Below are 144,179 nucleotides of genomic sequence, written 5' to 3'. Positions count from 1 at the left end.
TGGTTCCTCACAAAGGCCTAGGTAGGGGACACTTTGTGAGGAGGATGAGGAGGAGTCAATGGATGAGGAAGACATCTGTCCAGAGGAGGGAGGTACACAATGCTCTAGTAGTCAGTATCTAGAGCGAGGGTGGGGTGATGCAGAGCAGGCAGAGATCACGCCTCAAGCAGGGGACAGCGTTTCTTGGACAGTTGGCAGTCTGCAGCACATGGTTGATTTCATGCTGCAGTGCCTGAGAAACGACCGCCGCATCGCCCACATTCTCAACACGGCTGATTATTGGGTGTCCACCCTCCTAGATCCTCGCTACCGGGACAACTTACAAAGCCTCATAACACCGTTGAACCGGGAGCGTAAAATGCGGGAGTACCAAGACGCACTGGTGCATTCCATCATGTTCTCCATTCCAACCGAGAGCAGTGCTGCTAGTGCTTTACAAAGCAGCTCAGTGCGTCGAGGCAGTGGAGGAAGCTCTGCACAAAGAGGGAGCAGAAGCAGCGCCTCAGCACAAGGCAAGACCAGTATGGCCGAAATGTGGCAAAGTTTTGTGGCGCTCGGAAGTGCCGTCTGCACAGTCAACACTTGCTGCCGTGTCATTGGGGTTCAGTAACGTCAGCTGTTCCCCGGCTGTGCGGACGGCAATTTCTCCTGCTCTGTCCACATTCTCACTACTACAGATTTTAAAGTTGCTCCAATTACACCTCTGGCTCCTCTGTTTTCAGTATTATCCCTGAGCTCCAACACCGCCAGTTGGCGCTCGGAAGTGCCGTCTGCACAGTCAACACTTGCTGCCATGTTATTGGGGTTCAGTAACGTCAGCTGTTCCCCTGCTGTGCGGACGGCAATTTCTCCTGCTCTGTCCACATTCTCACTACTACAGATTTTAAAGTTGCTCCAATTACACCTCTGGCTCCTCTGTTTTCAGTATTATCCCTGAGCTCCAACACCGCCAGTTGGCGCTCGAAAGTGCCGTCTGCACAGTCAACACTTGCTGCCATGTTATTGGGGTTCAGTAACGTCAGCTGTTCCCCTGCTGTGCGGACGGCAATTTCTCCTGCTCTGTCCACATTCTCACTACTACAGATTTTAAAGTTGCTCCAATTACACCTCTGGCTCCTCTGTTTTCAGTATTATCCCTGAGCTCCAACACCGCCAGTTGGCGCTCGGAAGTGCCGTCTGCACAGTCAACACTTGCTGCCATGTTATTGGGGTTCAGTAACGTCAGCTGTTCCCCTGCTGTGCGGACGGCAATTTCTCCTGGTCTGTCCACATTCTCACTACTACAGATTTTAAAGTTGCTCCAATTACACCTCTGGCTCCTCTGTTTTCAGTATTATCCCTGAGCTCCAACACCGCCAGTTGGCGCTCGAAAGTGCTGTCTGCACAGTCAACACTTGCTGCCGTGTTATTGGGGTTCAGTAACGTCAGCTGTTCCCCTGCTGTGCGGACGGCAATTTCTCCTGCTGTGTCCACATCCACTGTACTACTGATTTAAAACCTCCTCCAAATACACCTCTGGCTCCTCTGTTTTCAGTATTATCCCTGAGCTCCAACACCGCCAGTTGGTGCTCGGAAGTGCCATCTGTACAGTCAACACTTGCTGCCATGTTATTGGGGTTCAGTAACGTCAGCTGTTCCCCTGCTGTGCGGACGGCAATTTCTCCTGCTCTGTCCACATTCTCACTACTACAGATTTTAAAGTTGCTCCAATTACACCTCTGGCTCCTCTGTTTTCAGTATTATCCCTGAGCTCCAACACCGCCAGTTGGCGCTCGGAAGTGCCGTCTGCACAGTCAACACTTGCTGCCGTGTCATTGGGGTTCAGTAACGTCAGCTGTTCCCCTGCTGTGCGGACGGCAATTTCTCCTGCTCTGTCCACATTCTCACTACTTCAGATTTTAAAGTTGCTCCAATTACACCTCTGGCTCCTCTGTTTTCAGTATTATCCCTGAGCTCCAACACCGCCAGTTGGCGCTTGGAAGTGCCGTCTGCACAGTCAACGCTTGCTCTAGTGTTATTGGGGTTCAGTAACGTCAGCTGTTCCCCTGCTGTGTGTCCGGCAAATTCTCCTGCTTTGTCCACATCCACTGTACTACTGATTTAAAACTTGCTCCAATTACACCTCTGGCTCCACTCTGTTTTTAGTATTTACCCTGGGTTCCAGCACCGCCAGCTGGTTATCGGTAGTTCCATTTGCTCTTGTACCTTCTACTACCCATCCGGGTTCCAGTACCGTCAGCTGGTTCTCGGCAGTGCCTTTGGATTAGGTGCCTCCTTCTCGGTATCCAAGTTCCACCAACGTCTGCTGGTTCTTGGTAGTGCTTTCTGGCACAGGTACCTCCTGCTTAGTAACCGAGTTCCAGTACCGTCAGCTGGTCTTCGGCAGTTCCATTGGCTCTTGTACCTTCTGCTACCCATCCGGGTTCCAGTACCGTCAGCTGGTCCTTGGTAGTTCCATTTGCTCTTGTACCTTCTACTACCCATCCGGGTTCCAGTACTGTCAGCTGGTTCTCGGCAGTGACTTTGGCACGGGTACTCCCTCCTGCCCAGCCTGGTTCCAGCACGCCAGCTGTTTCCGGGTAGTGTCAACGTCACTTTGCCTCCAATGCGTTGTCCTGTCGTGTTGCGGTCGGGTTAGCCAACTCTATGGTGCCTGCAGTTTAGGTGACTCCTATGTGGGCTGCGGGATCTGGCAATGAAGGCTGGTTCCATAGTGCCAATAGGACAAGCACCCCCTGTAGGACTGTGGGTTTTGGTAACTGCGGCCGGCTCGCGGCCTTGAACTTTTTTTTACATGGGTACCTTCTGCTACCCATCCGGGTTTCAGTACCGTCAGCTGGTTCTTGGCAGTGCCTTTGGATTAGGTGCCTCCTTCTCGGTATCCAAGTTCCACCAACGTCTGCTGGTCCTTGGTAGTGCTTTCTGGCACAGGTACCTCCTGCTTAGTAACCGAGTTCCAGTACCGTCAGCTGGTCTTCGGCAGTTCCATTGGCTCTTGTACCTTCTGCTACCCATCCGGGTTCCAGTACCGTCAGCTGGTTCTCGGCAGTGCCTTTGGATTAGGTGCCTCCTTCTCGGTATCCAAGTTCCACCAACGTCTGCTGGTCCTTGGTAGTGCTTTCTGGCACAGGTACCTCCTGCTTAGTAACCGAGTTCCAGTACCGTCAGCTGGTCTTCGGCAGTTCCATTGGCTCTTGTACCTTCTGCTACCCATCCGGGTTCCAGTACCGTCAGCTGGTTCTCGGCAGTGCCTTTGGATTAGGTGCCTCCTTCTCGGTATCCAAGTTCCACCAACGTCTGCTGGTACTTGGTAGTGCTTTCTGGCACAGGTACCTCCTGCTTAGTAACCGAGTTCCAGTACCGTCAGCTGGTCTTCGGCAGTTCCATTGGCTCTTGTACCTTCAACTACCCATCCGGGTTCCAGTACCGTCAGCTGGTTCTCGGCAGTGTCTTTGGCACGGGTACTCCCTCCTGCCCAGCCTGGTTCCAGCACGCCAGCTGTTTCCGGGTAGTGTCAACGTCACTTTGCCTCCAATGCATTGTCCTGTCGTGTTGCGGTCGGGTTAGCCGACTCTATGGTGCCTGCAGTTTAGGTGACTCCTATGTGGGCTGCGGGATCTGGCAATGAAGGCTGGTTCCATAGTGCCAATAGGACAAGCACCCCCTGTAGGACTGTGGGTTTTGGTAACTGCGGCCGGCTCGCGGCCTTGAACTTTTTTTTACATGGGTACCTTCTGCTACCCATCCGGGTTCCAGTACCGTCAGCTAGTTCTCGGCAGTGCCTTTGGATTAGGTGCCTCCTTCTCGGTATCCAAGTTCCACCAACGTCTGCTCGTCCTTGGTAGTGCTTTCTGGCACAGGTACCTCCTGCTTAGTAACCGAGTTCCAGTACCGTCAGCTGGTCTTCGGCAGTTCCATTGGCTCTTGTACCTTCTGCTACCCATCCGGGTTCCAGTACCGTCAGCTGGTCCTCGGTAGTTCCATTTGCTCTTGTACCTTCTACTACCCATCCGGGTTCCAGTACCGTCAGCTGGTTCTCGGCAGTGACTTTGGCACGGGTACTCCCTCCTGCCCAGCCTGGTTCCAGCACGCCAGCTGTTTCCGGGTAGTGTCAACGTCACTTTGCCTCCAATGCGTTGTCCTGTCGTGTTGCGGTCGGGTTAGCCGACTCTATGGTGCCTGCAGTTTAGGTGACTCCTATGTGGGCTGCGGGATCTGGCAATGAAGGCTGGTTCCATAGTGCCAATAGGACAAGCACCCCCTGTAGGACTGTGGGTTTTGGTAACTGCGGCCGGCTCGCGGCCTTGAACTTTTTTTTACATGGGTACCTTCTGCTACCCATCCGGGTTCCAGTACCGTCAGCTGGTTCTCGGCAGTGCCTTTGGATTAGGTGCCTCCTTCTCGGTATCCAAGTTCCACCAACGTCTGCTGGTCCTTGGTAGTGCTTTCTGGCACAGGTACCTCCTGCTTAGTAACCGAGTTCCAGTACCGTCAGCTGGTCTTCGGCAGTTCCATTGGCTCTTGTACCTTCTGCTACCCATCCGGGTTCCAGTACCGTCAGCTGGTCCTCGGTAGTTCCTCAGCTTTCTTGTACCTTCTGCTACATTTCCAAGTTCAAGCTTTTTGAAATGGTTCTTGGTAATCACTCTGGATCTCCCTGACGAGGACCCTGAAGACGAGGACCCTGAAGACCAACCCTAAGAAGACGAGGACCCCGAAGACGACGACCCTGAAGATGAGGACCCTGAAGACCACCCCGAAGAAGACGAGGACCCTGAAGACCAACCCTAAGAAGACGAGGACCCCGAAGACGAGGACCCCGAAGACGAGGACCCAGAAGACCAACCCGAAGAAGACGAGGACCCTGAAGACGAGGACCCCCGAAGACGACGACCCTGAAGACCACCCCGAAGAAGACCAAGAAGATGACCCTGAAGAAGTTGACCAAGAGGACAAAGCAGAGAAGACAAGCACCAAGATACAGAAGAACAAGAGACAGAAAACCAAGAAGCAGAAATACAAGAAGCTGCAGAACAAAAAGCGGAAGAACATTAAGCATAAGACTAAAAATCAGAGCAAAAGATAATATCTAAATTATAAGCAGAAGATGACTAAGCAGTGTATGGGGGTGAGTCCGTTCCTCCTCGTGGTGCCCCTGGAAAAGACCTGCTGCTGCAGGCCAAACTGAACGCGGACAAATCCTGTTGTAAATCTTTTGTGACGGGCAGAACGAAAGGAGTAATGTCCAACCTTTTATAGATAACAACTACAGGAATGCTTGTCACAAATAAGAATATGATGAAGAAGAAGAATATGAAGAAGATGAAGAAGTAGAATATGAAGAATGAAAAAAAAAGAATAATACGAAGAAGGTGAAGAAGAAGAAGATGAAGAAGGTGAAGAAGAAGTGGATGAAAAAGATGCTGAGGATGATGAAGGAGAAAGTGTGGGAGAAGTAAAAAAGAAGGTGAAGAGCATGGAAGTAGTGAAACATAAATATCTGACAAAATATAAAAATACTTAACATAGTCAATATTTCCGTAACTCAGAACGTCTTAAAAAAAATATTAATTCCTGCTATTCCATTTGATTGGGCTAAACCTCTATGCCTTTATTGTCTCCCCCACCTCCCCCAATACATTCTACATTATTCTTAGTTGTTTTCCTTCATGTAGAATTAACCTACAAGGAAAGAAAGGGTTTATTTTCATTCCGATGTTTCTGTCCCATTGACTTGCATTGGTTTCCGGTATCGGAATCGGCGATATCCGATACTTTTTCGGTATCGGTCCGATCCAATCCGATCCAATATTTCCCGATATCGGAAGGTATCGCTCAACACTAATTGTGACACATACACTTTGTGAGGTAGACAGTTAAATGTCTGTATTTTCGGAAAATTTCTTTAGTCTTGTTATTCATAAAATAATTATTTCCTTCCTTCACAAAAAACGAATGCAATAAAAAGGCAAAAACTCAGTACAGTTGCTTATGACTAGCAAGCAAACCGTCTGACCCTGATTTCCCTTTCTATAAAAAACTATTGTGCAGACATAGATTTGCTTAATAGTGCATTAAGAATGAAGAAAATGTATGTGATTGTAATTCAAATGTAGAAGGATAAATTCGAAATACACCATGTCACTGATTACATCGAGTCTGGCACGGCTGTCTGCACCTCTCCTAACTCTCTTTTCCCTATTAATTGAACCTCTGTATGATTTACAGACTACTGTACTCTTCTTCATTGCTGCAGTTGTACAACGCATTACTGTTTTGAGAATTTTGTACAATGCTTTAGGTATTTTTCTTTCTGTTTTTTTGCTGAGCTGTAAGCTTTGACATTCTTTCACTATCCTGAATCACCCTAAAATGGTTGCTGCATTCCCTGCCTCAGCTTTTATTCAGGCAATGATAGTCCCTCCTAACTGGCTGTGCTATACCATGTAATATTATAGGTGCAATGCATTATGGGCAAGCCTGAGCAGTCACACCTAGTCATGTCAGCCTTCTGCGACTGATGTAATCTTCTGCAATGTGTAAAAAGGTAACATGTATTCTTTTGGCGATTCGTTAAAGTCGAAACAGCTACTACACCGTGGACTGAGCCATGTTCTTGACGCAAGAGCAGTGGACTGCTGATCGGTGGTGTATTGGAAGCTTTAGATAAAGTACTTATCTGTTACTACAGCCCCTATATCCTACAATGGGCCCATAGACATTTCTTCTAGATTGCAGTGACTTACAGAAGACCCATGTGGCAGCGCATAGAGTGCCTATAGGAATATAATACAAAACCGTATGCTGGGTGACTTTTTATGACGTGTCCTCAGGAGACGGTCACACAGGAACAATCATATTTTCCTCCGGTGATAAAGTAGGCATCAATTCAGGAAAAGATGCCAACAGCTGCATCCGCCTACATCTTGATGGCTTACATTTTGAAGCGTTGCCTTTTCTTTCTAATTTGCTAATGAATTTTCCTTCTTTCCCTGACATATTTGGAAGTGCACTCTAGGACGCTACACATTAAACTCCTCTCCCCTCCCCCCCATCCCTGTCATTTTAAGTATGATGCACAATGTGTGAATATCACCCACTGCAGAAGCTATATTATGTTCCTCTGGTGAGCATGGTGCATTTCTGGAGGAAGTCTTAATCGAGCACTTAAGCTGTAATACTCTGGAGGAATGCCCTGCGGAGAGCTCAGTATCCTGAGCGCTGCTGAGCTGGTTTCACCACTTTCCCCTAAGCACTTTTACTGCAAGCTGATTAGACCATTAGGGTTTACGGACGTCTTTTACTTCCTTACATGCCTTTTGTTTTCAAGTTTAGGAGAAAGTGTTATGTAATTTGATCAGCTTAGATCCTCTTGTTTGTTTCAATCTACTGTATTAATTTATATTGCTCTTATTATTGCTTTACCAAGAGAGTATATAATTGGAATACTTTAGATAATGTCTCACTCACTCGCTGATCAATATGTTATAATTTGGTACCATACAGCCTGCGCAGTTTTCCTTCTATCGATACAATACACTGCAAAAGTATTCAACCCCGAAAGAAAACCCAACACATTTCTATTTGCACTCAACCTCCATATGTTTTACAGCATCTGTTGGGGTAAGTTTCTACCAAATTTGCACTGTTGGTATTTTTTAACAATTTGTCTTGGCAGATTCACATTGCACAAGTTTTATCATCATAAAATATAGGATGGAACAACTTGTGTAAGCCTTAAGTCACACCTGCTCATACAGCTGGCATTATACAGTATTACTGATCCTGTACTGATCCTGAGTTACATCCTGTATTATACTCCAGAGCTGCACTCACTATTCTGCTGGTGCAGTCACTGTGTACATACATTACATTACTGATCCTGTACTGATCCTGAGTTACATCCTGTATTATACTCCAGAGCTGCACTCACTATTCTGCTGGTGCAGTCACTGTGTACATACATTACATTACTGATCCTGTACTGATCCTGAGTTACATCCTGTATTATACTGCAGAGCTGCACTCACTATTCTGCTGGTGCAGTCACTGTGTACATACATTACATTACTGATCCTGTACTGATCCTGAGTTACCTCCTGTATTATACTCCAGAGGTGCACTCACTATTCTGCTGGTGCAGTCACTGTGTACATACATTACATTACTGATCCTGTACTGATCCTGAGTTACATCCTGTATTATACTCCAGAGCTGCACTCACTATTCTGCTGGTGCAGTCACTGTGTACATACATTACATTACTGATCCTGTACTGATCCTGAGTTACATCCTGTATTATACTGCAGAGCTGCACTAACTATTCTGCTGGTGCAGTCACTGTGTACATACATTACATTACTGATCCTGTACTGATCCTGAGTTACCTCCTGTATTATACTCCAGAGCTGCACTCACTATTCTGCTGGTGCAGTCACTGTGTACATACATTACATTACTGATCCTGTACTGATCCTGAGTTACATCCTGTATTATACTCCAGAGGTGCACTCACTATTCTGCTGGTGCAGTCACTGTGTACATACATTACATTACTGATCCTGTACTGATCCTGAGTTACATCCTGTAATATACTCCAGAGCTGCACTCACTATTTTGCTGGTGCAGTCACTGTGTACATACATTACATTACTGATCCTGTACTGATCCTGAGTTACATCCTGTATTATACTGCAGAGCTGCACTAACTATTCTGCTGGTGCAGTCACTGTGTACATACATTACATTACTGATCCTGTACTGATCCTGAGTTACCTCCTGTATTATACTCCAGAGCTGCACTCACTATTCTGCTGGTGGAGTCACTGTGTACATACATTACTGATCCTGTACTGATCCTGAGTTACATCCTGTATTATACTCCAGAGCTGCACTCACTATTCTGCTGGTGGAGTCACTGTGTACATACATTACTGATCCTGTACTGATCCTGAGTTACATCCTGTATTATACTCCAGAGCTGCACTCACTATTCTGCTGGTGGAGACACTGTGTACATACATTACATTACTTATCCTGTACTGATCCTCAGTTACATCCTGTATTATACTCCAGAGTTGCACTCACTATTCTGCTGGTGGAGTCACTGTGTACATACATTACATTACTTATCCTGTACTGATCCTGAGTTACATCCTGTATTATACTCCAGAGCTGCACTCACTATTCTGCTGGTGCAGTCACTGTGTACATACATTACATTACTTATCCTGTACTGATCCTGAGTTACATCCTGTATTATACTCCAGAGCTGCACTCACTATTCTGCTGGTGGAGTCACTGTGTACATACATTACTGATCCTTAGTTACATCCTGTATTATACTCCAGAGCTGTACTCACTATTCTGCTGGTGCAGTCACTGTGTTCATACATTACATTACTGATCCTGTACTGATCCTGAGTTACCTCCTGTATTATACTCCAGAGTTGCACTCACTATTCTGCTGGTGGAGTCACTGTGTACATACATTACATTACTGATCCTGTACTGATCCTGAGTTACATCCTGTATTATACTCCAGAGCTGCACTCACTATTCTGCTGGTGCAGTCACTGTGTACATACATTACATTACTGATCCTGAGTTACATCCTGTATTATACTCCAGAGCTGCACTCACTATTCTGCTGGTGCAGTCACTGTGTACATACAATACATTACTTATCCTGTACTGATCCTGAGTTACATCCTGTATTATACCCCAGAGCTGCACTCACTATTCTGCAGGTGTAGTCACTGTGTACATACATTACATTACTTATCCTGTACTGATCCTGAGTTACATCCTGTATTATACTCCAGAGCTGCACTCACTATTCTGCTGGTGCAGTCACTGTGTACATATGTACATTACATTACTTATCCTGAATTGATACTGAGTTACATCCTGTATTATACCCCAGAGCGGCACTCACTATTCTGCTGGTGCAGTCACTGTGTACATACATTACATTACTGATCTTGTACTGATCCTGAGTTACATGCTATATTATACTCCAGAGCTGCACTCACTATTCTGCTGGTGCAGTCACTGTGTACATACATTACATTACTTATCCTGTACTGATCCTGAGTTACATCCTGTATTATACTCCAGAGCTGCACTCACTATTCTGCTGCTGCAGTCACTCTGTACATACAATACATTACTGATCCTGTACTGATCCTGAGTTACATCCTGTATTATACTCCAGAGCTGCACTCACTATTCTGCTGGTGCAGTCACTCTGTACATACATTACATTACTGATCCTGTACTGATCCTGAGTTACCTCCTGTATTATACTCCAGAGCTGCACTCACTATTCTGCTGGTGGAGTCTCTGTGTACATACATTACATTACTGATCCTGTACTGATCCTGAGTTACATCCTGTATTATACTCCAGAGCTGCATTTATTATACTGCTGGTGCAGTCACTGTGTACATACATTACTTTACTGATCCTGTACTGATCCTGAGTTACGTCCTGTATTATACCCCAGAGCTGCACTCACTATTCTGCTGGTGCAGTCACTGTGTACATACATTACATTACTTATCCTGTATTGATCCTGAGTTACATCCTGTCTTATACTCCAGAGCTGCACTCACTATTCTGCTGTTGGAGTCACTGTGTACATTACTGATCCTGAGTTACATCCTGTATTATACTCCAGAGCTGCACTCACTTTTCTGCTGGTGCAGTCACTGTGTACATACATTACATTACTGATCCTGTACTGATCCTGAGTTATATCCTGTATTATACTCCAGAGCTGCACTCACTATTCTGCTGGTGCAGTCACTGTGTACATACATTACATTACTGATCCTGTACTGATCCTGAGTTACATCCTGTATTATACTCCAGAGCTGCACTCACTTTTCTGCTGGTGCAGTCACTGTGTACATACATTACATTACTGATCCTGTACTGATCCTGAGTTACATCCAGTATTATACTCCAGAGCTGCACTCACTATTCTGCTGGTGCAGTCACTGTGTACATACATTACGTTACTGATCCTGTACTGATCCTGAGTTACATCCTGTATTATACTCCAGAGCTGCACTCACTATTCTGCTGGAGCAGTCACTGTGTACATACATTACATTACTGATCCTGTACTGATCCTGAGTTACATCCTGTATTATACTCCAGAGCTGCACTCACTATTCTGCTGGTGCAGTCACTGTGTACATACATTACATTACTGATCCTGTACTGATCCTGAGTTACATCCAGTATTATACTCCAGAGCTGCACTCACTATTCTGCTGGTGCAGTCACTGTGTACATACATTACGTTACTGATCCTGTACTGATCCTGAGTTACATCCTGTATTGTACTCTAGAGCTGCACTTACTATTCTGCTGGTGCAGTCACTGTGTACATACATTACGTTACTGATCCTGTACTGATCCTGAGTTACATCCTGTATTATACTCCAGAGCTGCACTCACTATTCTGCTGGTGCAGTCACTGTGTACATACATTACGTTACTGATCCTGTACTGATCCTGAGTTACACCCTGTATTGTACTCTAGAGCTGCACTCACTATTCTGCTGGTGCAGTCACTGTGTACATACATTACATTACTGATCCTGTACTGATCCTGAGCTACATCCTGTATTATACTCCAGAGCTGCACTCACTATTCTGCTGGTGCAGTCACTGTGTACATACATTACGTTACTGATCCTGTACTGATCCTGAGTTACATCCTGTATTATACTCCAGAGCTGCACTCACTATTCTGCTGGAGCAGTCACTGTGTACATACATTACATTACTTATCCTGTACTGATCCTGAGTTACACCCTGTATTGTACTCTAGAGCTGCACTTACTATTCTGCTGGTGCAGTCACTGTGTACATACATTACGTTACTGATCCTGTACTGATCCTGAGTTACATCCTGTATTATACTCCAGAGCTGCACTCACTATTCTGCTGGTGCAGTCACTGTGTACATACATTACGTTACTGATCCTGTACTGATCCTGAGTTACACCCTGTATTGTACTCTAGAGCTGCACTTACTATTCTGCTGTAGCAGTCACTGTGTACATACATTACATTACTGATCCTGTACTGATCCTGAGTTATATCCTGTATTATACTCCAGAGCTGCACTCACTATTCTGCTGGTGCAGTCACTGTGTACATACATTACGTTACTGATCCTGTACTGATCCTGAGTTACATCCTGTATTATACTCCAGAGCTGCACTCACTTTTCTGCTGGTGCAGTCACTGTGTACATACATTACATTACTGATCCTGTACTGATCCTGAGTTACATCCAGTATTATACTCCAGAGCTGCACTCACTATTCTGCTGGTGCAGTCACTGTGTACATACATTACGTTACTGATCCTGTACTGATCCTGAGTTACCTCCTGTATTATACTCCAGAGCTGCACTCACTATTCTGCTGGTGCAGTCACTGTGTACATACATTACATTACTGATCCTGTACTGATCCTGAGTTACATTCTGTATTATACTCCAGAGCTGCACTCACTATTCTGCTGGTGCAGTCACTGTGTACATACATTACATTACTTATCCTGTACTGATCCTGAGTTACATTCTGTATTATACTCCAGAGCTGCACTCACTATTCTGCTGGTGCAGTAACTGTGTACATACATTACTGATCCTGTACTGATCCTGAGTTACATCCTGTATTATACTCCAGAGCTGCACTCACTATTCTGCTGGAGCAGTCACTGTGTACATACATTACATTACTGACCCTGAGTTACATCCTGTATTAAACCTCAGAGCTGCACTCACTATTCTACTGGTGCAGTCAGTGAGTACATACATTACATTACTGATCCTGTGCTGATCCTGAGTTACATCCTGTAATATACTCCAGAGCTGCACTCACTATTCTGCTGGTGCAGTCACTGTGTACATACATTACATTACTTATCCTGTACTGATCCTGAGTTACATCCTGTATTATACTCCAGAGCTGCACTCACTATTCTGCTGATGGAGTCACTGTATACATACCAGGTCAGCTCTTATAATACAGGGAGCAGTAACATTTTCATACATTAGATGACTCTATAAAGTTTGGTGTAAAGAAGACACTTTCCGGAATGCAAATCACTAGAGCTACTTCTGTGCCATGTGAACCATGGAAGGGAAATGTGTAGCAGAGTTTGCTAGAACTCGGGACAAAGAAAATATTTTACGCACCATAACTCATGCCTGTTAGCACTCCTTAAGTCCCTTACACCAAGTGTAAGTATATTTTGGCCTGTGACACTGTAGTTTTTTTCTGCTTCTGTCTCCTGTTGATGATGATGTGAGATCAGGGCTCTGTGGGGGCCGGATTATCACTTCCAGGACTCCTTGTTCTTCTTTAAGCTGGAAATAGTTCTTAGTTACATTTGCTGTATGTTTGGGGTCCTTGTTCTGCGGAGGAATAAATATTGAGCCAATCAGACACCTCCCTGATATTACATAATGGATAAGTACCTATTTCTCAGCGTTGAGGACATCATCAATCTTGACCAAACCACTAACTCCTTTTGCTGAAATGCAGCGCCAAAGCCCAGAGCATGTGCTGCCATTTTACTGCACCCCAGTTTCTTTGTTTTTGTGAATAGTTGAGTCACTTGACTGCTTCGGAGGTCTGGTTTTTGGCTGCAATTTTGCCATGAAGACCACTTCTGGCCAAACTTCTCCGAATAGTAGATGGGTGTAACTGGTCCCACTGGTTACTGCCAGTTCTAAGCTGATGGCACTGCTGAACATCTTCCGATTTCAATGGGAAGTATCCACAAAGAAATGCAGACAGATGAGAAATGCAGACAGATACTTATCCATCATGTAATATAATCAGGGAGGCATTTGATTCGCTCCAAATTTATTCTGCAGCAGAACAACAACCTCGAACATCCGACCAATGTCATTAACAACGATCTTCAGAGTAAAGAAGAACCAGGAGTCCTGGAATTGATGATCCGGCCCCCACAGAGCCCTGATCTCACATCAGTCTGTGTGGGGATTGCATGAAGAGGCAGAAGGATTTGCCTCATATGCGCTTTCAAACCTTATATTTTTGCTACAATTAAGCACATAGACATCATGATGGGGTGTCCATTCTTTTCAGCGGCGTAACACAGGTTGCCAGCACCCAGGGAAAAAAAAGTATTTTGAGCTCGCTAACCTGTGGACTATTAGCACTTCTTGATTCCCTTCCACCAATTGTAATTATGTTTTGGCCTTTGATCCCCTAGTTATTTTGTGCATTTTGCTGAAATCAAACATACAATTTTACATAAATAATGGTATACATTGTTATATTTCTTTACATTTCATACTTTTATTATATTTTGTGTTTTTTTAAATGTAATTATTTGATTACTGAAGCCCTAAATTTAACCCTAACCCTGTCACTATACCTAAACTTACCACTATATATAACCCTAGCACTATCCCTAAACTTACCACTATATATAACCCTAGCACTATCCCTAACCCTACCACTGTATCAAACCCTAGCACTATCCCTAACCCTACCGCTATACCTAACCCTGGAACTATCCCTAACCCTACCACTATACCTAACCCTAGCACTATCCCTAAACTTACCACTATATGTAACCCTAGCACTATCCCTAACCCTACCATTGTATCAAACCCTAGCACTATCCCTAACCCTACCGCTATACCTAACCCTGGAACTATCCCTAACCCTACCACTATAACTAACCCTAGCACTATTCTTAACCCTACCACTATACCTAACCCTAGCACTGTTCCTAACCCTATCACTATTCCTAACCCTTGCACTATCCCTAACCCTATATCTAACCGTAAGACTATCCTTAACCGTACCACTATACCTAACCCTAGCACTATCCATAACCCTAGCACTATATCTAACCCTAGCACTATCCTTAACCCTACTATACCTAACCCTAGCACTATCCCTAACCCTATCACAATACCTAACCATAGCACTATCCTTAACCCCACCACTATAACTAACCCTAGCACTATCCCTAATCCTAGCACTATCCCACACCCTAGCACTATCCCTACCCCTACCACTATACCTAACCATAGCACTATCCTTAACCCTACCACTATCCCTAACCCTAGCACTATCCCTAACCCTAGCACTATCCCTAACCCTACCACTATCCCTAACCCTAGCACTATCCTTAACCCTACCACTATAACTAACCCTAGCACTATCCCCAACCCTACCACTATACCTAATCCTGACACTACTAACCCTACCACTATATCTAACCCTAGCACTATCCTTACCACTATCCCTAACCCTACCACTATACCTAACCCTAGCACTGTTCCTAACTCTAGAACTGTTCCTAACCCTAGCACTATATCTAATCCTAGCACTATCTCTAATCCTACCATTATATCTAGCCCTAGCAATATCACTAACCCCAGCACTATACCTAATCCTAGCACTATCCTTAATCTTAGCACAAACCGTAAAGTTAGTCTTAACCCTAGCGCTAATCCTAGTCCTAACCCTAGCCCTAATTCTAGTTATAGTTATAAAAAGTGTGTAAAAACTTACAATTTATTATAACATTAGATTTTTTATACACTTTTTCTAAATTTTAGACAGTTCTATCCGCAAATCCCTAATTTCAGAAAATTACAAGTGAAAGGAGAGGTGAGGAGATGTGGGTGAGCACAGTGCAGCTTTTGCCAATACAGTTTCTGCCCATGCAGAGCACAGCATTCAAGATGAATTTGTCATTGGCTGCTGTACTTTGCATAGACAGCAACCGAGAGCTTCATGCATAATGAGAGATTGATTTTTCTTGCTCTCAAAGTGAAGCAGACAATGACAAACTCATGTTGACTACTGTGCTCTGCATAGGAACCTGTGGCACAGACTGAGATGTTTTACACAGCTAGGTTGCCAGGAGCCCCAATGGGCACTTACTGTGCCCCTCCTATGCTCCAATGAGAAGCAGTAGAGTAGCCAAGCATTAATTTGTGCCCTCATAAAAATTCGAACATCCCTCCTCCACATACTCCACTATAAGCCTGAACAGAGAATCACTGACAGGCAGCAGACTCTGTTCTAGTTTAGTCGATGCTTATATTACTTGTATAACCATTCAGCATGTGGCGGCCATGCAATATTACATTCTATTTTCTGGTGAGCGCCAAATTTCGTTTCCATTTGCGCCATTTTTCTTCTACTTTGCACCTATACCGGCAGTTCAACATCACTGTTAAAAACTTACGAAGTTTTATATCGAAAAGAGCATATCAGATTTTTTACGTTCAGACGGTTTAAAAATATTTTCATACACATTTTGTTTTCCTCTTTTATATTTTTACAATTGACGCATGAGGACTTTTTCATTGTCAACTTTTTTTTTTCCACGACACTTTTGTGGCTACGAGTATATTGTTTGAAGTTGAGGTGACCTACAAACAAGAAATCCTTTTTATATATATATTTTTTTATGGTATGACATTCTTTGTATATTGTCCAAGTTTGTACCATTCCTCATGCAAAAAAGTAAATATGGATATTTTTTCTGACATCTCGACTATTTTTTTCTCTTCATGAGCCATAATAAATCTGTCCCTTTTGTCTGGAGGTCTGTCAGCAGGTGGTCTTGTCACTTTATTTACAAGTCCTCTTCTTCTTTTTTTGAAGATGAAATTTCAAAATTTTTGTTCCATGAATTTTTTTTTTTGTACCATTGAAAAAAGGCTTTTTAAAACTGCGAGCCACGCCAGGTTTGCTTTCACTTCCCCATTCAGATGAGGCTGGTTTGGCACATGGAAGAATAACATTAGTCTTAGGGACCATCCATATTTAGGTACACCTTGACATGGCTGGACAGCTTTTGAATTCTTTCATCAAAAAACACTAAGTACCTTAACTTTTTAACATTTGCAGAAATATTGTGAATCATGTATTCATTAATCACAGTGTGCCGACGCATCATGTATGTTGACTTTCATATGTATGGTTCAAGTCGCTCTGCTTTAGCTCATAGTGGGGTTTCCAAGTGGGGAACCCTCCTCAGTGGAATTCATATTCCATATTTGATTATATGGTCTTGGGTTGTCTTGATGGGTTCAATAGTTAACTGTCATGCTAGGTATGGGGAGAACCCAGTGTATAACAATGGGAACAGGGGAGGGAGCCCTACAACTAGGGAAAGGGAATGTGGAGACCCCTAAGCAGATCTAACAACACCCTGACTCCCCTATTGACCCTAAATAGGGTCCGCACCTATCACCGAGTGGGATACCTTAGCCCTAGCTCACCCTAGAGCTAGGCCCTAGGTAGGGAGAGTAAGGGGTGAGCACTAGTCAGGGAAACAAACAAGGAAATACACTTAGCTTTAAAATGACACCGGAGAGAACACGGCTACAATCCACAAGGGAACTCCAAGGAAATTCTAGCCAACTACTAGAATTCCAGGCCTGAATAGAAGAGGAAACTCTATCACCAGCAATTCTCTGGAGAAACAGAGTATATTTAAGGATCCAGGAAGGGTGTTCTAATTAGCAGGAGAAAGGTGAGGATCACCTCTGGGTCCTAAAGGTATAATCCCCAAGCAAGGTGAAGATCACCGATGGGTCCTAGAGAGAGAGGGATAATGAAAGGATCAGGAAGATGTTTGCAAGGCCAAACGCAGCGACCTTCTACAGCCAGATCCCGTATGACTGTCTGTTAAACCTGACACACCCGTGACATTTACTCAAGGTGGAGCTTAAAAAAAGGGTATTTTGCCTTCCTCTGGATCAACGCTTAGAGAGGAAGTCCACTACTTTTTATCACCTTAAAAGTGGACCCAAAGGGGGCCTAAAATTAACAAAAAAAAACACATTCACTTCTCACTATCCTGCCAGTTGTGTCTTCCACTGGTCTCCTGGCATTCTATTTTGGTAACCGCTGCTTCCAATCAACTGCCACTGATTAGCTGCAGCAGCCACATTCCGCCCAAGTCAGAGGAGCTAGGAAACTGTTTCTTCTACCTCAGATGGAATGCAACCACTGCATCCAGAAAACCAATTAGAACATTTCTTTGATTTGGGGTCATTTTGGACGTCATTCCTCTTAAAGGTTCTCTAGCAGTACAGAGGCAGTTTAAATATATGTCTGTCAGTGGCTGTCGGATAATTCAGAATATCTGATAATCTGTACCCTATCAGTACCCTGTGATGGGGGATTAAAAGATATCTAACCGTAATCATATTTAAAGGAAACAAATCGTTCAATACAAGTGAATTAAAGCTGTTTATTTGACATTAATTGCAGAATTTACAGCGCTACCATTTAATGATAGGAATTAAATAATTAAAGAAACCAATTGAAGCAAACATTGCAGACAAAACATTCATGTGTAAAAAGGACGGCATCGTACAATAAAATAAATAAGAAAAAAAGAGCAAAATACAAAATATTTTTTTGAACACTTTTCTGAATTGCTAAAAGTACTCTGGATTTTTTTCTACGGGTTTAAAGTGCCCCAATGTATCGTTGGCTACCCAAATATCCATCTTCAATCAGTGCAGTAACAGAAAAAAGAAGAGTTGTAATAGGCCCATTTACAGTTCTTAAAAAAAAAATAAAAAAAATAAGTTACAAATAAAAGGAAACAATAAAAAATGTTTCAGGAAAGAAAATTACATAAGCATAAAATAAAGATGATTCCATACACATAAACAGCAATGCCCCACTATATACCATGGCAATGTGACACCCTTTGGCAAAACAAAGTAAAAAATAACCAGCAAATGTACTACTACTTCTGACATTATAGAAGTTAAAATCAGGATTTGTCCCATGTAAGAGAGATTTTTTTTTAATTCCAAAGGTCTAGCGATTCGTCCTGGACAAACTCCCTAAGTGTTCTAACATTTGTGTTCTGTCTTTGCTGTTTTTTTCTCTCTTTCAAGAGGTTTAGAGGTTTGTCTCCGACAAACCCCCAAGTGTCTACAGCTGTTGTGTTATGTGTTTGCTTTTTTTTCTAGAGATTTGTCCCGGACCAATCCCCAATTATTTACTGTTGTTGTGTTCTGCCTTTGCTTTTTTTCTTCTAGACGTCTAGAGCTTTGTCCCGGCTGAACCCCCCAAGTGTCTACAGCTGTTGTGTTCTGGCTTTGCTTTTTTTCTCTTTTTTTTTCTAGACGTCTAGAGCTTTGTCCCGGCTGAACCCCCCAAGTGTCTACAGCTGATGTGTTCTGTCTTTGCTTTTTTTTCTTCTAGAGGTCTAGAGCTTTGTCCCAGATGAAACCAAAGTGTCTACAGCTGATGTGTTCTATCTTTGCTTTTTTTTCTTCTAGAGGTCTAGAGCTTTGTCCCAGATGAACCCCAAAGTGTCTACAGCTGATGTGTTCTGTCTTTGCTTTTTTTTCTTCTAGAGGTCTAGAGTTTTGGTACCAGACGAACCTCCAAGTCTCTACAGCTGTTGTGTTCTGTCTTTGCTTTTTTCTTTTCTAGACGTCAAGAGCTTTGTCCTGGCCGAACCCTCAAGTGTGTAACAGCTGTTGTGTTCTGTGTATGTTTTTTTGGTAGCGGTCTAGAGCTTTGTCCTGGATGAACCCCCAAGTGTCTACAGCTGTTGTGTTCTGTCTTTGCTTTTTTTTTTTCTCTTTTTATTTTTCTAGAGGTCTAGAGGTCCCTGACAAATCCTGAAGTGTCTACAGCTGTTGTGTTCTCTCTTTGCTTTTTTTTTCTCTTTTTGCTTATTTCTAGTAAGCAAAAACAAAAATCAGTATTAGAATTTCTGGCTTCCCAACTATAAAATAAGTTTTAAAAATGTAGCACCAATCCCTGAATCCTTTCAGGAAGCCACCAAATTGGAAGAACCACAATAGAGAAAAAATCAGTAGATTTAGCCACAACTAATTGTTATTTGCTCGGGATTTTCTGTTCCAGATTTTGGAAGTTATGTTTATTTCATTTTTATATTTGTTCTTGCATTCTGTTGTGCCCTTTTTGGAAGACTATTATCAGTTACAATGCTCTCCTTTGATAAAAACTACTTATGCGTAAAAACAGTCAATGTGCAGGCAGAGGTACTCATCTATTGCTATTAACGTTGCTCATGGTGCAAAAGTTTACAATGGGCTGTACAACAGGGTTTAATCATTTCTTTTAGGATTTCTGGTTTTATGTCCAGCAGTAATCTGATTTAAACCAAACATTCCAAAAGTAATAACTTAACTGGAAATGTTTAAAAGTTATGTATTTTTCAAGTACCTAGTTTTCCATATTGTTTATTAATTTTTTACATAATTTTTCCTCTATTTATACTCAAGGATAAATTCGCAATTCTGCTGTTTTCATGGGATCAAACTTTTCGGATATCTGCCCCTAGTACACCTGCATGCTTAGGACAGTTATGCTGAGTATGCATGGATTTTCATTCGGGAAAGTGATGCAAGCCGCTAACTCTGGTTATAAATTCTCTCAGGAGAACAAAAGGATTGGGCAATAAATTTAAAAAGGTTTTTTTCTTACTATTTTTTCATTCCAATGGACTGAGCAGGTTAAAAATAACAATAGTTGCTACTGTATATTCACCCACTGCTGCTCCACTGATGACTCTCCACCACCGGTCTTTGTTGACAGGTTGCGGCAGTGACGTCACCAATACACTGAGCTTGACCGCTGTGCCATGTCACTGGGCTCAGTGATTGTGTCTATGTAGACAGCACAAGACCACTGACTGGCTGCAGTGGTGATGAGTAGTGTAGATGTCAGATCACTGCTGCCGCCTGTCAACAAAGGCCAGTGCCGACGGTGGAAAAGTATCGATGGGGATGCAATGGGTGGGTATAGGAACTTTGTTAATCTTAATCTCCAAAAGTCCATAGAATGAAAAAATTTAATAAGGGAAAACCCCTTTAATATGCCCAGTCTATCTATGGTCCAAAGAGTTTGTATTTTTTTTTAATGTGTATAAAAGCCTTAAGATCACAACTGATTCTGAGAACAGATATTACAACATATTATCCTCAAAAAAAATCTCTCTCACATGAAACAAACCAAGCAATTGCGTAAATTACAGAAGTGATTTCTAACACCATATTCGATTGATCAATGTGACCATGATATCAGTAGTTAAGTAGTCCTATTGTCATCTGGGTTCTATAATAATACTTCTTGGCTGACAAGATAACCCTATGTTCTCGTCATTGTTTTGAGTTAAAACTGTAATATGAGCACAAGAAAAATTTGGCTTGAAGGAGGAATACTAGCGTACCTCTCCGTGAGATCAATACTTGGAGCCAAACTAAGCTCACAATATGCTGAATATCAAAATCTAATTTTGTGATCATATTATAGTTTGTGAACTTGGCAACCATATTAAAGAACAAGAATAGTTCGTCAAAAGTATAACAGGACAAAAATGAAAAATTCAGGTTTATACTATGACATTTTGTGAATGCTGTCTTTCCGGAGATCTCCAACTCATCTCTACCAGGCGGCAACTTGTACTGGCCATGATAACATGACATCCGATCATGTCATGTTGCCTGACCAATGCTTCATGCTACAGCTATTCGTCGTACTTCCATGGTCAGCAAAGACTTCAGCTGTAGCATAACAGGCGAGAGGGGCACTATGTGACCTCTGGAATTGTAACATTCAAGCAAGTCTACGTTTAAGAACGGAGATCTCCATTAGACTGGCCAAAAACTGAATTTTCTTATTTTGTCCAGAATTTTCCTTTAGGTAAAGTTTTTTTTCCCTACATTTTTACTTAATTCACTTCAGTGTAACAAAGCATGAAAAATACTGTTCCCTTCTAATAATTATAAAAGGGTTTGCTCAACAGAATATTATTTTTAAGATTAATCGAAAGATCAAAATTACATGCAAATTGCAGCCCAAATTTGGCAAATTAACAAAAAAAAAAACCTTCAGGTTTGACACATAATATAAATGTATATATTTACGCAAACAACTGAATTTCACATTTTTGGTACAAGTCGTAAAAATCAAAGCACAGAAAGAAAAATTACAAAAGGTGCATTAAATAAAAAAGAAATATTGGGTAAAGCTTTTGCAACTGAAACAAAATTAAGGAAGAATTTAATTTGTACATTTTATACAGTTGGCCTAATTTTTTGTTGGTCAAACTTTTTGGCAAACAATAAAAAGGATGAATGGGCTTCTTTGGCAGAACAGCAAAGAAAATATATTTTAAACACTCGTTTGGCATTAAAGTTAACATTCGGAATACTGAAAACAATTGAACCAAAATTTAATATGAAAAAAAAAAAGTTAAAATTAATACGAGTTCACTTGTTTAACAGTCACAATCAATAACAGAGGTGTCATAAGTAACCATTTTCTTTGGCGCATGTTTCTGGACCATGCCTGTATACATTGTACAGAAATGTGGCTGGATACAAGTTATGGAAGAAAGTTTCGGAACACTGGAAATGTCAATGTATACATCCATGATTAAGTCTTATTTCTTTGGCAAAAAGTGACATATATATTAACACACACATATACAAATATTAACTTGACACTAAATAGGAATTTTCCTAATCAGACAGAAAAGCACGTGAACTTTGGTATTTTTAGCTGTTGATTTTGACTGCCCCAGTCATATTGTACAGTTAGTGAAAAAAAAAAAAAAAAATATCTGTACAAAAATGAACTTTGTTATTGAAGTCTTGAAGCGGGATGGTTAAGCGAATGGTAAAGCAAATGCCAGCATGCAAGATGTGGATCCAATCAATATCAACATTATTATGGATTATTATGCTACATGGTGAGAAATTTGCATATCTCTACCCAGAATTACTAAAATAAGAATTCACCGTAACCAGCTAAGCTATCTCGCTTTAAGGTGTTACGGTGTCGAAAGGGATATTCCACCTCTACCGATGTTAGATAAGTAGGAGTCCAACTGATGACCTATTGCCTATACAGCTTCATAACTGGAGTTTGAATGGATTGGCCAAGCATGTGCATCGCCATTCCAATTTAATTCTATGGAAGTTCTAGAAATAGCAAAAAGCTCCAGTGATCGGTCCTTTACCAATCCAACCTTTATCAGTAGATTGGTGATGTTTTAGGCTGGGGGAACTCCTTTAGAATAGTCATAGATTGATCCAAGTTGTTTAGTTTGATGCCATAAATGGCACATTACCAACTAAAATATGCTGACATGTAGAGTATTTTTCATAGAAATGGGACAACTTGCCCTTCACGATACAAGAGGCATGTAGAATATGAAGGTGTCCCATTGATCATTAATTTAGGACCAGCATCGAAGAAATGAAAACCAATATTAACTTTCATCTCTAAAATCTTGGAATCTCTTACTATTAGAGTTATCATTCGTTGTGTTATTATGTATTATGGAGAACTTCTTATTGAAAAGGGAAAACTTCCACTCTTGTGAGACCAATGGCACCTTGAAATCTGAGAAGCTTCAATTAGAGGCTATGAATCGATTTGCCCAACCTAGTCCCTCGGCCAAATCAATAGTCTGTGGCCAATGGATGAAAGCCCTGAAAACCGCCTCTTACGTGATGGCATCCAAGGCTCTTCTTTTGGTTAGCCTGTCTAATGCCACGTCAACTTGCCGCTTTAAGCACATGTGATGTCATGCCAGGCCGGCTAATAAAAAGAAAAGTCACGAATGCCGTCATGTATGAGGTGGTTCTCATGGCTCCTGTCAAGTGGCCAGAGATTAATGATGTTGCCAATTGACCAATGGTCATGCGAATCAATTCACACCAACTCTAGTCCCAACGTTTATAACTGTGATCACAATATCTTTACAGAAGTACTCATTCTTATTATTTTATTTTATTGTATTATTATACTCTGAAAGGCCTTATGACTAATCATGTATGATAGAACCAATGGGTAGAGAAATGCAGAAGCAGGGTGAAAATTTCTTAGATTACCCAAAGTGGGAAGAGCGATGATCACTTCCTATAAATCATAAATAAATGGCAAAATGCAAACTTTGAAGATAGTCTTTGGTATTTAACTTTTGAATGATGTAATTATGATGGTGGCGAAGGGGGCTGAGACTGTAACAGAATGAAATCTTATCAAAAGGTGATATAGTGCAAAAGAAATAGGGAGTTTTCCGTGGTAACCATTGAGGGGTGAAAAACACTGATTAGCGGCTGATATATAGGACACTGCAGATATTGTATGTGCACCTGTGTAAAGTTTGAAAGCTTGGTGATCCTTGTGATCATGGGACTTATGTACTTAATTTTGTTCCCCAATTTTGTGCTAATTTATTAAAAACCTAAATGTTGGTCAGAGCTCCATTTTTATGATAGAAAACTCCATTGACCTGCAGTTAAAAGGGTTTTCCTAAACTTTTTCATTTTTCATCATCAATCACGTGCCATATATAGGGTTGGGTTACTATTGATTTGAATAGGAGGCGGATGTGTAGCACCCCGTGGCAGCCACTGCAAGTAGACGGCCAAGCTCGACAAGTGAGTACTTCCACTGGCACCGATAACAGCTGATCGGCCGATTAAACATTGATGACCTATCCTAAGGATAGGTCATCAATGTAAAAGTAGTGGACAACCTCTTTAACTTGCTCCTTTGTAGCTGTGACTCTCGCTCAGGGAGCTCACACCCAATTTGGGGCATTATAGGATATGTGGTTTTCAGTCTATCGCAGAAACTACTAAGAACCCCTCCCAATTCCTCTTTAGCACGCAGTGTGCGGATGAGGAGTACTGGAAATTTTTTAGAGCCTTGTATAACAAAAATAGGCATCTGAACCCCATAATAAAATCTACTTTGACCCCAATAATGGATCTATTAAGGTAAACAAAGCAAAAATGGTTTTCACAGATGGACGTTGACTTAAAGCCGTTGCCCCATCTTGGATATTTATGGCACATCAATAGGATATGCTCTAAATTTCTGAAAGAAGTAGGTCTCAGCATCAGGCTCGAGAATGGGGTCCTGTCGTAAGCTGTCAGGAATGGAGAAATGACCATGACCAAGTGGCTTTCCCTTTATTCATTTCCATGGGAGCTATGAAAATTACTTAGCACCTAATTTACGTAGGAGTGCCAAACATCCATGCCCAGCAGTGTGCCATGGTGCCCCATTGAGTGGTAATGAATTTCCACTTAAATACCTAAACTTAGTGCAAAGCCCTTGGCCAAAAATTGACTTTTAGTACAATAATATGTACAAAGGGAGGAAACAATACTATGGAATGCTAAATTTGAAAAACATATTTAGTGGTGATAGACATGATAAATAATAGATAAAATTTGTGGTTAGGGATTGGGGGTGCAATGATAATTAAACTATGAAAATGAATTAATTAGGAATGACAATAAATATAAAAATTAATATTTTAAAGTATATCTGTCCTATAGCTAAATTGTTAAAAATACCGGTTTTGCCTAAAAAAAAATATGGCTACCCTTAATGAGACAGATACAATTTAAATCAGTAGCTTTTGGCTAGAAATATCTATACAACACAGCAATAAAGAACAAGCTGAAAGCGAATTCGTATAGAATGTTGAAACAATTATTTGTATTTTTTTTTTTCAGTAAAAAAAAAAAAAAAAAGTAAATTAACCCACTGTAGACTACAGCGTATTGCTCAGCAATACAAGCTCCAACGGCTAGCCGTGAAGGGGGTCAATACAGATTGTTTCTTCAGCAAAAATATGAAAAACTGTAAACGTTTGGGCTCTATTTCTGCAATTCTTCCCATTTTCAAATAAATAAATTATTTAAAAAAAAAATCAAAAACAACAACAAAAAAAAAAACAACATACATCGTTTTCATTATTAAGCGCACCTTCTCGACTATTACAAAAGCACAACCTAGAACGTATAAAGCTTTTTTTTTCTCGAAATCACATTTACTAAAAGAAACAGCGAACCATTTATTACATACGCTATAATAACATTACTCTAAACACTATTATCTATGAGGTATATCTGAGAAAATTCGGTAAGGAAATTGTGCGGTCTACCTGCGTTACATCGCTGCCTATTTTCATTTTAAAGCTTTGAAACCGTAAAAATATCAAGTAAAACAATCTATACACAGTGGTTGACATTGACAAGACTCAGGGATTTCGGGGTAGGAGGAACTTTGGTATTATTAGATTTGCTTTTGGTTTGTTTTTGTTTCTTTTTTTAAAATATTTTTTGTTTTTTTATGGTTTCCTTTGCAGGAAAGTGAATTAATTCCATGTAAAAAAAAAAAATTCTGGTGAAGTTAGCAAAATAGCGAATAGAGGCTGAAGAAATTATTTATTTGGTTCAAGCAAGGCACTCGTACCTACTAACTAAACTACTAAACTCTGTGTATATCTCTATATTGGGGGTAAAACTTTTGCATGAACAAAAAATGACTCCCATGGACCAAACTCTGACAATATGAGGCCACAAATGGAAATGGCATTTTTTATTTGCACTATTTTTTATACCTGACTCTCTAAAATTGTTTGGGGGGGGGGAGAAGTGGGGAATATTTTGGTAAAATCAGGCTATAAATGTAGATAGTAGTCTCCGATACATTTTTTTTAATGATTCTGCAAAATTTTTTCCATTGAAGTTTTGATACTTGTGATTTTTTTATGCATTTGATATTAAAAAAGAAAAAGTTAATATAATAATACTAATCATTATTATTTTTATTTCTGTAGCGCCAACATATTCTGTAGCACTTTGCACTTTACAAGTTAACTTTTGATTTGTACATTTTCATTCTATGAGGAACTGTATACAATTAAAATGGATAATATGGAAAATAGTAGTAATTGTAACATTATATGAATTAATAGTAGTAGCAGCAATAATAATAATGAAAATAATATATTAGTATTATTAAATTATTATTATTGTAATATTAAATCGAATAATAGTAATATAATAGCATTATATTGTTTATTATTATATTATAATCTGTCAATGTAATGAATACTGTATTGTTATTAAAATTATTATAATTATTATTAATAGTAGTGATACATACTATTGTTGAAGTATTATAATTAATAATGATTATTAAAATTATTAAAACATTACAATTGTTATCATTACTATTAATGTTGTTTATAATATTTTAATATTATTACTATATTATTAATAATATTATTTATTAGTATTAAAACATTATGAGTATATTAACTTATTATTATTGTTGTTAAAATAGTATTATTATTATAGTAATTTTAAAATAAATTCAATTAATAGTAGTAATAATAATAATAATTAAATATTGATCATAATATTAAAATATCATTATGACTGTTAAAAGAATACTAATAATATTAATATAATAATAATTATTATTATTAGTTTAACAGCCGTAATTATATTTGATTTTTATGAATATATTTTCATTATTATGTAATACTTATAATACTAATACTTATTATTATTACTAATATTAATTGATTTAATGTTACAATTACTATAATAAAATAGTATTCATAATATTCAAATATCATTATGACTGTTAAAATACTAATAATATTAATATTATAATAATAATTATTATTTTAACAGCCGTAATGATATTTGATTTTTATGAATATATTTTCATTATTATGTAATAATAATACTTATTACTATTACTAATATTAATTGATTTAATGTTACAATTACTATAATAATAATAAAACATTATTCATAATATTCAAATATCATTACGGCTGTTAAAATATTAAGAATATTTAGTTTGTTATGTTTTTATTTATTTGGATATTTAATGGACCATAGAAGAAATATTGACTTTTTTTGTGTTTTTCATATTTTTTTATTTTTATTTCCAATATTTTCAAAATTGTAAAATGCTGGGGTGGGTTTATTATCGTGCCTTCTGCATGTACAACTTTGCTTGATACAAAAAAATATGAATCTGTTTGCTTACTTAGGCATTTATGTATATTCGTCTTGCTTTCACACAGAATTTTCTTTGGGGTATCCAAGCTACAGCTGTATATATGTAAAATAAAATGGACTTCATCTGGCGGAAGAACGGCTAAGACTAATCCGCCATTCCTTACACTCGTGTCTCACACCGAAGGAGAGAGGAATCTTGAAAACGGAGCAGATGCTGGCAGTAGACCGCACAAGTGAAACAAATCTTTGGTATCTTTGGTATCATCAACACGATTTAAGTTACAAAAGGAAAAAAGTCAGTGAGGTAGCCTACTTTTGGTTCTCACTAGGAATAGATTTTTTTTTCTTATAACACACATAGTTCATTCTTGGAAGCAGCTAGTTTTAGGGTTTTCTCTCTCTCTCTTTTGTTTTTTTTTTGGTTTGGAATGTTTTTGTATTTTTTGTTTCTCTCGAGCTTATAGAAGAAGCTGGAAAAATAGAGTTTTCTGAAAAAAAAAAAAAGTCTTTGGTAAAGAAAAAGAGTAGTGTTGTTGTATTGTTTTCCAAGTTTATAACTTTCAAGCCATGATCCATGCTTGTCTAAAAACATCACTTGTTCTGGTCAAACAAAATAACTTAGTGCTTCAGTAGTATTTTTAAATAAAAAATATAAACTATACAAGCGAAACCTTCTCCAAGGAAGCGGAATAATAAATTAAATAAATAACTTGCCCTATGACATCAAAATGTCCCAAAAAAAAATATTTTTTTTCCCATTTGCTAACAAAATAGTCGAATAACTTAAATTAATTACAGATCATAAAAAGACAGTTTAAAATTAAATACCATTTTTGGAAAACTTTTTTTGGTTCTTTTTTGTAACCTGTATTGTCCCTGTGTGTAACAGAGTTTAAGTACTTTATAAAGTGTGATATAATAAGACTAAAAAGAAAAACATTTTTGATGCTTTTTTTTTACCATTTACACTTAATTTAAGATGAAAATTAACTACAAATTATTACAGGATAAATACCAATACATTTTACAAAAAAAAAGGAACAAATTATATTACTATATAGCATTTTGGAAAAAGATTTAAAATCTTGGGTAATTAGTTAAATTATAATAAATTAAATATTATATCAATTATAATAAATAAACACAAGCCAATGTAACCAAAAAATTGTTTCCAAATCCTAAAAAATATTTTTTTTTTTCCGACAAGCAATTACGGTAATATTTTTTTTTTTTTACACTACATAGGGTCTTTCTGGATTTCAAATACCTTGTCTGTAATTCTGTAATGTAGAAAGGACACAAGCAGGTTTGAGTATTTTGGGTTTTTTTTCCTGCTGGTTTAGTTATTGACAGGTCTTTGGATTTAGCTATTGTTAACAGAGATTTAAATAAAGCTATTCAACCATATGAAATAAACACATTCCTTTGTTCTTTCATGAATAATTAAACAATAACCAAGATATCTTGAAAGTTGAACTCATCTTGGCTGTGCCCATGATATTAACGGCCAGGCTTTGCGTAAGATGTTGGGATACTAGACATGGATACTAGCTCATGGTTAAGGGAACAACCAGAAAAAGAAAAAAAAAATACATTGTATTAAACTTGGTATCGGAACAGCGAGGGAGGAGCAATACTTATCTTTGGTGTTCTTTGTAGTTCTCAGTACTGTTCCGCCCCCTCGGAACCCACCCAAGTTATATCATCAACTAGAGTGTTCCTTAAAGGATTAATCCCATAATTGCTGTCCACGATGTGTTTAATGAAATTGTGACATCTTATATTTTTCCTAATTTAGCATTTTTTGTAAGGTATGGAAAATTAATAATAATAATTATAAAATTTCAAAAACATTTCTCAGGTTTTAAAAAAAAAAAAAATAATAATACTCTACTCAGATTAACATTTGAACAACTTGTTTTCATTGGACATTTATAATTAATGTAAAATTAATAAATAAGAAAAAAAATATATGCAAATCTGAAATTAAAAGATATAATTTTTGTTTGTAAAATGTTCCAGCTGCCTTTAGAAATATGAAAATAAATTAAAATTGTACTGATTTCGGTGTATTTACCATAACCACCAATTTTTTTGGGTGAAGATATTTTTGAATGTCAGATAGGAATTTTAGTCATGGAATTAGCAAATTTGGCACAGGTCAGCTATTTTGTGAGCCAAGCAATCCTTAGCCTATCTCATGGTCAGATACCGGTGCCCACAAGGGCTATAACCTGTGATCAGTGATTGCATAATCATCCCAGCCACAAAAAATAGCTGCCATCATTGTGTTTCTACAACCAGCTTGTTCTTACGAAGCCATCCTCTTCTTTACTATCCCAACATCTTAGGCCCCGAATCTATGGTCATGAGTTATTCTAAGTGGAAATATACACTGTGTAATGTGGAACAAAACAGTTTCTTTGTTCAAGAAGATAAAAGTGCCACTAACAAAGCTTACTGATGGCACTTGAAACCATTAAGCCATGCAAGACGACAAATATGAACTGAAAACAAAAAGTTGTGAGAACTCATCTTTGGTATTGCAGCTGTTGAGGTTCATGTCGGTCAATTCCTTGTTCTTTGAAAAAACTGCATAGGCACAAAATAAAGACAATCTTCAACTTTAAGAGGACTAAGTTGTTAGATGAAGCAGCGAGCACATACTGTAGATTTACTTTATTTTTTTCGGTCGCATTTTTTTTTTCCTTCCAACCCTTTGTAAACCCCTATTTCAGAGACCTGCTTCCTAAGGTGTGTAAGATGTCTATCCAAACACAGTGTGTTGATACTTTTCCTGACGTGCTTCCTTTCTTTCGATGGAACAGTTTTTTTGGTTTTTTTTTGTTTCAGAAGAATTAGGTGCAGAAAAAAAGTTTCTTTGGTTTCGATTAAGTAGTACATAAAAAAAACAGTCTCAAGTGTCTTTAAAGGAATATTATAGCCTTTGGCTTTAGCTTTGGAACACAGACTCGAGTTTTCAAGGACAGGGCCATCCACTGGTAAAACGCTAACACAAAATATTGGAACGTTGGATTTTATTTTGAGGAACGTCTATCAAACAGGAAAGGCTGGGGGTCCACAGAGACATTGAATATTTTTGGGGTTTTCCGTAGAGTAAACTTCCGAAAAGAAAAACACAAAACATAAACTGGAGGGGTGTAAGCTATCTGGTTTTCTGAAGTAATCACAGTATGCTTAGGCTGTAAAACTTTTTTGTTTTACTTTTTCTTTGGTTAGTCATGTTTTTGGTTCTTTGGTGTGTGCGGTACCTTCTTTTCCAGATAGAATGAAAGTAAATGAAGAAGGACATAAATGAAAGACGGTTTCGGTGGCACTGAGTCCTGTACTTAGACCTGACACTATCAGGTAAAACAAATGAACATTAAAAAAAATAATATTTTTGTTATCTATCCATCTCCATTAAATAGACAGACAAAAAAAACTAAAATAGATGGAATTACGGAAAAAAAAAAAAAAAAATAATAATAATAATGATTAAAAAGAAGGAATAAAATCTACTGTGCACTTAAGATGTCTCCTGAGTAACTATTGTATCCTAAAAAAAATACATGAATCATGTAAAGGATTATATAAGATTATGTACTGAGGAAATTAAAGTAACGGCGGCAAATATTTCTTGGATCTCTATAAATGAATGTCCTTTTGTGCTTAACACTGTACTTTTACAATTGTACTTGTGTGGATTGAGTGAATTGGCTGTAATTAATACGGCTGTAAGATGGACCTTACTAAATGAAATCGTAAGGTAAAACGAAAAAATGAAGAAATAAAAAAAATATGACATAAAGGTAAATTAAAAACATAAAAATAAGTCTTGGAATTTTTGACATTGTGCTCAATTATGGCCTTTGTGTAGGACTGATCGAAGAGATGTTTTCGTAGAACTCTTGTGCTATGGATAGAGTTGGATGACAACCAGTATTGTGTTTTGCTGGCTCACATGTTAAACCAGATGTCATGGTCTGATGGGCATGAGACTTGTAATGATCTGAGTGTTACTTGGGATTTCCAACGACTGTCAAGATGTAGACTGCTTGGAAGATGTCAAGAATTAGTTTGCCGACCAGATGGACTGTCTTTATCACATCCATAGTTCCCAATGGCAGATGAAGGTTGCTAGTCACAACATAGGGGATCCCACGTGAAATTTTTGATTTTTTTGTTTGAGCCCAGAAGGATTTATCACAAATACGCAGATTGTCACCAGTGAATGGCCCCACTAATAACAACAAAAATATATTATATATATCCTCTTTTCTCTCTCTTTTTTTTTGGTAGAGTTGAGTTGTGCCCACTAAGAAGCCATTATCCCCCTCATGCTTTGGTACAAGTGCTGGAGTTTGAAGAACTTCCCCCTGTACTTAAATCGTCCTGCCATTTTTCCAGGCTCCGCCTTCTGGCGTTCATGAAGAAGTTACTGACTGTAGTGAGTTCCAAGCCCAACTGCTGGGAAATAGTGATTTGCATTTCTTTGGACGGGCGCTTGTTTTCTTTAAAGATGGCAAAAAGTGTTCTTCTTTGGAGATCTGTGAAAACTAGGCGGGATTTCTTCTGTGAGTTGTTTCTGTCTTTGTTCGGTTCTTGCTCTTTGCGTTTACATGCTTTGAGAATGAGAAAAAAAAAATGAAAGGATTAATCTTTCAGTAATCATTGGGTTGTCTAATAACTAAAACTACATTATACCCACAGATACAAAACATTGGGAACTAAGTATAATAGGAATTTTTGACAAATCTCTAATTTATATCCTGGAAGGATATACCATATATAGAGGATGATGGTCAAAAAGCTCCAGGTAGACTTACAGTTCCTTCACATTCAGAAGAATTTTCGACTACTATAAAAGAATGCAAAAATATAGCCAGGTCTAAATGAAGAACGATCGGGAGACCAATCAAAGAATTAAAAAAATGTAAGAAAACTACAAAAAGACCCAAAGTCTCAAATAAGCTAAAAACAATACAAAACTATTTCAGAAATAATACAAGTCGCTTGTTAAAGGGTATGTACCAGGATTAGATGTCCCCCCCCCCCCCTAACCATAGAGTAGGGAATAACTTTTAGATTGCTTTGAGATATGACCACTGGGACCCCACACATCCTGAGAATGGGGTTGGTCACAGAACTCCTAATAAAAATGGATGGAGCCGAGATGCACAAGCTCGACCTCTTGAGAGCCCAGTTCTCAGGATCAGTGGGGGTCCCAGCGATCAAACCCCCAGAGATCAGGAAGTTTAGTCCTATCCCATAGATAGAGGGCAATTTCTTCTCTTGGTAAATATAGAAACATTTGACTGCTTCCCTCTTGGTCAAAAATATCCATCTTTTCACATATAATACCAGTTATTGGTTATGAAACATTGCATAAAATAATTTAAAATTGCCAATAAATTAATTTTTTGATCAAGGGAATTTTTTGTAGTTCTTGTGCCTTAACTTTTTTTTTTGTTACAAAACCACATGAATCTGATAGCAAGTGATGGAATCAGTGACTGCGTGGTCTATGAACAACATTCTACATATATTTCGCTTGGGTTACTCCAAGCTAGCAGTCGTACACTCGACACTTTAGAACAAGTATGCACACCACACCACATAACATTATATTACATTACGAAAATAATGAGCTTTACCAGTAGGGTAAGTAAATCGCTCCTAACAGATAACTCATATAAGATGATCATGAGCTGTGGAGTAAACTACTAAGACACCAGGACCAAAACACCATACTTCTAGTTCGCCAGGGGCAATCATTTTGGACAATAGACCATAGGTTTTATTCATTCACCCCAAGATGGACTCAGACACACGTGATCAATGATCATGGAGGTTTTGGTTATACATGTTTAGGGTACTTTTGAGGCCAAGTTGTGGTAGGTGTTATATAAATAAACCTGCATGGTTACAAATTACAAACAAACCCGTAGTCATGTGTTATGCTCTTCCATTGCCCGCTATTCCTCTGTTGGTAAAGCACCCCATACGCAGTGGATAAAAATGAGAAAAGCATTTGAAGATGGTCCCAAATACATCACAGACTAGATTGACCGATATTGGATATTTTCCACCAATGATGTATCCAGTGCTGATCAGTCGCTGAAAAAAATCCAACATGCCCAACCAGCATTTTGAGTGACTACGAACGTTTATAGGTCAATCATCAGTCAAAACAAATGATCGTGTTTCACCGATCCAACCGATGATCATCCATTAAGATCTAAATAGGACTTGTCTTTTTAGATTTATCTAATGTGCATGATGGTGCCAGTGCTGGTCATTGGTCGAAAAAATTCAACATGCCCGACCAGTGCTTTAGTGATTACGAAAGTTCAATGGTCAATCATTGGTTGAAATAAATGATTGCCTGTTTCACCAAATCAGCTGATGATCTTCCATCATGGTCGAAATAACACATTTCATTCTAGGTTAATCTAATGTGCATGATGATGCCAGAGTTGAACATTGGCTGAAAAAAAATCCAACACGTGCAACCAGCATTTTGAGTCATTAGGAACATTAATCGGTCAATCATCGGTCGAAACAAATAATCTTCTGTTTCGCCGAATCAGCCGATGATCTTCCATTATGGTCGAAATAAGCCATTTAATTTGATATTTATCTAATTTGTAAAGGCTCCCTTAGTAATAAGTGTAGGCAGAGGGAGTGAAGTAACACATGACTGCAGGATCAGACTACAAAGAGTTTATTTGTAGTCTGTAACCATGGAGACACATAAGTCAGCATTGCATATTTATACACAAAATGGTAGAAGATAGTTTTTTTGGCTTCATTTTTTATTCTACATTCTATGGAGCAATGAAAAGTTTCTAAAGAGGTGAAAAAAATCTGTCCCATTCGCATATTTTCAATACAGCGCACATAGACATAAGCATCCTGGCGTGGAATCCTGCTTTTAGTGCTTTGCTGAACTCCACCAGTTTATTTTTATCAGGCATTTCGGTAATTCAGCTGGAATATGGGGAAGGAAGAGCTTTCAGCCTCTTAGAAATGCTCTTTATGGCTGTTAGTGGATCTCTCGCAAGAAGTATACGTTATATAAAGCAGACATATATATAGACCAAAGAGATCCAATGACTAATGGACTCTTTTATGTCCTTAAAAGCAGAACTTTGTAGTAAAATGAGATTTTCTAACTGCCGACACTTGCTAAGGACGACAACAAAGCCACGATAAAGGGCAGTAACTGTGGAAAGGTAAAATGAAAAAAAATACTATGAAAAAGGCCCGGAAATAAAATCGTCCGAGTTCTTCTCTTCAGTGTATTAGTTGCCTATATTGATAAGTGGGTGAGAGCCATTATAGGGACTTTATAGGGTCGGTATGGTGCGGAGATGACCATTATTGCATAATTTTATTCTTTTGCCATGGTTTTACCACAATTTTGGGTCATGTATAGAGATAAGCGAACCCGAACTTAAAAGTTTGGGGTTCGCACCAGATAGTTAAGAGTATGGTGCTAAACGCCGAGCACGGGCTTCTCCGAGAAGTCGGTTGCAATGTTCAGAGTTCCGGGGGAAGTCCGGGAAGAGAGAGAGAATTTTCCATCTCAAAAGTTAGGGTCTCTATTTTTTTTAATGAGGTTCTGGTTCAAGTTCGTGTACAGTTCTGGTACCTGAACTGAATTTTGGAATAAAGTTCGGGGTGGGTACCAGAACCCGAACATCCACGGGTCCGCTCATCCCTAGTCTTATAGTAATGGCGCCGACCACGTGATACCAGCTGATGTGAATTTATCCAATGACTTAACCCCAACTTGTAGGTTCAACACCTCCCCCACCACCAACCAGGAAATCTTGCTGCAATGTATGACATAGTCAAAGTCAAAAAGAGGTTTTGTTATGTAAACTTCCCATCCAGATTTTGGCATTCTGTATTTTAGTAATCGAGATGTTGGTAAGTATGTGTGTGATTGGTATAAAAGATATTAAAGGAGGTGTCCGCTACTTTCACATTGATGCCCTATCCAATGTATGATCGGCCTGGGTCCCGCAAGTGGCACCACCGCCGATCAGCTGTTATCGGGCCGGCGGCGGCCAAGCACCGCAGGCAAGGACTTCCGGCCGCCGGCTGCGGCCGCCGGCGCCGAAGACAGCTGAGCGGCGGGGGTGCCGCTTGCGGGACCCAGGCCGATCATACATTGATGCCCTATCCTACAGATAGGGCATCAATGTGAAAGTAGTGGACAACTTCTTTAAGTAAAACATAAGAACATTTGTTAAAATAACCACACGATCATCCAAAACTATCGTTGTCGCCCATAGCAACCAATTAGAGAGCAGCTTTCATCTTGTAATCTGCTCTTGAAACATGAAATCTTCCCTGTGCCAGTTTTTATGGTCCATAGGAACCAATCACATTGTTGCTTTCATTTTTCAAGAGCAGAGTGGGAAATGAAAGCTGCTCTCTGATTGGTTGCTATGGGCAATAAAGACAGTTTCTACTATATATTCCCTACGGGGCACTCAGTGCTACTCTTTATTGTCCATAGAAACAAATCACAGCGTGATGGTTGCTATGGACAACAAAGATAGTTTTTTTTAATAAACCTGCACTGAAATTCTAGTTGATGGGATGAGATTTATGAAAATTGTCTAAAAAAACCCCCACCCCTCTTTGTTGCCCCTCATAACGTAACTATGTGGTAGAGATTTGGCCCAATAATGCCGCGACAAGTGCCAGTCATCATGCCCCTTCCAAAAAAAAACATATATACTAAATACAAAAGCCTGGTAGTAGAAGAACGAGCACTTACAGGATTTCATGAAACTGGAGAATTCTGGAGCTGCGCAGTAACATCAAGTATAAATATGGAAAGAAAAAAAAATAGAATTAAAACGTGTCGTAATGTGAATATATTACATTTTAATGTACATGAAAGATTATGGGGGGTGGAAATCTGTCAACTTGGGCAATGGCAGTTAAATAATGAATAAAAATCAATTCAAAGGGGTTTTCCCAATATAGTAAGTAATCTGGAGGATACATTACTGATCGCTGGGTGGTCCGACCTCTGGGACCCAATAATGGGGCTCTGGAACCCAGGAATAAGCTCGGCAGAGCCACGTGGTGAAAGAAGCAGAGGTGCACATGGTCAACCCCTGCAGAGACACGTGTGGCATCCATTTTTTACAAGGATACCACACGTGCCCATTATAACCTATGCTGCTGTGCACATGTCCGTGTTTTTACACAAACCGTGTGTCCGTGCAAGCCTCACGGAGACATGTCTGTTCTCTACTGGCAGCATGGATGACAAGGGCCAATACAAGGCTGTCCGTCCGTGACAAACACGTATAGCACATGGTTGCCATCCGTGTATCATCCGTGTGCTGTCCGTGTTTAACAATGAGAAGTATAGCAGAAGTTTAGTAATTCAATTCTTTCTTTATCCAGATCGGAAAAACACTGATAGTAAAAACTAAAACGCGGATGACACACTGATGGTAAAAACGGACACACTGATGATACACTGATGGAAAACACTGATGGCACCAGCACCGTTTTTTCACTTATGTGTTTAAACACAGACGTGTGAAAGAGGCCTAAAGCAGAGATGAGCCCGCTCCAACGCTGCAGAGCCACAAACTGAATGAAGCAGAGGTGCACAGGCTCGATCTCTGCAGAGCCACATCCTGAATGGAGCAGAGGTGCACCGGCTCGATCTCTGCAGAGCCACATCCTGAATGAAGCAGTGGTGCACCGGCTCGATCTCTGCAGAGCCACATCCTGAATGAAGCAGAGGTGCACCGGCTCGATCTCTGCAGAGCCACATCCTGAATGAAGCAGTGGTGCACAGGCTCGATCTCTGCAGAGCCACATCCTGAATGAAGCAGTGGTGCACAGGCTCGATCTCTGCAGAGGCACATCCTGGATGAAGCAGAGGTACGCATGCTCAACCTCTGAATAGCCACATCCTGAATGGAGCAGAGGTGCACAGGCTCGATCTCTGCAGAGCCACATCCTGAATGGAGCAGAGGTGCACAGGCTCGATCTTTGCAGAGCCACATCCTGAATGAAGCAGAGGTGCACAGGCTCGATCTCTGCAGAGGCACATCCTGAATGAAGCAGTGGTGCACATGCTCGATCTCTGCAGAGGCACATCCGGAATGAAGCAGAGGTACGCACGCTCAACCTCTGAATAGCCACATCCTGAATGAAGCAGAGGTGCACAGGCTCGATCTCAGCAGAGCCACATCCTGAATGAAGCAGTGGTGCACATGCTCGATCTCTGCAGAGGCACATCCTGGATGAAGCAGAGGTGCACAGGCTCGATCTCAGCAGAGGCACATCCTGAATGAAGCAGTGGTGCACATGCTCGATCTCTGCAGAGGCACATCCTGGATGAAGCAGAGGTACGCATGCTCAACCTCTGAATAGCCACATCCTGAATGAAGCAGAGGTGCACAGGCTCGATCTCAGCAGAGCCACATCCTGAATGAAGCAGTGGTGCACATGCTCGATCTCTGCAGAGGCACATCCTGAATGAAGCAGTGGTGCACATGCTCGATCTCTGCAGAGGCACATCCTGAATGAAGCAGTGGTGCACAGGCTCGATCTCTGCAGAGGCACATCCTGGATGAATCAGAGGTACGCATGCTCAACCTCTGCATAGCCACATCCTGAATGAAGCAGAGGTGCACAGGCTCGATCTCAGCAGAGCCACATCCTGAATGAAGCAGTGGTGCACAAGCTCAACCTCTGCATAGCCACATCCTGAATGAAACAGAGGTGCACAGGCTCAATCTCAGCAGAGCCACATCCTGAATGAAGCAGTGGTGCACAAGCTCAACCTCTGCATAGCCACATCCTGAATGAAGCAGAGGTGCACAGGCTCGATCTCAGCAGAGCCACATCCTGAATGAAGCAGTGGTGCACAAGCTCAACCTCTGCATAGCCACATCCTGAATGAAACAGAGGTGCACAGGCTCGATCTCAGCAGAGCCACATCCTGAATGAAGCAGAAGTGCACATGCTCAACCTTTGCAGAGGCACATACTGAATGAAGCAGAGTTGCGAATGCAAGACCACTGCAGAGCCACATCCTGAATGAAGCAGAGTTGCACATGTTCTACCTCCGCTTCATTTATTGTCTATGGGACTGCAGGGGAAATCCAAGTATTTTTAGAGAACCCTAGACAATGAAGGGAGCAGAGACCGAACATGCGAACCTCCATACCATTCAAGAGGGGAAGGGGCTCTGCAGACAGATGCTGGGTTCCAGAATTCCATTTGGGGGAACAAAACCCCATTGATCACTAAGGTTTCCTTTATCTTATACATGGAGAACAACTTACTATATTGGGAATAGCCCTTTAAAGGTCAACTGGTACTTTTTTTTTTTTTTTGCATCTATCTGCAGGGGTAACAGGTATGCACATCCATAATATAATATGTATAAATGTATTGTATATTATTATATATTGCATAACTCCAGACATTTGAAACCCAAATTGTGAATTAAGTTCTGTCCAGAACCCCCACCCCTTTACCTTTCCTCCACCCTACAAAAAAAACTACAAATGGGATAAATATTTCTAGTATGGGAAGGAAAATAAGTATAGCCAACAATACCGATGTGTCCCCGGCTGGATATATCACTTCGATTGACTTGAGCTGAAGGAAGGAGCTCACTCCTTAGTTGACCAGAATGATTTATGGCCATAAGATGATGGTTAAAGGACTGAAAGAGGGTGGTGGGGAATGTTGCACCATGTTTGCTAACAGACATATATATGGAAAGTCGTTAATAATTGCATGCAGCTTCCAGGAAGAGCCGGCCTGTGACTGCCCATTACTATTAATAAATCACTATATGCTCCATTGTGGTGCAAACGCTCTCAAGGTTGTAGGGGGTCTTTTTATTATATCTCTTTCAAAGATTGTGAAAGCGTAATCCTTTCACGGCTAAATGTAAAGTGACCACATCGGCAGTCTAACATATGGGACGGGCACATAGTATCACAAAACAAGGGCCTTGGGGTCACCCATTTTTTTAGTAAAATAATTTCTCATCATTGATTTTGTCACTTTTTTGCCATAAAATATTCATCAAAATCAATAATTCTAATAGTAATAACAATAATATTACATTCATTTGTATGTCATATAACAACTAGATTATTACATTCAGACCCTTCACTGAAAATCCCCAAATTTCTAAAAGCATCATCTTTTCATTTTCGTCTTATGTCATGACCAATCTTGTCCGTCTGGATTTACAGATCGGCCTTGTTAACTTAAAGAAAACATGTCATAACTTGCCATAAATATGTAATTTTGTACCTGGTGTAAATGCCGCTGTTGTCCTGAATCCGGCGATGTTTTTCGGTTGTTCCTGCTCCTCTCCGTTCCCGAGAAATGGACCCCTTTTCCCTGTAAGTAAATTTAATCTTTTAAGACAACTGGGTATGGTCCTCGAGAAGACTTTAATAGAAAGTTAAGGACTACGCCCACTTGGCTAACAGGACTAGATTTACAAACAGGTAAGAGGGGGCCATTGCTTAAGAACGGAAAGGCGCAGGAACAAAAGAAAAACAAGGCCGGATTCGGTAGATTGGGGGCATTTTACACCAGATAAAAAAAAATAAAATTCCTACAACTACTTAATGACCTATGATGAACATTTTCGCCATAGATTGCGAAGAAAACTTCAGGCAGATGCTGGCTGTGTTACATAGCTGGCATCTGGCTGTAAATGCAGCGATCAGAGCTTGCTCTGATTGTTGCAGTTTAATCATTTAAATGCTGCAGACAATCTCTGACATCATTGCCGATGTATACAATCACGGTGAACCGATGGATTACTGTGGGTGCCGGGGGCCTGCTGAAGACTGAAGCAACTGCTATGTAAGCCCTCCTGTGAAGAATAGGAGTACTGCAAATTCAAGTCCCCTAAGGGGACTAAAAAATACAGTAAAAAAAAATTAGTTTTAAAAAATATATAAAAAGAAAACAGAAAAACACTTCCCTTTACCCCTCTGAAATTAAGGAAAATTAAAAAATACATATTTGACATCATAATGTCAAAAAAAGATCTAATACATCAAAATTTAGAATTATTTAAGCTATGTTTAAGGAAGAGAAAAGAGAGATGCCAAAACTGCCATTTTTCGGTTGTTGCACTTTACGGGAAAAAAAAAAAGAAGTAATATAGAGCTCAAAATGTCATATGTCCCCCAAAATGATATCAATAAAAATAGTGACTCAGGACACAAAAAATAAAATGAAAAATTAAACTGTTATCGGTCTCGGAAAATGAAGACACAAACAAATTTTTTTTTTGTTTTACAAATTTCAGAACATTTTTTTCAACAATAAAATAATTCAATAAAAATGGAAAAGACTGGTATCGCCTGAACTGGAGAATTATGTATCCAGGTCATTTTTACCATACAATAAATGGCGTAAAAACAAAACCCATTAAACAATGGCGTAATTGTGTTTTGTTTTTTATTTGTTTGTAATTTCACCACACTTGGATTTTTTTTCCTGTTTTCCCGTGTTTTGCACGATAAAATGTATGGTGTCTTTCAAAACTACAACTTGTCTCACAAAAAAAGCAAGCCCTCATATGTCGATGGTAAAATGAAAAAGTTATGATCGTAGAACAAGCCAAGGAATAAACAAAAGCATAAAAACAAAAAAATTCTAGGTTACTTTAGGGAATCGTTAAGCAGGTTTTTAATACCCTTTCTGGGAGCAGCATGATGTATGGGCAGAGACCCTGATTCCAACGATGGGCTACTTACTGGGCTACTAGCTGCAGTTTTGATAAAATCACAGTTTTTTTTTGTTGCAGATCTAGCAGTTCACTAAATGCTGAGCTCTGTATAACCCCACCCACACCACTGATTGGTTAATTTCTGTGTACACTGTGGATAGGCAGAACGCTGCCAATCAGTGGTGGGAATGTGGTAGCAGGTTTACTAGCCCTCTAGCGATAATCTCCTGCTGATGAAACAGTGATTTTATCAAAACTACAGCAAGCAGCCCAGTAAATGACACATCATTGGAATCAGGGTCTCTGTCTCTATATTATTCTGCTCTCATATAAGGTGGCAAAAACCAGCTGACAGATTCCCTTTAAGGGGTTGAATACTACAATACTAGACACAGCCCAAGGCCAACATTACAGCTTCCACAGACTCATCAGTCAGCATTTTCTAGACAGCTGAAAGACTAAACTGCCTAGTTATGCTGTGATATATCTTATGCATAACTATGTAATAATAACCCCTAACTTGTGGCCCTCAGGAACCTGTTTCTGTGACTCTGTGGCAGTTACACCAAGCTGGGAGCCATATCACAGAATTGTGCCTGTTTGAACCCTCCTGTTTGTTTTTTCCATCTTGTGTTTTGCGGTCACGTGACCATCTGCCTTTGTATTCCAGTTCCGCCCTTTTGGCTGTGCTGGACTTCAGTGTTGTTTTACAGTTTTGCTAGCCAGGTGCTTCAGTGTCCTTCTCTGTCAGTTCGCTTGGTCCTTCTGGGACCTCTAGTACCTTTTTGTCAGTTTGTCTTTTTGTGTTCTGCAACAACTTTCTCTGTTCAGGAGGTGTCCCATTTTTTGTTCCAGTCCTTAGTTCTTTTAGGGACCCCTTCCCTTTATTCTATAGGTCTTCGTTCAGACTAGCCGAGGACTTAGGCGGGTCCGTTCGCTAGGAACAGGCTGTCCGCTACATCGTAGGGATTCAGCTTAGTCTTACTGTAGGGACAGCTTTCCCCTTCTTTCCTTAGTACACGTTGCAGATCATAACAGTGCCACAGTAACGATAAAAAAGGTCCTCTTTTCTAAGTAACCACCTCGGCCTTTTGCTGTGTTATATGTAAAACAAAGCAAAGAAAGGAGGAGCATAATCTACTTAATCCCTCCCCCGAGGGGCAGGAGAACCTTATTATATCTGCAAAATAGGGTTATCATGATAAAAAGTATAGTTGGGGTATGATTACTGAGAGTAAAGCTTGGAATATTTCTATTTTAGTTTTTCTCATGTTCAGTGTGACCAAAAGTGGATGCTTATATTTGACTATAGTTCTCGAGCTAATAAAAGTTTGTGGATTTATTTAGTGTATTAAATACTTGATATTCACCAGCATTGCACTGATGATAATAGCTAAACTTATTGAACTATTATAGTGGGGCATAATTATCAAAACTGTGTAATTCTTAGACAATACACACAACTAGACAATATTAAAATGTGCCAGATGTCACGATTCCACCACGCACAGTGTCCTAAGGACATAGTGATTGACAGCTCAGCCCCCTAAAGGATCAGGGGCGTGCTGGATTGGCGGTGTTGTGGGTGACAGCACAGTCGTCCAATCAAATGCAGGGGCGTGTTGGGCTGTCAGTGTTGTGAGTGACAGCTCAGCTGTAAAATCTAGCCAGGCCTGCGGGGTTTGCTTGTTCAGGGTTATTACCTGGCTATTTAGCTTGCTGGCAATCATTGCCAGTTGTAGCCTTGCTCATTGGTGTGCTTGCTCTGCGCTCTGATCTTTGTTGTCAGACCTTGGATTTGCCTTTTTGATTACTCGTTTGTATTAACCCTTTTGCTTTTGCCTTTTACGTACTCTGACCTTAGTTGCCTGACCCCGGACTTTGCATTAGACTATTGGTTTGTCTTAACCCATATATCTTTGACGTACTCTCCTGCCATTTGACCTCAGACTCCTTGACTTTCCCATCTCACGGCTTGTCCGTGAGAAGTGACTCGGTGTCACACCAGATTTATCTAAGTGGTTCATGTTATCTAATGTTAAGACTGCCTAGTCTAAGTTTACACCGCCCGTTAGTTGGCGTACTTTGTGCTAGACTTGTTGTGGCACAATTTTGGCGCATTGTGTCACACGTTAAGCCACACTCCTTTTTAGTGAGTGACCCAGGTGCCCCACAACACACTTTGCGCCAGGCACACTACCCCACAGAAATACTTTACTATTTTTCATTATGCCATACTATACAATATTGTACTGTATGAAATTCTGCTATATATTACTATATAATATTACATTATCCTATGTTATACCATTTATTGTACAATTCTACATTATATTGTATTATAGTCTGCAATACTGAACCATAATATATCACACTACGCTACATTGATTTACATTATGCTGTTGAGTCTTATGCTATGTGATATTATACTACGTTATTCTGTGCTATGTTATACTATGTTATGCTGCTTTTCTGCATTATTTTACATATTGCGATAGTATATTTTTCTATATGTTATACTATACTACAGTATACAAAATATTTCAATACCATCCTATACTATATGTAGGTTTTTTACTCACTTGGGTGCGACGGGAAGCAAACAGGAAGCATGTTTCTTTAAATGTCCATGTCGGTTTATTACTTCATAAACCAAAAAGCAAAAAGGGAATACAAACAGACTTTAGTTCAGGCAAAACAAAGTAAAATGTCCTTTAAGCAAGTTTCTGCTTAGCCAGTCCTGCGGGCACACAGGCTGGATAGCGTCCAGTATCCTGGCTCGGTCTTGAGACAACAACATACAGGAGGCCTTCTCCCTCCAAACACACAGACCATGAGCCAAACAACGGCCTCCATTTTATAGGTTGTTAACCACACCCAGAGGTAAGGTATGTGGGTAGCTGGACCCGCCCGTCTCTCCAAACTACCCGTAACCCTGTCCCAGGTGCACCAAACAGTTCTCTTAGTGCTTACGTGCACTAGAGCAACACTCCGGGTTACAACATAGAGGACAGCCATCTCTGTGATACATATCTCCCATCGACTATGCAACTGTTAGCCACCTTACATATAGTATATTTTATATCACTATACTACGCTACAGTATATTACATTATGCCATGCTATTGTATAATATACTGTTATTCTGTATTATCTTACATATCGCCATATTATATTATGGTGTGCTATACTATACTAAAGTGTGTTATATTACACTATCCTATACTATATCATTCTGTTCCTCTGTAATATTTTACTTCATGTTATAGTATATTGTACTATGTTAAATCTTGTACACACGTTTCGATTTTCTATGCATTTTTGCAGCGGACGAAACGCAGCATTTTACAGTATCAGAAGAGTGAATGAGATTTCTGAACTCTTATTCACACACTGCTTATTTTTTCCTTTCAGATTTGAACATTCGAAGCGTTTTTTTTTTTTTTCAAAGCTGCAGAGTGTCAATTCTTTCAGACTTTTTGCCATTCAAAGGAATGGGAAAAAGGATGCGTGCAAAAACATGGCAAAAATGTGCATATTTCATGCACTATTTTTCCTACCAATACTATATTTTTTGCAGCAAAAAAATCTGCAGCAAATACTAAATTATTATTTACAATGCACTGTGCAATATACTATATTACATTCCTATCAATCTACAGTGGCTTGCAAAAGTATTCACCCCCATTGGCTTTTTACCTATTTTGTTACATTACAACCTGTGTTTAAATATTTTTGTAATCTGATTTGTGTGCGATGCATCAGCACTAAATAGTCTAAATTAGTGAAGTGAGAAAAATATAGGCAAAAATTAAATTTATGAAATCAAATAACTAAAAATTGTCATGGCATACGTATTCACCCCTTTTGCTATGAAGCCCCTAAACATGTCTGGTGCAAGCAATTCCCTTCATAAGTCCCATGCTTAGTGACAGGACGTCCACCTATGTGCAATCTAAGTGTCACATGCCTGTCAGTATATACACTTTACCTTTTCTGAGGCCACAGAGGCTGCAACACCATTAAGCAAGAGGCACCACTAACCAAACAACACCATGAAGACCAAGGAGATCTCCAAACAACACCATGAAGACCAAGGAGATCTCCAAACAACACCATGAAGACCAAGGATATCTCCAAACAACACCATGAAGACCAAGGAGATCTACAAACAACACCATGAAGACCAAGGAGATCTCCAAACAACACCATGAAGACCAAGGAGATCTCCAAACAACACCATGAAGACCAAGGAGATCTCCAAACACCACCATGAAGACCAAGGAGATCTCCAAACAAGTCAGGGACAAAGTCATTGAGAAGTACAAGTCAGGATTGGGTTATAAAAAGATATCCCAATCTCTGATGATCCCCCACAGCACCATCAAATCCATTATCATTAAATGGAAAGAACATGGTACCACAACAAACCTGCCAAGAGAGGGCGCCCACCAAAACAGTCAGCCTGAGCAAGGAGGGCATTAATCAGAAAGGCAGCACAGAGACCAAAGGTAACCCTGAAAGAGCTCCATAGTTCCAAAGCAGAGGCTGGAGTATCTGTCCATACACCCACCATACGCTGCACACTCCATAAAGGTGGCCTTTATGGAAGATTGGCAGAAAAAAGTCTTTACTTACACACAAAAATTGTAAGGCTCATTTTGAGTTTGCAAAAAAAACACATGGGAGACTTCCCAAATGTCTGGAGGAAAGTGCTATGGTCAGATGAGATCAAAATTTTACTTTTTGTCCACCAAGGTAAACACTATATCTGGCGCCAAACCAACACAGCTCATCACCCCGAGAACACCATCACCACAGTCAAACATTGTGGTGGCAGCATCATGCTGTGGGGATGTTTTTTAGCAGCAAGGACAGATAAAATGGTCCGAGTCTAGGAGAAGATGGATGGTGCGAAATACAGGGATATTCTTGAGCAAAACCTGTTTCAGTTTGTCAGTGATTTGAGACTGGGGCGGAGGTTCACCTTCAACAAGACAATGACCCAAGCAACACTCCAGTGGTTTAAGGGGAAAAGTGTAAATGTTTTGGAGTGGCCTAGTCAAAGCCCAGACCTTAATCCAATTGAGAATCTGTGGTCAGACTTGAAGATTGCTGTTCACCAGAGGAAACCATCTAGCTTGAAGGAGCTAGAGCAGTTTTGCCTTGAGGAACGGGCAAAAATCCCAGTGGTAAGATGTGGAAAGCTCATAGAGACTTATCCAAAGCGACTTGCAGCTGTGATTGCCGCAAAAGGAGGCTATACAAAGTACTAAATTTAGGGGGTGAATAGTTATGCACACTGAAGTTTTCAGTTATTTTGTCCTATTTGTTGTTTGCTTCACAATAAAAAGAAAACCAAATGTTCACAGTTGTAGGCATGTTCTTTACAGGTATATATCAAAAAAACACAGTTTAAAGTCCTAACATTATAAATATAATTGCTGAACCAACATAAAGATGTAGATATCACTAGACTCAGTCCTAATCTGATAAGAAGTCAGAGACCAAGTATATTCAGCAAATATTTATTTAATAAAATACATAGACAAACATGATACCAACATAAAATACATCTCCAACTGTGAGGGATCCAATGTATACTACAGTAGCCCAAAAGTTATAAATATGGCATAATGCCTATACTGCTATGTAATATAAATCTGCACGTGATGAGTAAAGATATCCCCTGAGGAAGTCACAATGATGAAACGTGCGTTGGGGTAGAGGGATGCTGCACGATACGGCTGCCTACTTTCGTTACTATTTATAGGTATGTTTACCATGCTTTATACTGTTTATGCATACCTGCACTCTTAGGGCTATCTTTACTCATCACGTGCAGATTTATATTACATAGCAGTATAGGCATTATGCCATATTTATAACTTTTGGGCTACTGTAGTATACATTGGATCCCTCACAGTTGGAGATGTCTTTTATGTTGGTATCATGTTTGTCTATGTATTTTATTAAATAAATATTTTGAATTTGCTGAATATACTTGGTCTCTGACTTCTTATCAGATTAGGACTGAGTCTAGTGATATCATGTTCTTTACAGGAACTGATGCAAACCCTCAAAAAAATTGAAATTCCAAAAAAATAACAAGGGAGTGAATACTTTCACAAGCCATGCATCTATCTATCTATCTATCTATCTATCTATCTATCTATCTATCATCTAGCTATCTCATGTCTATCTACAAATCCAAAAAATGGGGGCAGAACTCCATTTTTTGGATTTGTATACAAGAGTTATTTGTGACCACCTTGGGCTTTGCAACCATTTGTGAATGAAAAGTGCTGATTTTCTTTTCTCTATCTATCTAACTATATATCGGTCTATTTATCATTATCCATCTATTATTATCTATCTATTATCTATTTATCTATCATTTATTATCTGTCTATCTACAGTATCTATCTTTATCTATCACTTACCCACAGATACATATTTCCTACGGACATTCTGCTGTTCATGTGATGGGGGAGGGGGATCGGTAAATGCATGAATTCTGGAACAATCGTCAGTGAAGCATTTAGCCTGGTTACCGTAATGGGTAATTAATCAAAGCATCTTGAGTCTTTATAGACTGGAAGAGAGAGGCTTCTTTGGTTTTCATGTGAGTGATAACATAGCAATGTGCTTAGCGTGTGTACAAGAAAACACGTGACGCCCCCTCCCCCTCCCCATAGGGAAAGTGCAGTCTCAGCAGGACTCTACACAATAGAGGGAGCCGTAGCCCTGCAATGGACACCGTGAGCCAGGGAAGGAGGGTGCGCTGCGTCCACCATATCATTTCATTAGGGAAGCCATGTGGATTTGTATGTTGGTATGATCTGTAAAAACTGGGCCTTAAAATCAATTTGATTACCTCTCTGAATTAAGTATGCATAACCGAGAGCAATTGAGATCAATATAAATCAGGTTAAGTAGTCCGCTGTGTACACAACCATTATGTAACATGAAGCTATTTGACGGCGGATGCAAATAAACATGTTGTCATGGCTGGCTATGGCACGTGTATCACTGCAGAGCTGCGCTCATTCTGCTGTACGCCCCCATATAACTTCACACCTCCAACCTTAACGCCTTTCAGAAAACACTGTAGTATAAACTACGGTAGGTATAAAAAAGGCAAACTGAGTATTACTCCCCCACCCCCAGGGGGCAGTGCTGAGTCGCCAAGGTCTCACTTTGTCCATCATGACATCATGTCGTCAACGCTGCAGCCAATCAGTTAACATAGCGGCTCGGTCTCTTTTTTTTTTTTAAACTACAGCAGCTTATAGCCCAAAGTTTTTTGAACGGGAGAAACCCCTTTAAGTCTTGTCTAATATCGGTATTAGAAATGCAATGTATGTATTAAGCTGCATGCACAGCAATCCCCTGGGCTACCAACGCTGTACCTGCCGGACAATGTTCTGCTGAGCTGCTCACAAGGCAAGAAGAGCAAGAGACTGGAATGGAGGTCTGTCCTCTTCAGCGATGAGTCCCGCTTTTGGCTTGGATGCGATTAATTGATCTGGAGACTACGTGTGCAATGCCATGAAGAAGCCTTCACAGGGGAACATGAAAGTGTCCCAGGAGCCGTTTTTTTAATAGGACAACTCCAGGCCGCATGTTCCTCATGCTACTGTGAGCAGCCTGCGTGGCCTTAATGTGCAACCATGGTTGCAGCATCTCCGGACTTGATTACACAGGAGCTGCCAGCAGCAGATCTTGATGATTTTCCCAAGTGCATTCAGCAGCAGAACCTTCCTCAGATGACCAGTGATAACCTCACTGATCGCAGCCGAGGCTGGAGGTGCCGAGATTTCTGCACATGGCTCATACTCCAAACTGAATAAATCCAGAAGTTTTTTAAAAAAATGTTGTCGTTTGCAGATCAAGAACTTGTCTATCCATCCTGTGATTTCCATCATTTTACCAGTTTTCCTTCTTGGTGTTGTAATTTCAATGTTGAGACACTTCTTCTCCCCTTCTGCCTTCTAAAACCATCATTCACTCAGAAAAACTGCTAAAATACTTGTTGCCCAAGACAAAACAGATCACCATCTCACTGAAGGACCAGATTACATCTGGCTATTGAAGTCTAGAGTAGGTAGAAGGAGGGAGGAACATAGTAAGCAATAGAAAGGCAGAGACACACAGTGAATATGCTGCTGTCTAGTGTTTTATCTCACTCCAGTGCTGGATTCACAGCTACACTGCTCAGTTCTGCTGTATAATGTCCTCCATGTTGCTGCTGTTCCTTCTGAGCATGTGCTACATAGAGACATGAATTTGGCATGCACTATTTAGAACTTTTAGGATGACTTTCCAATTGAAGTCAATGTTAAAGAAACACTTAACAGTGAAAATGCACACAAGAAAATAACAATATCCCAGCAATTCCTCCTCCTCTTTCCTTTGATCCTATTTTGCCTCGCATTGCAATTAAAGCTTAGAAATACAAAAATAAATATTTTCTTTGTCCCAGGAGAACAGCCATGCTCTTCGCTCTAAAGTCCTGTGTCTAACTGTAAAACAACTGGCTGCAGCAGGAACCTCTCCCCCTGCACTGTCTGCAATAGTGTTTAATAGTACTTAATGACTCAATGCGTTACTTGGCGAGTTTTTTTATTCAAGATGCCACCCAGCTATTGACTGGGAGCCATCTTGCAGGTGAACAGTAACACTAAATACCTCTCAGCTATAGGCCGAAGGCATTTCACTATATGCGTGCGCTGCCCCTTTAAGAGCAGAGGAGCATGCACGAGCGTACTAGGCGTGGCGCTGGGAGATGCGGCGCGCACGCACAGACCAGGAAGCAGGGAACACACCGCTGGGCCGGGCAGTGAGCATTTTGGAGTCCATGCATGGAATGGGAAGGGGAACCATGCAGGGGTGTCGGCAATAGTGTTACAAATAGTACAAAAAGATGAAAGGTGGATCCATTAATTAGCCATCCATTTTTCTTTCATTTGAAAAGGATCCGTGTTTTGCTTACTGGATCAGTTTCAAATGGAAGAAAACTGATGGTAGTTTAATGGATCCGTTTTCCATAGACTTCAGTGTTAAAAAAAAAACGGATCCAGCTGAAATCAGTTTTTAAAAAACAGACAAAAAAGTTGTGTCTGCACAACTTTTTGGCCAACAGATTGCTGCTGGATCCATTCAAAGGCCACAGCCCCACTATCAGTATTTGGTCAGTATTCGGTCAGTATTTTTTCTCAGGAGTGGGAGCCAAAACCAGGAGTGGGTGATAAATGCAGAATTGGTGACTTGTTTCCATTTTACCTTTTCTCTGATTGTTCCTCACCTGGTTTTGGCTCCAACTCCTGAGAAAAAATACTGACTGAATACTGATAGTGGGAACGTGGCCTAACGGATGATTACTGGACATGTGAACATGGATGCTCAGCCCAGACGTGCATGCATATGTATGGGGAGTCGGAGGAGATCGCGGTCTCGGTAGACACTTATCTACCCAGATAAGAAGAGACCCAGCAAATCTGGGTGAACACCATAATGGAGGCCGAACTAGTTGTCATCCAGTGTTCCAAAAAACAGACACAATGAAGAAATGGGGGAGAAATGCAGAAAAATGCCACAAAGCAGTGCACGGCCCCACCTAAACTAGTTAAAAGCATCGGCCTTATATCTGCAGAAATTCTATCTCTTCCTTTTTTTTATCTAAGTTTTCCGACAGTTCACCAGACCAAGGCAGGAATAAGTCTGCAATATCTGCAAAGAGATCTGCCTCGACCACAAAAAAAAAAAAAAATAGGTTTAATTGAATTGATTCCAGTGCAGGAATTACAATTAGATAGCCACCATTGTGTAAAAGTGAGGAGTAATTAAGCTAATCTGATTGCTCAATTAGAGCAATATTCAGCCGGCTGCAGGAGACGTGATGTGGGGGGAAGGGTGACTAAACCATCAGAGCCATCAGGATATTGAGCAAAACCATTATTGTAGGGTGAAATAAAACACGCAAGCGTTTACAATATTGAGCAACCGTCACACAAAGTAATGGGGGATGGGGGCGACTATTACGCGCTTGATAGAACAGTGAATATATATACGGTAATTGTGAGATTTCAAGCAAAGAAAACACCCAACAATAGACCTTCTTGCATATTCACTTTTTTAATTTCTTTTGGAGGAGAGAGGGCTTACATATCCATAAACTGGATGCACCCTTCATTTTAGCCATCATTATGGGGCAGGTGCAGCTCCTAATATCAGGTTTTCAAGAAACCAGTCCCACAACTCTCGCATTGTCTTGTGTTTTTCTCTTGTTTTATGGGTGAAGCAGCTCTTTCTTCTAGACCTCACCAAATCCAGAGTCTACCATAATCCCACAACTCTTGCATTGTCTTGTGTTTTTCTCTTGTGTTATGGTTGAAGCAGCTCTTCCTTCTGAACCTCACCAAATCCAGAGTCTACCATAATCTCACAACTCTTGCATTGTCTTGTGTTTTTCTCTTGTGTTATTGACGCGCCCCCTGGGACATATTCCTTTTTGAGGGGAATACCCGGCACCGGATCAGATGGGGGGTTGTAGTCTCCGAGCGGCTGTGACCCGGCACCGTGCCCAGGGCGTCAAGCTCAGTGTTATGTGGCAGTCCTACAGATGTTATTAAGAGTTCTTTTGTGTCGACTACGCCACCCGTTGTGATGTGGTCACTGTGGCCGCCGCTGCAGCAGGGTCCGCTGAGGCTGATGGTGGGTGCGCAGCTTGGTGGGATAACCCCCAACGGGAGGGGTATAGCCTCAGGGAGGACAGGTGCAGAGGATGGGGGTTGTGGTGGTGCAGTGCAGACGGCAATGAAGACAGAGTCGGGTTGTGCAGTTAAGGGTGTTTACTTACTGCAGATGTTGTACTGGTCACTCCAGCTCCGAGTGACCACCCGAGCCGTGCTGCGTCCACCAGGTCCTGGATCCAGCCAACCCCCAAACAAGTCCGGAGCGTGGCCCTGAGCTCTCCTTCTGTCCCGTTCTCTGGCCGTCCCCACCAGGGATCCACCTAGGTCCAGCTCCCTCGGGCCTTCTGTTGGGACACCCTTGGCCTTGGGTTCCCTGACCCTTCATGTGGTGTGCCTTCGGGGTGGATGTGATGGGTGGCCGTGGCAGATGCTGCCCACGGCCTCCGGTCTCTGGCTGGGGTGTGTTTTCTGCCCCCACCAGCTTGGGTTCCGGTACCCTGTGCCGACTCCTCACCCAGTGCTTTAATTTGGGTTCTTGGGTCCTCTCTGTTTTCCCCTCTGGGTACTCCTTCTTTGCTCCTCTCTCACTCAGGGTCTCTCTCTTGCTGCAGGCTGACTTCCTCTCTGCTTGCTGTCTGCTCCTCTGCAGCTGTCTTGTTCTCTGCATCTGACCCTGATCTTAGTTGGTGCCCACCTTATATACACCCTCTATGTGTGAGCTCAGGTGACCAGCACCCAATGAGCTCCTATCTTTACCCAGGCTGCTCCCCCTATCTGCCCCTACACTACTTGGGATGTACCACCCCCTTCCCACTCCAGCCAGGAACAGACTCGGTCGTACCTGCACATTTCTAAGTGGGAGTACCGTCGGCCTGTTCCCCGGAAATGGGATGTGTGTAGTGCATGCAGCCTACCGAGCTCAGTTCCACACTCCATCCTTACCCGGGAGTGGAATATCACACCTCTGGGTTGAGGTGCAATACTCCTGTAGCAGCCGAATCCTCAGGGTGCTACATTATGGTTGAAGCAGCTCTTCCTTCTGAACCTCACCAAATCCAGAGTCTACCATAATCCCACAACTCTCGCATTGTCTTGTGTTTTTCTCTTGCTATGGGTGAAGCAGCTCTTCCTTCTAAACCTCGCCAAATCCAGAGTCTACCATAATCCCACAACTCTCGCATTGTCTTGTGTTTTTCTCTTGTGTTATGGATGAAGCAGCTCTTCCTTCTGAACCTCACCAAATCCAGAGTCTACCATAATCCCACAACTCTTGCATTGTCTTGTGTTCTTCTCTTGTGTTATGGTTGAAGCAGCTCTTTCTTCTAGACCTCACCAAATCCAGAGTCTATCATAATCCCACAACTCTCGCATTGTCTTGTGTTTTTCTCTTGTGTTATGGGTGAAGCAGCTCTTCCTTCTAAACCTCACCAAATCCAGAGTCTACCATAATCCCACAACTCTCGCATTCTCTTGTCTTCTTCTCTTGTTTTATGGATGAAGCAGCTCTTTCTTCTGAACCTCACCAAATCCAGAGTCTACCATAATCCCACAACTCTTGCATTGTCTTGTGTTTTTCTCTTGTGTTATGGGTGAAGCAGCTCTTCTTTCTAAACCTTGCCAAATCCAGAGTCTACCATAATCCCACAACTCTCGCATTCTCTTGTCTTCTCTTGTTTTATGGGTGAAGCAGCTCTTCCTTCTAAACCTCACCAAATCCAGAGTCTACCATAATCCCACAACTCTGGCATTCTCTTGTCTTTTTCTCTTGTTTTATGGGTGAAGTGGCTCTTCCTTCTACAGTAAACCTCACCAAATCCAGAATCTAGCATAATATCACAACTCTTGCATTCTCGTCTTTTTCTCTTGTCTTATGAGTGAAGCAGCTCTTCCTTCTCCTCTCAGAGCAGAAGTCCCAGCACCATCACAAGTCCAATGTCGAGATAACGTTCACTATGCCAATCAGCTCTGTGTAAAAAAAGTCCTATATCTCAAAATTATCACACTCCAAAATAAACCAGTTTATCAAGAAGCTCACCCAATTTTTGTAAGTTAAAGGAACTTGTAGTTTTGATTGACAGTGGATAAGAAATAAGGTGGCCATACAGCTCTGATACCTATTTTTCTGACTATTTTTACTTTATTGACATCAGGCTTGGCCATTTTTAATGGGGAGAAGGGAATTAGTTGCTGGCAGACTCCTCTTTTAGTGGCATATTTTCCTTCGGAAATCCAACAAGTCCGATCCTTTCCCTTAAAGGGGTGTTCTCAAGTTTAAAAATTATAGAAAACTTTTCAATCACTGGGTGTCCAGCCGCTGTAGCTGTCAATGATCCCGAGAACCAGGACTCTAAAGAGCCCTGACTGAATGGAGCAGAGGTCGATCATGTGCACTACCACTCTATTCATTCACTTGGCTGATCTTGGCCCACCTAAGAATGAAGGGAGCGTTAGTGAGCATGACTGACCTCTGCTCCATTCAGACAGGCTCTTTAGAGTCCCGAGTCTCTGGATCAGTGGGTGCCATGGTGTTCGGACCCCCAGCATTTGGAAAGTTATCCCCTATGCTTTAGATAGGACATAACTTTTAAACTTGAGAACACCCCTTTAACAGCCACCATTAGGAAAACGTAGGACAACCCCATGCACATTAGTCATTTGTTCCCACCAAAATAGGTTTGGTTAACTTTCCTCTAATCTTTCCAGATACAGAATAAAAGACGAATGTATGATCACAGGGACCCACAACAATCACGAGAATGGATGCCCCTGAGTACCTTAAGTGAATAAAGTTATGGGGGAGCCCAGATTTATCATTTGCAATTTACTGAAGTCACTTTTCTTGTTTTGTCTTGTGCAATTTGCTGACATTTTCTGCTCCAAATTCTTCAACGTTGCAGAGGCGGTTCACAAATTTGTCGCAAAATCAAAAAAGCTCTTGTTTTTGTTCTTTAACTAGTTTTGCGCCTTTATAACACTAAAAACCGCAAATCTTTTAATACGTCGCAACAAACACACCATATTGAAAACTCCTCCAGAAATCTTTCTCCGGGGGGGAAAAGTGGAGTGAGATGCACCAAAAAAATTACAACATTTGTCAAAAATTGTATTTCACGAATTTGTTTAAAACATCTGGACGAGCAAAGGTGTTAAGGAAAAATAAAAAACAGACTAAAAAAAAAAGACAACGTAAAAAGTGGCGCAAGGAGAGAATAAGGTGCTAATAGTAAAGCCACTAAAAAGGAGCAAATTACTCAAAAAACTGGAGAAACTGCAATGATGAATCAAGGCCATAGTTCTAAGAGTCTATGAACTAGATCCAGCACCATTCATAGGGAGGACTTTGGGACCCCTGTGCTTGTGATCTCCAGGGGTCTTGACTGTCTATAGTGGGATACGTAATAATTTATGTTAGTTTTTACCACCCAAAAGATTGGAAACAAAGAAAGTAAACCCAAAATTGACCAGTTCTTTCTAAATTTACTAACGGCAAAGGGGGAGAAACGAAAAAAAAACAAACTACTATCTAATGATAGGGTTCATATATTTTCTATATAAATCACCCACTGACCCAACACTGTTGACCCTGACATGATGAATGAATGCAATTGTTTTATCATAGTCAATGGCTTTCTCCACTCCCAAATAATTGATCATTGTACTAAATGCTTCAGTAAGTAGTCGATTACCCAAACATGGATTTGGTCCTTCTTATAAACCCATATTCGATTTCCCTTTACACTATTGTGCTACATCCAATGTGATTGATATAGTTATATACTATAAAGAACACCACTACTCTCTGAGGACAATTTGCCAACATTAAAGGGTTTTTTGGGGTTAAAAAAAAATATTTCTAAATTCCCTATTAGGGTATTATGAGTTAACATAAGGGGTGAGCCAATCATAACCCCTCTTACTCTGGAGGACTGAATATTACACAGACTCCTCACTGAGTTCAATGGACAAAATGTAATACCTCATTCCTCCAGCAGTGGTGCTGCAGAGAAACTAAACACTTGTTCTTCTATAGATTCCAGCCGATCACTGGGATTTTCGTCAACAGCGCACCCTATAATCTTCTTATCGAAGGTAAACTCGAAGAAAATATGGTCCACATCCTATGCTCCATATTTTCAGATTTTTTTTATGAGTTTTCCCCGCTAGTTTTCCTTTTTTTTATAAATGTTGCCTATGGTCTATTATTAGCAGAATTACCCATGCACTCCCTAAATTTTCTGCAGATGCGAACCAGATCATCAAACAGACTTCTATACCAATCAATAAATTTGTGAACGAATAGCACGGGCGAAAAAAAAAAAAAATCCTTCAGAAGCTCGATAATGTTCCAGCGAGCCAGTTCCGTTAATGACTTCATCGCCTTTCATTTGCTGCATAAATGAGCTTCAGCGCTGAGCTGAGACGGAATGAAGCCGGCTATGTCACTCATTACTTCTCCTCCTCAGCCAGTTCCCTCTAAACTAAATTAATGATGTGATAAAGTGAATGACAAATCTACATCTGCCGAGAGGGGCCGGGACTTTGGTATTTTGAATAATTTATTTCCAATCGGTCATCATGCCAACATTTATAACATATTGTATTACGGACTGGCAGAAAGCAGAGAGCTTCGTACCGCGTGTGAATTATTAATGATGCGCTGGACTACGAGAACAGGCCTCAGATTGTAACCAACTCGTATCATAAGTGCATCCTGGATTGAAAAAAATAAAAAAATAAAACATGAAAAACTGGAGAATCTAAGAAATGGATGAAATGGATTGTAAAAAATATTATTTTTTTTACATTTATTTTTGGGTGACGCAATTATGGCTAAGGGAAGGTATCAGCAAGAAACTGCATGCCGTGAAGAGCCACGGATTTCCAGGAATAGTTTCCATTTAGTGGTCATAAAAGTGAAGCAATAGTGGCCATGCTGCCACTTACTAGGTTTGCAGAAACCTGGTAGTCCATGGCCGCCGGACGCGAGCCTTGAGAACCTCTTTCTACCTGCCAGCATACTCAGGTCCGGCAGGATGTGACCGTTGTGATACGATGCACCTATGATGTCGCGCCAGGCAGCCTACTAATCAAAAGAGGGGTCGAGAATTCCGGCAGGTAGAAGGATGTCTGGTCCGACTGCTAAGGACTACTGAAGTAGGCGCTATGGCTTATTACTCATTTTGCTCAACCCTACCGCCCACCCATCCTCAGTGCTAAAGGCATTGCTAACCACTTTCCATAAGTACATTGGGGACTCCTAAAAGCAGAAATTCTTGTTCAGAACCCCTAGTCTGTTGATCAGAGTAGATAGCCACAATAAGCAGTTGCTTTTATGGACTCAGATCATGTAAAAAGGCTTGTAGAGTAACTAAACTTTCTTCCTGATTTTTCTGATTCTAGCAGACACTTGCATTACCTACTGATCAGTGGGGGTCCAAGTACTGAGACCTCCACCGACTGCACATAAGACCTTGGAGAAGTGTGCAGCTCAGTAGACACGAGTCATTAGAAAGGCTGTTCTTTGTTCCTGTTCAGTCAGGAGATGGGCGCCCCTGCCTGCTGAACTGTGTGCTCCTGTCTGCTGGGCTGTGCACTCCTGTCTGCTGGGCTGTGCACTCCTGTCTACTGAGCTGTGCGCTCCTGCCTGCTGAACTGAGTGCTCCTGTCTGCTGGGCTGTGCACTCCTGTCTGCTGGGCTGTGCACTCCTGTCTGCTGAGCTGTATCCTTGTCTGCTGAACTGTGCGCTCCTCTCTGCTGGGCTGTGCGCTCCTGTCTGCTGGGCTGTGCGCTCCTGTCTGCTGGGCTGTGTGCGCCTGTCTGCTGAACTGTGCACGCCTATCTGCTGGGCTGTGCATTTCTGTCTACTGAACTATGTGCTCCTGTCTGCTGGGCTGAGCACTCCTGTCTGCTGGGCTGTACTCTCTTGTCTGCTGGGCTGTACTCTCTTGTCTGCTGGGCTGTGCACTCCTGTCTGCATAACTGTGTGCTTCTGTCTGCTGGGCTGTGCACTCCTGTCTGCTGGGCTGTGCGCTCCTGTCTGCTGGGCTCTGCGCTTCTGTCTGCTGGGCTATGTGCTCCTGTCTGCTGGGCTGTGCGCTCCTGTCTGCTGGGCTGTGCGCTCCTGTCTGCTGGGCTGTGCGCTCCTGTCTGCTGGGCTGTGTGCGCCTGTCTGCTGAACTGTGTGCTCCTGTCTGCTGGGCTCTGCGCTTCTGTCTGCTGAACTGTGTGCTCCTGTCTGCTGGGCTGTGCACTCCTGTCTGCTGGGCTATGCATTCCTGTCTACTGAACTATGCGCTCCTGTCTGCTAGGCTGAGCACTCCTATCTGCTGGGCTATGCGCTCCTGTCTGCTGGGCTGTACTCTTTTGTCTGCTGAGCTATGCATTCCTGTCTACTGAACTATGCACTCCTGTCTGCTGGGCTGTACTCTCCTGTCTGCTGAAATGTGTGCTTCTGTCTGCTGGGCTGTGAGTTCCTGTCTGCTGGGCTGTGCACTCCTGTCTGCTGAGCTATGCATTGCTGTCTACTGAACTATGCGCTCCTGTCTGCTGGACTGTGCACTCCTGTCTGCTGAGCCATGCATTCCTGTCTACTGAACTATGTGCTCCTGTCCGCTGGGCTGTATGCTCCTGTCTGCTGGGCTGTATGCTCCTGTCTGCTGGGCTGTACACTCCTGTCTACTGAACTGTGCACTCCTGTCTGCTGAACCGTGTGCTCCTGTCTGCTGGGCTGTGCACTCCTGTCTGCTGAGCTATGCATTGCTGTCTACTGAACTATGCGCTCCTGTCTGCTGGGCTGTGCACTCCTGTCTGCTGAGACATGCATTCCTGTCTACTGAACTATGTGCTCCTGTCCGCTGGGCTGTATGCTCCTGTCTGCTGGGCTGTATGCTCCTGTCTGCTGGGCTGTACACTCCTGTCTACTGAACTGTGCGCTCCTGTCTGCTGAACCGTGTGCTCCTGTCTACTGAACTGTGCGCTCCTGTCTGCTGAACTGTGTGCTCCTGTCTGCTGGGCTGTGCACTCCTGTCTGCTGAGCTATGCATTGCTGTCTACTGAACTATGCGCTCCTGTCTGCTGGGCTGTGCACTCCTGTCTGCTGAGCCATGCATTCCTGTCTACTGAACTATGTGCTCCTGTCCGCTGGGCTGTATGCTCCTGTCTGCTGGGCTGTATGCTCCTGTCTGCTGGGCTGTACACTCCTGTCTACTGAATTGTGCGCTCCTGTCTGCTGAACCGTGCGCTCCTGTCCGCTGAACTGTGCGCTCCTGTCTGCTGAACTGTGTGCTCCTGTCTGCTGGGCTGTGCACTCCTGTCTGCTGGGCTATGCATTCCTGTCTACTGAACTATGCGCTCCTGTCGGCTGAGCTGAGGGCTCCTCTTTGCTGAACTGTGCGCTCCTCTCTGCTGAACTGTGCGCTCCTGTCTGCTGAACTGTGCGCTCCTGTCTGCTGAACTGTGCGCTCCTGTCTGCTGAACCGTGCGCTCCTGTCTGCTGAACTGTGCGCTCCTGTCTGCTGAACTGCGTGCTCCTGTCTGCTGGGCTGTGCACTCCTGTCTGCTGGGCTATGCATTCCTGTCTACTGAACTATGCGCTCCTGTAGTGCCGGCGTCCTGCCCTCTGCTAGGCAGGGACGCTGTTCCCCTCACCGCTCTGCTCCGTGCCCGGCGTCCCTCTCCTGCTCTGCCGGCAGCGCGCGCTCCTTCCCGGCCACTGTGCTTAGGGCGCGCGCGCGCGCCCTCCCTCCCTCTTAAAGGGGCCGCGCGCGCCGTCCTAAGGAGTCCCCGGCCAATGGCCGGAGGACTTTACCATATATAAGGCACCTCCTCCAAAATGGAGGTGCCCGAGCAATGTTGTTGCACCGTTCTACTCTGCTTCAGCCCTCAGGTCCCGTTGCCAGTTACCTGCCAGATTCCTGCCAGCTTGCTGTCCTAATCCTGCCTGATTTCCTGTTACCTGCCTGCCTGCCTGAGGTCCGACGGTCTGCCTTACAACTCCGGTCAGTCTGTCTAAGGACCAACTTGCCCGCTCACCTGGGAGCGCACATCAGCTACCTGCCTGCTTGCCTGAGGTCCGACGGTCTGCCTTACAACTCCGGTCAGTCTGTCTATGGACCAGCTTGCCCGCTCACCTGGGAGCGCTTCTCCGCTACCTGCCTGCTTGCCTGCCCGGAGGCTCCGCTGTCACGTGCTGTGACCACCAGCTATTCCAGAGACTCTTGCCCGCTCACCTGGGAGCGCTTCTCCGCTACCTGCCTGCTTGCCTACCTGGAGGCTCCGCCGTCACGTGCTGTGACCACCTGCTATTCCAGAGACTCTCGCTTGCTCACCTGGGAGCACACATCCTCCATCTGCCTTGCTAGCCTACCTGGAGGTTCAGCCATCACAGGTCGTACCTACCCTTTACCTAGAGACTGCCCCGGTCACTTGCCGTGACCTCCAGCCCGTTCTTCCAGAGACTGCCCCGGTCACTTGCCGTGACCTCCAGCCCGTTCTTCCAGAGACTGCCCTGATCACTTGCCGTGACCTCCTGCCCGTACACCCAGAGACTGTCCCGGTCACCTGCTGTGAATGCCTGCCTGGTCGCCACCCGCTCCCTTACAAGGACCGCTCCCTTGTATAGTAGCCCAGAGGTTCCGCCTCCCAGACCCGTTACAGTTTGCTCGGGCCATGGAACCCGGTGGCACCCAAGCTCCCTCGCTCTCGGACCTGTGTCATGAACTGTCCCGTCAAAGGTCCCAACAGGAGTCCATCCTGGGTCACCTGCGGAATGTCAATACTCGCCTGGACACTCTGACTGTTCCACCAACAACCTCCGCCAGTGCCATGTCTCGCAATCCGGCAGCTCCGCTGTCCACTAACACCATGATATCCTACCCCGGACCTCGGCTTTCTGCACCTCCTCGCTTCGGAGGCGACTCAGCCCAGGCTCGGGGCTTCATAAATCAGTGCACCCTGCACTTTGAACTATTGTCCCACCAGTTTAACTCCGACCGAGCCAAAATTGCATTCATCATGTCCCATCTCACCGGGGAGGCCCTGGCCTGGCTAAATCCTCTATGGGAGAGAGGAGACCCCCTGGTGTCCAATTTGCCTGCTTTTCTCACGGCTTTCCGGAAAGTCTTCGACGAACCCGGACGGAAGACCTCATCCGCATCATCGTTGCTACGCCTCCGTCAGGAAAGTCTCACCGTGGGCCAATATGCCATACGGTTCCGTACCCTTGCCTCGGAGCTGGCCTGGGATAACGACGCTCTGGTTTCCGTCTTCTGGGAGGGTCTGTCCGGCCGTATTAAAGATGAACTTGCCGGTCGGGACATTCCTACCACTCTCGATGACTTAATAACTCTTGCCACCCGGATTGACCTACGGTTCCAGGAGCGTGCCAGAGAGGTCACCCGTGAGAGGAGGTTACCACGTCTAGCTCCTACTTTTCAGAAACCCGTCACTCCTTCTGTCTCTAACCAGGTACACCCTCCTGAGCCTATGCAGGTCGACCAGACCAAGATGGTCAAGACCCGTCAGGACTTACGCCGTGCCGAGGGGACCTGCTTCTACTGTGGCAGTAAGGAGCACCGGATCCGTGCCTGCCCGGAGAGGTCGGGAAACGCCTGTGTCTAGGTTCGCTCAGAGAGGTCCACCTAGACAAGAATAAATCCTCTCCATCCCTGCTGTTGTCAGTTTCAATCGTCTACGGGGAGAACCGTTATTTCGAACTAGCCCAACTGGACTCTGGAGCAGCCGGGAATCTTATTTCACAGTCCCTGGTAGAGAAATACCGCATCCCCACCAAACCTCTGGCTGTACCCTTGTCTGTTGCTGCCGTGGATGGGGGGCTCTTACCACGCCCCATCCAACTCATCACCGAATCCATTACTCTGCAGGTGGGAATGCTGCATTCTGAAAGTATCTCCTTCCATGTTCTGCCTGGACTCTCTCACGCCCTCTTGCTAGGCCTACTTTGGCTCCAGAAACATGCACCCGTTCTTGACTGGCAGACCGGAGAAGCACTTCGCTGGGGACAGGGCTGCCATAAGACCTGTCTGGTTCCCGTTCATCCCGTCCGTCCTTCTCCTACCCCAGCTAATCTACCTGGACTTCCGATTCCTTATTGGTCTTATGCTGATGTCTTTAATAAAAAGGAGGCAGAGACACTACCCCCTCATAGACCATACGACTGCCCTATCGACCTGTTACCTGGTACTTCTCCTCCCCGTGGGCATATTTATCCATTATCCGCTGCTGAGACCCGGTCGATGTCCGAATATATTGAGGAGAATCTGGCCAGGGGATTCATCCGGAAATCTACCTCCCCGGCGGGAGCAGGCTTCTTTTTCGTCAAAAAGAAGGACGGCTCTCTCCGTCCCTGTATAGAGTATAGAGGCCTTAACCAGATCACGGTGAAGAATAAGTACCCCCTTCCGCTCATTACGGAGTTATTTGATCGTCTGAGGGGGGCTAGAATCTTCACCAAACTGGACCTCCGTTGGGCGTACAACCTGGTTTGTATCCGTCAGGGGGATGAATGGAAGACGGCATTCAACACCCGGGACGGCCACTATGAATATCTGGTAATGCCCTTTGGCCTCTGTAACGCTCCTGCCGTCTTTCAAGAGTTGGTCAATGACATCTTCCGGGACCTTCTCTACTCCTGCGTAGTGGTGTACCTGGACGACATCTTGGTCTTCTCTCCGGATCTCCAGACTCACCGGAGGGATGTTCGTCAGGTCCTGCTCAGGCTCAGGCAGAACCATCTCTACGCTAAATATGAGAAGTGCCTCTTTGAGCAGACCTCGCTTCCGTTTCTGGGCTACATTATCTCTCAGACCGGCCTACAAATGTATCCTGAGAAACTGTCTGCCATCGAGAAATGGCCCCGACCAGAGGGGTTGAAGGCTATTCAACGGTTCCTGGGCTTCGCCAACTATTACCGCCTCTTCATCCCGCACTTCTCTTCCCGGACTGCCCCAATTTCCGCGCTCACCCGTAAGGGTACTAATCCCAAAGAGTGGCCGCCCGAAGCAGAGGAGGCCTTTCTTTCCCTAAAACAGGCCTTCTCTTCCACCCCGGTGCTGCATCGCCCGGACGGCAACAAGCAGTTCTTCCTGGAAGTTGACGCCTCCTCCTCTGGAGCCGGAGCGGTACTTACTCAAAAATCATCTTCCGGGAGAATGGTAACTTGTGGCTTCTTCTCCAAACTCTTCTCCTCTTCTGAGCGCAACTATTCCATAGGAGACCGAGAGTTATTGGCCATCAAGCTGGCGTTGGAGGAGTGGCGTTACCTACTCGAGGGGGCTCTTCATCCGGTAATAATTTACACTGACCACAAGAACTTGGCTTACCTCCAGCATGCCCAGAGACTTAACCCGCGCCAAGCCCGGTGGTCCTTGTTTTTTGCTCGCTTTGATTTTGTTCTTCATTTTCGCCCGGCTGACAAAAACGTCAAAGCAGACGCCTTGTCCCGATCCTTTCTGGTGTCCGATCTCGAGGAAGAACCTAAACATATCATCGATCCCGCCAGAGTAATGCAGGTGGCTCCCGTGAGTCTAAATCGTCTCCCTCCCGGTAAGACGTTTGTTTCAGTACCTGATCGGGAGAAGATCCTACACTGGGGCCATTCGTCTAAACTAGCTGGCCACGCCGGTCAGAAAAAGACCCTCCAGCTTATTGCCCGGCACTATTGGTGGCCTACCCTGCACAAGGACATAATAGACTTTGTTTCTGCCTGTGTGTCCTGCGCCCGCAACAAAGTCCCGAGACATCTGCCAGCCGGACGCCTCCTTCCGCTTCCTGTAGCTGCTGCCCCCTGGCAGCATATAGCAATGGACTTTATAACTGATCTCCCCGTCTCTGCCGGTTGTACGGTCATTTGGGTGGTCGCTGACCACTTTTCCAAGATGGCTCACTTTATTCCCCTGCCAGGCCTTCCGTCTGCACCCGAGCTGGCTAAAGACTTTATCCGCCACATCTTCCGTCTTCATGGCCTGCCCCTCCACATCGTGTCGGATCGTGGGGTACAGTTCACCTCACGTTTCTGGAGAGCCACTTGTAAACTACTAGACGTCACCCTGGACTTCTCTTCCGCTTACCACCCACAGTCCAATGGTCAAGTGGAGCGGATCAATCAGAACCTGACCAGTTACCTCCGGCACTTCGTTAATGCCCACCATTCTGACTGGGTTGATCTCCTACCATGGGCCGAGTTCTCTTATAATAATCACGAGAGCGAATCCTCCTCCAAATCCCCGTTTTTTGTAGTCTTTGGTCAGCATCCTCGGATTCCTTTTCCTGTCTCCACCTCTGTGGACAACCCGGCTGCGGAATCTCTCGTTAGCAAATTTTCCTCCATATGGGAGAGTACCCGGTCCGCACTCCTTCTGTCATCCGAGCGTATGAAAAGACACGCTGACAAAAAACGCCTGGATCCTCCACAATTTCGTCCAGGGGATAAAGTCTGGCTCTCATCTAAATATGTTCGACTCAAGATACCTTCTTACAAGTTAGGGCCTCGGTTCATCGGTCCTCTGGAGGTCATCAGTCAGATCAACCCGGTGGCCTATAAATTGAAACTCCCGGCCAACTTACGGATCCCTAACTCCTTCCATGTATCTCTCCTCAAACCCGTGGTGCTTAACTCTTTTTCCAAGTCTACAGGTACGCCTCCTGCTCCGGTTTCTGCTGAAGACGAGTTTGAGGTAGAGAACATTCTTGCCACCAAAAGGGTAAGAGGAAAGACCTTTTTTCTGGTAGATTGGAAGGGGTTTGGTTCTGAGGAGAGAACGTGGGAGCCCCGGGAGAACATCCATGCCCCTCTCATCCTAGCTAAATTTCTATCTGGCCTAAAAAAGGGGGGGCCTAAAGGGGGGAGTACTGTAGTGCCGGCGTCCCTGCCCTCTGCTAGGCAGGGACGCTGTTCCCCTCACCGCTCTGCTCCGTGCCCGGCGTCCCTCTCCCGCTCTGCCGGCAGCGCGCGCTCCTTCCCGGCCACTGTGCTTAGGGCGCGCGCGCGCCCTCCCTCCCTCTTAAAGGGGCCGCGCGCGCCGTCCTAAGGAGTCCCCGGCCAATGGCCGGAGGACTTTACCATATATAAGGCACCTCCTCCAAAATGGAGGTGCCCGAGCAATGTTGTTGCACCGTTCTACTCTGCTTCAGCCCTCAGGTCCCGTTGCCAGTTACCTGCCAGTTACCTGCCAGATTCCTGCCAGCTTGCTGTCCTAATCCTGCCTGATTTCCTGTTACCTGCCTGCCTGCCTGAGGTCCGACGGTCTGCCTTACAACTCCGGTCAGTCTGTCTAAGGACCAACTTGCCCGCTCACCTGGGAGCACACATCAGCTACCTGCCTGCTTGCCTGAGGTCCGACGGTCTGCCTTACAACTCCGGTCAGTCTGTCTATGGACCAGCTTGCCCGCTCACCTGGGAGCGCTTCTCCGCTACCTGCCTGCTTGCCTGCCCGGAGGCTCCGCTGTCACGTGCTGTGACCACCAGCTATTCCAGAGACTCTTGCCCGCTCACCTGGGAGCGCTTCTCCGCTACCTGCCTGCTTGCCTACCTGGAGGCTCCGCCGTCACGTGCTGTGACCACCTGCTATTCCAGAGACTCTCGCTTGCTCACCTGGGAGCACACATCCTCCATCTGCCTTGCTAGCCTACCTGGAGGTTCAGCCATCACAGGTCGTACCTACCCTTTACCTAGAGACTGCCCCGGTCACTTGCCGTGACCTCCAGCCCGTTCTTCCAGAGACTGCCCCGGTCACTTGCCGTGACCTCCAGCCCGTTCTTCCAGAGACTGCCCTGATCACTTGCCGTGACCTCCTGCCCGTACACCCAGAGACTGTCCCGGTCACCTGCTGTGACTGCCTGCCTGGTCGCCACCCGCTCCCTTACAAGGACCGCTCCCTTGTATAGTAGCCCAGAGGTTCCGCCTCCCAGACCCGTTACAGCTCCTGTCTGCTGAGCTGAGGGCTCCTCTTTGCTGAACTGTGCGCTCCTCTCTGCTGAACTGTGTGCTCCTGTCTGCTGAACTGTGCGCTCCTGTCTGCTGAACTGTGCGCTCCTGTCTGCTGAACTGTGCGCTCCTGTCTGCTGGGCTGTGCACTCCTGTCTGCTGGGCTATGCATTCCTGTCTACTGAATTATGCGCTCCTGTCTGCTGAGCTGAGCGCTCCTGTCTGCTCGGCTGTGTGCTCCTGTCTACTGAACTGTGCGCTCCTCTCTGCTGGGCTGTGCACTCCTGTCTGCTGGGCTATGCATTCCTGTCTACTGAATTATGCGCTCCTGTCTGCTGAGCTGAGCGCTTCTGTCTGCTGGGCTGTGTGCTCCTGTCTACTGAACTGTGCGCTCCTCTCTGCTGAACTGTGCGCTCCTGCCTGCTGGGCTGTGTGCTCCTGTCTACTGAGCTGTGCGCTCCTCTCTGCTGAACTGTGCGCTCCTGTCTGCTGGGCTTTGCATTTCTCGAGGGTCTATTGTGCAACCAGCATCCGTAGAAAATACATTATGGCTTTATTTAAATTCTCTGTAAACAGGACAGGCTTACATTTTTTAGGTGGCAGTTCCACCCTTAGTCATAGCAGCAGCACAGACTGTCCTAAAGGAACTCACTATTGGTACTGTGCTGTATGAAAGGAAAAAAAGCAGCCCGGCAGCATTCATCCCCCGACCATACTCATCTCATTCTGCCTTATTAATCAGATCTTATAATTGAAGGGTCCCTTTAATTAAAGGGGATGTGCATCATTAGAAAAAAAAAAATTTTCCTTGCCAGAAAATAGCGCCATAGCTGTCCATAGGTTGTGTCTGGTAATGCAGCTCAGCACCGCTGAAGTAAATGGGACTGACCTTGGTACCAGGTACAACCAATAGCTAGATGTGGCACTTTTTTAAACCGGCCGGCTCACACCATTGTCTTTTACGTGCACCCATAGTTACTTTCTCAATGTAACGAGGCTCTTATGTACTTACATTAAAGGCTGATTCAGATGTCACTGTTTTGGGTCTGATACCCATCAGGGTTTCATCTTGGAGTCCGTTTTTTACTATCACATTTTCATCAATTTTTCTTCTATGAAAGAAAAAAATGATGGCGGTTAACAGACAACACACGGATTGCACACTGATGGCATCGGAGTGTTGTCTGATTTTTTTTTTTTTACGGACCCATAGAGTTTGATCAAAATCGGACATGTCTGCATTATTTTATGAGAAACACTCATTCTGCAAAAATACTCAAACATGTGAAGAGCCCCATAGACTATGATGGGTACGTTGTTCTGTCCATGAAAAACACAGATAGAACTCCTACAAGAAATACCGAGGTCTTAATGAGCCCCATGAGAGCCAGACATAGCTGAGGTCACATGAAACAGTAGAGGGATTGGAGCAGCGCTGGAAACGGCAGAAGACGGCGATCGGTACACACTGTACATACATTACTGAAAGCTAACAAATGCTAAAATAACAAAAAAAATGCTGGAATGGGACACATTTTGTAAACCAGTCCCGGATGTTTTATTTCTTTTTAATAAAACTACATGCTAAAATACGAGTGATTTTTAAATGCAGCATTTTTTAATGGTGTTTTGACATTTGGGTGGGTTTCGAGGCGGAATTAAGGTCTAAGGGGTAATGTTTCTCCTAGTGGATAGTGACAAGCCAAGCCTGGCATGTGAGATTAAGGAGACTTGTAAGCCATGCATACTCCTCTGGGAAATTAAATATACAAACTGCCACTTCAGACAGAAAGAGGACTAGAATTGTAGCGCCACCTATTGGAAGCAGCAATCCTAAAAGTCATTATCGACCCTTTAACGATCCTTGCAATATGACTTACGATAAAAGCCAAACCAAAATCTCAATTTGCAAACACGGTGTTTCGGGATGTTGCCCCTCATCAGTGCAAAGTATGAGATCTGATTTGGCTAGGTGAGAGACATAGCATTGTCCGAACGACTTAATTTACATATGTTCGTATCTTCATATCTTTTTGTGCTCCTTTTAACCTCTTCAGGCTTCATAAAGCCGCAAATCGGATAAAAGAAGTGACCTGCTCATTCTTCAGGCGCTCAGTATCGTATACACAATGGTCAAAAAAAAAAAAACATTGGCGTCAAAGCCACCAGAAAGGAAGAAACATAAGATGTCCAGAAAGACTCTTCAGGAAAAACACCGGCGTTTTCCTGGAGAGTCTTCTTCTTGAAAAACTGGATGGGTGCAGAGGTTGTGTGCACATACCCTAACCCCGGAAATTCCGGACCCCCACCATTACTTGTTACAGTTGCTTTTGTTTCCCGCCAGTCCACTGACTTCCTCTTCAAGTGTCATCAAGCAACGCTACAGTCAATCAGCGTCAACTCAATAGCCGCAGCACCCACATGCCAACCGGGGGGCAGATTGGATGGCCCACCAATCAGTGGCCCAGTATTATGACATCCCCCGACATAAAAAGAAGCAAAGAGACTGATGGGGGAACATGGGTAGGAGTTCCGAGGATTAACGAGCATCCTTTAGGGGAGTATATGTTTTTTATTATTATTTTCAGACCACCATGGGTCTAATTTTCCCCAACCAAAGCCGGTCATATTACTCAATTCGCCAGCTCATCAATTTAATCATCGTATAATGAGAAGACCCTCGGAGCCAATATACGGATGGATGTAATATAGAGGAGACAGCAGTCGCTGTCCGTGGTGCTGAAAAGCCGTAGACCTGCTGGTTTCCTGATTTTACCTTACATTATAAACTGTTATATATAGGAAACTTACTCCTAATTCACATGTAGCAGAGTTCAGATTGTGATCAAACATATTTAAAGGGTCATTCTCATCTTCATAAATGGGTGTTGTCGGAAAAAGCTCGTAAATACAAGCAATTTTGCAATCTGCTTTTCCAAAAAAGCCTCTGCAGTTCTTGAGATACTAACGGATTTCTTTTCTTTTGTTTACAGCTTGTTTCCTTGGAGACCGACCACCACTGCTAGACAGCAGAACTTGCACAGCGCTTACAAGCTCTTTTCAATTGAGCTTGTAAGAACTTGTTTTGAAGCCGGCCGGGATCTCAGGAGCGCGCTGTTACCTCCTAAAACCCAGGCAGGATTGGCGCAGAGCTTACAAGTAAGACAGCAGCGGTGGTCGGTCTCCTATAGGGATGAGCGAACCCAAACTGTAAAGCTCGGGGTTCATCCATTTTTACAGATCAGGGTGGAGAGAGAGATTTTCCAGCTCTAAAGTCCGGGTCCCCATTGATTTCTATGGGGTTCGGGTTCAAGTTCAGGGACAGCTCTGGTAGACGATTTGGACGAGGGTCCGCTCATCCTTACTCTTCTAAGCAACAAACTGGAATCGAAAGAAATGTATAAAGTTATGTTCACACGCAGCGTTTTTTGTTTTTGTTTTTTTTGCTGCGTTTTACATATTCAGCAAAATCTATGAGATCTCAGAGATCTGTACAAGCTCGTTTTTTTTTTTTTCCTGACCGAAATTAACAGCCGTAGTGTTCGTGAAATCTGCAGCACGTAATTTTATTTTTTTGCAGCTTTTTTTTCACCCATAAAAAGCAACGAGAAAAAAAAAATTGGTTTGCTGCGTTTTGGTTTTTTTGCTACGTTTTTGGTGAATGAAAATAACTTTATGAAACATGTAGTGTAGACAAATCGCACATGTAATCCGCACTCAAAAATAATACATTTTTTTGCATTCTATGTCGCATTTTTGCATTATATTTTGCATGCAGCGTCTTAGCTGCGAAAAAAAACGTTGCAAAAAACGCTTTTTCTTTTGCCTTAATATTTCAAGAACAGTTGCAAATTTTAATGGCCAATAAATTGCAAAAGTGCTATGTATAGGCATTATCTGATAATATCCATCTATTAAGATGGAAATAACCCTTTAAGCTTTTTATTTCTCTGCATCGTGACAACTATGAGTTATAGCAGTCGTCCAGGACACCATATTTTTACAGAAATGATTAGGAAATAAAATCGTGAGCTAAAGAGCTTCGACTCCAGATTGATACATTGTTGCAAACTACTAGAGAGATTCTGTTTAAGGCCGTGTTCACACAAGAGCATTTTACGCTCCATACACCGACCCAAAATCTAAGTTCACGGAACGATCGTTGAACACTGCAGCCAATCAACCTAGACCAGGGCAGCATTAGAGACACAGCATTGGACCGGGGAGAGTAAGTAAAGCACTGCTTGTGTATATAAAGGTAAATGAGCCTATGTAGAAAATATTTTATGAAAGAGGTCAATCCCTTTAAGATAACTGCAGTCCTGTGTAAAACCACAGATAACACATTATGACATAATAATTGGTTAACAAACTTAGCTCTGCTACATATACATGGTTATATCACATTGGCTTTTCTATCTGGGGTGTTGGGGTAATCCCTTGCTTTGCTGCAGGTTTATCAGGTATTGCAGATGTGCAGGTAGACACAATATAATGCTAAAAGGCAACAAAGAAAGGAGCTGCACAGCCACATTGTGCCCCTAGGTGGAGCTGCTGATCAGCCAGCGAATGGCGCATGGGGATGTGGAGGCTTTGTGCTTTATGAGCTGCAGGTTCACTATTCAGACAGAGCATCCAGTACAGTGGCGGCCACGGCTGCAGCTGGCAATGTGTGCTGTGAGCCCATATACTATATACTGCATGGAGCATGCTCACTGCTGTGCGCTAACTGCTGATTCTGCCCCCTCCTCCCCCTATGATTCAGCAATGTGGAAATATAAATAATTGATGCAATGTTTTCAGTGGACACAGCACAAAGCGTGTGATTAGGTGTAGTGTCATCCCCTGCACCATGAACACAATGCTGATGATGACCTCTCGGGGGGTCAGGCCTGCCACAGACTGCCACTAGCCTGCCGGACCACCCTGCGGTGACAGGACCCTGCCCACATGTGGGGGGACTGCTACATGGGCAACTGTGCACTGGTCAAAATATATGATAAATCTAAAGGATAGATGGACAGATAGATAATAGATATAGACAGATAATAGATAGATATAGATAGATAATAGATGATAGATAGATAATAGATAGATAGATAATAGATAGATAATAGTTAGATGATAGATAGATAATAGATGATAGATAATAGATAGATAATAGATGATAGATAAATAGATAGATAATAGATAGATAATAGATAGATAATAGTTAGATGATAGATAATAGATAGATGACAGATAGATAATAGATAGATAGATAATACACTGTGCAGAATTATTAGGCAAGTTGTATTTTAGAGGATTATTTTTATTATTGATCAACAACTATGTTCTCAATCAGCCCAAAAGACTCATAAATATCCAAGCTTAATATTTTTGGAAGTTGGAGTGTTTTTTTTTTTACATTTGGCTATCTTAGGAGGATATCTGTTTGTGCAGGTAACTATTACTGTGCAGAATTATTAGGCAACTTAATAAAAACCAAATATAATCCCATCTCACTTGTTTATTTTCACCAGGTAAACCAATATCAGTGCACAAAATTTAGAAATAAACATTTCTGACATGCAAAAACAAAAACAAAAAAAATTAGTGATGAATATAGCCACCTTTCTTTATGATGACACTCAGCAGCCTCCATCCATAGATTCTGTCAGTTGCTTGATCTGTTTTCGATCAACATTGCGTTCAGCAGCCACCGCAGCCTCCCAGACACTGTTCCCAGAGGTGTACTGTTTTCCCTCCCTGTAGATCTCACATTTTATGATGGACCACAGGTTCTCTATGGGGTTCAGATCAGGTGAACAAGGGGGCCATGTCATTATTTTTTCTTCTTTTAGACCTTTACTGGCCAGCCATGCTGTGGAGTAGTTGGATGCATGTGATGGAGCATTGTCCTGCATGAAAATCATGTTTTTCTTGAACGATACCGTCTTCTACCTGTACCACTGCTTGAAGAAGTTGTCTTCCAGAAACTGGCAGTAGGTCTGGGAGTTGAGCTTCACTCCATCCTCAACCTGAAAAGGTCCCACAAGTTCATCTTTGATGATACCAGCCCATACCAGTACCCCACCTTCACCTTGCTGGCGTCTGAGTCGGAGTGGAGCTCTCTGCCCTTTACTGATCCAGCCTCTGGCCCATCCATCTGGCCCATCAAGAGTCACTCTCATTTCATCAGTCCATAAAACCTTTGAAAAATCAGTCTTAAGATATTTCTTGGCCCATTCTTGACGTTTTATCTTATGTTTCTTGTTCATAGGTGGTGGTTTTTCAGCCTTCCTTACCTTGGCCATGTCCCTGAGTATCGCACACCTTGTGCTTTTTGATACTCCAGTAACGCTGCAGCTCTGAAATATGGCAAAACTGGTGGCGAATGGCATCTTGGCAGCTTCACGCTTGATTATCCTCAATTCATGGGCAGTTATTTTGCGCCTTTTTTGGCCAACACGCTTCTTGCGACCCTGTTGTCTATTTGCCATGAAACGCTTGATTGTTCGGTGATCACGCTTCAAAAGTTTGGAAATTTCAAGACTGCTGCCTCCCTCTGCAAGACATCTCACAATTTTGGACTTTTCAGAGCCCATCAAATCTCTCTTCTGACCCATTTTGCCAAAGGAAAGGAAGTTGCCTAATAATTAAGCACACCTTATATAGGGTGTTGATGTCATTAGTCAACACCCCTCCTCATTACAGAGATGCACATCACCAGATTTACTTAATTGGTAGTTGGCTCTCAAAACTATGCAGCTTGGAGTAGGACAACGTGTATAAAAAGTATCGAAGTGATCAAAATATGCATTTGCCTAATAATTCTGCACGCGGTGTAGATAGATAGATAGATAATAGATAAAGATAATAGATACATAATAGATAGATAGATAATAGATAGATATTGATGTTAGATAGATAATAGATAGATCGATAATAGATATATAGATAGAGATAATAGATATATAATAGATAGATAATAGATAATAGATAGATAATAGATAATAGATAGATGATAGATAATAGATAGATGATAGATAGAAAATAGATAGATGATAGATAGATGATAGATAGATAATAGATATTATAGATATATAGATAATAGATAGATAATAGATAACAGATAGATAATAGATAGATAATAGATAGATAATAGATAGATCGATAGAACATAGATAATAGATAGATGATAGATAGATGATAGATAGATGATAGATGGATAATAGATATTATAGATAGATAGATAATAGATAGATAATAGATACATAGATAGATAGATAATAGATAGACTTCTACCGTTGCAGAGAGAGAACCCTTGTCCGCCTCTCCATCCATTACCTATGGGGCTGTCGAGCTCTGCGCTCAGCTTTTTCAGGCATCACAGAGCGAATGAAAGGAGGTCGGTATGCACTCTGCCACGCCATTCTAATGGGCATAAAAGTACCCTGATCTGTGCAGACCCCAGTCGTCGGACCCCCAACGATCAGTAAATTCTCACCTATAATATGGATAAGCAATAACTTGTTTTCTCCAAACGACCTCTTTAAGGCTTTGCTTGCATCTACATTGTAGCTTCCATTTTTAATAGTAACCAAAACATTCTGTTGGAGAAACCAACTGTGCCCACAACGGACCCCACTGATCTATAATGGGGTCCACCAAGAAGTCTGTCATTTTAGCACACTGCGCGCTGGCTGAACTCTGCTCTTTGCTCTCTATAGAGCAAACACCCAGCTCCCCTCCCTCATATGTCGCTATCTATATAGTAGCTAACAGGCTAATGACTCCTCGAGATAAGTCTGATTGTATAAGGCGCCATGTAGACTCACTTCCATCAGAGCAGCGCTGCGTCACAAATCCAGGACCGGAGATTGCCCTAATAACACAGAGAAAGTCCTTTACTCCGGTATAGACACATAATACACAGACTCTCCGGCATTTGTTTCCAGCAAGATAATCTGTAACTTTATGGAATCAGAATCAGAAGACTTTTAATAAATCCTGTGACATCTAATGATCCAGAATGTTTGATAATCCGGCACCTGGCAAATTCCCCACAGATAAAAGGAATGATTATTTTATTAGATGTTTTATTGTATGTGTTCCTATGTAGACAGATGGAATATGAGAAGAAAGAAAAAGAGAGAGAAAAAAAGAAAGAAAGAAAATTAAATAGCTTTCTGAAAAATTACTTGCAGACAAAATTACTTTATTAGCCCCTTTCTCATGCTTGAGAATGACTTGTTGTTTTCTTAGCTGAAATGTCGCCATATATGAGCTAACAAAGTCCCTTTTTCTTAAAAATATTTTTCCGATTGCTGTCTATTTTGGCATTTGTACCCTGGATCCAGCTGTTTGGTGATTGAAGACATACGTACATGAGGAGTCTATACTTGTGCTGCTTTTATTCCTGGATTAGATAGCGTTTCCTAAGGCTTCTTAAGCGTTTAAAAAGGTCCCTTAGTCTGTTTCAGTGGGCTCCACAATCATGGGGAAGACTGCTGACTTGACAGATGTCCAGAAGGCAGTCATTGACACACTCCACAACGTCCCAGAGTCTGGAGGAAGAGTGGAGAGGCCACAATCCAAGCTGCTGGAGGTCTAGTGTGAAGTTTCCACAATCAGTGATGGTTTGGGGAGCCATGTCATCTGCTAGTGGAGGTCCACTGTGTTTTATCAAGACCAAAGTCAGCGCAGCCGTCTACCAGGACATTTTACAGCACTTCATGCTTCCCTCTGCCGACAAGCTTTTTGGAGATGGTCATGTCATTCTCCAGCAGGACTTGGCCCCTGTCCACACTGCCAAAAGTACCAATACCTGGTTTACACACAACAGTATCACTGTGCTTGATTGGCAGCAAACTCGCCTGACCTTAACCCCATAGAGAAACTATTATAGAGAATCTATGGGGTATTGTCAAGAGGAAGATGGGAGACCCCAGACCCAACAATGCAGACGAGCTGAAGGCTGCTATCAAAGCTACCGGGGCATCCATAACACCTTAGCAGTGCCACAGGCTGATCCCTCCATGCCACATCGCCGCATTGATGCAGTAATTGATGCAAAAGGAGCCCCGACCAAGTATTGAGGGAATTTACTGAACATACAGTACAGATCAAAAGTTTGGACACACCTTCTCATTTAAAGATTTTTCTGTATTTTCATCAAGAGAATGCCAAGAGTGTGCAAAGCAGTCATCAAAGCAAAAGGTGGCTACTTTGAAGAACCTAGAATATAAGACATATTTTCAGTTGTTTCACACTTTTTTGTATATAATTCCACATGTGTTAATTCATAGTTTTGATGTCTTCAGTGTGAATGTACAATTTTCATAGTCATGAAAATACAGAAAAATCTTTAAATGAGACGGTGTGTCCAAACTTTTGGTCAGTACTGTACATTTCAGTAGGAGAACATTTCGGATTTTAAGAACATTTTTTCAAGCTGTTGTTATAAAGTATTCTAATTTACTGAGATAATGACTTTGTCTTTTCATTGGCTATAAGCCATAATCATCAACATTAACAGAAATAAACACTTGAAATAGATCACTTTGTGTGTAATGACTCTATATAATATATTACTGTCACTTTTTGTACTGAAGAACTGAAATAAATTAACTTTTTGATGATATTCTAATTTAGTGAGATGCATCTGTATATAGATACATATTAGATAGATACTATAGATAGATATTAGATAGATAGATATGGGATATATAGTAGATAGATAATAGACAGATGATAGATAGATAATAGATAGATATTAAAGATAGATAGATACATAGCTATTAAATATGGATATTAGAGATAGATAGATAGATAGATATTAGATAGATAAATAGATAGATAATAGATAGATAGATAATAGATAGATACTAGATAGATAGATAATAGATAGATAGATAGATAGATAATAGATAGATAGATACTAGATAGATAGATAATAGATAGATACAGTGGGGGAAATAAGTATTTAATCCCTTATTGTTTTTGTAAGTTTGCCCACTGACAAAGACATGAACAGTCTATAATTTTAAGGGTAGGTTAATTTTAATACTGAGAGATAGAATATCCAAAAAAAAATCAAGAAAATCACATTGCAGAAATTAGATAATTTTTTTTTGCATTTTGCAGTAAGAAATACATATTTGATCCCCTACAAACCATTATGAGTTCTGACTCCAACAGACAAGTTAGATGCTCCTAATCAACTCGTTACCTGCATAGGACAGCTGTCTTACATAGTCACCTGTATAAAAGACTCCTGTCCACAGACTCAATTAATCAGTCAGACTCTAACCTCTACAACATGGGCAAGACCAAAGAGCTTTCTAAGGATGTCAGGGACAAGAACATAGACCTGTACTAAGCTGGAATGGGCTACAAAACCATAGGTAAGACACTGGGTGAGAAGGAGACAACTGTTGGTGCAATAGTAAGAAAATGTAAGAAATACAAAATGACTGTCAATCGACATCGATCTAGGGCACCATGCAAAATCTCACCTCGTGGGGTATCCTTGATCATGAGGAAGGTGAGAGATCAGCCTAAAACTACACGGGGGGAACTTGTTAATGATCTCCAGGCAGCTGGGACCACAGTCACCAAAAAAAACATTGGTAACACATTACGCCTTAAAGGTTTAAAATCCTGCAGTTCCTGCAAGGTCCCCCTGCTCAAGAAGGCACATGTGCAGGCCCTTCTGAAGTTTGCCAATGAACACCTGGATGATTCTGTGAGTTATTGGGAGAAGGTGCTGTGGTAAGATGAGGCAAAAATTGAGCTCTTTGGCATTAACTCAACTCGCCGTGTTTGGGGGAAGAAGAAGGATGAGTACAACCCTAAGAACATCTTCCCAACCGTGAAGCATGGTGGGGGAAACATTATACTTTGGGGGTGCTTTTCTGCAAAAGGGACATGACGACTGCACCGTACTGAAGGCAAGATGGATGGGGTCATGTATGGCGAGATTTTGGCCAACAACCTTCTTCACTCAGTAAGAGTATTGAAGATGGGTCGTGGCTGGGTCTTCCAGCAAGACAATGACTCAAAACGTACAGCCAAGGCAACAAAGGAGTGGCTCAAAAAGAAGCACAGTAAGGTCATGGAGTGTCCTAGCCAGTCTCCAGACCTTAATCCCATAGAAAACTTATGGAGTGAGTTGAAGCTCCAAGTTGCCAAGCGACAGCTTAATGATTTAGAGATGATCTGCAAAGAGGAGCGGGCCAAAATTCCTCCTGACATGTGCGCAACCCTCATCATCAACTACAAAAAACGTCTGACAGCTGTGCTACCAACAAGGGTTTTGCCACCAAGTATTGCCAGAGGGATCAAATACTTATTTCTCACTGCAAAATGCAAAAAAAAATTATCTAATTTATAGAATGTGATTTTCTTGATTTTTTGGGGGGATATTCTATCTCTCAATATTAAAATTAACCTACCCTTAACATTATAGACTGTTCATGTCTTTGTCAGTGGGCAAACTTACAAAAACAGCAAGGGATCAAATACTTATTTCCCCCACTGTAGATGTTACATGGATAATAGATGGATTCTATTCAGTAAATTGAATGTAGACATGGCGCTGCCAGGACCAAGAGACGGGGTCAGAATTAAGGACATCAGTTCTGATCTCATATCTCTTGCAAAATTCTCCAGATAAGTTCCTACGTCCTCAGACTACACCTCGTCCATCGGTCTATGGATCAGATGAGGCCTAGTGTACATTACTCAACTACAACCCCTATCAGTCACCGCGGTGGCTGTCCAATATTAATAATAGTAAGGAAGTAATTCATAAGACCTCCGTGAACATCCAGGAACGTGAAGAAACCATGGTGGGCCTCATGTATAAAAACTACCATAGGCAAGAAGCGGACATGTTACCCATAGCAACCACGAAGATTATCACCGTCATCCAGGTAATTTTACTGGTTGCCGTTAGCAACTGCTCCCCACATTTGGTTATGGCCGCCACGTTAAGTAGGTTTTTAACATGGTGGCCACAACAATATATTGTCGATGTCTGAGGGAGGCGAGAAGAGACCTTATTGTTCCTGTAACCAAGGGTGTCCGGCCTCCACTGTCAGCAAATAGGAGGCTGACATGTACGGTCACTCTGTCATACACTATGGGGATTCTCTCATAGACTATAATGGAGAATTACACCTTCTTTTTGCTAATAAGAATGGTGGTCTTTTTATTTCTCTGTCGACATAACCATATGAGGGCTTGTGCTTTGTGAGATATATTTTTTAATGCCATTATTTTGGGGTACATTTTAAGAACATCAATTCTGCCATTGCGTTTTGGGGTTTTTTTTGGATTTTATTTTGTGGCGTTTGCCGTGGTAAAGAAATGACATGTTAATTTATATAGCGTTTTTGTTTTGTATACTGTATATATATTTTATTACTTTTGCCCAAGAAAAATAAAAAAATATTTATTAATAAGGCTGTGTTCACACGTTACATTTTTGATGAGTTTTTTTCAGCAGACAAAACCTGCTCTCTTGGCAGTAAGAAGCAACATCAAAATAGTCAGGGAAAAAAAACAAGGTGTGTGCATGAGGTTTCGGAAATGTCATAGACTTTGCTGGTACTGTAAAACGCATCTGAAAATTTGCGTAAAAAACATTAAAAAAACGCTGTAAAAACGCAACGTTTAAATATAGCCTAATTGTCTGAGGAAGATTCTGATGCGCTGAATGCACGTTTTCAAATCATCAAGATCTGCTGCTGGCAGATCTTGTGCAATTGTGACAAACGACGTGACAAGTCTGGAGACGCTGCAGGCCATGGTAGCACGTTTAGGCTGCTCACAGTGGCATGAGCAACATGTGGCCTGGCGTCATGTTGAAAAATAGCTTCGGAAAAATGGTTGCACCACTGGTTCCATGACTTAATCTATGTAAATCCGAGCTTTCAGTATACCAGGAATGAAGACTAGAGAGGTCCAGCTACCATACATTATGCCACCCCAGGACCAGTGTGACATTCCCTTGTTGAAGGCCTCTCCATGACATTGCTCACATGGTCTCCACATGGAGACCGCAGGCTGGAATAGAGTAACAGAGGTCGGGATGGAGGTTTATCCTCTTCAGCGATGAGTCCAGCTTTTGTGTTGGACACAAAGATAGTCGGAGATTGGTCTGGAGTCCACGGTGGCAACGCCATGAAGAGGACCTTACAAAGGAACGTCATACCAGTCTTACTCCCGAGATTATGGAGTGGGGCGACATAATGTACGGTAGCCGTAGCCCTATAGTCTTCATTCCAGGTGCACTAACAGCTCAGCGTTACCTTGATTTAGTGGTGGAACCTGTGGTGCAGCCATTTCTCCGAAGTGTCCCAAGACCCATTATTCCATATGACAACTTTAGGCCACATGTTGCTGGTTCTAATGTGAGTAGCCTATGTGGCCTAAATGTGCTACCGTGGCCTACGGCGTCTCTGGACTAGTCTCCCATCGAGCATGTCTGGGACGTCATTGGTTGGTGATTACACAGGAGCTGCCAGCAGCGGATCTTGATGATTTGCCCAAGTGCATTCAGCAGCAGAGCTTTCATCAGACGACCATTAATAACCTCACTGATAGCAGCCGAGGCTGTAAGTGCTGGGATTTCTGCACGTGGCGCTCATACCCCAGATATATATATATATATATATATAGTTGCTATGGTGGCAACAACTATATTTGTTTTTTATTTTTTTAAATTCTTTATTTCTTTTTGACATAATAAATCATTTTTTACGGAACAAAGGCTTGTTTTTTGATAATATTTTTATCATATAATATTTTATTATATTTTTTTTTTAGTCGAGCTATGAGGACTTGATCGCTGTAACTTGCTGTCTTCATAGGCTCTTCAGCTGCGAAGTCCTTATGTGAGTACATAGGTGGCAGTCTTGGGGCCTTTGTTAGGCTTTTGATTGCCCTAGAAAACCATCGTCGTCACGTTTTGGGTGGTGCCGTTGGAGTGACAAAGGGCGCTCGCTGTGTAACTACTTAGATGCCGGTTTCGCTATTGATCATGGCACTTAAAAGGGTTAAACAGCCAAGATAGGCGTTATCTCCGATCCTGGCCTCAACTCTTAAGCTCCCGACATTACAGAACTGTACATGTATGGCGGTTGGCGTTAAGTACGTCTCACCTCGGCCAAATATACACAGCAAAGGATAGAAAGGAGTTAAGAAGCAATAATCTATCCCATGACGCCGCTATACAGAGAGCGCAGGGGTCTGTAACTGTGCGGTTTGGTGGAAGATCAATATAATCAATAACAAAGGTTTCCCTTCTCCCTTCAACATACAGGACGGCAGCTCTGCACCTACAGGGTTAACAAATGCAAATCAATGACGAGACCCGTCCGCAACCACCATAGGCCACGTCCATATCTTCCAAACCCCTGACCGTGACTTGCCCCAAGAGCTGACAATCTACTTCTTACAGTCGCTTTAATCAATCCAGACTAATAAAGCCGTCACATCGGTATTTGCTAAGTTCTCGCACATGGAGCTGAGATGTGGTCAAAAATCACATGTTAATACAATTTCGTGAATTTGGTAATGAGGCGGCAGGGGAAGGGTTAATGCCCTGGTTGGGAGCCCACCCTATAATGAGGAGCGTTATCGCTGGGCGTTATTATTAGTCTCTTATTAAACCCCAGGAAAGATTAGAGAAGACAAAGTCCACGTCCTGATGACATTATCTGGATTGTGTGTAGTTTATGACCCACACAAAGACTTGTCTGTATTCTCCAATTACTGACCCACGATCCACAGCCCAGAACATACCACCTACTATATACAGAATATATGTGTGTATATATGTATATACTGGTACACAACGTATGTGCATATATAAATATATATATGTGCGTGTATATATGTAAATATATATATATGTGTGTGTGCATGTGTATGTGTATGTGTACAGATATATGGGACATATATATATGTGTGTTTGTGTGTATGTATATATATGTATATATATACATACACACACACCGGTACACACTGCATGTGTATATATAAATATATATATGTGTGTGTATATATGTGTATATGTATATAAAAATATATATATATATATGCATGTGTACACATATATGGAACATATAAATATATATATATATGTGTTTGTGTGTACGTACGTGTATATATGTGTGTGTATATATATATATATATATATATATATATATATATATATATGTACACCGATACACAACGCATGTGTTTATATAAATATATGTGTGCGTGTATTTGCATCTGTATATATATACTGTATATATATATGCATGTGGACATATATATGGGACATAAATGTATATATATATGAGTATGTATGTTTATATATATATATATATGTGGACATACTGTATATGTGGGACATAAATGTGTATATATACATATATGTATAAACAAAAATATATATATAGATACCCATATATATATATATATGTATATATATATATATATATATATATAGGTATCTATATACACTTACACCCATACGCAAATTTATACACATAGCCTACAGATGTCCACCTGTATGCTATATCTGTACACACACACAAAATAATATATAAAGTACAATATATACTAAGTATAAATAGGAACATAATTCAATTCTCCTTATCCCGGGGGTAGACACCTTCTTTTTAACTGTCCTCCTGGTATATTTTTACACTGTGGAGCGCAGTGTATGATCACAGCCCTGCGGAGGACTTGATGGCATATACTGCACTTTGGGGATACCTGACTTAGAAATATTGGCAAACCACTGATTTATATAATATATGGTGTATACTGTGTGTATAACAGAAATGCAAAATCAGGCAGCACTATAAATGGTGGAAACAGTGGGGTTCTCTTTATCCTACTGTTTAATCACTTATCCTGGAGAGCTGCCTGGTCAGATGTACATTGATGATGACCTCCCTGGGTCAGAGGAGTACATGGCGGCACTGCTGTTCTCTAATGCTGATAGATTTCTTTTCTAACACATATATATATATATTATACACCTACTATATATTATACAATAAATCTATATATTATACACTTTGCAAGAGATATATATATATATTTATGTACTGGTATATCTCTTAAAAAGTGTATAAAATATATATATAATGTGTAGTAGGTATGTAATATATATATATATATATATATATATATATATATATAAAAAATATATATATATATATATATATATATATATATATATGACTGTGTGTGTACATATTGTATAATGTATGGTAGCTGTATATTATATATATATAGTATAATGTATAATTTATAGTAGGTGTTTATTTTTATATATGTATATATATATTATAATGTATAGCAGGTGTATATTATACATATATACATTGTATAATGAATAGTAGGTGTATGTTTTATATATATATATATATATATATATATATAGTTTGTATAATGTATAGTAGGTGTATATTATATATATATAGTATAATGTATAGTAGGTGTATATTATATATATATATATATATACACTATATATAATAATAATCTTTATTTTTTATATAGCGCCAACATATTCTGCAGCGCTTTACATACATTGTATAATGTATGTATACATATATTGTATAATGCATAGTAGGTGTATATTAAATATGCATATACTATATATCGTATAATGTATAGTAGGTGTATATATATGTGTTGTTCGTTAGAAAAAAATCTAGCATCTAACATTGTATAATGTGGATATTTTTGTATGCTATATAAATGTTAATATGCAGTATACACTTTCTATAATCTATACATACAAAATATCCATGCTATACAATCTAAATAGTGTGTGTATATATATTTATTTATATATATATATATATATATATATATATACATTAGATAGAATACAATATTTTTATAGAATATACACTGTATACAATCAATTTATTATACACACACCATCCTACATATATATATATATATATATATATATATACTGTGTTTTTATATATATGTTCCATATCAGACACAATAGATAACTGACGCATATAATATACACTATATACCTTGTTACCTACTGTAGATACAATTTATATTATTTGCATAAAATACAATGAAGCCTAGATATCTATATATGTACATAACATAATACACCCAGACATTACCATATGAAATCACAATCAGATATAAATGGAGATGTACGCGGGGGGTTTCGCTATAGCGGGGGAGGGGTATTACAGGGTCCTGGGGGAGGGGTTCTGGGAAGTCTATTTTGTCTCTTTACTGGAAATAAGACAGATGAGTTGCAGATCAATGACTTGTGGGCTATTCTGGTGTGCACTGCTTGTGTGCAGCCTGTATACTGCGTGCCACTAGTATTAATAGACTTTTTTTTCCCCCTATATATTCCAGCAATCAATTATGTCACGATGGCGTGAAACTGTGCTATAGACCAAGTAAAAATCACCAAATCTGAGGGAAGGGGCAGAGGAGGCCTCCCGTAACACCGCTGCAGGCAGACACACACCTTATATGTAGATACAGGTATAGAAACCGTCACTGCAAGCCAGGTGGTGGTAAATACACACAACGTAAGGGCTACACTTATATATGGTACCCTAAATATACAAAATATCATGATTAGTATTATTACTGCTGATTAGTGATCTCTAAATATTATTTAAAAAAAAATTGTAATATTTTAAATACTTATTAACATTTAACATTTTACATACACACATCTATATCTATATAAGAAAATGATACACTATTTATATACATAATAAAATGAAATAATGATTTAAAATATATTATTTAAATTTTATATATATAAAAGTACATGTATGTATATATACATTTTTATATAAAAATAAATGTGTGTATATATATATATATATAAATATATGTATATAGATATATATATGTATATATAAATATATATATATAGACAAATATATATATAAATCTTCTCTGTGTGTGTAAGTGTGTAACGCTGCAATTATTATTGTATAATATTCCTAATAATATATATACATATATTTAAATATCTGCATATACATTTCCATGTCTACATATATGTATACATATAATATATGTACTGTATATCTATACATATATATATATATATTACACATAATAGATAAATACAGCACTAGATAAATAAAATAAAAATGTCCTCAGTATGAAACAATGGGTTAAAAGTAAGTCAAAATATAGATGAAAATCATTAGGTTTTTTTTTTTTAAAAATCCATATTCAATACTGAAAATAAATCCAAAAATAATGTGCAGACAAATCAGTTGAATTACAAAAAATACTCAAAAACTAAATTACTGAAAATTATTCAAAGGAGAAAAAAAAATGACAGCCACACAGGTACAGATGCTTCTCAATCCCTCCTATGTGAATATTATATGACCATAATAAGTCACTAAATAATACACATTTTTATTTTATAAGTGGATATTTATGATATATAAATTTAAAGAAAAAAAGAGTTCATCACATGTTTTAATAATATTATTTCGATTATTTTTTTTTTACTTTCTTTTTACATTAGAATTTTTTTTTTTTTTTTAGAATCTGCTCTCCTCCCAACTTACATTTTGTAATACCCAATTTTTAAGGGGTGGGCTTGAGGGTCTGCCAGTAGGAGGCTCATCCAAAATCAATAAACGCGGAGTTGGGTCGGATGGAATGGTCTTAAGTGCATTGGGATAATCATGGGGATGTATCGAGAAAGGAACATGAGAAGAAACAAGGCCCGCCATTAGAATACAACAGCAACAAGCCCACTCCGTACCAAATAAATATTCAACACCTCATTCCGCAACTCAGAAAGGAAAAAAAAAAATCAATCATAGCACGGCGCCCGTGACGGCCTGGCTGCCACGTAGAAGAGGAAGCCGCCTACTGTAGATATTTCTACACTTATTTTTTAATTTTCCAGCAAGGACGTTCCCGGAGATAGGAGAGCAGAACAAAGGAGATTTATCACCACGGCTCAATGTAAAGGGCAATACCAGCTCTTTCACCTTGAATAGAAGCGTCTCAGCTCGGGGGGCAGAGGACAACAGCGTCTGATCTACAAGACCCCAGCCTCCAAGATTTTTGCCTGTTTAACCCAAAGCAAATGACCCCTGTTCTTCCTCCACAGAGCTGAGATTTCTATCAATAATTCATGGAAATGGCTTGTGTTCACCCTCTGGCTCTTCATTCGCACAATACCCTAAATCCATAGATCCAGCCGTACAATAGCCTGACAAGCAGCACGGAGCAATGTGATCACAGCAAATGGTTAACCAGTGCAGCTACCTTGTGATGTGGGAATTATCTTAACCTTTTATATCATGTCTAAGACGCACAAAATTTTGCTCAATTTTTTATTTTAGTCTTATAGTCAATAAAATGCAATGTCTAATGCGGAGTATATTAAATTTTCCCAGGTCATGAAAGTGTTGGGGTAAAATAGGAGGTGACCCTAATAGTGAGACACTCCCCATTACTGGGAGGCACCAGGACTATCCACTGAAAATGGAGTTAGTTATACTGGTAATTAATCCAGTGTATTCAACACCTGAATATACTGGATAATTACCAGTATAACTATCTCCATTTTCAGGGGATAGTCCTGGTGCCTCCCAGTAATGGGGATGTCTCACTATTAGGGTCACCTCTTATTTTACTCCAGCACTTTCATGACCTGGGAAAATTCAATATACACTGCATTAGTCTATGTACTGGGGATACTGCCAAATATTACAGAGGCCTATGGAATCTTTAAACCATGTGGGATATATGTATGTACTACCTTCTTGTGCTAGGAGTACCTTAATGTACTCTCTCCTCCTGTACCAGTCGATCACTCGTTTTAGTTCATATTATTGTACTTGTAGTTTGCTATGTATACCCCCTTTTTAAACATGTAAAGCGCCATGGAATTAATGGCGCTATAATAATAAATAATAATAATGTACTGGGGATAATTACATTTATCAGGAAAACCGTCCAGTACTAGAGATACAGTCATTTACTAATAATGTACGATTACTGCTTCACCCTACTAGTAATGCCTGCACTACTGGGGATCCCTACATCTACTAGTAATACCTCTGTTACTGGGGATCCCTACATCTACTAGTAATGCCTCTGTTACTGGTGATCCCTACATTTACTAGTAATACCTCTGTTACTGGAGATCCCTACATTTACTAGTAATACCTCTGTTACTGGAGATCCCTAAATTTACTAATAATGCCTCTGTTACTGGGGATCCCTACATTTACTAGTAATGCCTCTGTTACCGGGGATCCCTACATTTACTAGTAATGCCTCTGTTACTGGGGATCCCTACATTTACTAGTCATGCCTCTGTTACTGGGGATCCCTACATTTACTAGTAATACCTCTGTTACTGGAGATCCCTAAATTTACTAATAATGCCTCTGTTACTGGGGATTCCTACATTTACTAGTAATGCCTCTGTTACTGGGGATCCCTACATTTACTAGTAATACCTCTGTTACTGGAGATCCCTACATTTACTAATAATGCCTCTGTTACTGGTGATCCCTACATTTACTAGTAATGCCTCTGTTACAGGGGATCCCTACATTTACTAATAATGCCTCTGTTACTGGAGACCCCTACATTTACTAGTAATGCCTTTGTTACTTGGGATCCCTACATTTACTAGTAATATCTCTGTAACTGGTGATCCCTACATTTACTAGTAATGCCTTTGTTACTTGGGATCCCTACATTTACTAGTAATATCTCTGCTACTGGTGATCCCTACATTTACTAGTAATGCCTCTGTTACTGGGGATCCCTACATTTACTAGTCATGCCTCTGTTACTGGGGATTCCTACATTTACTAGTAATGCCTCTGTTACTGGGGATCCCTACATTTACTAGTAATACCTCTGTTACTGGAGATCCCTAAATTTACTAATAATGCCTCTGTTACTGGGGATCCCTACATTTACTAGTAATGCCTCTGTTACCGGGGATCCCTACATTTACTAGTAATGCCTCTGTTACTGGGGATCCCTACATTTACTAGTCATGCCTCTGTTACTGGGGATCACTACATTTACTAGTAATACCTCTGTTACTGGAGATCCCTAAATTTACTAATAATGCCTCTGTTACTGGGGATTCCTACATTTACTAGTAATGCCTCTGTTACTGGGGATCCCTACATTTACTAGTAATACCTCTGTTACTGGAGATCCCTAAATTTACTAATAATGCCTCTGTTACTGGGGATCCCTACATTTACTAGTAATGCCTCTGTTACCGGGGATCCCCACATTTACTAGTAATGCCTCTGTTACTGGAGATCCCTACATTTACTAGTAATGCATCTGTTACTGGAGATCCCTACATTTACTAATAATGCCTCTGTTACTGGCGATCCCTACATTTACTAGTAATGCCTCTGTTACTGGAGATCCCTACATTTACTAGTAATACCTCTGTTACTGGAGATCCCTACATTTACTAATAATGCCTCTGTTACTGGCGATCCCTACATTTACTAGTAATGCCTCTGTTACAGGGAATCCCTACATTTACTAATAATGCCTCTGTTACTGGAGACCCCTACATTTACTAGTAATGCCTTTGTTACTTGGGATCCCTACATTTACTAGTAATATCTCTGTAACTGGTGATCCCTACATTTACTAGTAATGCCTTTGTTACTTGAGATCCCTACATTTACTAGTAATATCTCTGCTACTGGTGATCCCTACATTTACTAGTAATGCCTCTGTTACTGGGGATCCCTACATTTACTAGTAATATCTCTGTTATTGGTGATCCCTACATTTGATAGTAATCCCTCTGTTACTGGGGATCCCTACATTTACTAGTAATACCTCTGTTACTGGGGATCCCTAAATTGACTAGTAATCCCTGTTACTGGGGATTCCTACATTTACTAATAATGCATCTGTTACTGGGGATCCCTAAATTTAGTAGTAATGCCTCTGTTACTGGGGATCCCTACATTTACTAGTAATACCTCTGTTACCGGGGATCCCTACATTTACTAATAATGCCTCTGTTACTAGGGATCCCTACATTTACTAGTAATGCCTCTGTTACTGGGGATCCCTACATTTACTAGTAATACCTCTGTTACCGGGGATCACTACATTTACTAGTAATACCTCTGTTACCGGGGATCCCTACATTTACTAATAATGCCTCTATGTACTGAGGAGTGTTTACTAGCAATAACAATATATTGTGGAGTCTGGATACTTCTATGTACTAGTAATGTCTCCATTATTGAGGATACTTCCATTTGCTAGCAATATAGCAATACCTTTATTACTGGGAAAATATATATTTTCTAGTAATACCTCTTGCAAACTGGAGGTATTTCTATTTACTAGTAATACCTCCATCACTTGGGATACTTCTATTTACTAGTAATACCTCCATCGATGGGGATACTACAGGATAATACCAATACCTTTCTTACTGTGGAGATTTATATTTTCTAGTAACTCCTCCATGAACTAGGGATATTTGCATCTATTAGTAATACTTATGTGACGGAAACCCTTCTTATATACTAGTAGCACCTCTATGAATTGAGAATACTTGCATGTATTAGAAATTCCTATAAGCACTGGGCATACCTCTATTTACTAATAATATCACCGAATACTGAGGATTCTTCTACATTATTCTTCTACATTTTGGGGATAATTCCATACATTGAGGATATTTCCATGTACTAATAACACCTCTATACCCCGGGGATACTGACACTTACTAGTAATACCTGTATGTACTGGGAATACCTCTATTTACTAAGTACCGTAATTACTTTCTGCATTGGATTTGCTTCCACCTACCAGTAATGCCAGTAGTACGTATATTACTAGGGATACTTATATTTACTAGCATGCACTGGGGATCCCTGCATTTAATAGTAATACTTCTATTACCAAGGATACCCCTTGTACTGGATCTCTGTACTACCTCTCTGTTCTGCATTTAGTTGTAGTTGCTAGCAATTCATCCATGAACTGAGGATACTTGTGTTTATTAGTAATATCTCTATGTATTGAGGATAATTCTGTTTATCAGGAATACCTCCATATTGTGTGCATTTTACTAGTAATATGTCCATGCACTGAGGATAATTCCACATGCAGTGGATGCTTCTGTGAATTGAGGTGAGCTCTACTGATAGAGGATCACGGTGAGCTCTGCTGATAGAAGATCACGGTGAGCTCTGCTGATAGAGGATCACGGTGAGCTCTGCTGATAGAGGATCAATCCATACTCTCTATACTGGGGATATTTACATTTACTAGTAATGTCTCCTATGTAATGTGTACACTACTGCAAATTAGGGATATTCCTACGTATCGGGGATAAATCTATAAACAAGCAGCTATTATATTATCAGCAGCACTTTGCAACCAATGATTAATATCACTAGCAGATAACAAGCCCCTATAGTGTGACGACTCTATACGTGACCTGCATGCAGCCAGGACTCTTCTCCTTGTCTAGCAGAGGCCTCTTCTTTTTTTTTTTACAGGCTTGTAATTAAGTGGAAAAGGACAAACACTGTGAGTTTAATTGTCAAGTGCAGAGCTGGAGAATGCCAGGCACAAGTATATTACAGACAAGAGGATCCCAGCCAGCCTTGCATGTTATAGCATTGTATAAAGGTCATTATTACAAGCAGGACTGTGACATATAAGCTGCATCTATGAATTCCTGAATTTGGAGTGTCTGAAGCCGACTGCAGCTAAAAATATCTCATTGATCTGGTGTATTTTTATTTAATCAATAACCAATGATTATCATTATAGAGGAGGCAGACAAGCTCTGAAGGGTTATAGACATGCATGAGGACATGGAGGAGATAGTTTCTATGAATACTTTGCTGCAATCTTATTTAGGAGGTTATGACATTGTCTATGGATGTCATAGTGCATTGTTCTGTAGTCCCTGTGCATTGTTTTATACTGTTCTTTTGTTCTCCATGGAAGCCATACAGAATGCAAAATCTTTTTCACACTAACATTTATAACATGTGTTAACACATATATATCCACATGACAGTCTCCCTATACCAAACTAACAAATTCAAATTAGCCTGTCCAAAACCATGCATGTTCAAAGCTCGAGTAGAAATGTTTCTATTGCAGCACAATCTTTATAAAATATTATTTCTTCCAACAGCACACCACATAATAAATATCTTTATCTGTTTGTATATTTTTTTTTATTTCATTTTTACACAACAGTCCAGAACAATGGATGGATACAGTTCACCCACTGACCACTAGAGGGTGCAGAAAAAGGCACACAATTCACATGAACAATGTTAAGGGGGGGAGTCTAAAATCAATTGAAAGCCCTGAGATTTATTTATTTTTTCTCCCCTTTCCAGGTGTCTATAGTGTAGCAACAGCATAATGAGCAAATAACATGCTGAATGAAGAGAACAACAATATACAATGTACAGTAGTTGCTCCTTTATCACTGTGTATTACAAACCTGCAAAACTTGGCAGACCAAATGCTGCTTGTCTTACTGTGTAAATTAGGTAGCCTGTTCTGCTCTGCATCACACATACTACAGTTTTTCCTGCAAACTATTCTGGGGCCCAATATTTATATGGCATGAATTCCACTTTCTACATTTCAGTCAATGGATTTAAAGAAACCATTTGCCCACTTTGAAGCATGAGTGTAGTAATTTACAAGAAGCCATGGTGTTTGCAGTGGCACAGAGCGGGCAGTGGGCACAATGTTTGCTAGTGAAGGTAGGGGCACTGCATCTTTACAACTCACCTGCAAGCCTGAGAGCTGACATCCTCTGGAACTCCGGCTCCTGCAGCCATTTCCACATTCTTCTAAAAGTCTCCCTCCCAGATTTCAGTTTACTCCAAGGTTTAGGGTTCCTTAGCAGGTCTGATAGGGTACCCTGTGACCTACACAGTACCCTCTGGGCAAAGATAGCCTGGGGGATGCTGTACCTTTTCAGCTCTGCAGTGATTCTCTGAGCCACTTCTTTGGTATTAATTTCTTCTAATTGTCCAGAGTTACTGAGTTGTGATCCAGAGGAGGAGGGCGGCCTGTCACGGCTGGAAGTCAACACAGGCCCGTGAGATTGAGCATGGCCAGTGTGGTGCATCCCATTAATGTGGGACATCATGGCAGAAGGTGGAGTGCCCAGACCCCTGGAGAGGTGCTGTTCCCCTCTTGCCAGCATGGCAGTGTGGGCATCAAAGTTTGGACTGAGCATTTTCTCATGGCCAGGTGGTCCATAGTTATGGAGACTCTGTTGAGTATTGTGAATGGAACCCAAACCATTCCCCAGGTGGGTGCCAGTTAAGGGAGATAAGCTTTGCCCCATGCCAGTCATGTCCTTGTAGGGGCTGTACAGGTTGTTCATAGCTGGGATGCCTCTGTCATCTCTCATGAGGGTGAAGCTACCACTGACATTGCCTGATAGCCTCTGATGATGATGGTGGTGATGGGGATGGTGATGAGGGTGATGGAATTTGTCAGAAACTGTAGAGATAGGGGGCAAAGGCTGGAGCGGCGTTAAGGTGGTGTAGGTGCTGCTCATGCCCATCCCAGGTGGTGAGGAGTCACAGGGCATACTCATGGCATGGTGCAGAGGAATGGACAGTTCTGGCCGGTAGTCCCCAGCCCCATCCAGGATTGAAGCCATACTGGAGACCATAGCTGACCTGGAAGATGGAATAGTGAGATCCTGGTGAATCCTTCGGTGATGGTGAGGGCTGTGGCTGCTCATCAGATCCTGCTCATGGCTGTTTCCACCATGCAAACTGCCAATACTGTCCATTGTCATCTCTGGGTTCATGGTGTAAGCATCCAGATCTTTGGTTAGGCATCTAAAGGCGTTATAGGCGGTCTTCATTCAGTCCATGGGTGGGTGTGGGTCAGTTTTAAGGCCTCTGGGTTTCTTAGAGGGTGAGTGGGTGTCAGGGTGAGTGGGTGTCAGGGTGCAGTGCTGAGTGCAGGTTGGGGGCAGGGGAAGGAGTGTGTGTGTGCTGCTCAGCGAGCTCTATCAGACGGGCCAGTGCTGCTCCTGGCCATGTCCTAGCCCTCTCCTCCTCTTACGTCTTCTGTTTAGGCAGCCGGAGCTGTCCAGAATGGGTTTGCTGAAAGCGCAACCTACCTCAACTGAGGAGGACACACAGCTCCTTTACGGACAGGCGTCTCCTCCAATCAGCGACCACACTGATGCCATCCCGGCCAATCAGCGCAGGCGGAGGCGGAGCGCCCCATTTCAAGGTTGGTTGAGAGGTCTCCACACATTACTCCAGTCTTCTACAAGGGGAAAGAGACAGGGAGGACTATTTAAAGATGCAGTGTCCTTTTTTAAAAAATGGAAACAAGTGATTTAAAGTGCACTTAACTGCACTCCCTAGATCACATCTAAACCATGTTGTCCTTATAGAACGCACACTTTTATTTGCACAAGAATTTGAGGGCTGGTGAATTCATTTATGGTAAATGGTATTAATTATGGGATCACTATATGAAAATATTTAATCTGCATAACCCCATGTGTATTTATTACAGCCACTCAGCTATACACATATGCATTATGCTTCACAGGCCATTGTCATAGATAGTTGGGCTCCAATATAATCACTCATCAATGTCACAGTGTCCACCTTTCAGTATCCATTGTCTTTTGAACCACAGACTCCAAATAAAAAAAAAAGAGTTTCTGCAGTAGACAATATGGTAGCAAATAACCTTATTCACATGGTAAAGCTCTCAGTATGAAGCAGAACATAGGAGCAATGTGGTGCATTGAGCAGGAGAAAGGCACCCGAGTTGGGATGAGGGGGACAATAGGACCTGCTCTGAAGCTCAGGCTTGGAAGTGACAGAGGCTTCACGAGCAGGTTGGTGCTCCCCATTCTGGAGATTTGGGCTGGCTGAGGTTGCGCAGATGTTGCCTTTGTTTAAAGGCAGAGTAATTAAGCAAAGGGAGGACAGAAGTTTGAAAAGCTTGACCTATTTTCTTTTGATCAGCTGTCAAAGGAAGAGCAGGGGGTCTCCTTAAGACAGCCCTCTCCGACCACTTCCAGCTGTTATAGAAAACTTGGGCAAGGAAATAAGGAAACTGCAAAATCTCCAAACCACTGTCAGCTCCCTACAATCCATTGTGAGGGTGAACATGTGTGGAGGGGGCACTCTAATATTGTGTGCAAATATCAACGGTCACACAACAATAAGAATGACAGCATCTAAGGTGGAGGAGTGAGGAGATCCCTAGATACAGTGTGTGCTTCATGCACATGTATACACAAGCAGCACATACACTGCTGCATACACAGGTACATCCTATAGGGATAATGATTCCTGTAGGGAAAATGATGGAGACTGGAGTCATGGCCTCATCTTTTTCTATGTAGCTATATAGCTATGTAGATATTTTATATCTATTTATGTATCAATTCATCTCTCTCTCTCTCTTTCTCTCTCTCTCTCTCTCTCTCTCTCTATATATCAGTCTATACCTCTAAGTATCAGCCTATCTAAAACTATTTGGAAATGTTCATCTATGTGTCTTTCTTTCTCTCTCTGTATATATATACTCTCTCTCTCTCTCTCTCTCTCTCTCTCTCTCTCTCTCTCACTCTCTCTCTCTCTATATATATAATATATATATATATATATATATATATATATCTATATCAATATATCCATACATTTAAGTATTTACCTACCTAAACCTATTTTAGATATATTTACTTGTCTATGCCAACTATATTCAAGTAATATTCCTTGTTTACCTTCTTCGAAATCCACTGTAATATTTACCAATGTAGCCTATTTAATGCTTCTGGTAATATCTATTCCTAATACATATATATACACATACTAGTAGACTCAACTTCATGGAGGCATTTTGCATCCTAATTGCAGATCTGGTGCAGGGCCAAGGTCACATGACAAGGAATTAAATTTGTGATTGGTAATACAAGTCAATACTTCAATATTATAAAAAAAAATGCTCCAATGTGGTCGTCTACACATTGTCCCTATTCAACTACTTTATATTACAGAAAGCCTAATTAAAAAGCTGTGTGCTCTTAGAAACGCTCTAAATAATTGAATACACAGTTAGGTGCAATAGTAAATCCATACAGCAGAAAGCCAGGGAGTTCTTACAGAACTGTAATATTTTGTGCTGTGAAATTGTAAGATAAATGCATGTATTGTGTATATATATATATATATATATATATATATATATATATATATATGTATATATATATATATATATATATACATATATATATATACCAAGCTCCACTAGTATACCTGTCATTTACAGTGCCCAATTATACAGCCAGGTCCCTAGCATCATCAACAATTATTGATTCATCTGCTTAAAATGTAGCCAATGGCCATTCAATGAGCTTCTCTTGCTGCAGAATAAATGCAATGGTAATTGCAAGATTGTTGTTTTTTTTTTGTAGATTTACACAATGCAGTATTGAAAAAAAATACATGCAAAATAATCCCTAAAAATTGTAAAATAAGAGTTTTAGAAATGACGCTGCTGTACCTAAATAATAACACATATATAAAGACAATATAGAAATAATATAATAGATATGAATAGAAATAATAAATGACATTAAAATAAAAAAGTAGGATTTTTTTTCCTATACTTTCCTTTTTTTATATTATGCTTGAATAAATAATTAATGCTATTTCTTGTCCTGTATAATTTAATATATATTTTTTTACATTCGATTAAATAGAGTTGTGTGGACATCCTACCGCAATAAAGTTTATACTGAAAGTAAATGCTGGAGACAAAGTAGTTTTAGGGCTTAAACTATTTTATTTCTGTATCCCCCAAAACCATCTGGCCTGTGAGTAGAAGCTATTGATCAGCAGCAGAATGTGTGCAGTGCAGACCCCATGCTAATCTATAGCGTTGCTGACAATCAGCATAGGCGGTGGGTTACATCTGTCTGTGCATCCTCCAGGCGGCTGCACCCAACATATAATATATGTCACCTTCCCGCTTCTGGTAAGTCCTCACCACCTTGGTCACTATAGTAAGGACGTAGGTTGCAGGGAGCTGAAATTGTTGCATTTAATTGTATAGTCCATTTATTAAGGAAAATTAGGCAGTTTCCTGTGCATGGTAATATGGGCTGTGGAAGGCCTCAGGCACATGTAATAGGCTGAATATAATTGCACATCGGCACAGCAGCCTCTGCATATATGAGGTGGCAATAATACAGGATAAATATCCTGTATACACTAAGAAGCAAGTGGTAACAAGCAAGAAAGGGGATCTGACTGTACTTAAAGGAACACTAAAATGTAGTAAACTGGGATAGATGTGTTGATGGATGGATAGATAGATAGATAGATAGATAACATATATATATATATATATATATATAACATGTATATGTCATATATCTGTAATGTCTATTATATGTATATGTATATATATATGTATATGTATATACATATACATAGATAGATACATGCATTTATACATCAATTAATACATACATAGATACTGCACATTATGGATGGATAGCTAGATTAATAGATGTCAGATAATATCAGATAATACATGAATGTTATATGTAGTAAATAGTTTGTACTGTAAATATATATTACATCATTTCCTATGAAATAGAACAAATGATAGAACTTTTTTTTCTGGATAAAATGCATATATATTTTTCATTTTAATGCATTACCTCATTAAACACATATCTGCCCACATTATGGCACACTTAAGAACACTGTAGGATTCACAGCTTTTTTTGTAATGTTTTATGACAGTATGATAGGACAGTAAAGTAACCATATTTATGAGACCTCTGTGTTCGTCCTTGCAGCCTCTCTTGTGAGGTGTCAGTATTTATGTGCCAAATTCTGTACACCTGCTAAGAGGGAGTCATTATAAGCGTCACATGTGGGCATAAAAAAAGGAATGTTTGCTGCATGTATTTAATCTCATCATCCCCTTCTGTTTGCAATGTGTCTCCAAAGTTTTGGGATTTTGCAGCTTTACAATATTGGGGTATCAGTATGACAGCATCACAGTCTCCACACATGGGAGTATAGCTCCCAATTTAGAGGTACTGTTACATACTGCACTGTCAGTGTTCACTTGTAGGATTGCCATTAGTGCTCCACTATCCATTTTTCTACTTGCAGTTTACTATTAGATATACACTGCTGTAATATCTCAGTGTCTGCTTGTAGATTTAGTATTAGCGCTCCAATATTAGGATTCCCAGTGTCTACTTGCCCTTTTAATACTAGAGCTCTTATTTTGATGTATAAAGGTATCTACTTGAAGGTTTACTATTAAGGTCTCCACTATTGTGTATTTGTACACTAATTTACACTACTGGGTCATCCTATCTACTTGTACCTTTCGTTAGTGCTCCACATCTACTATTGGGATACTCCAGTGTTTATTGCAGGGGATTGTAGGTTTACTATTAGGTAAGTCTTTACTATTGCGATATGCCAGTATCTAATTGTAAGTTTAGGATTAGTTTTCCTACAATTAACATTTCCTAGTATTTACTATTATCTCTATTTGCAAAGTTACTGATATTCTGGGAACTTTGACTCCTCTCAAACAAAAAAAAAAATCTCTCTCCCTTTCACGCTTTTTGCATTTCCAATGCAGGCATTCTTGTCACACAGGAAATATGTAAGCGACAATGTTGATGAGTTACCTGCAGAAAATTATAGAGTAAAATACGAATGTTTTTGTTGTCTTATCTGAGAGGGGTCAGGAATATATCCAGTTGCCAACTGTTGTTACTTACTATGGGTAAAAAAAAAACCTCAGAAATTTCCAAAATATCTATCTCTTTATCTATCTATCTATCTATCTATCTATCTATCTATCTATCTATCCATCTATCTATTATCTATCTATCTATCTATCTATCTATCTATCTATTATCCATCTATCTATTATCTATCTATCTATCTATCTATCTATCTATCCATCTATCAATATCTATCTATTATCTATCTATCTATCTATCTATCTATTATCCATCTATCTATTATCTATATATTATCTATCTATCCTTCTATCTATTATCTATCTATTATCTACATTATCTATCTATCTGTCTATCTATTATCTATCTATCTATTATCTATCTATTATCTACATTATCTATCTATCTATCTATCTATCTATCTATCTATTATCTATCTATCTATCTATCTATCTATTATCTATCTATCTATCTATCTATCTATCTATCTATCTATCTATCTATCTATCTATCTATCTGTCTATCTATCTGTTTATCTGTTTGTTAGTTATGGCTGCACTTTCTGACAACTTCACAAAAGAATATACTGCAACTCGTTGTTCTCCAGGATAAGGGAAGCTTTGGTTACAGTGTGCCTTTACATTAAGCCCTCAGTCAATAGTTTATTATATGTTGGTAACTGCAGTCAGGACAGGAGGGACAATCCGGCGTGAGGTGTCTTTGTTCGGCTTAAGTTAAGCGTGAAATGTTCTTGTGAGTCACTAAAGACAGGACAAAGTTACAGCTGACAGAAGAAAAGGACGCTGAATGTCGCTGAAAGGGCGCATATTGAGAAGATGTTACCAGATCACCTCTGACCAGATCCCTTCAGAGTTGTAGATCTCTACTATACCCATCTATAATATTCAGTTCATCTATCTATCTATCTATCTATTATCTATCTATTATCTATCTATCTATCTATCTATCTATCTATCTATCTATCTATCTATAGTATCTATCTATCTTATACCTATCTCTCCATCTATCAATCAAAATAATAGGCAATACTCCAACAAGCAGTTGTAGTGAAAAGTATGAAAAGAAAGAAGAAAAACCTAAAATTTAGATATAAAATGCAAAAAGGGAGGGGCATATATATATATATATATATATATATATATATATATATATATATATATATATATATATATAAAAACATTGTGTAGATCTATCTTCCATCTATTTGTCCTATCACATATCTATCTACCTACGATCTATCTATCTATCTATTATCTATCTATTATCTATCATCTATCTATTATCTATCTATTATCTATCTATATATCTAGTATTAATCTATGATATCTATCTAAATAAATAATAGTGGCAACACTTCAAAAAGTGCTTATTGAGAAAAGAAAGAATAAAACAAATGCCAAATATTTATATAAGATGTAAAATTTGATATATCTATTTTTATTATTTTGCATCTGATATTTATATTTTGGATTTTCTTTTTTTCTCTTCTTTCTTTCCACACCCAAAGAGAGGAAGACACAGGGCACATATTAAGAGCACGTTAGTTTAGACTTATAGTTCCTGTATATTTTAATTTTCTATTAAAAGGGAAAATGCTTCCATTTGCAATCCGCATATAACAAGTGAAATTGCACAAAGGCTGAAAGTTTAGTCAGTAGGGGAAGGTGATAGATGAAGCTTGACATCACTGTAAATGTGTACTTTATAAATCTCTGTATATTCATAACACACATTCTAATTGTTCTCTGCTATTCTACTGTTGTATTTACTATTATGTCAGTTATACAAAATAAATTATATATATATATATATATATATAATTTATTTGATTCCATATCTTTATCTACCTCTCTATTATATATATACAGTCTAGAATATATAAATATATATTTACTTATTTTGTGTAACTTCTGATAGTATATACAGCAGTAGAATTCTCTCTAAGCAGAGAACAATTGAACTGAATTCATAACAAATGGGGAACCATGTGCCCTTTCTGCATGTTCACACAATAAATCGTTATTTAATAACTTATAGTAGAACGAGAGTGAAGTAAAATGACACTGGATATATTCAGAAAGAAAAACCCTGCATCGAGCCCAGGTCTGTTTTGTGGCTGATAATGATGACATTACCAGTATATATTGCATAATGCCCACTCGGTAACTTTACTAAAGTAACAAAACTGAAAAATCGCCACTGATATATAATTCATTTATTTTTATTACTAAATAAATAAATAAATAAATATATATATATATATATATATATATATATATATATATATATATATATATATGTATATATATAAAAGTAAGCTAAATCAATGTATATGCATTTATATTATTTTTTTTCTCATGTCAAAAATGCAAAAAACCCAAACCCTTTGCTAATAAAAAAAAGCATCTGTGTATACAATATTATATATTTTTATTTCTAGGGTAGTGCTGATTGGATATAATTAGTCACTGATAAATTAGGCAGCTGCAATTGTGAAAATTCAGCAAATCAGTATCGATTTTTAACCTCTCCACTGCCGGACTGTAGGGTAATGATTAACTTCAGGTTGTTGTGACTCCTCTCATTGCTTTGTCCTCCCCGGTATATGCAGAAGAGGCTTCTATTCTCTGGATATACTCTGTCCTCCCTGCCAGACCCCAAGTCTCCCCCTGTGTTAGACTGGTTTCAATTGGGTAATATGTAAAAGGGCAGAAATGCTAGTCAAATTTATAGAAAAATCTAAATGTGTAGTAAAATGTTGCTTTCTAAAATGCTTTTTAATAAGTTTGTGCTCACATTCGTTCCATTTTTCTTGTATTATTAGATTGCATCACTATCACTGGAATTTCTGTTATTTCTATGCTATGAGTAATATATTAAAATATATTAATAGTGTCGTGAAATACCCATTTTGTATACATATATATGTATATATAGTAATAAAGCACTACTATAATATAAAAAAGATATAAATAAAATAATTATATTTATTATATATATATTTATAATATATATGCATATATAAAGTATCTTAATTTAATGTTTTTTTTTTTTTTATATTGGTTCATCATTTGCATTTATAAGTGTAGATACAATTACACACTTAAACTATTTGTCTTTACATTTATTAAATTATCTATAAGTATGTTTTGTATTGTCTATGTACTCATATTAAGGTTAATACATGATTCATACTTATAATCTAGTAATATCTGGTAGATAATATAAATAATAGAAGGATGTTAGCTTGTGCTTGCATTTTCCTACTCTGTAAATGTCCTTTTGTATATTGTATATAGGATCAGAAATAAATAAATACATTAAATTGATACAGAATAATTGACCTCAATCAGGAATCTAGTTTTCGTGGCTGACAACTTAGAAGGGTGAGCAAATTTCTTATTGACAATATTGCTTAAAAGGATTGCAAGTCTGAGAAATAGTCAGAAATGCAAAATCTAAAAATTAACACACATCATAAAAATATATATGAAAATAAATATGTATAAGTAAAAAAATATATCAAATAACTATGTATAAATAATAATATATATAAAAATAAACAAATAAATAAAGCAATACTGTAAATTAAATGTATCAGTTACAGAAACTGGAGGAAATTTTTTTTTTTTAATTTTCAGGTATGATTTTTGAATTTGATGCATTTCTGCCATTTCTACTGTTTTTGAGATTAATAATAATAATAATAATAATAATAATAATAAGGATCCACCTTAATAGATCTATTTGGTAAATTACTCCCACTCCCTACCCTGAGGCAGAGTAAAATAGGAGCCAAACAGATTGATTTACTGACAGTTTTAGGAGTAAGAGCCAGTGAATCGTGTGGCCATAACACTGAGGCTCAGGGCAGTTATTTAATGACTGGATGGTCAGTGCACTAATGTCATCTTCATAAAACCTCAAGAAGTCTCATAAAGGGCATCTTTCATCACATTTAATTTCTCTTAATTTGGTGTCTGTTTTTTTTTTACTAGAATCAGATGAACTACCTCTGATCTTACATAAATAATTATGACATAGATGGTCTATATCTATATACTTATAGATACACTGGTGGACATAGACAGAAGAGGCATCTGTGCAAGAACAGTATATGAGCCCTTTGCAGTCCAATAGCTCCTTATAATGCACAATTCCACCTGCTTCAAAGGAGGATGTGGCCCCCTGACCTCTTGAGCCCCTGTTTCACCAATGTCTGCTCCTGTGTAGATAGATTATCTATCTATCTATCTATCTATCTATCTATCTATCTATCTATCTATCTATCTATCTATAGATTATATAAAGAAAACAGCACTCCAGTAGAAAAACGCAATATACAATGTATGATGAATTTCTGAAAATGTTAAGGATCTTAAAACTATATATACCTCGCCATTGGCACTTTTACTTTGCTTGAGAAAGGTTCTATGAACCGAAACGTTGCCATTTGGGCTTAATAAAGTCCACTTTTTTCAACTTTGCATTTTTATATTGGAGTGCTGCCTTCTTTATATCATCTATACTATGGAGACCTGGCACCCACTGTGAGTAGATATTAAATGGTGCTGTTCCACAACCCCCTTGGGATATATTTGAGATTAGATAGGTAGACAGATTAAAAAAAAAAGAGATAGCAGAAACTTTAAACTATTACTACTGTTATTACATATTTCATAACTATCTGCACACATGCATGTACTCCCATCAGGACAGACGCCAGGGACTTACATAGGAAACCAATTAATCTATCAGCTTTAGGACACGTTCACATGTTCAGTATTTGGTCGGTATTTTACATCAGTATTTGTAAGTCAAAACCAGGATTGGGTGATAAATACAGAAGTGGTGACGTGCTTCTATTATACTTTTCCTCTGATTGTTTCACTCCTGATTTTGGCTTACAAATACTGATGTAAAAAACTGACCAAATACTTAACGTGTGAACGTGGCCTTAGGTTAGGGTAACACGACCGATTTTCTCTCATTTCATTATGCTAATTACACTCTGATTAGAATGTGATCATAGTGGGATCCGATTTTCTCAGATATGGAGAAATAAAAAAGAAGTATCTTCATCTTCTCCTTTCTGTCAGTCTGTGAAAATTAGACCAGACTTGGATGTCCTCCAAGTGCGCTCCAAATGTTTTCCACTGACCCACAGACATGAATGGCCGAGTGCCATCCGATTATTGGAGGTAATTCATGCATGCTGCGATTTTTTTCTCCGACCGGATCTGTCCTAGGACTAAAGTCAGGTATGTGCACTGCTTCGTTGAATAACATGGGGACGAGTGTTATCCATCAAAATGATGGATAGGACTCGTGCGGTTATTATGGTTGTGTGCACGAGCCCTTAATGTGGTGTAGAGAGCAGACTACCGGGGGAAAAGCCAACAAGCCCATGGAGCATTCAAGTACATACAAAGGACATGCAGATTTTCCTCTGCAAGGCAACAATAAATCAATACAAATCAGTATATGGCGGCACACAGAGTCCCATATAATGCTGGATAGCACAAGAAAAGTGTCCTGTTTCATCCCCTAGCAGCGTGCATGACATTTCTGAAATCTCATAGACTTTGCTGGTACTGTGAAACACAGCTAAAAATTTGCATAAAAAACGCCACATGTGAACATGGCCTATTGGAAGCAATTTTATTACTTGTCTTTAATATTCACAGAATTCCATGCAATGTTTGCTCTGTAGGGTTAAATAACATTTGCACTTGATATTATGTTGTAGTGATTTTATTTTCTTGTTGAGGGATGAACCCCTAAATTACCAAAAAGACATGCAATATGGCAAGGGATAAGTTACCCTGGTATAAGGCTGGCTATGATATGGCGGTATTTTACAGCACGTTTACATGCAACTTTTTTTATGTGTTTTTTTTTTTATTTTTGGTCAGAAAACCTTAGCGTAAATTCTGCATGTTTGGTGTGTTTTTTATTCTTTTATTTTGTATTTATTGGTGCATTTTATTTTGTTTTCTTTGCGGCAAAGTCTCTTTGATCTCAATGGGGGAAAAACTGCAGCAAGGCTATGTTCACACATTGCGTTTTTGCTGCGTTTTTTTTTTTCCTGCCAGCAAAACCTGCTCTCTTTGCAATAAAGAAGCTACTTACAGGTTTTGCTGCATTTTTTGCAGTGTTTTTGCACCTATTCATTGCTTTCTATGGGTGAAAAAAACGCTGCAAAAACTCTGAAAGAAGTGACATGCTGCAGTTTTCAAAAACGCAGCAGTTTTCTAATTGAGTCAAGAAAAAAAACAATGTGTCTGCATGAGATTTCTGAAATCTCATAGCTTTTGCTGGTACTGTAAAACGCAGCTTTTAATTTGCATTAAAAAATGCAGCAAAAAAACGCAGCAAAAATGCAACGTGTGAACATAGCCTAAAAATGCTGAAAGAACTGATATTCTGCACAAAAAAACCCCAAAACAAACAAAACAGAAAAAAACACATTGTGTGAATAAGATTGTAGAAATCTCATATATTTTACCATTACTATAAAATGAGGTTGATTTTTTTTTTGACCCCACAAAAAAAAACGAATGAAAAATAAATAAATAAGGTACGAAGAACGCTGTGTGTGTCTATGGTGCCTTATATCAAAACTTGGAATGAGAACCAATCCCATCTTGGTATAACCTGGGCATTTTCTCCCCCTTTAATCTCCATTGACTTGTAGTCAAACGTTTTACTGCTTCCTAGGACTTTTATGACATCACATCCTCCAAAGACATCACTATCCACAATTCAATTCTTAGGGGTTTAAGTCCCTTTATCATTGAGACCCCACAGCCACTACCAGTAGTTACAAACATGAAGGAAATATTCTGCAACTTTTCACCCCAAGACAAAAAGTGTCATATAAACGACAGTCTATATATGTGCTCCCATAAAACATAGAGGAGAGCATGTATGATGGTGTCCGTCATCTTATGGGAACAGTCAGGGTTGCTAGGTAACAGGCAGTCGGAATGATCTGCATTTAATATATGAGTTCTAGCTGCAGATTTCTCTCATTTTGTAATTATGTGGATGCGATTCTGGTGTGGAACATGGAACCAGGATCTGTGTGTACGGCCCCGACACGAGAGATGGGGACAACCACACAAAGACACCGGCAGTCTGTGCGAGGATAATACCGGGGCCCCCCCAATAGCTCATCATGTGTTGGACCCCCTTATCTCTGTAACAATCAATCCACCTGTAATTGTGAGCTCTGAAAATCTCTCCTGTTATCTATCTATCTATCTATCTATCTATCTATCTATCTATCTATCTATCTATCTATCTATCTATCTTATCTATCTATCTATTATCTATTATCTATTATCTATTATCTATCTATTATCTATCTATCTATTATCTATTATCTATCTATTATCTATCTATCTATTATCTATCTATATCTATTATCTATCATCTATTATCTATCTATTATCTATTATCTATCTATTATCTATCTATCGATCTATCTATTATCTATCTATCTATTATCTATCTATATATATTATCTATTGTCTATCTATCTATCATCTATATATTATCTATCTATTATCTATTATCCATCGATCTATCATCTATCTATTATCTATCTATCTATTATCTATATATCTATCGATCTATCTATTATCTATCTATTATCTATCTATATATATTATCTATTGTCTATCTATCATCTATATATTATCTATCTACAAGTGCTTCTCACTAAATTAGAAAATCATGAAAAAGTTAATTTACTTCAGTTCTTCAATACAAAAAGTGAAGCTCCTATATTATATAGAGTCATTACAAACAGAGGGATCTATTTCATGTGTTTATTTCTGTTAATGTTGATGATTATGGCTTACAGCCAATGAAAACACAGAAGTCATTATCTCAGTAAATTAGAATACTTTATAACAGCCTGAAAAATGTTTTTAAAATCTGAAATGTTGTCCTACTGAAATGTATGTTCAGTAAATGCCCTCAATACTTGGCCGGGCTCCTTTTGCATCAATTACTGCATCAATGCGGCAATGTGGCATGGAGACGATCAGCCTGTGGCACTGCTGAGGTGTTATGGAAGCAGAGGTTGCTTTGATAGCAGCCTTCAGCTCGTCTGCATTGTTGGGTCTGGTGCAGGCCCGGCGTCAGCATCCGGGCAAGTGCCGGGGCGCTGAGCAGGTGGGGGGCCCACTTGCCATCGGGCACCCCTACGTGCTATGAGACCCGTGAGCGGTGCGGTGCCAGTGCTACGCCTGCCCCCCGCTTGCTCAGGGCCCCGGCAGCCGGCGGCGCAATACTTACCTCTCCCCGTGCCTCCACAGCAGCTCCGGTGTCTTCCGTGTCCGCTGACTGTGACGTCTTTACACCGCGCTCTCTCTTGAGCTGTCACAGTGCAGAGCGGGAAGACGCCGGGACGCGGAGGAGTCCGGAGCAGCGGCAGCAGGTGAGGAGAAGTGAGGTGAGTATTTGATTTTTTTTTTTCTTTATGTATGGAGGCATGGGGCATTATATGGGGGGTGACATCCTACATGGGGCATTATATGGGGGATGACATCCTGCATGGGGCATTATATGGGGAGGGAGTGACATCCTGCATGGGGCATTATATGGGGGTGGGGGGAAAGTGACATCCTGCTTGGGGTATTATATGGGGGGGAATGACATCCTGCATGGGGCATTATATGGGGGAGTGACATCCTGCATGGGGCATTATATGGGGGGAGGAAGTGACATCCTGCATGGGGCATTATATAGGGGGGGCACAGCCTGCATGGGGCATTATGTGGGGGCCAGTATCCTGTATGGAGCGTTATATGGGCTCATAATACTGTATGGAAGGACTATATTGTCCAGTCTGCACTGTGCGCTGCAGGATTTTCCAGTTTCTGAGCTATTGTAGAATGTACTATAGATATCACTCATGTAATATAAGAAGTAAAATCTTCGGCATTGTACAATATATATATTTGTCTGCGGTATCTGTGGTATGTGTTAAAGAGGCCCACCGAGACTCTTTCGCCCAGGGCCCACAAAAACCTGGAGTTGGCCCGGTTCTGGTGTCTCTCATCTTCCTCTTGACAATACCCCTTAGATTCTCTATAATAGATTCTCTATGGGGTTAAGGTCAGGCAAGTTTGCTGGCCAATCAAGCCCAGTGATACTGTTGTTTTTACACCGGGTATTGGTACATTTGGCAGTGTGGACAGGGGCCAAGTCCTGCTGGAGAATGACATTTCCATCTCCATAAAGCTTGTCGGCAGAGGGAAGCATGAAGTGCTCTAAAATGTCCTGGTAGACAGCTTCGCTGACTTTGGTCTTGATAAAACACAGTGGACCTCCACCAGCAGATGACATGGCTCCCCAAACCATCACTGATTGTGGAAACTTCACACTAGACCTCCAGCAGCTTGGATTGTGGCCTCTCCACTCTTCCTCCAGACTCTGGGACCTTGTGGAGTGTGTCAATGACTGCCTTCTGGACATCTGTCAAGTCAGCAGTCTTCCCCATGATTGTGGAGCCTAATGAAACAGACTAAGGGACCTTTATAAACGCTTAGGAAGCCTTTGCAGGTGTTTTTTTGTTAATTATTTTAATTTACTGAGATAATGACTTTTGTGTTTTCATTGGCTGTAAGCCATAATCATCAACATTAACAGAAATAATCACATGAAATAGATCACTCTGTTTGTAATGACTCTATATAATATAGGAGTTTCACTTTTTGTATTGAAGAACTGAAATAAATTAACTTTTCGATGATATTCTAATTTAGTGAGATGCACCTGTATATGATACCTACAGAGAACTACAAATGAGTCACAGTCGCCAGGAGATACCACAAAATAATCAAAATTTTATTATTAAAAAAAGACATACAGTTGTGCTCAAAAGTTTACATACCCCGGCAGAATTTTTCCTTTTTTGGCCTTGGTTCAGAGAATATGAATGAGAACAAAAAAACTTTTTCTCCACTCATTTGGTTTTTACAGAGCCCCTGATTTTCCATTTGTTAATCACAGTTTGAACGCTGCTGACTGCCATTATCAATTCCTTGGATATTTTTTTGCATCCCTTTCCTGTGTTATACAGTTCAACTACCTGTTCCCATAGATCTGTTGACAATTCTTTTGCTTTCCCCATGACTCACAATCCAGAAACGTCAGTGGCTGGATGAAAGATGCAAGAGTCTGTCTGGATCCAAGAAACTCACTCAGCTTTTATGCACACACACTGATTACAAGCAAACAGGTCACAGGTGAGGATGTTACCTTTAGTAGCCATTCAAACCCATTTGTGTCAAATTCTGTGCATGTTATCAGGCCAAAATGACCAGGGTATGTGAACTTTTGATCAGGGTCATTTGGATGTTTTGGGTTGGCATTAAGATTTAAAAAGAGAAAACACAGTAGTTTGACAATAAATGGCTTCACCCAACCAATAACCATGAGTGGAGAAAAAGTTTTTTTGTTATCATTCATATTCTCTGAAACTAGGCCAAGAAAGGAAAAATCCTGCTGGAGTATGTAAACTTTTGAGCACAACTGTACATATGAAAGATTAAAAAGAGCCATGCTACTTAGCACCAGCACAGAAAGATAATTCTTCCACCATATTATTTATAGAGGTAACGGAATGAACTCATAACAAAAAGAGGAAAGAACAATGGGAAACAAAAGTGCAAAGACAAGATGTTATTATAAATGAAGAGCTGGTCAGGTGTCACCGATTAAACAAGGCATGTCTGCATATATACATGGCTGCAATTTATATCATACAGAATGTTCTGTTTGGTTTGGACAGTATCATGTGATTGATAATATAGTCTCAATATCACACAGTCCAAAAATAGCCAAATTATGTAATCATGCAGTCATGTACAGTATATGAAAGTGCAGTTCTATGTAGAAGATGCTAGACATGTGTTATGTGTCCCACTTAGCCATCAGGCACCATGCCTGATGATATTCACATAATCTCACACATGTAAAATAGTAACAGTGCCTTACCCATGTGGTCTGCTGTTAATCCTCGTGCCCCAATGCACGTTTCGGTGTGCAGAGCACCTTCTTCAGGGAAGAGGTGTAGTTATCCAGCAAAAACGCTGGATGGTGTGAAAAAGTGTTTGCCCCCTTCCTGATTTCTTATTCTTTTGCATGTTTGTCACACTTAAATGTTTCAGATCACAAAACAAATTTAAATATTAAACAAAAAGAAATCCAAACCTACAGGGCCCTGTGTGAAAAAGTGATTGCCCCTAAGCCTCATAACTGGTTGGGCCGCCCTTAGAAGCAACAACTAAAGTCAAGCATTTGCGATAACTGTCAATGAGTCTTTTACAACGCTCTGGAGGAATTTTGGCCACTCATCTTTGCAAAATTCTTGTAATTCAGCCACATTGGAGGGTTTCTGAGCATTAACTGCCTTTTTAAGGTCATACTACAGCATCTCAATCAGATTAAAGTCAGGACTTTGACTAGGCCACTCCAAAGTCTTAATTTTGTCATTCTCCTTCAAGGTTTTTTTGGTAGACTGCAGAATTCATGGTTCCATTTACCACAGCAAGTCTTCCAGTTCCTGAAGCAGCAAAACAGCCCCAGACCATCCAACTACCACCACCATATTTTACTGTTGGTATGATGTTCCTTTTCTAAAATGCAGAGTATTCTACCAAAAGTGTTGGTGATGATCAAGATGTTTTCTGGTAAAACTGAGACAAGCCTTTATGTTCTTTTTGCTCAGCAGTGGTTTTTGTCTCGGAACTCTGCCATGCATGCAATTTTTGCCCGGTCTCTTTTTCATGGTGGAGTCATGAACACTGACCTTAACTGAGGTAAATGAGGCCTGCAGTTGTTTGGATGTTGTTTTGGGGTCTTGTGTGACCTCTTGGATGAGTCATCGATGAGCTCTTGGGGTAATTTTCGTCGACCCACCACTCCTGGGAAGGTTCACCACTGTTCCATGTCTTTGCCATTTGTGGATGATGGATCTCACTGTGGTTTGCTGGAGTCCCAAAGCTTTAGAAATGGCTTCATAACCTTTTCCAGACTGATAGATCTCAATTGCTTTGTTTCTCATTTGTTCCTGAAATTCTTTGGATCGCAGCATAATGTCTCGCTTTTGAGGATCTTTTGGTCTACTTCACTTTGTCAGGCAGGTCCCATTTAAGTGATGTCTTGGTTGAGAACAGGTGTGACAGTAATCAGGCCTGTGTGTGTCTAGAGGAACTGAACTCAGCTTCCCAAAGATGTGATAAACCACAGTTATTTTATATTTAAAGGAAGAAGGGGTAATCACTTTTTCACACAGGGCCCTGTAGGTTTGGATTTCTTTTTCCCTTAATAAACCTTAATTTAAAAACTGCATTCTGTGTTTACTTGTGTTATCTTTGTCTAATATTTAAATTTGTTTTGTGATCTGAAACATTTAAGTGTGACAAACATGCAAAAGAATAAGAAATCAGGAAGGGGGCAAACACTTTTTTCATATCAATATATATATATATATATATATATATATATATATATATGTACACACAAATATATATGTACTTATGTCTATATTTGTATATATAATTTTTATTATCAGATTTGCTTGTACCGTTAGCCCTAACACATCCTCCATGGTTTCTCACTCTCCTTGTTCCATTTCATATCCCAGTTTCTCCCATTAAATGTCCCTGGGTGATTTTACTGCACTGGAAGGTGTTGGGGCATAATGAGGTCAGTGGGTACACGCATGGCCGCAGTGATCCTGGAAGGTCAAAAGGAAGCAAAGGTCATCACCTCTGGCTAAATGATATGTGGTTTTCATATTTACATAGACGGATGACTCTTCATGGAGCTTTCTTAGGAATCATCTCCTACCTGCAGAGCATTGCTCCACCATTATGAGCGCAGGGATTTGGGTTTTCCTGTACTGGGTGTAATCATTGTGGTGTTTGGCTGATGAATAAACATTAAGTGGAGGACAAGATGGATGTCTCTGTTTCACAAACCTTTTACAGATCCTAATTGATGGTTCCAGTTTGAACTCCAGCAGATCTCTCTTACGCTCTATGTACTTTAAAGGAAGTCTGTTGTACCCTTGAAAAATATCCGTTGTGTGTTCATGTCACTCAGTCATATTGGAAGGGTGATAATATTGGCTATTATAACTCAAGAACTTAGACTTCTAAGTGATGGTCAACGGAAATACTCTTTAACATCTTCTAGACATAGGGTATCATCATCATCATCGTCGTCATCACACTTACATTTCATAGGGTAAAAAAATTACAATCTATAGGGAAATACCGGTGCCACAAGAGGTAAGTGCCCTTATTCTGTATTGTCCAGACATCTTTTATAAAATCGGGTTAGAACACATGAACCAATCATCAGCCAATACGTCTGGATGAGCAGGTAGGAAGTACTTTGGGGTGCAAGAAGGATAGGGGTCTATGGCTAAATGAAGGGATGAGGTTCTGAGAAGTAATATAGAAGAGGCAGAAGGGGTGTCAAATTTAGGGACTGTGATAGATTTGCCTAAAGAGATGTGTTTTTAGGGTTTGCTTTACACTGTGGCTATTGGGAGTCTACGTTGTAAGGATCAAGTGCCGTAAATGAACATCCCTTAGTCGTGGTCATCAGTTCCCTGCCATTGTAAATCTACAGCGAGGGATTAAAGCTCCTGCAATCTTCTCACTGTCAGACACAGCTGAGGACTGAAGAAAAGACAGAAGCAATTTAGCACCAATTCTGTCTTCTCCTTTGTAGGCTACATATCACCCAGTGAGTGCTACATAGTGACTAGAAGCATCAGCAATAATAGTGTTTCTTTTGGACCTGGAAATCTTACGATCACTGGTTGTCTTCTTGGGTCTGCAGCGTTGATGGGTAATGGCAGATCCAAATTAGCTCTGCCAGTGACTTCTGTCCATGTAGTCAGATTCTTTCTGCTGTAACTGGGGCTTGTATAGATGCCACAGTTACAGTGGAAAAATTGCGGAAAAAAGTAAAAAAGTTATGTTATGAACCTCACAGATTTTTTATGATATTTTGGAAGACAAATTACATAAAAAAAATAATAAAACCCCGCAAAAAAGTACACCCAATCATTTAATTATTTTCCTGTAAGCACGTCATAAAACACATCCATCAAAACTGCAATAGAAAATAATACAATTTCTCTTGCATAAAACAAGACCTCCGGGTGAAAGAGAGAGAATTTTCCAGATGAAAAATTCGGGTCCCCCTTGTTTTTCATGGGGTTCAGGTTTTTATTGAAGTTCGGGTACAGCTCTGGTACCCGAACCGACCTTTGAAATAAAGTTCGGGTCAGGTACCAGAACCCAAACTTCCACGGGTCCACTCATCCCAAGACATGACAATTTTTAATCCAAGTCGCAGATTAAAATTACCCATACAATGCTATGGATCCATGAAAATCACAGACAATACATGGATGCCACCCATGTGCAATCCGTGTGCTGTCCACTTTTAATTTTACAAGCTTTACAATTTTTTAACATTTTTAAATAAGCACATGAGAAGAACACTGATAGTAAAAACTGACACTCTGACTAAACACTAATAGATATTTGATCCAAAACACTGCTGAAAATCGATCTGTTTTTTGCATATTCGAGAATTCAGTAAGGTCTGAATAAGGCCTAACTTAGGTAGCACATCCCAGAAATCAAGTGCAGCTTAAGAAAAGTCTTAGGCTATATTCACACGTTGCTTTTTTGCTGCTTTTTTATGATGCCAAAACCAGATCTCTTAGCAGTAAAAAATCTGCAGACAAAATGCAGGTTTTGCTGCTTTTGCTGCTGCGTTTTTTCAGGATTAGAAAGTTCAGTTTTGTTGCCACCTTGCAAGCATGAACAATACATGGTGTTATGTCACCAATGCAAGGCATATGTGAAACTATAAAACATTTTTGGAAAAAAAGGGGAATTTGATCAAATTATTTAGTGGAAAAAAATGTTTTTCTGTCTGTAAAAATAGTGACTATTCTGAAAAAGAAGCTGGATTCATGTATGAAATGCAACCATGAACTAAAGCTATATGAGCTCATGAAAAAAATACACAACTGCAAATGTAAAAACAGTGGGGGAAGTTGAATTAGTTGGGCATTGTTTACTTTCACACATTGGAAGGGCATTGAGTTGATAGGACATTATTTACCTAACACATTGGTAGGACATTGAGTTGATATGGCATTGTTTACCTAACACATTGGTAGGACATTGAGTTGATATGGCATTGTTTACCAACACATTGGTAGGGCATTGAGTTGATATGGCATTGTTTATCTAACTCATTGGTAAGGCATTGAGTTGATAGGGTTTTGTTTACCTAACACATTGGTACAGCATTGAATTGATAGGGCATTGTTTACCAACACATTGGTAGGGCATTGAGTTGATATGGCATTGTTTACCTAACACATTGGTACAGCATTGAGTTGATAGGGCTTTGTTTACCTAACACATTGGTATGGCATTGAGTTCATAGGGCACTGTTTACCTAACACACTGGTAGGGCATTGAGTTAATAGGGCATTGTTTATCTAACACACTGGTAAGGCATTGAGTTGATATGGCATTGTTTACCTAACACATTGGCAGGGCATTGAGTTGATAGGGCATTGTTTACCTAACACATTGGCAGGGCATTGAGTTGATAGGGCATTGTTTACCTAACACATTGGCAGGGCATTGAGTTGATAGAGCATTGTTTATCTAACACATTGGTACAGCATTGAGTTGATAGGACATTGTTTACCTAACACATTGGTAGGGCATTGAGTTGATAGGGCTTTGTTTACCTAACACATTGGTACAGCATTGAGTTGATAGGGCATTGTTTACCTAACACATTGGTAGGGCATTGACTTGATAGGGCTTTGTTTACCTAACACATTGGTAGGGCATTGAGTTGATAGGGCTTTGTTTACCTAACACATTGGTAGGGCATTGACTTGATAGGGCTTTGTTTACCTAACACATTGGTATGGCATTGAGTTGATAGGGCTTTGTTTACCTAACACATTGGTACAACATTGAGTTGATAGGGCATTGTTTACCTAACACATTGGTAGGGCATTGAGTTGATAGGGCATTGTTTACCTAACACATTGGTAGGGCATTGACTTGATAGGGCTTTGTTTACCTAACACATTGGTAGGGCATTGAGTTGATAGGGCTTTGTTTACCTAACACATTGGTAGGGCATTGACTTGATAGGGCTTTGTTTACTTAACACATTGGTAGGGCATTGACTTGATAGGGCTTTGTTTACCTAACACATTGGTAGGCCATCGAGTTGTTTACCAGTTTTCAAAAATGCAGCAGTTTTTTAATTCAGTCAGAAAAAAAACAAGCATATGCATGAGATTTCTGAAATCTCATAGCTTTTGCTGGTACTGTAAAAAGCAGCTTTCAATTTGCATTAAAAAATGAAGCAAAAACGCAATGTGTGAACTTAGCCTTAGAGGGTGTGAGGTCTGAATTATGAAAGATTTTAGTCTTAGATCAGATTTCTTAATCGCTACACTGCATATCATAAAGTAAAAACACTTGACACTTACCTCCCAAAGTGGCACCATTCTTGCGATGTCAGCACTTTGATTCCCGGAAGTCATATGACTTTGTTATCTTACGTGGTCACTGCAGTAATATCAGCAGCTGCTTACTGGATGCAGCTTCACTATTCCATCAGAGCTGACTTTCGCTGTAAGTTAATAATGTTGACCGCTGAAAAAGTATCAAACTTATATCTAATTAAAAAATCTATCTACATGAAATGTCAATTGCTACTGTATCCATAACAATAAGATATCTAGAAACCTTAGAACAATGGATACTTGTACAGGGTTTCTATAGGTTGAATGCAGAGGAGAAATCTCCATAAAATACAGCTAAATAATGCAATGGTGCAAGCGTCAATTATCCACGTGACAGATAAGAGTCGCATCAATTGTATTTTGTCAGGTGTTTCAACTGGCGTTCATTTGCTACTGAATGACTGCTATGGATGAAGCTTGATTGCATGCTTTGATCATTGATTACATTGTGGTGTGACACATGGCGATTGTCTGAGCCTCCAGAGATCACTTTAAATTCAAGGGAATATAACTCATGATATGATGATGGTTTACTGATTTTGTATTTGGATGGGCAAACTGATTGTTATACCTTGTACCAGCTTTTCCCCCCATAGGAATCTATGTTTGAACCCCTTTCCTCGACCATCAGATGGAATGACGTCTCATCAGATAGTCTAGTATTACTATAACATACTACACCAATTATTATAGTCCATTTGTATTCCATCATGTGCCAGAAGATATGCAGCCTTTTTCCCCTTATTAATGATGCTAAACCAATAAGGAATGAGCCATTAAACTTCTTCCTTAAATCAACATACTTTGGAGATTAAAGTTTTCTTCAGTCCTGGCAGTTGCTGCAGCGAGCATCTGTCAGCTACAACTTCTCTCCCCATTGAAGTACAACTGCCGTGCTTGGGAGATCAGTGCGCCATTAATGCACAGGGCTGTGTGCTAATGCATAGTTGTTTGTACTGTGGTTTGATCCATTAAAGAAAACTTCTTAATTAGATCAAGTAACTTAAGGGATCAAAGTTTCCTAAGATCCTTGCAGATGCTTCAGCGAGCACCTGTCCACTATAACTGCTCTCCCCAACAGTGTACAGATTCTGTGCATGCAAGATCAGGGCACCACAAATATACATTACTGTGTTCTAATGCATGGCTGCCAGCAGGGTATATTAATGTTGTGGTGCAGAAAGGGGCTTAGGACTTGTTATTAGTTTTAGTCCTTTTTTGGGGAAGATAAGAAATAACTGTTTTCTTTATGACGTTACTAGTAATAGTGCAACAACTCTGAACTTTGTGACTATAGTTACTAGTTACAATCAGTGGTTCATCTGTACAGTCCTTTTGATCGTACTTCCAAAGTTCTCATGTACAGTACTGTGCAGAGATTTTAGGCAGGTGTGTAAAGTAAGAATTCTTTCTAAATTGGAAAGAGCTCCATTATTGAGCGGGGAGCTTCACTACTGAGTGGGGGCATTTTGGACACATCATTATTGAGTGGGTGGAATTAAGGTCACCAATATTGAGTGGTGAAACTAAGGGGACAGAGTGGGAAACCTAAAGAGTCACCGTTTCTGATTTGGAGGTACTATGAGAGCTCCTTTGTTGAGGAGTAGCTCCATTATTGAATGGTGGCACTAAGGGGCACCAATACTGAATGGGCATCATTACAGAGAGAGAAGGATCAACATGTGTTACTGAGCGGTGGAACTAAGGTGGTGCGATTATGGAGGGGGGCAGAAATACTAAGTGGTGGCACCAAGTAAGAAACTAAGCAGCCACTTTTACTGAGATGGGGGCTTCATTACTGAGTGGGGGGCAATAAGAACACCCTGGCTTAGTGGTAAAATGAAAGGGTGGGTGGAAGAAGGGGGTTGCATTATTGAGTGAGAAGCAAGTGACATAATTATGGAGTGAGGGCTCAATAACTGCAAATAGCACTAAAATTGAACCAAACCTGGAGGGGGCACTTTTACTGTGTGGGTGGCACCATTACTCTGTGGGAGCAGGCTCATTTTCTCCTGAGCTTACAGGAGATTGCAGAGCAATGCAAAAATACAATATTGGGTGGGATCTTGGACAGTGAGACTACTCCAGTAAGACAAGGTTTTGTCTATTTTTGTGTCCATTGATTTAGAGGGCATGAACATAATGTACTATGCATGGATGGGATTGTTCCTGTGTCCTCTGTTGATATTTGACTTTTTCATTCCTGCTGTGATCCATCATTTTTACTTAGCACTACATCAAACACACAGACAAGGATATTAACCCCCCCAGGTCACAGCACCTTAATGGATTACCATATTCTCTTGTATGTAGAGCAGAGGTTTCTGCTTGTAGCTTTGTCCCTATACTATACCAGGGCTACACATCCTCTGCGATATCCTCTGCGATATTGATGTGTGAATGCACACGAATGGCTGAGTATCAACATATAAACTGCGTCTACATACTGCTGAGATCCCCGATGTCACGAGGCGTCGTTATACAGTGATGAATGCATATCACATGGAGAAGAGAAGTAAATAAATGCTATCTCCATGCTACAGAGTGTAAAAGTAAATCATCTGGACTCTATAGAGCGCAGCTCCGAGGATCGTAAACTGCAGTTCTGCATTGGAACCGATATAAACAATATTAGGGAGTTGTATACTGGCCATTCTTTGATATAATGTAATTGGATTCACTCTCTTTACGAGCAAAAATCAAATTGTAGAGGTGATGACGAATTATGGAAGGCCCTGGGAGGGCACTATGCACACAACAGAAACTGCTATAAATGGTGCCTGTGTTTAGGAGGAACCAATGGAAATTGAATTTCCTGTTCGTAGTATGGGTATAGTCAGGATTGTGCAACTCAGTGTGAAATACACTGTTAGGACATTCTGAGAACTTATTTAACCAGTACCTCCTCCCATTGATGCTGCTTCACTGATTTTGGAACAGTTTTCCTTTTTTTTCTGTGTCCCTCTATTCCAAAGTTATGTCCACTGGTAATAAAGATGAAACTTTTCCGTTCAACCAACTGGGCATTTACCCTAAAAGACCTTTATCACCTGTGCCCAGGACTTCCACCGATCACTAAAACTGAAGTCCAGATCCTCTTTGGATAGGTGGTAAATGTGGAAAAACCTATTATCGATTACCTGTAGTGAAAGACAGCTATAGAGTATCTCTCCTTGGAGGACTTGGGCTGTCCATGGCATCATGCCATACTTAATTTCCCCTATAGTGGTGTAGCAGGGGAATTAAAGGGATCCTGTCATGTCCCCAAACCATATTAACTGGCAAATGTCAGGTTAATATCGTTCCAATGTTGTCTGGCCGTTTTACAGAAAGTGCAGCTACTGGAAGAAAGTTAACTTTTTTCCTCTCGGAAGCCGCCGGCTTTTAGTCATAGAGGCGTGCACTAAGCAACTATAGTCAAATCTCAGCACACAGTGAACAGCAGCTGTAAGCACACACTGACCATGTGATTGACAGCTCGCTCTGCAGTAAATTTGTGCGGAACGAGCTGACAATCAAAGTTTGCTTAGAGCCACCATTTACAGTACAGTGAGCGATGACTAAAGTCACCCCTGCACGCTTCTATGACTGAAAGCCGGCAGTTCCGAGGAGGAATAAAGCACAGCTCCCAACTTCCCCAAATTCAGCAGACTGCCCCATTAGAGGTGTTAGTCTTGCTGTTCCGGCAGGTCATGACTTCCACTCCTCTTTCTTCTCTCTGGAGTCTTCTCACAGCTTCTCCTCCTCTGGGGCCGGACCGGCATCTCTCTGCTCTGCACACACTTACATTAATTAAATAAATAATTCTCTTGTGATTTGATCTCTCCAGGAATCAAGCCCACAACCTCTATCATTACAGGCAGTAGCTAAAGGTATGAGCCACAAGCTGTTCTGATCATCATGGAAGAATTTGGTATACTTGAAGCTGCATTGCAGGCTCTGACCCCACAGGCAGATGATACTAGTACTTAGAGATACATTGTACATTGCAATGTATTTCTATATACCTGTATTCTAGAAGAAAAATATTCAGAGTTTTTCCATTCTATAACATTATTAAAATTTAGATTAAAGACAATTATAAAATTGCTCATTTCTTTTGATCTGATGTCCCTGGATTTGAACCCACAACCTCTATTATTGAATGCAGTAACTAAAGTTATTAGCTGCAGCTTACACTGATCAGCATCAGAAAATTTTGTATACTTGAAACTGTATTACAGGCTCTGAACCCACAGGAAGATGATACTGATACATAGAGATACATCTGTATATAGCAGTGTATTTCTATGTCCCTGTATTCTAGAGGTAAAGAAAAAGTAATTTTTTTGTCTTTCTATAAAATTACTAAACAATAACGAAAAACATGTACAAAAATGTCATTTTTAATGCACTTAAAAATAATAAAAAATATCTCAAATCAGCAAATAATACACATATATTGTTGTCCCTGTAATCGTAACAACCCATACAACACAGCGATCAGATTATTTATGATGATCAGTAAATGGCGTAAAAAAATGGTGTGATTGATTTTTTTCTCCATTAAATTCATAAAAAATGTAATAAAAATGTAAAACTGAGGCCATGTTCACACTCTGTAAATGCTGTTTTTTGTACGGCTTTTTTTCCTTCACGTTTTCTAAAGGTGTCTTCACCACACAACTGTTATGTTCTGCTACCAGAGCTAAGGAAAGAGAGGAGATCTGTCCCTACGATAGAACTCAGCTGAATCCCTACGATGTAACAGGGAACCTGATCCTGCGATCAGACCTGCTAAAGTCCTAAGCTAGTCTGTACGGAGACCTATAGATGTGGGGAAGGAATCCCTACAAGTACTAAGGACTGGGAGGAAAATGGGACACCTCCTAACAGAAATAGTAGCAGACAGATGAACAAACAAAATATATAGAACATAGAGGTCCGTAGACCAAGCAAACTAACAGAGTTAGATACAGAGCACAGGCTAGCTAGAAAGTAGTTATACAATGAAGTCCAGCAAAGCCAGAAGGGCGGAGCAGGATTAAATAGGCCAACAAGGTCATGTGACCAGCAAAGGAAAAAACCTAAGAGCAAGGTTCTAACAACAACACAATAACAATTTTATCTGATAATTGTGTTTTTGCTATGTTTCTTTCATGCCTTTTCCCCCTTATTTGACTTATTTTTAATGTGGTTTTTATACAACCCCTGGCAAAAATTATGGAATCACCGGGCTCGGAGGATGTTCATTCAGTTGTTTAATGTTGTTGAAAAAAAAGCGGATTACACAGACATGGCACAAAACTAAAGTCATTTCAAATGGCAACTTTAGGGCTTTAAGAAACACTAAAAGAAATCAAGATTAAAAATGTGGTACTCAGTAAGGGTAATTTTTTTCAGACCAAGCAGAGGGAAAAAATTATGGAATCACTCAATTCTGAGGAAAAAATTATGGAATCGCCCTGTAAATTTTCATTTCCAAAACTAACACCTGCATCAAATTAGATCTTCTCGTTAGTCTGCATCTAAAAAGGAGTGATCACACCTTGGAGAGCTGTTGCACCAAGTGGACTGACATGAATCATGGCTCCAACCTGAGAGATGTCAATTGAAACAAAGGAGAGGATTATCAAACTCTTAAAAGAAGGTAAATCATCACACAATGTTGCAAAAGATGTTGGTTGTTCACAGTCAGCTGTGTCTAAAATCTGGACCAAATACAAACAACATGGGAAGGTTGTTAAAGGCAAACATATTTGTAGACCAAGGAAGACATCAAAGCGTCAAGACTGGAAACTTTAAGCAATATGTCTCCAAAATAGGAAATGCACAACAAAAGAAATGAGGAACGAATGGGAGGAAACTGGAGTCAATGTCTGTGACCGAACTGTAAGAAACCGCCTAAAGGAAATGGGATTTACATACAGAAAAGCTAAACATAACCCATCATTAACACCTAAACAGAAAAAAACAAGGTTACAATGGGCTAAGGAAAAGCAATCATGGACTGTGGATGACTGGATGAAAGTCATATTCAGTGATGAATTGCAAATCGGCATTGGGCAAGGTGATGATGCTGGAACTTTTGTTTGGTGCCGTTCCAATGAGATTTACAAAGATAACTGTATGAAGAGAACATGCAAATTTCCACAGTCATGGATGACATTGACATGGGGCTGATGGCTGTCATTAAATCTTCAATAAATGCCCAATTTACATTGATATTTTGGACAGTTTTCTTATCCCATCAATTGAAAGGATGTTTGGGGATGATGACATAATTTTCCAAGATGATAATGCATCCTGCCATAGAGCAAAAACTGTGAAAACATTCCTTGAAAGAAGACACATAAGGTCAACGTCATGGCCTGCAAATAGTCCGGATCTCAATCCAATTGAAAATCTTTGGTGGAAGTTGAAGAAAATGGTCCATGACAAGTCTCCAACCTGCAAAGCTGATCTGGCAACAGCAACCAGAGAAAGTTGGAGCCAGATTGATGAAGAGTACTATTTGTCATTCATTAAGTCCATGCCTCAGAGACTGCAAGCTGTTATTAAAGCCAGAGATGGTGCAACAAAATACTAGTGATGTATTGGAGTGTTCGTTTGTGTGTTTGTTTTTTGCTTGATTCCATAATTTTTTCCTCAGAATTGAGTGATTCCATAATTTTTTCCCTCTGCTTGGTCTGAAAAATATTACCCTTACTGAGTACCACATTTTTAATCTTGATTTCTTTTAGTGTTTCTTAAAGCCATAAAGTTGCCATTTGAAATGACTTTAGTTTTGTGTCATGTGTGTGATCTGCTTTTTTTCAACAACATTAAACAACTGAATGAACATCCTCCGAGCCCGGTGATTCCATAATTTTTGCCAGGGGTTGTAGTTCAGAAAAGCTTTGATTCTGCATGTAAAAATGCAACTGCTTTTTTTTCAACATGCATTTTTTTTCAGGCTCTACATAGAAGCCTATAAAGAAAAAAAAGCAACAAAACCACACAGTACAACAATGTCTTTATACATGCTGAGGGAGGAGTCTTTATTAAATCACATCCACGTTACATGGACATTTAGACCGTATTCACGTGTAGCGTAAATGCTGCAATTTTTCTGCTGCCTCTTTTGCACAGAAATTCTGCTGTGTTTAGCTGTCCAAGCAAAGTAGATGGGATTTCATGAAAACTACACCCACTGTATGTATAGAGATGCTGCTGAACTGTGCAGTTTTGTTGCTTTTCTTCTCTCTTGTCTTCTATGTGGAGCCTAAAAAAATCGCACGGAAAAAACTGCACTTACTTTTTTAAGTGCAGAATCAAAGCTTTTCTGTACTATAAAAAACACATTAAAAATGTGACTTCACGTCTGCACAAAAAACGGATCAAATAAGAAGGAAAAGGCATAAAATGCAGCAACAATGCAATAATCAGCGCCCCCCTCTGACATATCCTCCCACCAGGGTAGAAAGAAATGGTAAAAGGGTGTGGTTTGGGGTGTGGTTAAAATTTGCCATGGTGTGCAAAGTGCGCAGCACAGTTTGTCCCTCTTTCTGTTCTGTAAAATTGGTATGATAAAATTAATTTGCCTGAAGTCACACAGCAGCTGGAGTGACGGAAGCTTCAGATCTACCATAGCTCTTCAGCCTCATTTGTATATCAATTCAAACTCTGATTTCTCAGTAGCGGAGGAATGGAATGGCTATGTAAAGGTATTGCTGGACTGGTGCTTGAAAGAGCCACATGTACATATGGTCATGGCCGAAAGTATTGGCACCCTTGAAATTGTTCCAGAAAATTTAGTATTTCTTTCAGAAAACTATTGCAATCACACAAATTTTGTCATACACATTTATTTCCTTTGTGTGTATTGGAACAACACAAAAAAAACAGAATAAAAGGCAAATTGGACATAATTTCACACAAAACCCCCAAAAATGGGTCGAAACAAAATTGTTGGCACCTTTCCAAAATTGTGGGTAAACAACTTTGTTTCAAGCATGTTATGCTCATTCAAACTCACCTGTGGCAAGTAACAGGTTGTGGCTAATATGAAAATCACACCTGAAACCAGATAAAAAGGGGAGAAGTTGACTCAATCTTTGCATTGTATGTTTGTATGTGCTACACTAAGCATGGAGAACAGAAAGAGGAGAAGAGAACTGTCTGAGGACTATAGAACTAAAATTCCTGAAAAATATCAACAATCTCAAGGTTATAAGTCCATCTCCAGAGGTCTTGATGTTCCTTTGTCCACAGGGCGCAATATAATCAAGAAGTTTACAACCCATGGCACTGTAGCTAGTCTCCCTGGACATGGATAGCAGAGAAAAATTGATGAAAGGTTGCAACGCAGGATAGTCCGGATGGTGGATAAGTAGCCCGCAGTCGAACTGCTCTACCCATAAAGAACCTTTCCTAGTTAGCTGCCAGAATTGCCTTTCCTCCACACGTAATAAGTGCCCCCTGGTCCTTAGTATGGTCTGTGGAAGGAATTAGTCGTGTGCCAGTCCTTTGTATTGACCGCACATGTATTTATACATATAAATGAGATAGTATGTCACTCAGCTTTTCCCATGCTGGGATTTTCCCTACCTCTGCTGCTTGTACTCACTTGGTATGTTTTTCAACTAATCATTGCTTTACCCCCACTTTCCTTTATGACCTCCCTGTTTACTCTGCCTGCGATATATAATGCATCTGCGTTAATCCTAATTATCTGATAAAGATGAGCACAGACCACTCCCCTCTGTTGCACACCTGAATGCATTTGTTAGCAAATATATGGTGAACAATAGCACAAGACGTCAGTCTACTTTGCACCATACAAGTCCAACATATAAGTGTACAACTATGAATTATATCAGAATTGAACCAGAAGGGAACTGAAGGTAACTGGATACACAGTCAAAGTAAACAATGTTTCTGTTTGTTTACACAATTACCCCTATAGTCCTTCACTTCCTACTAACCCCCTTAATCCCAACACCTAGTAAGGAACTGGTCATCTCTCCCTTCATCCTTCCCCTCCATCTCATCTCCTCCTCAGACCTGTTCCTCAACATACAATCCTGTGTCTCCAAACACAAACGGCCACCTCCTGCTCTCTCCTGCCCCCACTAGTGACACTTTCCGTGCTCCTCCTCACTGCCTGCAATGTCTCTCCAAATACTGGCCCTCCTCACCACATCCCTACAGTCACTTCTACCTCTAATCTACGATCTATCACAAAATTTCGTAGCCTATCTAACCTCGCCATCATCTCTTTCTGATCACAACCTACTTACATTCTCTTCCATCTCCTCTCTGGTCCACAATCTCCAGTCCACAAACTTGCAAACCCTCGCAGAAATCTCAAACACCTTGACCTACACTCACTCTCTGAATCCCTTCTCCATCTTATAGACATAAGTTCCTTGCACGATGCAGATGCTGCTGCCGCTTTATATAACACCACCAAAGTTTGCACAATCAACAGGCAGCCCTGGCACACCAATTTTACTAAAAAACTGAAACAGACTGCCAGGGTTGCTGAGTGGAGATGGAAAAGGTCTCACTCCAATGATCACCTCATCGTATTCAAACAGTCCCTCACTACTTTCAAGTCCACACTCACTGCAGCAAAACAATCATACTTCTTATCTTATCTACCTATCCTTTCTGTCTCAAAGCCCTAAACAGCTATTCAGTACTTTCAATTCTCTCCTTCGTCCCCCAGCTCCCCCTCCCTCTCCTTGCATCTCAGCTGAAGACCTTGCCTCATTCTTCAAAGCAGAAGATTAATAACATCACTCAAAGCTTCTGCCTAAAGTTTCTACAGCCCCTCCTCATAACTACTCAACTCTTCTCCTCCAAAACTAGCTTCTCCGTCATCACTGAAGATCAACTTTCCTCTTTACTCTCCTAATCATATCTCCCCACCTCTGAACTTGACCCAATCCCATTCCACCTCATTCCCTACCTTGCCACAGTCTTCATCCCAACCCTAACTCACCACTTCAACCTGTCACTAACAACTGGTGTCTTCCCCTCTTGCTTCAAACATGCCTCGATCACACTCATCCTCAAAAAGCCCTCCCTTGACCCATCCTCTCTGTCTAGCTATTGCCCCATATCACCTCTCCCCTATGCCTCAAAACTAATGGAACAACACATCCATTTTGAACTGCCCTCCCACCTCTCCTCCTGCTCCCTCTTTGACCGCTTACAATCTGGCTTCCAACTGCACCATTCCACTGAAACTGCCCTGACTAAAGTCACCAACGACCTACTAACCGCTAAATCCAAGCGACACTACTCTGTCCTCCTCCTCCTTAATATGGATAAAACTGAATGCATCATCTATCCACCATCTCATTCAACCCCCCCAACTGACATATTCATCAAAGTCCATGGCTGTCTACTCTCTCCAGTCCTGCAAGCTCGCAGCCTCGGGGTAACCCTTGACTCTGAACTCTCCTTAAAACCTCAGATCCAAGCCCTTTCCACTTCCTGCTGACTCCAACTCAAAAATATCACCCAGATCCGCACATTCCTCAACCAAGAATCTGCAAAAACACTAGCGCACGCCCTCATCATCTCCCACCTCTACTACTGCAACCACCTGCTTTGTGGCCTCCCCGACCTCTCTCCTCTGTCAATCCCTGCACTGGTTCCCCATTGCCCAGAGACTACAGTTCAAAACCCTAACTTTGACATTCAAAAGCCATCCACAACCTGTCTCCTCCATACATTTGTGACCTAGTCTCCCGGTACATACCTGCATGCAACCTCCGATCCTCACAAGATCTCCTTCTCTACTCCCCTCTTATCTCCTCTTTCCACAATCGCATACAAGATTTCTCCTGTGCATCCCCCCCTACTCTGGAACTCTCTACCCCAACATATAAAATTCTTGCCTACTGTGGAAACCTTCAAAAGCAACCTGAAGGCCCACCTCTTCCGACAAGCATACAACCTGCAGTAACCACCGCTCCACTGTAACACAGGTACTTTAAATGCAGTGACACAGAAACACAGAGCAGCCAGTACAGGTTTAATAAACAAGGGGGATTTACTGTAACAGGGTAAATCTCCATGCAGGGAGTAAAAAGGGAAATATGGGGACAACAAGGGAAGTAGCAGGTAATATGCTATAACTGACAATCCACAGTTGGGCTAGATGTAGCAGAGTCGACACGTTTGTAATCGGCAGTTTTTACACTTAGCTGACTCTTGCTCCTCACAAGGCAGTTGCTGGCTGGTGCTGGTGTTGCTTTCTTCCGGCTTCCCCGCCTAAACAACACTCCGTCTTCTGGCGACAGTGGGCGGTCTCCGGTTTGACCCGCTGAGCCCCTAGTCCATAACAGTGCACCTCACTTGCTCGGCTCCAGGGATCCTGCGTCTCTTCTCCCTCTACTGTAGTCGGGCTTGACTCCCACTGTCCACTGCCGCTTTTCCTTTTTCTTCCTAGACACCAGTTCAGCTCCCCAGTCACCTGACTCCTCAGCTCTCTCTCTGGACACACCCCCAGCTTCCCAGTCACCTGACTCCTGTCTCGCAGTGTGTCTTCCCCCTGCAACAAGATGTACGTCCCCGGCAGTTCCGGATCCCTTGTTCTGAAAGTACTTACACCCCGGTCTTCCCCCTTACACTCCCGCTCTCCTTTAACTCACCATTCCACGGGCGAGAGTTCCTTCACCAAACGTTCACATTCTTGGACTTCCTGGACGATACGTTGCCATATAAATTGATCTTGTTCGTAACGGTGAGGAGGCACTCCTGCTGTTGTCTGCTCTGACTGGCGTAACTCAGTTTGACCGATGGGGGGTGCAGGGTCACTTGGATTCCCAATCTCCGCCTGCCCGGTGGCTTCAACTGATGTTGTTTCCTCACTGCCTGCACTGGGGACTGTAGGTAATTGAGTGCTGACGCTCGGAGGTAGAATCAACAATTATTCTTCATCCACATCGTGGCTTGGGGCAACTGTGACAGGACCCTCTCTAGAAGCCGGTGATTCTTCTTCATCCTCGTCATCTTTAGACAGACAGGGCCGCAGCATACTACGATGAACCACTCTGGTAGGGGCTCCTTCATCCCCCTCGGGTTGAACTTCATACACAGGTCCTTCAGCGCCAAACCTGCGCTTCACTCGGTGCGGGGTCTGTTCTCACCGCCTACTCAATTTGCCCTGGGGCCACCTGTCTCGAACCAACACCCGCTCACTGGGCCTCAGAGCTGTCCCTCGAAGAGGCAATGTCTCATGATGTTTGAGCTCCCGAAACTTTTGTTGTACCAACCATCGGAGGGTCTGCAGTTGATGCTGGTGTTCTCGGACCCAGGAAGACATCCCCGTCTGTGGGTAGTCCTCTTTGGGCTCCAGCTCTAACTCGGTAATCTCTCGCCCTTTTCACCCGAACATTAAGGTATAAGGAGTGAACCCCATCGTACTATTCACTCGGTTGTTGCAGACCCACACCAGCTCGGCTACAAACTCAGGCCATCGCGCCTTCCGATCTTCCTCCAACGTGCGGAGCATTTGGATCAGTGTCCGATTAAAGCGTTCACAGGCCCTATTTCCTTGAGGGTGATAAGGAGTAGTCCGTGACTTCTCAATCCTGTACAACCGGTGCAGCTCTTCCATCACCCGGCCCTGGAAGCAGGCGCCTTGATCGGAATGGATCCTCTTTGGGCAGCCGTACACCCGAATGAAGTCTAGGCAGATGGCCTGCGCAGCTGATTCGGCGGTCTGATCTCTGGTCGGGGTCACCACCGCAAACTTTGTGAAGTGGTCTGTCATTACCAGGCAATGTTCATACCCGAGATGCGCCGGTCCAACAGTCAAATAGTCGATCATCAGCACCTCCAAGGGGGCAGAAGTCACAATACTTTGTATGGGGACCCTCTGCTCCGGGGGCTTAGCCAGCTCACAGCTCCGGCATCTTCGACAAGTGTCTGCTATTGTTGCTCGCAGTCGGGGGTGATACACCAGCCTCTGCAACCAGTGAAATGTCTTCTCTGGTCTGAAGTGAGCCCCTCGTTCATGAGCCTCCTTAGCCACTACTCCGACCAACTTCTCTGGGATCACCACTTGCCAGGTGGTCCTGAACTCTCGCAGTAGCTGTACCCGTCGGTACAGCAGCCCGTCTCGCAAACACAGTCTCTCCCATTGTCCCAGCATTTTCAGTGCTCCCGGGGACAAGGTACTCCTCTCCTCTCGACTGGGGACCTGCCTCAAAGCCACCCATTGACATAATTGAGCAACTTCTCTGTCAGTCTGTTGAAGTCAGACCCAGTCATCTCTTGGCCGCCCTAGCACTTGTTCTTCCGACGTCTCTGCGATCTGTCCCTGCGCCGCGGCCAGCGGTCCCACGAAACTTTGGAAGCTAGGGATCTCATCTGCCTCCAAATCTTCATCGCGGTCATGATCAGGTCGTTCATATGTCACTCTGGAGAGGGTGTCGGCGTAAGTATTCTCTGCCTTAGACCGGTAGGCGATTTTATACCGGTACCTGGCTATGCGGGCCACACACCACTGCTCTAGGGCCCCCAACTTTGCATTCTCCAGGTGAGCCAATGGGTTGTTATCTGTTCACACCAGTACTTCGGACCCGGACAAATACTCTGCAAACTTCTCGGTCATTGCCCAAACCAGAGCCAGAAACTCTAATTTGAAAGAGCTATAATTATCTGGGTTCCTCTCGGAGTCGTGAAAGGAGCGACTGGAGTACGCAATCACACGCTCTTTCCCCTCCTGTACTTGGGATAACACGGCTCCCAGACCATGTAGGCTCCAATCAGTGTGGAGTATGAATGGTTGGGAGAAATCCGCATAGGCAAGTATTGGCGCCTCGGTCAGGGCCATTTTTAGGGCACGGAAGGCCTCTTCCTGGCTGCTTTCCCACCGAATCGCCCGATTCCTGGAGCTCGCCGGCACTCCCTTAAGTAGCTCCAGCAATGTGTTGGCTATGCGGGTGAAGTTCTTCACGAATCTTCGGTAGTACCTGGCAAGTCCCAGGAAGGCCCGAACGTCCTTCACTGTCTTCGGGGTAGGACACTCCGGTACGGCGGCCACCTTTTCCTGGGTGGGCCTGACTCCTTCACTGGACACAGTATGACCGAGATATTCGATCTGTTTGCGGAACAGGTGGCACTTCTGGGGCTTCACCTTTAGACCATGACTCTATAGGCGGCTCAGTATTTGCTCCATTCGCTGGAGGTGCTCCTCGAAGGTGGCGGCATAGACAATTATGTCGTCAAGATAAATCAGTGTCGCCTCGAAGTTCAAATCGCCCAGGCACCTCTCCATCAGACGCTGGAACGTCCCGGGGGCGTTAGTCAGGCCGAAGGGCATCCGATTGAACTCTAACAGTCCCATGGGTAATATGAACGCCGTCTTTGCACGGTCATGTTCGGCCACGGGCACCTGCCAGTACCCGCTGGCCAGATCCAAGGAGGAGAACTATCTTGCCTTCCCTAAGGCCGACAGAGACTCTTCGATTCAGGGTAGTGGGTAAGAGTCTCGTACTGTACAGGCATTCAGTCGTCTATAGTGCACACAGAACCGCAGTGTCCCATCTTTCTTCCGGACCAGGACAATCAGGGCTGCCCACGGACTCTGACTCTCCCGTATCACACCATTTTGTAACATATGGGCTAGCATTTCCTTAACCTCTTTATACATCTGGGGAGGTATCTGCCGGTATCTCTCCCGCACTGGGGCAGCGCTCCCCATGGGAATCTCGTGCGTAATGGCTTCGGTGCAACTAAAATCATCCTCATGGCGAGCAAAGACTTCCTGGTACCGCTCCAGTACCTCCTCAACCCGCTGCACCTGTCGAGGTGAAAGTCCCGTCAATTCAGCCCACATTCATTCTAGGATTCTTCGTCCACCCTTCGCATCAGCACGGTGGGATTCCGGCGACACAGTGACCGCCAGACTCCAGGGGTCTCCTCGTACAGCGGACAGCTGTACCGCATCAGGTCAGACCAACTTCTCTGGCATTCTCAGAATCTGGGCTATATCCGCTCTGGGAGGGAGTGTGAGATCACCTTCGCCCAGATTAACGCACCGCACTATAACATTGCCACCCTGGACGGTGGCCAGTGTCCGAGTCACCAGGAGTCTGGGGGGTACTTTGTCCATCAATGTTGGTTCTATCTGTACTTGCGACCCTTTTTTTTCCACATCTTTTCCACACACTCAGATCTTCATCCACACCACCCCTGCAACCGGGATGGGTAATTGATTAGCTGCCGTGAGTCTAACTACTGGTCCCCATTCAGGCCGCGCTATCTCTGGAAATCGCTGTAGAATGTAGGCTTCTGTCATCGTAGTCACCTGGGATCAGGCAGTGAACAGCCTGACCGCTCATTTTGGCCCAGACAGTCGGGCTGGTGGAAACTAGGTCCTTGAGACTTCCTCTTTTTCTTTCCCCTTTCTTAGGCTCTGGGCTGTGTCCCCCAAACACGGAGCCTGCTAGCTTAACGGCTGCCTCGACAGGGGCCGACCTCGGATAGCACAGCCCCTGGCGTAATGTCCTGCGCCTCCACACTTCCAGCAGGTCGTGTCTCTGTCGGTGTAGGGCTGCCTCACTTCTCTACGGAACTCTCCTGCGGGGCCTGAATTAAATTCTTTCCCTAACTCGGGCAATCGTTCTGGGTAACTCTGGTGTCGGTGCAGGGGTCTTCTTGAGCCTGGACCATTCACCCCGCATCTCCTGTATCTCCTTTCGCATCTCACGAGCCATTCCGGTTCTGCTGCAGGCGGGGTGGGTACCTCGTTACTCCGGACCATCCCATGCCAAGGCCGTCACCCCCATCTCCTGCTCTCTCACACGTGCCTCTGCCCCCACTTCTAGAAAAATCATACGTGGGTTAGCGAGCAGGCACTCCAGCAAGGCCTGCTTCAGCTGCACATCCCTGAGGCCTGCCACAAATTGGTCCCTTAAGATCACGTCAGGGGGGACCATTCCCAAATTCCCCATGTCGTCTTTTCTAGTGATATAGGCATGCACCCTCTGTAATGCATTAACATATTGTGTCACAGTCTCCCCCTCCTGCTGCACTTGGTGAAACAGCCGTATCCTCAGCTCTCCTACATTGGTGGGATCCCCATGCATCTCCTCCAATATCCGCACCACTTTTTCTACAGTATCCCAGTCATGGGGAGGGCGGTACATCACGGATTGTCGGGCCTCGCTGTCCAGGGCCAGTAAGGCTATTTCGGCTTGCATAGCTGGGGTCATCGGATGCATACGTAGCATACTCCTAACTCTCTCAACCCAGTCTCACAGCATCATATTGTCCCCGGTGAACTATGGGAGATAGCTGAGCATGCCCCCAGCGGCAAGCTAGATCTAGGGGCTCCCAGGATGGACTGATCTGCAGTGTCTATGTCTAAAGACTGCATCCTGCCGACTACGCCAAATGTAACACAAGTATTTTAGATGCAGTGACACAGAAACACAGAGCAGATAGTACAGGGTTAATAAACAAGGGGGATTTACTGTAACAGGGTCAATCTCCACGCAGGGAGTAACAAGAGAAATATGGGGACAACAAGGGAAGTAGCAGGTAATATGCTATAACTGACAATCCACAGTTGGGCTAGATGTAGCAGAGTCGACACGGTTGTAATCGGCAGTTTTTACACTTAGCTGACTCTTGCTCCTCACAAGGCAGTTGCCGTCTGGTTCCGGTGTTGCTTTCTTCCGGCTTGCCTGCCTAAATAATGCTCCGTCTTCTGGCGGCAGCGGGCGGTCTCCGGTTTGACCCGCTGAGCCCCTAGTCCATAACAGTGCACCTCACTTGCTCGGCTCCAGGGATCCTGCGTCTCTTCTCCCTCTAGTCGGGCTTGACTCCCACTGTCCAGTGCCGCTTTTCCCGCGCAAAAACTCTTTTTCCACCCTCTTCCTAGACACCAGCTCAGCTCCCCGGTCACCTGACTCCTCAGCTCTCTCTCTAGACACACCCCCAGCTTCCCGGTCACCTGACTCCTGTCTCGCAGTCTGTCTCCCCCCCTGCAACAAGAGGCACATCCCCGGCAGTTCCGGATCCCTTGTTCTGAAAGTACTTACACCCCGGTCTTCCCCCTTTCACCACCATACCGCTGCACGACCAGCTCTACCCTCACCTACTGTATCCTTACCCATCCCTTGTAGATTGTGAGCCCTCGTGGGCAGGGTCCTCTCTCCTCCTGTACCAGTTGCTGACTTGTATTGTTCAAGATTATTGCACTTGTTGTTTGCTATGTGTACCCCTTTTCACATGTAAAGCGACATGAAATAAATGGAGCTATAAAAATAAATAATAATAATAATCTCCTCTGAGACGTCTTTCTTCCATGCTAAAGAAGCCCAACTTTTCATCATAGGAGAGCCCTCCATGTAATAATCAAATTGCCACCTTTGAACTGACTCTAACTTCCCAATATTGCTTTTTGGGGTTAGTTTATACATTACTGACCCTGAGTTACATCCTGTATTAAACCTCAGAGCTGCACTCACTATTCTACTGGTGCAGTCAGTGAGTACATACATTACATTACTGATCCTGTGCTGATCCTGAGTTACATCCTGTAATATACTCCAGAGCTGCACTCACTATTCTGCTGGTGCAGTCACTGTGTACATACATTACATTACTGATCCTGTACTGATCCTGAGTTACATCCTGTAGATCTTTTTATTATAAAAATGAAAAGCATAACAATAATAATAACAGAAACATAAGAAAATTAATAACCAGAAAATAAACAATGTAATGAACTGGTCCAGCCGCTCCCTCTCTCCTCACACACATATTATACATATATACACAATAATAACTACCTACACCATGACATCTGGTCCGGTTACCAAACAAATAATAATATAATAAATAATAACCGACAAATTATATACAAACTAATATATACATTCTTTTTTTTTTTTTTTTTAAATAAAATAAATACTAACTATACAAATATATACAAGACAAAACAAAACCCCCCACACTCGAGCCCACCAGTCACTCCCCGGCACTGACCTGAGAGCTGTTCCTGCGCCTCATGCCTCAGTCCATGTCCAACGTCCATAGGACAGATCAGGCAGTGCCAGTTTTTCACCCAAATAACCAGTGTCCCACAAGATGAACCCACCTCCCCCCTTTTCCCTCCACCCAACCTAACACCTACACCCAAACCTATATATACAATATATACAGAAACAAACAATACAATAACAAACAATACAATAACCACAACTGACAAAGCCCAAGTTCGGTGCCTGCAGCCCTACATCACTGTCTACTGATCAAAACAAAACAAAAATCTATGGTGTCAGCAGCAGCCCACCACCAGGAGAGATGACCAGACTAGGGCACACTAAAAGAAAAGCCCCCCCCCAGAGGAGAGCGGCCCTCCGTGTACCCAGTCTCTCATACTCCAGAGAACGCACCTTCACCAGGTCACCGAGTATGGTCCTAAACACATCGTCCACTGGGAGGATTTTCCGCTGTGTCGATACTAAGCACCGTGCGTTCCACGTGTGATACCTAACCACTGCGCTAACTAGAAATAAGGTGCAGCGGTCCCGACCACCCAGGTCCCCGAATGCTCCATAGGCCCATTCCGCATAAGAGAGACCAGCCAGCCGGGGCCAGCCAATGGAGGCGCCCACCCTGTTGTACACCTCTGTGTTAAAGGGACAACGAAGCAGGAAGTGGTCCATGCTTTCAAGCATGGTACCACAATGCTCCCGAGGACAGTCCCTGTCCTCAGAGCTCCTACACTTCAGATTGTCCCTCACACACAGTTTCCCATGGAAGCAGCGCCAAGCCAAGTCCCAAATCTTCGAGGGGATCCTCATAGAATTCAAAAGATGCAGACCCACCCCAAGATCCCGACTTGGCAATCTCTGAGCGCCAGAGGCCTCTGAAAATGGGTCAACAGAACCCTTTTGTCAAGGAGCTTCCTTGGCAGAGTCCTGACCTCCCACATTCCCAGACCCCACCGGCGAATTACCTTCAGAACCACGGTAGCGTAAGCCGGGAGATGTCCATGCGGTGTGCGGAGATCCTTCACTTGCCCTCCTGTCTCCCATTCCTGGAAGAAAGGCTGAAACCATCCCTTACAGGAGAATACCCACGGAGGAGCCCTCTCTTTCCAGAGGTCTGCAATATTGATCTTAATGAAGGTATTCACAAGGAATACCACAGGGTTGACCATACCCAACCCTCCTAGTCTCCTCGTACGGTAAGTAACCTCCCTCTTGACCAGGTTCAGTCTATTCCCCCATTACAGTTGGAAGAACAAACTGTAGACCCGAGTCCAGAGAGGCTCCGGCAAGATGCACACACTGCTCAGATAGATCAGCAAAGGGAGCAGGTAAGTTTTGATCAGGTTTACCCTTTCCCTTAGGGTCAAAGACCAACCCTTCCATTGGTTCACCTTCTGAGTGGCGATCTCTAGCCTGCTGTCCCAATTTTGTTTGGGGTAATCCCCCTGGCCAAATTCGATGCCAAGAACTTTTGCAGAGACTTTGGGTTCTGGAAGGGTGTCTGGGAGATCAAAACCAGGATCTCCTCCTCCCAGCCAGAGACTCTCACACTTATCCCGGTTGATCTTAGACCCGGATGCCTCCGAGTAGCGATTTACCTCTGACATCAGCCATTCTGCCTCCCCATCAGAGGAAACAAAAACGGTGACGTCATCGGCATACGCCACCACTCTCAGAGTGGCTTCCGGTGCTGGCCGGTCCATCCCGATCCCAGCCAACGGTCCACGCTCCACCCTCCTAAGAAGTGGGTCAATCGCAAACACGTACAGTAGCGGGCTCAAGGGACAACCCTGGCGAACACCACACCCAACCTCAAAAGAGCTGCCAATCCAACCGTTCACAAGCGGGAAACTCTCTGCCCCAGCATACAAGGTCTTAAGCCAATCAACGAACCCCCCCGGCAGGCCATACCTCAGAAGGACAGACCAGAGGTACTCATGATTAACCCGATCAAACGCTTTTGCCTGGTCCAATGACAGCATGTACCCCTTCCAGTGACCAGCCCTACCCTGCTCCACCGCCTCTCGGACACAGAGTACAGCACTAATTGTACTGCGGCCCGGAACACAGCAATGCTGGGCCCCCGAAAGGAGTTGGGGTGCAAGTTTCACCAGCCGATTAAACAGCACCTTTGCCAAAACCTTCCTGTCTGCATTGAGAAGCGCTATGGGATGCCAGTTCTCAATGCAAGATGGGTCCTTACCCTTTGACAAGATGATCAGGGCAGACCTCCTCATTGACTTTGGCAGAGTGCCCGAGGAAAGACACTCATTGAATACCTCAGTCAAGAGGGGAACCAAGGCGTCCTTGAAGGTCTTATAGAATTCAGATGTTAAGCCATCTGGACCGGGAGATTTCTTTAGGGCAAGCCCTTCAATCACCAACTTAACTTCCTCTTCCCTGATCATCTCTGTCAAAACGCCAAGAGAGGGATCTACCCCTGTTTCGGGGACGGCTTCAGCCAGAAAAGCCGACATCTCATCCCAATCCAGATCCCTCTTCCCCAAGAGGTGCGAGTAGAAGGATCTGACGACCTCCAGGATCCCTGATCTGGATCTTTTCAGGGACCCCGCAGTGTCAACCAGTCCTCTAACAACTTTACTATTAACTGACATCTTACAGTTTCTGTAAGGGTCGGGCGAGCGGTACTTCCCGTAATCCCTCTCAAAAACCAAAGATGCGTGTGTGACACCCCAGGGGTCTGGTTGCCACAGTGATAGAGATATTACGTCTGAGAGCAGGTGGGAGGTCTCTTGGTCAGGGATCCTATGCATGCCACACCTCCTGCCCAGTCCTGGGAGGGGAAGAACTTCCCCTATATAAACCTAGGGCTGAGGCAGGGTTAGTGAGTAGAGAAGAGGTAGAGAAGAGAAGGAGTATAGGAAGAAACTACAGGAGCTCAGTAGGAGCAGTGCAACAAGGAGTCAGGGGCTGGCAGCTGCAGAGCTCGCCCTGACTGAGAAGATTTCTCACCGGACCCGGAGTCCGAGGCTGTGGGGACTAACTCCTATCCAGCAGCAGAAACCGACCGGCAGGGGATTGCAGGTCCTCTGGCCCAGAAACCCGAAGGCACGGTCACACGCGTGGGACCAGCACCGCCGTCGTGGAGCGGAAGCTACTAGAAGGCCCCGAGTCACCGGCCATACGGGTGAGCACCACACGGTACACTCAGGGACGTGGGCTACTTATACCCACCTCTAGCAAGGTAGCCAGAAGAGTACAGTCAGTTTGGGAGGCCTACAACTCCACCTGGCCAGGGGAGATCCCATCTTCTCAAGGACTGACCAGGCCCCAATCGCTAGCCAGTACTCCGGGAGGGTCTATCTTTGTCACCAGTAAAGACCCTGAACTACACCGTACCGTCTCCGAGTGGTTCCTGCTACCCCCATCGTTCACGTCGGCTGCCCTGAGGCCATACCCCTCCCGTTGGGGGTTATGCTATCACGCTGCACAATCCTACCACCGGCCTCAGCGGTCTGCCCTGCAGCAGCAGCTCCTTAGCTGTACTCAACGGGTGGCGTAGTCGTCTAACATCTACCGCTGATACAGCGCCACTTAGTCTGACTCCCTGGGCACGGACCGGATCACCGCCACGAAACTACAACCCTCAAGAGATCCGGCTCCGGGTAAGCTCCCGCGTGCGCAACGCAGCGCGACACAGGCCCAGGGGCGCGTCAACTTTTGGCGTAGTCGGCAGGATCTCGTGCCCGCAACCACCGGGTACTGCATGCCTGAAAAAGACTGTTCAAACTTACCTGTGGTGAAGATTCCCGCCATCCGGCGCCATCTCCCGCTTCCTTCCCGCCATCGGTGGAGTTTTCCCGCCATCCGGCGCCATCTTCAGCCTTCTTCCCGCCATACGTGGAGTTTTCCCGCCATTGGACGCCATCTTGAGGACGCCGCGCGGGAAGAAGAGGGGCGTGGACTCCGAAAGCGCGCGAGAACTGAAGCCCCGCCTCACGTCCGGACGTTGCGTAAGGTCCTGGAAGGAGCCCAGCAGATGCCGACGTCACAGGAGCGCGACGGAAGGTCCTCAACCCTGACGATCCACTGCGGAGCCGCGGCCTACGGAAGAGGATCATCGCAAGGTAGGCCACGGTCCACTATGGGGGAGAAGGATGTCGGATATGGAGGAGAGCTTCACCGCTTCAACCCCCGCCAGCGCCACCGCTGTGGCGGTCATGCCTTTCACCATGCCCTATATCCCGGGGGCAGCCTGGCTACCCCAGTACTCGGGGGAGTCACATACCCTGCATGACTTTAGAGAAAAGCTGGATAGCCTCTTTCAGGTGTACCCCCTCACAGAGGAGCAAAAAGTGAGCATCCTGGTGGCCCAATTAACCGGGGCAGCCCAAAGGGAGGTAAAGTCCTGGCCACCTGGGGGGAGGACTGTCGCAGGGATACTAACCCGGCTGAGGGACACCTTTGATACCCGCACCTCAGCCGAGATCAAGCTTAGATTCTACGGGTGCAAACAGCGGGCACATGAGAGTATAAGGAACTATGCCCTAAACCTACAAGAGGCCCTGAGAGCCATTAAGCAGACCGACCCTGACGCCGTGGGAGACGAGGACAGGCTGTTGACTGAACAATTTATAGAGGGTTTATATTGCAATGCCCACCGAACCCAGTTGCGGGCAATGGCCTTACAGGACCCTCATCTGGGATTTGCACAGTTCAAGGACAGAGCCATCCGGGTGCTTCGAGAACCGGCACCAGGTGGCGTTGTGACCCACAGACGCCCCACTACCACTGACCACCAGGAGGCGGCGCCCTTGTCGGCAGGGCCTGTGGGAGCTGATGCGCAGGCTTTGAACAATGACCCGGCTCCAGACCTGCACCATCAGGTCCAAGAGCTAGCTAAAAGCGTTGCTGCGCTAACCCGAACTGTGCAGTCTTTACAGGTTTCCACTCCAGGGAAGATCCAGCTGGCATCCGGACCGGAGGACATCCCGTGGCGTCGACCAAGGAGGACCCCACCGGCCAGAGGAAGACCCAGCGACCGATACAACGAGGACGGACGACCCATCTGCCGCCGCTGCAATCAACCCGGACATATGGCAAGGTACTGTCCTTTAAACTGGCACAACCTGGGGTAGAGGGCCAACCCCCAGGAAAAAGATCACCAGGCCCATCGAACTGGCGCGACAAATATGTGGGAGGACGTCCAGTCTTACCCGTGGTACTGGATGGCATTCCTATGAGTGCCCTGCTGGACACCGGGTCACAGGTCACCACCATCCCGTACGTGCTCTTCAAGCAGTACTGGAATGACTCGGATATCACCCGCTACCCTGACGACGACTTGAGTATCATCGCCAGCAATGGTCAGCCCGTGCCACAGATTGGATTTAAAGAGGTGACCATTAAAATCGGTAGAGTCGAATTGGCAGCACAGGGACTGATCATTGTAGACATTGACAAACACGAGAGTCACCCAAAGATAACTCTAGGAACTAATGTAATTGAAAATTGTCTTGCAGAGGTGATTTTCCTTTTACAGCAGGTTGCCAAGAACGCCAGCTCCGGCCAGCAGCGAGTGCTCCAGAAAGAGATCCGGGCACTGATGCGACGGCAACAGCTAGAACTCTCCGGTGGTGAGATTGGTAGCGTGCGAATGTGTGACCCTTTCCCTATTGCCATGCCCCCAAAAAGTGAAATGATGATTTGGTGCCGGGCAGCTATTGGTCTGAGAGGTAGAGATTACCAGGCAATGGTAGAACCAGTTTACTCAGACAGTAGGCCCACCATTTTGACAGCACGGGGGGTGGTCAATGTACGCCATGGGAGGGTGCCCGTTCGCATAATAAATATCAGGAAGAGGGAAGTGTACCTGCCCCGGTATGCCACGCTAGCCAAATTGTATACCATCAATCAAGATTCCATACAGTCCGTAGAACCCTTGCCTCCATCTTCCCCGGAGGAAGGTAACGGCTCTAATAAAACGATGGAGGACTGGTGTCAGCAACTACATTTGGGTACTGACTCCACTCCCTCACACCAGAAACAGGGAGTCTATCGGGTGGTTCAAGAGTATGAGAGAGTGTTTAGTAAACACCCGTTAGACTTTGGGCGAGTCAAGGGGGTAGAACACCACATCCCCACGGGAGACCATCCTCCCATAAAAGAGAGGTATTGACCCGTACCCCCTGCACACTACCAACACGCCAAGGGGATGCTTAGAGACATGAAGGAGGCTGGGGTGATCAGGGATAGCTGTAGCCCCTGGGCAGCTCCACTAGTCTTAGTCAAAAAGAAAGACAACACCATGAGGATGTGTGTAGATTACCGGAAAATCAACCGTATCACACACAAGGATGCGTACCCCTTACCAAGGATAGAGGAGTCTTTGGCTGCTTTAAGATCTGCTAACTTCTTCTCTATCTTGGATCTCACTAGTGGGTACTGGCAGGTTCCTGTAGCAGAGGCGGACCGGGAGAAGACCGCATTCACCACCCCGATGGGACTTAGCGAGTTTACCTGCATGCCGTTCGGACTCTGCAACGCACCAGGAACCTTCCAACGATTAATGGAGTGCTGTCTGGGCCACAGAAACTTCGAGACGGTCTTGTTGTACCTGGACGATGTCATCGTATATTCCAAGACGTATGAGGACCACCTGAAACACCTGGCGGAAGTGTTCGAAGCTCTGGCAAGCTACGGCCTAAAGGTGAAACCCTCCAAGTGTCACCTCCTGAAACCAAAGGTGCAGTACCTGGGACACGTGGTGAGCGCTGACGGAGTGGCTCCCGACCCTGATAAGATCACCGCAATTAAGGAATGGCCAAGTCCCTCCAGTGTAAAAGAAGTGCGGCAGTTCCTCGGGTTGGTAGGCTATTACCGCAGATTCATCCCCGGTTTCACCAAAAAGGCAGCTCCTATGCAGGACCTCCTGATAGGCCAGTCCCGGAAGGCCAAGAACCAGAAGCCACCCTTCAGATGGGAGAAGTTAGAAGAAGAGTCCTTCCGCCAGCTGAAGATGGCCCTCACGGGGGATGAAATCCTGGCGTACCCTGATTACAGCCAGCCCTTTATCCTCTACACCGACGCAAGTAACATCGGGCTAGGAGCCGTGCTGTCCCAGATCCAGCAGGGGAAAGAACGAGTAATCGCTTACGCCAGCCGAAAACTGCGACCCACCGAGAGAAACCCTGAGAATTACAGCTCATTTAAGCTAGAGTTCCTGGCAGTGGTGTGGGCAGTCACCGAACGCTTTAAGCACTACCTCGCTTCTTCCCGGTTCATCGTGTACACGGATAACAACCCGTTGACACACCTGGACACGGCAAGACTCGGTGCCCTAGAGCAGAGATGGATGGCCCGTCTGTCCAACTACGAGTTCACAATCAAATACCGGGCAGGACGCTCCAATACCAACGCGGACGCCCTGTCCAGGATGCCAAACCTACCGGACGTAGGAGAAGATCCAGAGGGACTGGAAGAAGTTGAACTCCCCGCGTTCCACCGTCATGGGACTATCCAGTATTCCCATCGGGTAAAGAGTAAGCAAGCCGCTACGTTTAACCCCTTGCCTCACTACAACTGGGAGGAAACGCAAGACAGTGACCCTGCCGTCCGACTGGTGAAGGAGATGCTGACTCGACCAGAGGCTCGCCTTGACCCAGACGCTCCGGAGGAAGCCAAGCAACTATGGGCTGAGAAGAGTCGACTGTTCCTTTACAAGGGGAAGTTGTGCCGCAGAATGGTTAACTCCCGGACGCATGAACTAATCTGGCAAGTAGTGGTGCCACGAAGAGACGCAGCCATGGTGATGGAGGCATACCACGACGGGGCTGGACACTTCGGATGGAAGAAGCTGGAGTTCCTGCTGCGCGAGCGGTTCCACTGGGTAGGCATGAGGGGAACCATCGAGAGGTGGTGCAGAGACTGTGGCCCGTGCAACCTAAGAAGGAAGGACCGTGCCAGCCAGAAGACTCCCCTGCAGTCCATCGTCACCCGGCAGCCGTTGGAACTGGTAGCCTTGGATCATGTAAAACTGACCCCAAGCAGAAGTGGCTACGTCTACGCACTAACCATCGTGGATCACTACTCCCGGTTCTTGGTTGTCGTCCCCGTCAAGGACTTAACAGCTCGAACAGCAGCTAGAGCCTTCCAGCAGCATTTCTGCCGTCCACACGGGTACCCGGACCAAGTGTTGACAGACCAGGGACCTGCCTTTGAAGCGGAGGTCTTCCAAGAATTCTGCACTCTGTATGGCTGCCGGAAGATAAGGACAACACCCTATCATCCGCAAACTAATGGACTTTGTGAGAAAATGAACCAGGTGGTAATGGATCTTCTGAAAACGTTGCCCCTGGAAGAACGCAGTCTGTGGCCTGAGAAGCTGCCCGATCTGGTGGACCTATACAACCACATCCCGGTAGGTTCCACCAACTGTACCCCGGCTTACCTAATGAGGGCGAGACCTGGTAAGTTACCTGTTGACCTGGAAATGGGAGTCCTGACACCCGAGGACACTTCACCAGAAGCAGACTGGGACACAGAGAGGCAGCAGCAGTACCGGAGAGTACAGGAGAGTGTGGAGCGAAGTCTCTGTCAGGCTAGGGAAAGACAAGAGAAAACTTACAACCAGTATGCTCCCGCTGTTCCCCTGGTACCCGGAGAGCAGGTCTTGAAGAGAAAAAGACGGCTCCACAAGTTGGACGACCAGTGGGAGAAGGACCCGTACACCGTACTGCCCTCAAGCCATGACAACCCAAAGGTCTGTACCATCAGTAAAGACGGAGGGGAAACCACGACCATTGTATCCCGGGATCACCTGAAGAAGTGTCCCGAACAGCTACGGAACCCTGAAGAGGAACAAGAAGACCCTCGACCCGTAGAGGAAAGGGAAGACATGGTTAGTACTGTGCTCGGAGACTTCCCTCGGTCTTGGACTCAAGTCAATGGCGCAGTTGTGGTACCCGTACTCACCTTCCTCCAACCAGCATCCCAAGCACCTACGGAGCGACAGGTAGAGCTGGAAGAGCAGCCGGTCCAGGAGGCAGAAGACTCCACACAAGCAGAACAGGAGGATCAACCCTCTGCTTATAGTGAGCCTGCCGTACCCCTAGTGAGCCAAGGAGCCGGTAGACAGCTGCCCAGTTTACCCTTGACAGCTCCTACACCCTGTAGTTCAGGGCTAGACAGTCAGCTCCGTAGGTCCACTAGGGCCACTAGAGGCCAGTTACCCGCACGTTGGAGGATTTGAAGTGTATAAATTGTTTTATTTGTGGTTACCTGTTTTTCTTGTTGCTTGTGTATAATTATGTGTTTCTAGTTGTTTATAGGAGTCTTTGGTGGACTTACCGGGAATCCTGTGTACATAGTTGGAGCGTAACCCAGGACGGACTAAAGACTATTAAGGACTCGGGGCAGGACAGACCCCTACCTGGTTACGTCTCCCTGTTTTGGTGAAATGGACACCTTGCTTTTCTTCAAAGACTGCACCCGGTTACGGACATGCCGTGACCACCTTTATGTGTTTTTCTTATTGTATCATTATTGTTATACCTTGTTATGTTTTTCCAAAAATATGTTTAGTCCCGGAGTACTAAATTTCACTAGGGGGGAATGTGACACCCCAGGGGTCTGGTTGCCACAGTGATAGAGATATTACGTCTGAGAGCAGGTGGGAGGTCTCTTGGTCAGGGATCCTATGCATACCACACCTCCTGCCCAGTCCTGGGAGGGGAAGAACTTCCCTTATATAAACCTAGGGCTGAGGAAGGGTTAGTGAGTAGAGAAGAGGTAGAGAAGAGAAGGAGCATAGGAAGAAACTACAGGAGCTCAGTAGGAGCAGTGCAACAAGGAGTCAGGGGCTGGCAGCTGCAGAGCTCGCCCTGACTGAGAAGATTTCTCACCGGACCCGGAGTCCGAGGCTGTGGGGACTAACTCCTATCCAGCAGCAGAAACCGACCGGCAGGGGATTGCAGGTCCTCTGGCCCAGAAACCCGAAGGCACGGTCACACGCGTGGGACCAGCACCGCCGTCGTGGAGCGGAAGCTACTAGAAGGCCCCGAGTCACCGGCCATACGGGTGAGCACCACACGGTACACTCAGGGACGTGGGCTACTTATACCCGCCTCTAGCAAGGTAGCCAAAAGAGTACAGTCAGTTTGGGAGGCCTACAACTCCTCCTGGCCAGGGGAGATCCCATCTGCTCAAGGACTGACCAGGCCCCAATCGCTAGCCAGTACTCCGGGAGGGTCTATCTTTGTCACCAGTAAAGACCCTGAACTACACCGTACCGTCTCCGAGTGGTTCCTGCTACCCCCATCGTCCACGTCGGCTGCCCTGAGGCCATACCCCTCCCGTTGGGGGTTATTCTATCACGCTGCACAATCCTACCACCGGCCTCAGCGGTCTGCCCTGCAGCAGCAGCTCCTTAGCTGTACTCAACGGGTGGCGTAGTCGTCTAACATCTACCGCTGATACAGTGCCACTTAGTCTGACTCCCTGGGCACGGACCGGATCACCGCCACGAGACTACAACCCTCAAGAGATCCGGCTCCGGGTAAGCTCCCGCGTGCGCAACGCAGCGCGACACAGGCCCAGGGGCGCGTCACGTGTCTATCATACTGACACCTCATTAGCAAAGATTTCACTCTGGAGATCTCCTCGCGGCTACCTCCAGTTGAGACAAGATGCTCGAGTTTCCTCCTCAGGCCCTGATACAGGCGGTACCTGTCCAGGCTCCTGAGGCTCGAGAGCTGGCGGAAGAATCTCACCACCCTTTTCTTAAACATCTCCCACCACTCTGACTTACTACTACAAAGATCCAGTAAGGGTACCTGGCTCTGAAGAAAATCCTCAAAGGACTGTCTTATCTCTGCTTCTTCCAAGAGAGATGAATTGAGCCTCCAAAAGCCTCTTCCCATCCGGGGGGTCTCTGTAACATTCAGGGAAAACAAAATCATACAGTGATCGGAGAACTCCACCTCAACAACAGATACTGCTGAAGAGACGGCTTCCTCCTTTAAATAAAACCTGTCTATCCTGGACCTACAGTTACCTCTATGATAGGTGAACCCCTCGTGGCCTGCGGTGTGCCGGATGTGAGCATCCACCAGGCGAGCCTCACTAGCTATACTATTAAGGGCGACGCTATCATAAGTCAGCTTGTCTCTGGAACCTCCTCTATCCCGGGGCCTCGTGACAGTGTTGAAGTCCCCTCCAAAGACGACCTGCCGACTCGTAAAAAGGTAGGGCTTGATCCTTGTAAAGAGACACTTCCGGTCCCACTTAGATTGGGGACCATAGATGTTAATGAGCCGGAGCTCTTGTCCCTTCATGAGGACATCTAATATCAGGCACCTCCCCATTTCTAACTCAATAACCCGTCGGCATTCTACCGGTGCGGTAAAAAGGACCGCCACTCCGCTATACGGCTCGGCCGCAAGAGACCAATAGGAGGGCCCGAGTCTCCACTCCCTCTTAGCTATAAACACCTCTGCCATATTTGGCAGCCTGGTCTCTTGCAAAAAGAAAATGTCAGCTTCAACCCGGCTGAGAAAATCAAAGGCCGCAAATCTAGCCATATTTGACTTAATGCTGGCGACATTAATGGACGCCAGCATCAACGGAGTGCGTACCGCCATCATTGGTGATTAAGTTAGACGGCTTTCCTCTTCCCACTCCCCTTATCCTCTGCCTCAGACGAGGAATCCTTCCCCCTCTTTAATGACATAGAGGTGTCCATTTCTGTAGCGTCGGCGTCCCTGCCTCCTGCTAGGCAGGGACGCTGTTCCCCTTACCTCTCCACTCCGTGCCCGGCGTCCTCCTCCCGCTGTGCTGGCAGCGCGCGCTGCTTCCCGGCCACTGTGCTTAGGGCGCGCGCGCGCGGGCTCCCCCTCTCTTAAAGGGGCCGCGCGCGCCGTCCTAAGGAGGACCTCACCATATATAAGGCACCTCCTCCAAAATGGAGGTGCCCGAGCAATGTTGTTGCAAAGCCTTCACTCTGCTTCAGCCCTCAGGTCCCGCTACCAGTTACCTGCCAGTCACCTGCCAGATTCCTGCTTGATACCTGCCTGATATCCGTTTACCTGCTTGCAAGCCAGCGGTCCGACGGTCTGCCTTCCGACACCTGTCAGTCTGTCTATGGACCAGCCTGCCCGCTCACCTGGGAGCGCTCACCTGCTACCTGCCTGCTAGCCTACCTGGAGGCTCTGCCGTCACTTGCCGTGACCACCTGCCTGTCCAGAGACTCTTGCCTGCTCACCTGGGAGCGCTCACCTGCTACCTGCCTGCTAGCCTACCTGGAGGCTCTGCCGTCACTTGCCGTGACCACCGGCCTGTCCAAAGACTTTCGCCTGCTCACCTGGGAGTAGAGATGAGCGTTGTTCGACTCGAACTGTTCGCCAATCTCAAATTCGAGCTGTTTTGGGCGGTGTTCGAGCCGTTCGGCGAACACGAACGATTTGAGAAAAATTAGGCTGTTCGAGGTTATGTTCGATAACTGTTCGTG

At 42.4% G+C, this 144,179-nt stretch overlaps 1 protein-coding gene across 2 annotated transcripts; it reads right to left on the bottom strand.

The window, feature by feature from the left end:
* Window positions 1-27,723: 27,723 nt before the first annotated feature.
* ONECUT2 (one cut homeobox 2) lies at window positions 27,724-92,459 on the bottom strand. 2 transcript variants are annotated; one of them, XM_073681030.1, is made up of 3 exons: window positions 91,102-92,459; window positions 36,681-36,710; window positions 27,724-32,508 (listed from the first exon to the last, which is right to left on the bottom strand). In XM_073681030.1, exons 1-3 carry the CDS (start codon window positions 92,195-92,197, stop codon window positions 32,222-32,224), a joined length of 1,413 nt encoding a protein of 470 aa, XP_073537131.1. In that variant the 5' UTR covers window positions 92,198-92,459; the 3' UTR covers window positions 27,724-32,221. The 2 variants fall into 2 exon arrangements, with proteins under 2 accessions (XP_073537131.1, XP_073537136.1); XM_073681035.1 differs by lacking the exon at window positions 36,681-36,710.
* Between the last annotated feature and the right edge of the window lie 51,720 nt (window positions 92,460-144,179).

The sequence above is a fragment of the Phyllobates terribilis genome, unplaced genomic scaffold, assembly GCF_046119375.1.
Source record: "Phyllobates terribilis strain yellow unplaced genomic scaffold, ASM4611937v1 Scaffold_1__5_contigs__length_1240528914, whole genome shotgun sequence".
NCBI lineage: Eukaryota > Metazoa > Chordata > Amphibia > Anura > Dendrobatidae > Phyllobates > Phyllobates terribilis.
The sequence above is the reverse complement of the archived record's forward strand: the minus strand, read 5'-3'. Positions and strand labels throughout refer to the sequence as shown.

Coding starts and splice junctions, on each gene's coding strand:
- ONECUT2 (XM_073681030.1), bottom strand. CDS start 92,197: ATGAAGACCGCCTATAACGCCTTTAGATGCCTAACCAAAGATCTGGAT. Junction 36,711..91,101: donor GTCAGCTCTCAGGCTTGCAG/GTGAGTTGTAAA, acceptor GTTACTGCGCAG/CTCCAGAATTCTCCAGTTTC. Junction 32,509..36,680: donor CTCCAGTTTCATGAAATCCT/GTAAGTGCTCGT, acceptor TCATTCTCAAAG/CATGTAAACGCAAAGAGCAA.